The following is a 144,179-nucleotide window of genomic DNA, read 5'->3' on the forward strand; positions in this document are numbered from 1 at the left end:
CTTTGAAAGTGTCACCAGAAACATTATCATTTATCAAAAATAAGTTAGAACGGGGCCTCCCTGGTGGCGCAAGTGGTTGAGAGTCCGCCTGCCGATGCAGGGGATACGGGTTCGTGCCCCGGTCTGGGAGGATCCCATATGCCACGGAGCGGCTGGGCCCATGAGCCATGGCCGCTGAGCCTGCGCGTCCGGAGCCTGCGCGTCCGGAGCCTGTGCTCCGCAACGGGGGAGGCCACAACAGTGAGAGGCCCGCATACCGCAAAAAAAAAAAAAAAAAAATAAGTTAGAAGGAGTTTGCTTGCAAAGCTGAGAGAGTTCAGCACCACCAACCAGCATTACAACAAATGCTAAAGGAACTTCTCTAGGCAAGAAAAACAAGAGAAGGAAAAGACCTACAATAACAAACCCAAAACAATTATGAAAATGGTAATAGAAATATACATATCGATAATTACCTTAAATGTAAATGGATTAAATGCTCCCACCAAAAGACACAGACTGGTTGAATGGATACAAAAACAAGACCCATATATATGCTGTCTACAAGAGACCCACTTCAGACCTAGGGACACATCCAGACTGAAAGTGAGGAGATGGAAAAAGATGTTCCATGAAAATGGAAACCAAAAGAAATCTGCAGTAGCAATTCTCATATCAGACAAAACAGACTTTAAAATAAAGACTATTACAAGAGACAAAGAAGGACACTACATAATGATCAAGGGATCGATCCAAGAAGAAGATATAACAATTGTAAATATTTATGCACCCAACATAGGAGCACCTCAATACATAAGGCAAATACTAACAGCCATAAAAGGGGAAATTGACAGTAACACATTCAGAGTAGGGGACTTTAACACCCCACTTTCACCAATGGACAGAACATCCAAAATGAAAATAAATAAGGAAACACAAGCTTTAAATGATACATTAAACAAGATGGACTTAATTGATATTTATAGGACATTCCATCCAAAAACAACAGAATACACATTTTTCTCAAGTGCTCATGGAACATTCTCCAGGATAGATCATATCTTGGGTCACAAATCAAGCCTTGGTAAATTTAAGAAAATTGAAATTGTATCAAGTATCTTTTCCGACCACAATGCTATGAGACTAGATATCAATTACAGGAAAAGATCTGTAAAAAATACAAACACATGGAGGCTAAACAATACACTACTTAATAACAAAGTGATCACTGAAGAAATCAAAGAAGAAATAAAAAAATACCTAGAAACAAATGACAATGGAGACATGACAACCCAAAACCTATGGGATACAGCAAAAACAGTTCTAAGAGGGAAGATTATAGCAATAAAATCCTACCTTAAGAAACAGGAAACATCTCGAATAAACAACCTAACCTTGCACCTAAAGCAATTAGAGAAAGAAGGACAGGAAAACCCCAAAGTTAGCAGAAGGAAAGAAATCATAAAGATCAGATCAGAAATAAATGAAAAAGAAATGAAGGAAAAGATAGAAAAGATCAATGAAACTAAAAGCTGGTTCTTTGAGGAGATAAACAAAATTGATAAGCCATTAGCCAGACTCATCACGAAAAAAAGGGAGAAGACTTAAATCAATAGAATTAGAAATGAAAAAGGAGAAGTAACAAGTGACACTGCAGAAATACAAAAGATCATGAGAGATTACTACAAGCAACTCTATGCCAGTAAAATGGACAACCTGGAAGAAATGGACAATTTCTTAGAAATGTGCAACCTGCCAAGCCTGAATCAGGAAGAAATAGAAAATATGAACAGACCAATCACAAGCACTGAAATTGAAACTATGATTAAAAATCTTCCAACAAACAAAGACCCAGGACCAGGTGGCTTCACAGGTGAATTCTATCAAACATTTAGAGAGGAGTTAACACCTATCCTTCTCAAATGCTTCCAAAATATAGCAGAGGGAGGAACACTCCCAAACTCATTCTACGAGGCCACCCTGATACCAAAACCAGAGAAGGATGTCACAAAGAAAGAAAACTACAGGCCAGTATCACTGATGAACATAGATGCAAAAATCCTCAACAAAATACTAGCAAACAGAATCCAACAGCACATTAAAAGGATTATACACCATGATCAAGTGGGGTTTATTCCAGGAATGCAAGGGTTCTTCAATATAGACAAATCAATCAACGCGATACATCATATTAACAAATGGAAGGAGAAAAACCATATGATCATCTCAATAGGTGCAGAGAAAGCTTTCGACAAACTTCAACACACATTTATGATAAAAACCCTGCAGAAAATAGGCATAGAGGGAACTTTCCTCAACATAATAAAGGCCATATATGACAAACCCACAGACAACATCATCCTCAATGGTGAAAAACTGAAAGCATTTCCACTAAGATCAGGAACAAGACAAGGTTGCCCACTCTCACCACTCTTATTCAACATAGTTTTGGAAGTTTTAGCCACAGCAATCAGAGAAGAAAAGGAAATAAAAAGATTCCAAACTGGAAAATAAGAAGTAAAGCTGTCACTGTTTGCAGATGACATGATACTATACATAGAGAATCCTAAAGATGCTACCAGAAAACTACTAGAGCTAATCAATGAATTTGGTAAAGTTGCAGGATACAAAATTAATGCACAGAAATCTCTTGCATTCCTATACACTAATGATGAAAAATCTGAAAGTGAAATTAAGAAAACACTCCCATTTACCACTGCAACAAAAAGAATAAAATATCTAGGAATAAACTTAGCTAAGGAGAAAAAAGACCTGTACGCAGAAAATTATAAGACACTGATGAAAGAAATTAAAAATGATACAAGTAGATGGAGAGATATACCATGTTCTTGGATTGGAAGAATCAACATTGTGAAAAGGACTCTACTACCCAAAGCAATCTACAGATTCAGTGCAATCCCTATCAAACTACCACTGGCATTTTTCACAGAACTAGAACAAAAAATTTTCACAATTTGTATAGAAATACAAAAGACCCCGAATAGCGAAAGCAATCTTGAGAATGAAAAACCGAGTTGGAGGAATCAGGCTCCCTGACTTCAGACTATACTACAAAGCTACAGTAATCAAGACAGTATGGTTCTGGCACAAAAACAGAAAGATAGGTCAATGGAACAGGATAGAAAGCCCAGAGATAAACCCACGCACATATGGTCACCTTATCTTTCATAAAGGAGGCAGGAATGTACAGTGCAGAAAGGACAGCCTCTTCAATAAGTGGTGCTGGGAAAACTGGACAGGTACATGTAAAAGGATGAGATTAGAACTCCCTAACACCATACACAAAAATAAGCTCAAAATGGATTAGAGACCTAAATGTAAGGACAGAAACTATCAAACTCTTAGAGGAAAGCATAGGCAGAACACTCTATGACATACATCACAGCAAGATCGTTTTTGACCCACCTCCTAGAGAAATGGAAATAAAAACAAAAATAAACAAATGGGACCTAATGAAACTTCAAAGCTTTTGCACAGCAAAGGAAACCATAAACAAGACAAAAATACAGCCCTCAGAATGGGAGAAAATATTTGCAAATGAAGCAACTGACAAAGGATTAATCTGCAAAATTTACAAGCAGCTCATGCAGCTCAATAACAAAAAAACAAACAACGCAATCCAAAAATGGGCAGAAGACCTAAATAGACATTTCTCCAAAGAAGATATACAGAGTGCCAACAAACACATGAAACAATGCTCAACATCATTAATCATTAGAGAAATGCAAATCAAAAGTACAATGAGATATCATCTCACACCAGTCAGAATGGCCATCATTAAAAAATCTAGAAACAGTAAATGTTGGAGAGGGTGTGGAGAAAAGGGAACACTCTTGCACTGCTGGTGGGAATGTGAATTGGTACAGCCACTATGGAGGTTCCTTAATAAACTACAAATAGAACTACCATATGACCCAGCAATCCCACTACTGGGCATATACCCTGAGAAAACCATAATTCAAAAAGAGTCATGTACCAAAATGTTCATTGCAGCTCTATTTACAATATCCAGGAGATGGAAGCAACCTAAGTGTCCATCAATGGATGAATGGATAAATAAGATGTGGCACATATATACAATGGAATATTACTCAGCCATAAAAAGAAATGAAATTGAGTTATTTGTAGTGAGGTGGATGGACCTATAGTCTGTCATACAGAGTGAAGTAAGTCAGAAGGAGAAAAACAAATACCATATGCTAACACATATATATGGAATCTAAGGGAAAAAAAATGTCATGAAGAGCCTAGGAGTAAGACGGGAATAAAGACACAGACCTACTTGAGAATGGACTTGAGGATATGGGGAGGGGGGAGGGTAAGCTGTGACAAAGTGAGGGAGTCGCATGGACATATATACACTACCAAACGTAAAATAGATAGCTAGTGGGAAGCAGCCACATAGCACAGAGAGATCAGCTCAGTGCTTTGTGACCACCAGAGGGGTGGGATAGGGAGGGTGGGAGGGAGAGAGACGCAAGAGGGAAGAGATATGGGAACATATGTATATGTATAACTGATTCACTTTGTTATAAAGCAGAAAGTAACACACCATTGTAAAGCAGTTATACTCCAATAAAGATGTAAAAAAAAAAAAAAAAGAAAAGAAAAAAAGAGTTTGCTTGCAAGTGGCTCTAACTAGTGGTCCTCCAGGAACTTAAGATCAAAACTCTGGTTTTATTCCACACCTCCCACAAAGTTGTCTTTTCTCAACACTCTTGCTCTTTATCATGAGGACAATGAAAATTTTACTCTAGGGTGGCAGTGAAAGGGGAGAACTTATATGTTAGCATATGAATTGTATTTGACTTTCACCATCAAAAAACCTTCTGCTTTAAAATTCACAGCTTTATTCACTAAGATAAAATGACTCAGACTCACAGGAATAAATTTAATTCTAAATCTCCAGTCATTTTTTCTTCCTTCATCAGTATTTTGATGAAAGCCAGTATTATTTGGTGAGAGATGTAAAACTGCTTAAAATTAGGGTTTATATGTAGTAACATTCTTTCATTTTTTTAAAATCATGCACCTTTGATTTCAAGAGATCAAAAATGAAGTGCACCATTCCAGTCTAGCTTCCTCATACACATCAGAGTATCCCTGGGGAGAATGGAGGACAAAAGTAAGATCTGATTATCCCTCCTTGAACAGGCAATTTAATGACATCTCTACATGGTGGATAATGTGAATTGATATTCACTATTTCCATTCAATATGCCTTTTGGCTGGAGATGTGATAACTATACTTCACACATTCTCTTGAAACTATGTTCTTGTGTAAATTAGGATTTTGAGATTTGGAGGTGGAAGTGAGACATAGGTTCTCTGCCTCTGTCTTCAGTTCTTTCTACTAGGAAGCAAAGTCTTGGATATGTTAAGGTTTTTCTGTCCAGTTCACCAGTATCCCTTCTCTATCCTAGGGGACTAGAGGTTATTACAGCAGCTGCAACAGCAGCACTTACTGTTAATTCTGGCTTCCTATCTCTGGATCACAGCTACTGGCTGTGTCTTGAAATCATAATACTGGTAGAGGTCTTGAAAGTAGAAGTTTTCCTAGGCAGTCAGTTCTGTCTCGTTTCGGTCAAGAGGATGCAATGGTTTTAAGCTCTTAGAAATTTTGAAATCTAAAGAATTCATGTATAATGCCAGAGTAATCATTTTTCCACTGGGGAACCTTGTTATTATTGAGTTGAAACTCCAGGAAGGTTGTTAGGTGAACATGGAATGAGAGTAAAATTGGGTAGGATTTTTGCACACATTACTGAAAAAAATTTTGTGTGGAACACCCCACACAAGTTGCCATAGTGAAATGATTTCCACATAGTCCAGATTTTCCATAACAGTGCTGATTAAATATGAAGTATTTAATTTTTGGTTAGAAAGTATGATCACAATATATATACATATATATATAAAAGTATATCTTTCCAGTAACTAAAATACAGTATTTTTTAATTGGAGTATAACTACTTTACATTGTTGTGTTGGATTCTGCTGTACAATGAAGTGAATCAGCTATATGTATACTTATATTCCCCTCCCTCTTGGACCTCCCTCCCATCAGCCCCCTATCCCACACATCTAGGTTGTCCCAGAGCACCGAGCTGAGCTTCCTGCACCTTATAGCATGTTCCCGCTAGCTATCTATTTTACACATGGTAGTGTATATATGTCAATCCTAATCTCTCAGTTCCTCCCACCCTCCCCTTCCCCCTCTGTGTCCACATGTCCATTCTCTATGTCTATGTCTGTATTCCTGCCCTGCAAATAGGTTCATCTGTACCATTTTTCTAGAGTCCACATATGTGCGTTAATATACGATATTTGTTTTTCCCTTTCTGGCTTACTTCACTCTGTATGACAGACTCTAGGTCCATCCACATCTCTACAAATGACCCAATTTTGTTCCTTTTTATGGCTGAGAAATATTCCATTGTATATATGTACCACAGCTTCTTTATCCATTTATCTGATGTTGGACGTTTAGGTTGTTTCCATGTCCTGGCTGTTGTAAATAGTGCTGCAATGAACATTGGGGTACATGCGTCCTTTTGAATTATGGTTTTCTTAGGGTATACGCCCCGTAGTGGGATTGCTGGGTCATATAGTAGTTCTATTTTTAGCTTTTTAAGGAACCTCCATACTGTTCTCCACAGTGGCTGTATCAATTTACATTCCCACCAACAATGCAAGGGGTTTCCTTTCTCTCCACACCCTTTCCGGCATTTATTGTTTGTAGATTTTCTGATGATGGCCATTCTGACCGGTGTGTGGTTATACCTCATTGTAACTTTGATTTGCATTTCTCTAATAATTTGTATGTTGAGCATCTTTTCATACGCCTCCTGCCCGTCTGTATGTCTTCTTTGGTGAAATGTCTATTTAGGTCTTCTGCCCATTTTTTAATTGTGTTATTGTTTTTTTGATATTGAGCTCCATGAGCTGTTTGTATATTTTGGAGATTAATCTTCTGTCTGTTGATTCATTTACAAATATAAAATACAGTATTTATATCCAGTTGTGAGATGTGAAAATGAAGTAATGAGACTCTAGGTTATTGGGTTTGCTAAAGAAAATATCATACATATAACCTCTATGATCAGTTGTGCTCTCCATCCAATCTTGGAATCTTTTCATGGATCCAAGAGCAACCCCCTCACCCCCTCTCTAGTGGGGATGTGTAAACACTCAACTCCCCATCCCACAACTTTCCCTCTTACTCTTGGTAGATGATCTGATTGGCTTTGCTTGAGTCAACTGCCCATCCATTGGCTGGGGAAGCAGAGGGTGTGTAAATTAAGAATGTAACTCCCTCCAAAGCAAGGAGGGAATGGATTCTAGTGGCCATAGATTACAAACTCCTTGGCATGCATACATGATCCATCATAATAAGGCACTGCCTAACTCTTCAGTATGCTCTCCTATCCCCTCCCTCTTCATACCCAGTAGTCACATATAACTCACATTCTTTGCTATCTACATACATTTGTACTACCATTCCCTACACTTAGCTGGTGGTCTCCAGTTCAGTTTTCAAGACCCTGTTCAGTCATTAGCTCTTTATTTTGTATTTTTATTTTTTTAGTTATCAGCTCTTTAGAAGTTCTTCTCTGACAACTCCCTCGCCTCCCCTCCAGGTTGGATGCCCTTCTCACGTGTTCCCATACCACCCACAGCACCATGATGTGTTCAAACTGTCTGTTCTCTTGTCTTTTTCCCATTTGTCTGATGCACAGTGAGGCCAAACAATACCAAAACGTCACAGTTTGGAACAGAGAAAGGTTTATTGGAAGGTCATGCAAGGAAATGGGTGGCTCACACCTTAAAAGCCCCAAACTCCCCGAAAGTTTTTAGCAAAGCCCTTTTACAGGAAAGGTGGGGGAGGGACATGATTAGTTGTTGCAAACTTCTTGGTGTTAGATCCTTTGTTCTTGAGGTCAAGTCATGGTCAGGTAACTACGTTTCTGTAAATCTCCACCAAACAAAAGTTAGTCTCTCTTCTGACAAGAAAAGGGCAAGGTCCCTAGGCAAAACTTTCACCTTCCGAAGTCCAGGTCCTGGCTAAGAGGAGGGGGTGCCTGCAGGGGCCGGTTACCCTGCCCCAGAGCGTTTGTCCAGCACCCAGTCTGGGTCCTCCCGCCAGTGCCCAGGCCTGGCTGAAGAGGCAGCTCCCTCAGGGCCAGATCCCCAGACCCTACCCAGCTGTCATCACTGAGGAAGCCTGGTGCCCAGGGCCCAACTGGCCCTTAGGCCGCTCATATGGCAGGGGCCAGGTCCTGCAGACTGCGACCCAGACAGACTGAAGATGCAGAGGTTGCAGAAGGGGCCATAGAGGCGGGGATGGGGGAGAGGTTCACCGCTGCCTTAAGGCCTGGGTGCAGCCAGTGGGCGGCCTTGGAGAGGGCTCAGGCCCCAGCCTGTTCCCTGGGACCCCCAGCTCACCCGAGGCTGCGCAATAACGGCGCCCAGCAACTGGCCGAGTGCTAATGGCTGCACGTTGCCCCGCTCTATTACAAGCTCACAACTCAAACAGTATTTGATTAGAACAAACGGCAGTGTCATATATCATTCAACCTAATAGACCAAATGCCTTTCCAGACAATCATCATAGAATGGCAAGAATATGTATATTTCAAGGGTCTAATTTTAATATAGTTAATAATTGTTACTGTTTCATCCATGACTTTCTTAAATGAAACTGGCTTTTTTTTTTCTTTTTCTGCAAAGAGTAGTGGTGAAGAATACAATGACTACAGTTTAATACAAAATAAAGTAAAATAAAATAAAAGACGTGATGTCTGGAGCTCCAACAACAATTTTGGCCCAAATTTGGGGATAGAAGCCAAGCAGTAAGTATAGAGCAGAGTTTGGATCCCTGGGGTACCTACTTAACACTTTCTGAGAGAGGGGAAAAAAGCCATATGTGTTTAAGATGTTGGAATTTGGGGATGCAGGCGAACCCATCAGTCCATCTGTTAACAGCTAGTGTGAGACTGACTGCTGGGCTTTGTTCTAATCCCAGTATTCCCATCCCTTGCAGTGTCCTTGGGAACATCCTAGGACTAGCTGGAGGCCAGGTGGCCAGTAAGAGTGGGGCTGGACCAGGATGACAATAGACGGAGAAAAGGCGGGTAACAGACTCCAGGTCCAGGGCGGAGAGGCTGGCCAAGCCCCATACTCTGTCAGCCCTCGTCCGTACTCCTTTCCCTTCCTTCTCCCACCGAACTCCGCTGTCCTCCGGGGAGAGCAGCGGAAGTCAGAGCCGGACTTCGGCTACCCGCAGCCGTGCAGAACCGAGCCCAAGACCACCCACGTTATCACTCCACCTCTCGCGGCCCTGCAGCCAGCTAGAGGCACGCCGCGCCCCCAGCCCGCCGCCCGCTTTGAAAGCGCCCGGAGCTTCCAGTCGCGTCATGGGCTGTGTCGAGCTGCCATTCGCCAGAGGGCGTCACGTGCGGCAGCGCGCGGCGGCGATTGGTGCGGTACGAGGAGGAGGGGGCGGACCGGGGACCGCAGAGGCAGAGTTGCCTCAGCCCCGAACGCCCAGTGGCGGTGAGCGGTTTGCTAGGCGGGCGGCCTGGTAGAGCAAGGCCGTGAGGGGCGGTGGTGTTGCCTATCCTGCTGCAGGGGGCGGCGGGGCCTCTGGGACACCCCGGCGAAGCGCGGCCTGTGGGGTTCTGTTGAGGCTGGGGCCGGCGGGAGGGGAGCGAGTGGGGCGGGGCCGGCGGGGGAAGCTGCGAAGCTGACCCGCCCGCCGCTGCTAGGACTCTGGATGAGGAGTCGGGGAAGAGGTGCGCGACTTGCAGCTAACGTAGCTGCGCCTGCGACTCCAACACCGTCCTAAACGTCTGGATCAGCACGTGGTGAGTGCTAGAGGGCACCTCAGTGAGGGGGACTGGCCTGGGTCTCGGGGCTGCAGGGCCGGGGCGCGAGGGGCCGCCCTCAGCCCCCACCCAGGACCCGACCTGGATCTCGAGAAGCTGAATGTCGCCATTCTCCTGTAGAGGCTCCTGATTTTTAAATGTTAGTAACTAATTAAAAGTAAATAAGTAAACACGGGGGGAACCAAACAAGTTGTTGACGGGCCGATTCCAGACCATCAGTTTGTGACCTATGTAGACCAGATTCTCTTCCTGATTTGTGGTGTGACCTTGACCAAGTCACGTCTCTCTGGGATGGACATTCTCAACATAGTGCTCATATACCTGGGGGTCAGAAAGGTCTTAGAAAATACAATGGCTTGTGGCTTTGCAAAGGGCCACAGAATATAAGCAGATGTACATGTGGCGTTAAAATGTTAATAGGGGCTGGGGGATTAGAAGAGAAAATGCCTAGAAAGGCTCCTGGGGGAGAGAGTGGGGAAATGAGAAAAAGGTGAGAAACACTTCTTTAAGGGAAGAGGTAAACAGACGTTCCTGTGATACTTGTATATATTAAAGGATTAGACAGAGTTGGAAGAACCTGAGAGGTCATCTAACTATTAGAAAAGTTTTGTGACCCCATACACGTACACACACATAATTTTACTTGGTCTCCAAAACAAACTGTCATTCTACTTTCTATAATGAGAAAATTGAGGGTCAAAGGGTTTGGGTGATGTGCTGCAGTCAGAGCTATTAAATGGAAGAACTGGGATTTAAACCCAAGTCTCTATGGCTCCAAACCTGCCTACTCATCATGTTGCCTCTCAGCCTGTGGTCCAGTTATGTCCCAACCAAGAATTCTGCTTTGTGACTTTTTAAAAATGAAGATTCCCAGCACACACACACACACACACACCCACTCCAGAAATGTGAATTCAGTATCTGGGACCGGGACCGGGAATCTGCATTTCAGTAACTTTACTAGGTGATTCCATTTTGGTGATCCAGGGACCATTTGGAGAACAACTACTCTAGTCTAATTTCCCACCCAGTCCCCATGTCCTCATGGGATTGTACCCTAGGGATTCAAAATTCCCCTTCCAGAGCAGAGATTCCATCTCCTCTCCAGATAGGTGACCAACCAAGCTTCGGGAGGAAGTCCTTTGTTGGGAGAAGCCAAAGTTTATGAGGTAGCACCTTGCACAGCTCTGTTTGAGAAAGTGCTGACAATTTTGCTTTTCTTTCTTTCTCTCCCTTCCTCCCCCCTCCCTCCCTCCCTTCCTCCCTTCCTCCCTTCCTTCCTTCCTTCCCTTCCTTCCTTTCTTCTTTCTTTCCTCCTCCCTCCCTTCCTTCCTTACCTCCCTCTCTCTCTCCCTGCCTTCCTTCCTCCCTCCCTTGCTTCCTTCCTTTTTTTGTAGAGCTTCCTTCACTGCTATTCTGACCCTCCTGAAAAACCAGGCTCAAGGCATTTCTTTTAAAGTTAATATTAAACTTTAAAACACCATGAAAAAAAGTTTAAAAGCCACAGTTCACTCATAATGCTACCAGTCTAACAATGTTCATCTTCCGTTGTATTGTCCTACTGTTAATTAATGATCTCCCTCTTGTTAATCATTGAACAATCATAGGTTGTTCAAGGTCACAAAATTTAGAAAATTCTTCCAAGAGACAGGCTTGAACTTCACAATTCCTATTGGAAATCAGAAAATTATGCTGAAGATAAACTTTAAATCACAGTTCTCTTGAAAGCATGTCTCATTCTTCTTCCAAATTCCTCAAAATCTGAAGGTTTTTCTTTAGCTCTAAAATAAATGGTATAGTGGGAATGAAAATGTATACACTGAAATATTTCTTCTCTAGTAACTTCATCTGTTCTTTCCCATATCACTTCAACCTCACCAAAATATGTTTAATTACTTAATTTGCTTATATATTTCCTGTTCTAAAAAATGTAAGTTGAATAATCAAACATTTCTTTGCAATTATTAACTATCATTTAATGCACTTTGTTGCTGAAAAGGTTTTAGTTTTCTGGCTCTTGTGGAGGCAGTATGGGATAGAGAAAATAAAGTGGGTTTTGGTTTAGGGAAAACTTCATGTTCCAATCCCAATTCCAACACTTTAACCTTGGACCATTGACTTCCTCTCTTTTTCTCACCTTGCTCATCTTAAAGATGGGGACAGTGCCACCAGGGTTTTATCTGAGACAGCATTTATAAAGCCACCAGAGTACTAAGCACAACTCTTTTTCTACTATTAGTTCTCTTTCTCCTTCACTCTTTTTAGAGCAAATTTGTGAGTTCCAATCCTGCTGTATAATATTTGAGGTCATTTTCATTTCCAAAAGAGATGCAGAGGTTTTTTTTTGAGGATCTTCTATGTGTGGCATAAACAAAATCCATAAAAATAATAGTGAACCACCTTTAAAATTTTTCTTTGAGAAACCTAAGGGCATAGACTATCTAGCTCTTTATCACATTTTGCTATGACCAAAATCATCCATTTGTTAATTCGGTAAACATTTATGAACACTTATTAGTGCCAGGCATCTAAATGTAGGGGATATGCCAGTGAAGAAGACAAACAACGTCCTTTATCTTACAAAACTTATATAAGAAAAGGACAATAAATGAATAAAACAAGGTAATTACAGATTGTGATAAATGCCAGGACAATAAGACTATAAAGTGTCTCAGTGTTAACATGATAAGGAACTGTGTTCCTCACTGAGTTTAATTTGTAACAAATATTGGTTAGAAAATTCTCTAAAAAGTCTCAGTTAAGATTGTGAATGTAGATTGTGTGTCAGAAAATGGAGAACTTAGGGAAAATAAATGATCACAGTTAAAGATTACCAAGATCTGAAATACTGTACTTTTTACAACTGATGCAAGAGATGTGATTTACATTGGTTCCGTTGATAGTTCTTTACCTTGACTTTAAAGAAGTTATAATATTTTTCTTGGAAATTATTCCCTTTAATAGAAATTAATATGGGTACCTAGCTTGGTAGAAAATTGTGTCCAAAAAACATCTTCCTCTATGGTTTCTGTAAAATGTTTTGATTCTTAAGCCCATGGGAACTTTAACACACACAGTGAGTATGGACTGACCATTATAAAACAGGTGTCTAAGAAACTTTAGGTATAAGTCCAGTAATTTTAGATATAATTTAGAAGTTACATATCTTTATTTTCCTAGTTGCTCAAGCAGTGATCAATCTGATTACAGTAAATTGGGCAAATTGGATTTTTTTAAAAAACTGAATTTTGCAAGTGGCTAGTTAAAATTATGAAAATTTGAAACTCCCTATCTACATACACTTGCCTGAAAAAAATAACTTAAAAATATTAATAGGGATTCTCAGTTTGTTATTGATTTTTTTAGCATTTTAGCATTTTCTCAGTTTGTTATTGATCATGTTTTCTGGGCTATGTAGTTAAATATTTGGACATGCTTTTTTTGTCTTGGTTTAAAACCTAACGTTTGTTCTCTTGGGTAATAAACCTTTATGATTTTAATCCATAACTTTTTGAGTAGTAGGTTCTACCTCAAGACCATCACCCAGCCTCATTCTAGCAGCTATGAAAGAATACTTCCTCTCTTTGCTTTTTCTCTTGGGTGTGAATAAGTATCAGTCTTTGGATCATACTTTTCTGTCTGGATGCTGCTGTGTTTATAGCACAAGGAGTTGACCATTGCAGGTGGAGAATGGTTTGGAGAAAGCCCACAAATAGTACTTGAGGGAAACAAAGACATACCTTTTTGATCTCAGTCATTTCTGTTCACTGCAGTTCAAGCAGCACCATTTCTTCTGCACACTTGATCTAATAATTTGTGGCACTCTCCCCTTTAAAAGGAAGGTTGTCTGGCTGCATAAATGAACTCAAGACTTTATTTCATCAAAAATTTTTGAATACTTGCTATGTGCTAGACATTATAGTAATTTAAATGGATCTGTTATTATGGATTCAGTGGCACATTTCTGTATGTTTAAGAAGGGCCATGTGATCTTAGCTACTCATGGAAACATTTTCTCATTTAGAAACATGCCTTTGCAAAGTCAGTCTTGATTATGTTACTTTTATAGCTTTATAAAGACTAATTCAGCTCTAGGTGGAAAATGTTCTAGAGAATTTATATTTTCTCCATTTAAAAAAATCTTCTGTTCTAGGAATTAAATAGCCCAATAGTTTAATTTAGTGTTGTGACTGTGGATTTTTTTTTACATCTTTATTGAGTATAATTGCTTTACAATGTTGTTTTAAGTTTCTGCTGTACAACAGAGTGAATCAGCTGTATGTATACATATATCCCCATATCCCCTCCCTCTTGAGCCTCCCTCCCACCCTCCCTATCTCACCCTTCAGGTGGTCACAAAGCATCAAGCTGATCTCCCTGTGCTATGCAGCAGCTTCCCACTAGCTATCTGTTTTACATTTGGTAGTGTATATATGTCCATGCTACTCTCTGTGACTGTGTTTTTATTTTATTCTATTCACAATACTGTTTCCCAAGAAGTTTTCGTATAATATATAAAACATTATTTAAAAATAATGTTTTCTAGGAAGAAAATAAAGGTATAAAGGTAATATATATTCAGTATCAAACTTAGAAAATATTAATAATCAGAAAATGAAATAAAATACACCCTGTTAATATTTTGATATATATTCTTGTCTTTCTCTGTGTACCTATTTTATTTATATATTTCTTTGATAAAAATGAGATCATACTCTGCATTCTATTTTACAGCTTGTATTTTTTAATCTAGTATTACATGGCAAATAAATATGCTTTTTTATTCACGATTCCCGTTCTTTGTAAGCAGATGTTTTATTGCTAGAATAGGGACTACAAGAATCTATTTATTAAATTATTCCGCAGGATAAATTCAGAAACCCAGTCTACCAACAAAATCCACTTCTCTGCTCCTTTCCATCCTTAATTCTGTCCCCCTTACTCCCCACTGCCCATTCTCCCACCCCCAGGAGGGTTCTGTTGGGGGAATCTCTGAAGGAAGGTTTATCTAGTCAGTTACATACTGACACTTAAGATCTCATCTTTTCAAACCTTTTCAGCCAATCCTTCAGAATTTTTATTTTTTACTTTATTTGCTAGAGAACCTGGTTTGTGAGTGGATGGGCTTATTCCTATTCTAAGGTCGAAATCTTTTATCCACCCTTTTTATAAGCCATAACAGATTTCAACTTCCCATCAAGAGTGGAGTTGGGAGGGTTTGGAGTAATGTGGGAAAATAAAAATCATATGCTGGAATTCTTGCTCAGAATTGTAGGGGAAGGGGAGATATCTGAATAAATATATGTTTAGGGTTGAATAATAGACATTCAAATTTAAAATTTTTGTGTTCCAAAGAAAATGGCCCAGTTTTTAAATTCTATTTTGCCTTTTGTGTATTACTTCAAACTTTCTAGCAATTTTGTTATATCTGTTGCTAATGTGCAAATATATTTGACTATTAAATATCCCTGTTTTGAAATATACAATATTTTTGTTTTCATTCTCAATGTCTTTATACTCTATGAGAAATTATATATAAATGACTCAAGCCACAGATGAAGTTTATATTGGATATTAAAAACAATGGTAGGAATGGGTTTTAAATTGTAGCATGAAAGTAAATACCCAAAAGTGTACATAATTGTAACCAGTGCAACTATAGAATCTTTTGAAGACATTTATTTCTGTAAAAGGAGAACATTTAAAAATTTAAATGTTTAAAAATTTAGAAAATGCCAATAGGCCAAACAGAAAAAAACACTTAGCATCCCACCACTGTTAATATTCCATTAGTTTACTAATCTAATGTGCCTTTCTCTTTCCTAATCTATAGTGAATTCTATTCATAATGGTCATATCAAATGACAGCTCTCCCGTGGTGAGTGCTTTAACTCTATTTGAATTGAATATGTATACATTATCTCTTTTGAACCCGTTTTGTGAATGGATGGGCTTATTCCTATTCCAAGGTTGAAATCTTTTATCCACCCTTTTTATAAACCATAACAGATTTCAACTTCCCTTGCGCATCTATAGATATCTGGCCCATCATGTGTCTTTAGGGAAAAGCATGAGCATACTAACTTTTTAAGTTTGTTTTAATAATCTGAGTGATAACAAAATAAGAAATAATATAAGTAATAATGGAAAATATAGAAATGTGTAAAGGATAAAAACAATCACACTCCCATCTTAGGTCAGTTTCTTTCAAGTCCTTTTTCTCTGCCTATTTATTTTTACAAAGTATGTGTACAGTTTTTGTATTTGACTTCCTTAATAGAAGTGTTTTACCACTTAAAATCAATTTTTAATATTTTAATATGTCCCTGATATAATGTACTGCAGCTAATGCTAGCCCCTGTCTTTCCCAGCTCCTCCATCTGAATTCTCCTGCAGGCTAGGTTCTTCCCAGATGTTGATCATCCTGACATGGATGCTTTATAATATTCACTGTCATCATTGCTGTCATTTCTTGAACACTTCTTATGTTTTTGTACTTTATATTGGTGGCTTATCTGAACAAGCTTACTTTATCATGTCCTGGTGAATGCTATTATTGGACTGCTATGTCTTCCTTTCTTCCCCATAGCTGAGGGGGGAAGCCCCTGTAATCTCCACATTTCCTCCATTCTATAAGTCTGTTTTGCACAGGTCCTACCATGCATGCATCTAATTTAGCCTGCCTAATTTTGTCAGTAAAAGGCTGTAAAGAATCAACTGACTCTAGTTCAGTGTTTTCTTTCCTTTGAGCAAAAGCTCATTGAAAACAAAGATGATAAACAGGACCACAGGGGAGGTTTTCTTCTCTCTGTGACTATTTGTGTGTGGTTCCTGGTGCACATGGGAAAAGTATTCTCATTTAGATAATTTTCTTCTCTTCTATCTTATGCAAATGATTAGATATTTCAAAACAGGGAAACAGTTCTAATTATTTGTGTATTTTTAAAGCGTGAATGCCATTAATGGTCTAAATTGCTATAAAAATATTGTAGAATAATTATGCTTTTAGCTTGTACCTTTCAAAGTCTCGTTGTCTAATTGATTATTACTTGGATCAGTGGTAGATCTCCTAGATGGACAAATCAAACTTCAAAATTCCTCACATTGGTGAAGATGGAAATAAAATTGAACTATTTTTCTTTATACTAAATTTTGGACTTAAATTTTATACAGTTTTTAAACTAACTTTTCTAGGTGACTCGAACAATATAGACTAGAAGTAATATCCTTTTGTCACATAAGCGGTGAAATTTATCAGTTTCAGCAGAGTGAATCTTGTCGTATGGGCATTTGGGGAAGAAATTTTAACATATAGCAATCATTCACTTTGTGCTAGACATTGAGACCAAGGGAGCCTGGTACAGTATCCACCCTTCATTCCTAAGCCTATCCCCTCAGGTCATAGTGAACAACTCTGACTCCTTTTCCACACTTCATTACTCCCTGAGTATGTTTTCATCCTTTCTACCAGACAATTATGTTTTTAAAGGTCAGGGCCTATTTATTTATCCTTGTATTCCCCATTACTCTCATAGTTCTTGGCATCTAGTAGCAGCTCAAATACTTATTATATTGAATTGGACTGTTGTTCATGTGAGCCCCTAACTATCCTGGCCTCTTCCCCTCTAAACATATTCCAGTTTATCTGTCTTTTTTCAGTTATGTTCCTTGTATGTTCTGTCTTCCGACTTTGAAAAAAAAATAGTTGCACAAAGACAATTTTACATGATTGAAAGTTGGAAAAATATCAAAGATGACCTAATTTTATTATTATTGCAGATATCAAAGTTTTCTCTTACCAGAAAGTTATCACTGAAAACTGTATTATTTATTTTGTTGCTCAAATTGTTCCAGCATTTGCCATTGGGCGTTCTTTCAGTTGGCTGAAAGAACTTTGGCATAGTCCCAGCAGTTTGTGTTTTGAGCACTTTCCTACTTTCTGGCCCTGTAGGATGCTCCAGGATCATCTCGTATATTCCTTGCTCCACCCCTAAAATCAGCCATTTCTTTTTGTTTGTTTTTGTTTATTGTTTTCTTTTCCATTATGATTTATTACAAGATACTGAATATAGTTCCCTGTGCTGTACAGTAGGACCTTGCTGTTTATCCATTCTATATATAATAGTTTGCATCTGCTAACCCCAAACTCCCAATCCATCCCTCCCGCACTCCCCTTCCCCTTGGCAACCACAAGTCTGTTCACTATGTCTGTGAGTCTGTTTCTGTTTTGTAAATAAGTTCATTTGTGTCATATTTTAGATTGCACATGTAAGTGATATCATGTGGTATTTGTCTTTCTCTTTCTGACTTAACTTCACTTAATATGATAATCTCTAGGTTCATCCATGTTGCTGCAAATGGCATTATTTCATTCTTTTTTATGTAAAATCAGCCATTTCAACAAGGATCCCCAGATCCTTTTATTGTAGAATGGTGTTAGAAACCAGGAATTGGTCTAATCTGCTCATCATTGAACCTGGGGTGTCACTACCTTTAGGCCCTGTCAGTGTTAGAAAGTAAATGTGTGTATATTAACCTGTGTATGTATACACATCTGTATTATTTCTACTATTACTCATCAGTTCCTAAGTTAAGCTAAACAGGAGTTCCCACTGATGTCTCAGACTCTAGTTCAGAACTACATGGTTCATTTTAGCCTCTTCCCCTGACTTATCTGTAAACTCCCATTCCAACAGTGAGAAATCTAGCTTCTGCCATTCCCCATCTTTTTACTTATTTTATCAGTCGCAGTGTACAAGTACAGCAGTATCAGAATTGTTAACCAGTACCTCCTTGAGAAACAACGTTACCAACTACAGTATAGTGTTTATTATATACAGTTCCTTTTGTTTTGTCCTACAGTCTCCAGTCATTTCCAAAGATACTTAGATCCGTTTCTCCCCCATCCCCTCCAGTGGGGTTATGTCATGCATTTGTAATACAATTAAATTCTTTTGTCATAGTCTGCATTCCATGCTGGAATTCCCCCCCTCCACCCTCTTAGTTGAGTTTTGTTTTAATTTTCATTTTAAAATATTACATTAAAGTTGATTCCTTGTGCTGTAAAGTTCCGTGGGTTTTGACAAGTGGATAACATCATGTATCCATTACTGTAGTGCTAGACAAAATAGTTTAATGGCCCTAGAAAATGGTGCTTTACCTAGCCACTCCTCTGCCCTTTCCAGACCACTTACAAAAACAGATCTGTTTTCTGTCTTTTCTAGAAAGTCATATAAATGAAATCATACAGGATGTAGGCTTCTCAGACTGGATTCTTTCACTTGGCATAATGCATTTAGGATTTATCCATGATTTATCCATGTTGTTGCATAGATTAATGGCTCTTTCTGTTTGATCACAGAATGGTGTTCGTAGCATGATTGTAACATCTTGGTTGTTTCCAGGTATTGGCAGTTGGTAACTACGAATAGATCTTTTGCCCATTTTTTTTTATTTCAGTAGGAACTAAAAAATAGAATATCAAGGTTTAATTTTTAATTTCAAAGCAAAGTTCAGACAATACAGAAGTGTATAAAGGAAATAAAATAGGATAAATGCTCCCTTTTTGCTCCAAACCTAAATCTTTTAAAATAACTGGTGTTAACAAATTGACACATATGCTGCAGGTTTTTCCCCTATGCTTCTAGTAACAGAAATGCATTTTTTCTATAATTTTGAAATATTATACATATAAACCTAACTAGACTAAAATTATTACTCTGCAACTACTTGCTTTTATTTTTTAACTTATCACTGTATTATAGTCAGTGTTCCAGGTCAGTACATTTAAATCTAACTTGTTCCAGCTGGTTTTCATTCCATAAGAAATATGTGCTATAATTTGCTCAACCATTTCTTACTCAAAAGTATTCAAATTAATACCAGTTTCTTGTCTACAAGAAAAATACTACAGTAACCATACTTTTATACACACTGATAGCCTTTTAGTTTTTTTCTTAAATAAAAATACACTATATGGATATCTATAATTTTATAATTTACCAATATATAAACAGAAAAAAAGCAGTAGGCTTCTTGGCAGTGGTAATCATATTCTATCCTGAAACCTATCCTTCCTGTCAGTCTTGCTCTCACTCTCACTCCTGCCTGCCCTCTCTCCTCACCATTTCCCTCTCTCATTTTGCCCATTAAAAAAATTTTGGTTGTTTTCTTATTCAACCTTAAAAGTTTCTTTGTATATGCTGGAAACATGTCCTTTGTCAGTATATGATTTGCAGATATTTTCTCCCAGTATGTCTTTTCTTTTTCTTTCTTCCTTCCTTTCTTTCTTTCTTTCTTCCTTCCTTCCTTTCTTCCTTCCTTCCTTCCTTCTTTTCTTTCTTCCTTCCTTCCTTCCTTCCTTTCTTTCTTCCTTCCTTCCTTCCCTTTCTTCCCTTTCTTTCTTCTTTCTTTCTCTTTCTTTCTCTGTCCTTCTCTCTCTCTCTCTCTTTTTCTTTCTTTTCTTTCTTTCTTTCCTTATTTATTTATTATTTTTGGCTATGTTGGGTCTTTGTTGCACGCAGGCTTTCTCTAGTTGTGGCGAGCAGAGGCTACTCTTCGTTGTGGTGCGCGGGCTTCTTATTGTGGTGGCTTCTCTTGTTGCGGAGCACAGGCTCTAGGCGTGTGGGCTTCAGTAGTTGTGGCTCATGGGCTCCGTAGTTGTGGCTCACAGGCTCAGTAGTTGTGGCTTGTGGGCTCTAGAGCACAGGCTCAGTAGTTGTGGCACACGGGCTTAGTTGCTCCATGGCATGTGGGATCTTCCTGGACAAGGGCTTGAACCCATGTCCCCTGCATTGGCAGGTGGATTCTTAACCACTGTGCCACCAGGGAAGCCCTCAGTATGTCTTTTCATTCTCCTAACAGTGTCTTTCACAAAGCAAAGGGTTTTGATTTTAATTAAGTCCAACTTAAAATTTTTTCTTTTATGAATTTTGCTTTTGGTATTGTACTTAAAAACTAATCGCCAAACCCAAAGTCATGCAGATGTTCCCCTACATTTTCTTCTAGAAATTTTATAGTTTCTGCATTTTACATTTAGGTCTGTGATCCATTTCAAGTTAATTTTTGTGTAAGATCTGAGGTTCAATTTGTTGCATATGGACTTTCAATGTGTAGCATCATTTGTTGAAAAGACTTTTTTCTCCATTGAATTGCTTTTGCACCTTTGTCAAAAAATTGACAGTATTTTTGTAGTTCTGTTTCCATACTCTCTATTCTATCCCACTGATTGATGTGTCTATTCTTACCCTGTGTTCATTATTGTAACAGTGAGTCTTGAAATTGGGTAATATAAATCCTTCAACTTTTGTTCTTCTTTCCCATAATTGAATTAGTTATTCTAGTACCTTTACCTTTTCATAAAATTTTAGAATATGCTTATGTATGTCTATAAAAAACCTGGCTGGAATTTCAGTAGGGATTTCATTAGGCCACAGAGAATTGACATCTTTACTGTGTTGAGTCTTCCAGGGCAAGAACACAAAATATCTCCTCTATTTATTTAGATTTTCTTTCTTTCATCAGTGATTCCTAGTTTTCTATACTCAAATCTTGTACATATTTTGTTAGATTTACACCTAAGGACTTCATTTTGGGGGATGTTATTATAAATGTATTATTTTAAAAAATTCAAATTCTGAGTATTCGTTGCTGGTATATAGAAAAGCAGTGGACTTTTGTGTATTGACTATGTACCTTTTGACCTTGCTAAACTCATTTATTATGTACAGGAGTTATTTGGTAGATACTTTGGGGTTTTCTGCATAGACAGTTATGTTGTCTGTGATTAAAGCAGTTTTGCATATTTCTTCCTTTCTAGTCTGTATACCTTTCATTTCTTTATTTGAATACACTAGCTAGGACTTTTAGTATGAGGTTGAATTAGAAGTGGTGAGAAAGGACATCCTTGCCTTGTTCCTGATCTTAGGGGGAAAGCTTAACATCTTGCCATTGAGGATGATGTTAGCTGTGGTTTTTAAAAAATAATCTTTATTAGGTTAGTGAAGTTCCCCTCTATTCTTAGTTTTTTGAGAGTTTTTATCATGAATGGATGTTGAACTGTTTCTGCTCATGTATTAATATGATCACATTATTTTTCTTGTTCAATGTATTAAAATGATGAATTACATTGATTAATTTACATATGTTAAACCAACCTTGCAATTTTGGTATGAACGCCCATGTGATCATGATGTATTACCCTTTTTATATATTGCTGAATTCAGTTGACTAATATATTTACATCTAAATTCATGAAAGATACTCTTTTGTAGTTTTCTTTTTTGTAATACCATTGACCCTTGAACAACATGGGTTTGAACTGTGTGGATCCACTTATACACAGATTTTTTTCAATAAATACATACTACAGTACTGAACGAACCCTGGTTGGCTGACTCTGCAGATGTGGAACTGTGGATACCAAGGGCTGATTGTAAAGTTATACAAGCGGATTTTCAACTGCGTGGAGGGTCAACATCCCTAACCCCAACACTGTTCATGGGTCAACTGTATATTTTAGTTTGGGAATAGGTTAATGCTGGCCTAATAAAATGAGTAGGGAAGTGATCTCCTATGTTTTCTGGAAGAGACTGTAAATGTGGTATTATTTCTTCCTTAAATACGTAGTAAAATTCACCAGTGAAACCATCTAAGCCTTGTGTTCCTTTTTTTTGTGTGTGGGGGTGAAGGTTTTCTACTAATTTAATTTCTTTTTTAGATATAGGACTATTTATATTATCTATATTTCCTTAAGTAAGTTTCAGTAGTTTGTGCCCTTCAAGGACTGGTTCATTTTATCCAGATTATCAGATGTATGGGCACAGACTTGTTTGTAGTATTCCGTTATTATCTTTTCATGTCTTTGGTTTTAGTAGTGATGATACCTGTTTTATTCCTGATATTGTTAATTTGTAGTCTCCTCTTTTTTTTCTTGGTTACTTTGATTAGAGGTTTATCATCTCATTCCTTTTACTTTAGGCTTAATTCATTTTTCTTTATCTAGTTTCCTAAGTTGAAAGCTTAGGTTATTGATTTTAGAACTTTCTTCTTTTCTAAAATATATAATACTAAACATTTCTCTCTAAGCACTACGTTAGCTGCATCCCATAAATTTTGATGTATTTTTAAAAGTTATTTTTAATTGTAGTAAAATATACATAACATAAAATTTACCATCTTAACCATTTTAAGTGGTTAAATGATATTAAATATATTCATGCTGTGCAAGTTAAATTGTATTTTCATTTTTATTTTGTTCAAAATATTTTCAAATTTATCTTGAGACTTCTTAACCCATATATAATTTAGAACTATGTTGTTTAATTTCCAAATATTTGGGGCTTCCCTGGTGGTGCAGTGGTTAAGAATCCGCCTGCCGATGCAGGGGACGCGGGTTCGTGCCCCAGTCTGGGAGGATCCCTCCCACATGCTGCGGAGTGGCTGGGCCCATGAGCCATGGCCGCTGAGCCTGCGCGTCCGGAGTCTGTGCTCCGCAACGGGAGAGGCCACAACAGTGAGAGGCCCGCGTACCGCAAAAAAAAAAAAAAAAAAAAAGAATCCGCCTGCCAATGCGGGGGACATGGGTTCGAGCCCTGGTCCAGGAAGATCCCACATGCTGCAGAAGAGCTAAGCCCATGTGCCACAACTACTGAGCCTGCACTCTAGAGCCCAGTGCTCTGAGCCAGTGCTCTGCAACAAGAGAAGCCACCGCAATGAGAAGCCCAGGCACCACAATGAAGAGTAGCCCCTGCTCGCCTGTTACTAGAGAAAGCCCGTGTGCAGCAACGAAGACCCAACGCAGCCAAAAGTATATGAAAAATTGATTTCCAAATATTTTGAATTGTCTAGCTATCTTCTGTTACTGATTTCTAGTTTTATTTTGGTATGCTTTGAGAATATACTTTGTAAGGTTTCTGTTCTATTTGTTAAATTGTGTTTTTTGTACCAGAATGTTGATGAATGTTCTGTGCGTGCTCCTGTTGTTAGATGGAATGTTCTATAAATATCAGTTGTATCAAGTTGATTGATAGTGCTGTTCAGGTCATCTATATTCTTACTGATTTTCTGCCTACCTGTTCTATCAATTACTTGGAAAAGGGTGTTGAAGCCTCCAATTGTAAATACAGTCATCCCACTTATCCACAGTGGATTGGTTCCAGTATCTGCCCCCCCCCCGCCCCCAGATTCCAAAATCCATGGATGCTCAAGTCCCTTATATAAAGTGGTGTTGTCTCTGTGTATAATCTATGCATATCCTCCCATATACTTTAAAACATCTTTAGATTACTTATAATACCTAATACAGTGTAAATGCTATGTAAATGGTTGTAAATACAAGCTGAAATCTATGTAAGTAGTTACAGGTATGTAGCAAGTTCAAGTTTTGCTTTTTGGAGGTTTCTGGAATTCTTTTTCCAAATATTTTCTATCCATGGTTGGTTGAATCCATGAATAGGGAACCTGTGGGTATAGAGGGCTAACTGTAGGCAATTTGTCTGTTTCTCCTTTCAGTTTTATCAGTTTTTGCTTCATGTTTATAAAGTTTATGCTATCAGTTCTCAAATTCGGGCATATTATCAATTTTGAGTCAATTTTTGTTTGTGGTATGAAAGGTCATTAGAGGTTCCTATTTTTGCATAGGGATATTCAGTTGTTTCAGCACACTTTGTTGAAAAGAGTATACTTTTTTCTACTTCACTGCCTTTATATCTTTGTCAGAAATCAGTTGTCCAGTAGGTGTGGGTATATTTCTGGACATTCTTTTTTCTTGTTTCATTGCTCCATTTATCTGGCTTTATGCTACTACGTCACTGTTTTTATTGCTGTTGGAAGTATTAGACTGAAAACTTTTCTTGTTCAAGTTGTTTTGGCTACTGTATTTCCATATAAGTTGTGTAATTGGCTTGTCAATTTCTGCAAAAAAACCTCATGAAATTTTGGTTGAGATTGTGATGGATCTATAGGTCATTATGGGGAGAATTGATATCTTAGTCTTCTGAACTACTAACACAGTAGATCTTGCCCCTTTTTAAGGTACTGTTTATTTTTTCTCAGTAGTGTTTTACAGTTTTCAGTATACAACCTTTTCACATCTTTTGTTAGATGTAGCCCTAAATATTTCATTATTTTTGATGCTATTGTAAATTTGCTTTCTAATTTTAATTTTATTATTTATGATTTATATAAAAGTATGATTAATTTTTGTATGTTGATCATGTAACCTTGTTAAGTTGGCTTATTTCTAGTAGGTTTTTTGTGGATTGCATCAGATTACATAGTTGATGTGTCATCTCTGAATAAACATAATTTTACCTCCATACTGTATTGTGTAAAAGTGGTAAGAGTGGACCTGCTTTTCTCAGTGGGGGAAATATGTTAAACTGAATGAAATTTCAGCATATCAGAAACTTGTGAGCTGCCTAAAGCACTGCTGAAAGAGGATGCAAGGCTGCTTCAGTATTTGAAAATCAGTGTAACTGACCATATTAACAGGTTAAAGAGACAAAAGTCACACAATTATATCAGTCGACGCAGAAAAAGCATTTACACAAATCAACACCGACTCATTAAAAACTCTCAGAAAGTTAGGAATAGAGGGGAACTGCCTCAGCTTGAAAAAGAGCATCTTTTTCTTACAGACCTTATAGAAGTAGAATTTATGTTTAGTTTAAACTTACAGAAATACAGTTGTTTTTGTATATCAATCTTGTATCCTGACAACTTGCTGAATTTGTTTATTAGTTCCAATAGGTTTTTTTTTTTTTTTTTTTTTTTTTTTTTTGCGATACGTGGGCCTCTCACTGTTGTGGCCTCTCCCATTGCGGAGCACAGGCTCCGGACGCGCAGGTTCAGTGGCCATGGCTCACGGGCCTTGCCGCCCTGCGGCATGTGGGATCTTCCCAGACCGGGGCACGAACCCGTGTCCCCTGCATTGGCAGGCAGACTCCCAACCACTGCGCCACCAGGGAAGCCCAGTGTTTTTTTTTTTTTAGTGGATTCCTTAAACTCTTCTAAACATCACATCATCTGCAAATTGAAATTCTTTTATTTCTTCCTTTGCAATATGGAAGACTTTTATTTCTTTTTCTTGCATTATTTCTGTGACTGGAACCCCCATTACAGTGTTGAACAGAAGTGATAAGAGTGTATGTCTGTCTGGTGCTGGATCTTAGGGGAAAGCTGTTTGTATTCCGCCATTACTTATGATGTTGTGGGTTTTTCATAGGTGCCCTTTGTCAGTATGAGGAAATTCCCTTGTAATGCTAGTTTATTGAGTGTTTTTATCTTGAGAGGATGTTGGTTTTTGTCGAATGCTTTTTGTGTCTGTTGAGATGATCATGTGGTTTTTGTCATTTATTCCACTGATATGAGGTATTTCATTGATTTTGAATGTTACAGCAACCTCATGTTCCTGAGATAAATTCCATTTTATCATGGTGTATATACTTTTCTGTATGTTGTTGCATTTGGTTTGTTGCTAATATATTTTGAGGATTTTTTTCCTCCATATTCATAAGAGATACTGGTCTATAATTTTCTTGTGATGTTTTTCTCATTTTAGTATCAGTGTAATTCTGTACTCATAGAATGAATTGTGACATGTTCCTCCTCTTCTATTTTTTGAGGAACTTGAAAAAGATTGGTGTTAATTCTTTAATGTTTGGTAGAACTCACCAGTAAAACCATCTAGGCTTGGTGCTTTTTTTGTGGCAAGTTTTTGGAATAATTAGTTTCTTTACTTGATATAGGTCTATTCAGATTTTCTATTTTTTTCTTTGTTTTAATTGCTTCTTTATTGAGGTAACATTGGCTTATAGCATTATATAAGCTTCATGTGTGCAATAATATACTTCTGCTTCTCTATACATTACAGCTCACCAAAAATTTAGTTTCCATCTGTCACCACATAGTTGATCCCCTTTACCCATTTCACCCCCCCGCCACAACACACCTTCCTCTCTGGTAAGCACTACGCTCACTGTATCTATGTTTGGTTTAGTTTACTCAACTTTTTAAAATTTGTTTTTTATATTCCACATGAGTGAAATTATATGATATTTGTTTTTATTCATCTGACATATTTCACTTAGGATAATACTCTCAAGGTCCATCCATGTTGAAAGAAATGGCAAGATTTCTTTCTTTTTTTATGGCTGAGTAGTGTGTATTCTAGTATATATACATCTATCTATTTGTCTATCTACATCTTCTTTCTCCATTCATCACAAGATGGGCAATTAGGTTATATTCATATCATGGCTATTGTACATAATGCCACAATGATCACAGGGGTCCGTGTATCTTTTGGAGTGAGTGTTTTTGTATTCTTTGGATAAATACCCAAACAAGGGATAGCTGGACCTTATCGTAGTTCTATTAATTTTTTGAGGAATCTCCATACTGTTTTCCCTAGTGGCTACACCAATTTATATTCCCACCAATAGTGTATGAGTGTTCCCTTTTCTTCACATACTTGCTAAAACTTGTTATTTATTGCCTTTTTGACAATAGCTTGTTAATTTTAACAAGCATGAGTTAGTATCTCATTGTGGTTTTGATTTGCATTTCTCTAATAAATAGTGCTGTTAACATCTTTTCATGTGCCTGTTGGCATTCTGTATGTCTTCTTTTGGAAGGTCCTTTGCCCACTTTTAAATAAGGTCATTTGTTTTTTTTGTTGTCATGTCATATGAATTCTTTATGTATTTTGGATATCAATCCCATATTGGATATATGATTTACAGATATCTTCTCCCATTCAGTAGGTTGTCTTCGTTCTGTTGACATTTTCCTTTGCTGTGCAGCTTTTTAGTTTGATGGAGTCCTGTTTATTTTTGCTTTAGTTTCTCTTGCCTGAGGAGACATTATCTAGAAAGATAATAAGATCAGTGTCACAGTGCATACAGCCTATGTTTTCTTCCAGGAGTTTTATGGTTTCAGATCTTACATTCAAGTCTTTAATCTACTTTGAGTTGATTTTTGTGTATGATGTGAGATAGTGGTCTAGTTTCATTTTTCTTTTTTTGCATGTGATTGTGCAGTTTTCCCATCACCATTTGTTGAAAAGACTAGGCTTTCTCCATTGTATTTTCTTTGCTCCTTTCTCATAAATTAGTTGTCCATATATGTGTGGGTTTATTTCTTGTTCTCAGTTCTGTTCTGTAGATCTATGTAACTTTTTCTGCCAATACCATGCTGTTTTGTTACTATAGCTTTGTAATATTTGAAATTGGGGTGTGTGATACATCCAGCTTTGTTTTTTTTTTTTTTTTTTCCATCAGGATTATGTTGGCTATTCAGGGGTCTTTTGTGGTTCCATGTAAGTCTTAGAAGTTTTTGTTCTGTTTCTGTGAAAAATGTCCTTGGAATTTTTGATAGGGATTTCTTCAAACCTGAGATTGCTTTAGGACATTTGAGCAATGTTAATTCTTCCAATCTGTGAGCACAGAGTATATTTCCATTTATTTATCTCTTCTTCAGTATTTTTCAACAGTGTGTTATAGTTTTCAATGTACAGATCTTTCACCTCCTTGGTTAAATTTATTCCTAGATATTTTATTCTTTTTGTTGTGATTGTAAGTGGGGTTATTTTCTTAATTTCTCTTCCTGTTAGCTCAATGTTAGTGTGTTAAAAACACCACAAATTTGTGTATGTTGATTTTGTATTCTGCAACTTTGCTGTGTTTGTTTATTACTTCTAATAGTGGTGGTGTCTTTAGGGTTTCTAACATATATAATCATACCATCCACAAATAGTAACAGTTTTTTATTTCTTTTTCTTATCTAATTGCTCTACCTAGGACATCCAATGCTATGTTGAATAAGAGTGGCAAGAGTGGGCATCTTTGTCTTATTCCTAATTTTATTTTAATTTTTAAAATTTTTTAAATTTTTATTTGTTTTTTGGCTGCATTAGGTCTTCGTTGCTGTGCATGGGCTTTCTCTATTTGTGGCGAGCAGAGGCTACTCTTCGTTGCAAGTGAGTAGGCATCTCATTGTGGTGGCTTTTCTTGTTGTGGAGCACAGGCTCTAGGCATGCGGGCTTCAGTAGTTGCAGCACACGGGCTCAGTAGTTGTGGCACACTGTCCCTAGAGTGCGTGGGCTTCAGTAGTTGGCGGTGCACAGGCTCAGTAGTTGTGGCACGTGGGCTCAGTAGTTGCGGTGCATGGGCTCTAGGGTGCGCAGTCTCAGTAGTTGTGGCATGTGGGCTCAGTAGTTGTGGCTCACAGGCTCTAGAGCGCTGGCTCAGTAGTTGTGGCGCACGGGTGTAGTTGCTCTGTGGCATGTGGGATCTTCCCGGACCAGGGATCGAACCCATGTCCCCTGCATTGGCAGGCAGATTCTTAACCACTGCGCCACTGGAGAAGTCCTTATTCCTAATTTTAATGGGATAGTTTTCAGTTTTTCACCAATGAGGGTGATGTTAGCTGTGCTTTTGTCATATATGGCCTTTATTATGTTGAGGTATGTTCTATACTCACTTTATTGAGTTTTTATCACAAATGGGTGTTAGAATCTTGTCAAATGCTTTTTCTGCATGTATTCAGATGATCTTATGTTTTTATGCTTCATTTTATTAATGTGATGTATCATTGTGATTGGTTTCAGGATATTGAACCATCCTTGCCTCCCTGGCATAAATCCCACTTGATCATGGTGTGTGATCCTTTTGAGTATACTGTTATATATAGTTTGCCAATATTTTGTTGAGGATTTTTGCATCTGTGTTTATCAGAGATGTTAGCTGTAATTTTCTTTTTTGTGTGCTGTCTTCATTTGGTTTTGGTATCAGAGTGGCATTGGCTTTATGAAATGAGTTAGAAAGCATTCCTTCTTCTTTATTTTTCTGAAAGACTTTGATAGGATAGATATTAAATCTTCTTTGAATGTTTGATAGAATTCACCTGTGATGCTCTCTGGTCCTGGACTTTTGTTTTGGGGGAGGTTTTTATATTACTGTTTCAATCTCTGTCTTTATGGTTCAGTTTTGGAAGGTTATATTATTCTAAGAATTTGTCTGTTTCTTCTAGGTTGTCCAATTTGTTGCTACATAGCTGTTCATAAGATTCTCTTATAATTCTTTGCATTTTTGTGATACCTGGTTTGCTCTATTTCCAGTGCTTTCTAGTACATTCTTTATTTCATGTATTGAGTTCTTCAGCTCCAGAGTTTGTTGGGTTCTTTTTTAGAGTCTCAGTCTCTTTGGTAAAGTGTTCTTTGTTCATTAATTTTATTCCTGAGCTAATTGAACTTGGGCCTTTCTGAGTTTTCTTGTAGCTCGTGGAATTTCTTCATGACAGCTATTTTGAATTCTCTGTTAGATCATGATACTCCACAATTTTAGGTTGGTTTTTGGGGAATTGTCATTTTCTTTTTGTGATACAGTGTTACTGTGGTTCTTTAGGATGCCTGATGAGTTGTTCCTCTGCTGGTGCATTTGAAGTAGCAGATACTTTCCCACTGGGTTCTAATAACTCAACAAGTAAGAAATTAGAGGATTTTCTTTTGTTTTCCAGTGTCAGAGGTATTGCCCCATACCCTCATTATCGCTTCTTGTGCCTTCAGGTTCAGTGGCATCACCTCCTGGGGCACAGGGATGATGGGCTCTTCTGCTGCGTCCAGAATTCCATGAATCACAGGCTTCACCACCAAGGGTGGGATGGGGAGTTGGGGTCATGCAGGCACCTCTGCTTGTGTCTGGTATTGTAAGGTTCACAGGCTCCACCACTGTGGGCACTGTGGCAGTAGGCCAGAGTCGTGGGCGCCTCAGTGACTTGGGGGATGGGGTCCTGGGCCCTAGTACTGCTGCTGCCCAGTTACCAGTGGCCATGGGTGCCACTCATGCTGGGAGGTCAGAGTCATGTATACCACCTCCTCTGTTGCTACCTGGTTTTCTGGGGCTGTGGACTTAGCTGTTGTGGCTGGAGCACTAGGATTGCAGGCACTGTCTCTATTGTTCCCTCTGTTCTGCCTCTTGTGTTACAGTCCACCCATCTTTTGGTGTACAGGTGTGTGGTATTCTTCAGCATCCTACTGTGTTGAGTAGAGGGGACCTAGTTGAGTTATGGATGTTTTACTGGTTGTAGATTGAAAGGGAGTGTCTCATTTCACTGTGCTGCTGACATCACTCTCCCAGATTTTGTTTCTTCTCAAAGGTATTCTTGGTAGTTTGTGTCTTTCTAGGAACTTTAAAAATCTTTCTTAACTATTTGTTGGCATACTTTTCTTCATAGTATTCTCTTATAATCCTTTTTATTTCTGGTTATAATATACCCTCTTTATTATTATAATTTGAATCTTCTCTTTTTTGTGGTGCGGGGGTGGGGGGAAGTCTAGCTAAAAGTCTGTCAATTTTGTTGATTTTTTTAAAGAACCAACTTTTGGTTTTGTTGATTTTTCTGCATGACTTTTCTCTGTCTCTTTTTTTTCCATTCTGATCTTTTGCATTTCCTACCTCCTGCTTGCTTTGGGTTCATCTTGCTCTTCTTTTTTCCAGTTACTTAAGGTGGAAGGTTACTGAGTTGAATTCTTTCTCTTTCTAATATAGCGTTTGCAGCTATAAATTTCTCTTTAGCATTGCTGTGTATCAGCATAGCTGTGTATCACAAGGTTTGATTTTTTGTTTGTTTTTTTCATTCATCCCGAAGTACTTTATGTTTTCCATTGTGTTTTCCTCTTTGACCCATTGGTTATTTAAGCATATGTTGCTTAACTTTTATATATTTGTCATTTTTCCACATTTTCTTTTGTTATTGATTTCAAATTTAATTTCATTGTGGTCAAAGAACATACTTTGCATGATTTAATTCTTTTTTAGTTTTTTGAGGTTTTGTCACCTAGCACATGATCTGTCACGGAGAATGTTTCATGTGCATTTGAGAAGAATGTGTATTCTGTTCTTTTTGGATCTAGAGTATTCTGTAGATATCTGCTATGACAAGGTAGTTTATGGTATTCTTCAATAAATTAGCTCTTTTTTGTTGATCTTCTGCCTTGCTTTCAACCCATTCTTATAAGAGAGGTATTGAAGTCTCCAACTATTTTCGTTGAATTGTCTATTTCTCCCTTCAGGTTTTCAGTTTTACTTCATGTATTTTGGGGCTCTCTTTTTAAGTGCAAGTATACTTATAGTCACTATACCTTCCTGATGAATCGATCCTCTTTTCATTGTAAAATATCTTTCTTTTGTTTCTAGGAACAATTTTTGCCTTATAGAATTTTGTGTGATGTTAGTATAGCCTTCTCAGTTCTATTTTGGTTATTGCTTGCATGGTCTATATTTTTCTATCTTTTATTTTTCAGCCTGTTTGTGTTATTGAATCTAACTTGTCTTTTGTAGATAGCATATAGTTGGATTTATTTTTTTGAATGGAATCCAATTTATGCCTTTTTGTTTTATGTTGTTTGGGTCCATGTTTTTAAGACTAATTTTTTTAGATCAGTTTTAAGTTCATAACAAAATTGTGAAGGTACAGAGAAAGGAAGGTACAGAGATTTCCCATATATCCCCTGCCCCAACAGATGCATCTCTCATTATCAGCATCACTCACCAAAATGCTACATTTGTTATAATCAATGAACCTACATTGATACATCATAGTCAGCCATAGTTTCCCTTAGGGTTCATTCTTGATGTACATTTTTTGGATTTGAACAAATTTATAATGACATACTCATCATTAGAACATCATACAGAGTATTTTCACTGCCCTAAAAATCCTCTTGCTCTGCCTATTCATCTCTTCTTACCTCTTTGCCTCCCCCATCCCCAGCAGCAACTGATCTTTTTGTCTTCATAGTTTTGCTTTTTCCAGAATGTCATATAGTTGGAATCATATAGTATGTAGCGTTTTCATATTGACTTCTTTCACTTAGTGATAATACATTTAAGATTCCTTCATGTCTTTTCATAGTTTGACAGCTCATTTCTTTTTAGTGCTGAATAATATTCCATTATCTGGATGTACTGCAACTTGTTTATTCATTCACTCATTGAAGGGCATCTTGATGCATCCAAATATTATAAATCTGTTATAAACATTTGTGTGCAGGTTTTTGTGTGGACATAGTTTTCAACTCCTTTGGGAAAATACCAAGGAGCGTAATTGCTGGATTATATAGTAAGAGTATGTTTAGTTTTGTAAGAAACCACCAAACTCTTTCAAAGTGGCTGTACCATTTCACATTTCCACTAGTAATGTAGAGTTCCTATTGCTCCACATTCTCACCAGCATTTGGTGTTATCAGTGTTCCAAGTTTTAGGCATTCTAATAGGTGTGTAATGGTATCTCATTGTTGTATTAATTTGCATTTCTCTGATGACATATGATGTGGAGCTCCTTTTCATATGATTATTTGCCATGTATTTTCTTTGGTGAGGTCTCTGTTAAGGTCTTTGGCTCAGTTTTTACTCAGGTTGTTTGTTCTCTTATTGTTGAATTTTAAGAGTTGTTTGTATGTTTTGCATAACAGTCCATTGCCAGATGTCTCTTGTGCAAATGTTTTTTCCCAGTCCGTGGTTTGTCTTCTCTTTCTTTTGACTTTGTCTTTCACAGAGCAGAAGTTTTTAATTTTAATTAAGTCCAGCTTATTAGTCATTTCTTTTATGGATTTTGTCTTTTTTGGTGTTGTATCTCAAAAGGCATCACTGTTTCCAAGGTTTTCTCCTATATTATCTTATAGAAGTTTTATAGTTTTGTGTTGTACATTTTGGCCTATCATTGATTTTGAGTTAATTTTTGTGATGAGTCTAAGGTCTATGTCTAGATTAATGTTTTTTTTCTTATGGACGTCCTGTTGTTCCAGCACCATTTGTTGAAGAGACTGTATAACTTTGCTCCTTTGTCAAAGATCAGTTGACTGTATTTATGTGGGTCTATTGCTGGGTTCTCTGTTTGGTCCATTGATCTGTTCTTTTGGCCAGTACCACATTGTCTTGATTACTGTAGCTTTATAGTAAGTCTTGGAGTCAGGTAATATAAGTACTCCAGCTTTGTTCTTCTCATTCAGTATTGTGTTGGCTATCCTACATCTTTTGCCTTTCCATATGAACTTTAGAATCAGTTTGTTGATGTCCGTAAAATAACTTGTTGGGATTTTTTTGGCTGAGATTGCATTGAATCTATAGATCAAGTTGGGGAGAACTGACATCTTGGCAATATTGAATCTTCCTGTCCATGAACATGGACTATTTTTCCATTTACTTATTTCTTCTTTGATTTTGTTCATTAGTGTTTTGTAGTTTTCCTCATGTAGGTCTTATATATATTTTTTAGGTGGCTCATTTTCTAAATCCATTCTGCCAATCTCTGACTTTTGATTGGGGTATGTAATCCATTTACACTTAGTGTAATTACTGATAAATTAGAATTTACACCTGCCCTTTTCTTGTTTTTATATGTCTTGCAGCTTTTGCATTCCTTTATTCCTTGATTCTTGCCTTCTGTTGTGTTAGATATTTTTGATTATGCCTTTCCAATTTCATTTTTTTTCTTTTCTGTTTATTTTCAGTTATTTTCTTAGCACTCACCTTAGGATTACAATTAGCTCTTAAAACAGCCTCGTTCAGATTAATACTAGTTTAATTGAAGTATACAAAACCTTTCCTCCAGTATATCTGCATTTCCTTCTCCCTCTTCTGTACTATTACTGTCATCAAATTATACTTTTATATACACTTTATGCTTATCAACCTATTTTTATAATTATTGCTTTATGCAAGTATCGTAAAACTGGTCAAGAAAAGAGTTATATTTAAAGAGTTATATTTATTCCATAATACCCATTTAGTTAACTTTTTCTGGTGCTTTTTATTTCTTTGTGTGGATTCAAGTTACCCTATAATGTCATTCATTTCGGCCTGAAGGATTTCCTTTAGTATTTCTCATAGGGCAAGTCTGCTAGCAACAAATTCTCTCATATCTGTTTTATGGTTTTGGATTGTTTGTTTTTAAATCTGGAGGTGTCTTAATTTCTCCTTCATTTTTCAAGGAGAATTTAGCTGGTTATAGAATTCTTGGTTGACCATGTATTTCTTTCAGCACTTTGAAGGTGGTCATCTCAGAGTCTTCCATCTTTTCTGATGAGACATAACCATCTGTTGTTACCTTCTTCATGGTATTTTAGGCTACAACTTCCTCAACTCAGTTTTAGTTGCCTCTTTACTTTCATCTGCTTTCTTTCTTCCAAAATCCATTGAAGACTCTTGCTCCTTGCTCTGTGAGCTTATTCTTTTTTTTTTTTTTTTTTTCAGTACACGGGCCTCTCACTGTTGTGGCCTCTCCTGTTGCGGAGCACAGGCTCCGGACGCACAGGCTCAGCGGCCATGGCTCATGGGCCCAGCCGCTCTGTGGCATGTGGGATCCTCCCGGACCAGGGCACAAACACGCATCCCCTGCATCGGCAGGCGGACTCTCAACCACTGTGCCACCAGGGAAACCCCGAGCTTATTCTTTTTAAAATTTCTTCTCACCATGGTCTTAGGAGGAAGGGGAAGCTAGTGTATAAGTTCAATCTACTACTTAAACCAGACATTCTCTGTGTCTTGCTATAGAAGTTCTAATCTAAGCCTGTGGTGTCCCAGGAGCTACACACCTGCCTATGTTTTAAGTCATCCAAGCTTGTCACCCAAGTATTTGAAATATGTTTCACAGGATGGCTTTTTCTTTGAGAAGTAGTTCAGGAATTTAAGAGGTGTAAAATCTTGTTATCCTTTCCAGTCTGTAAATAAATGGGGATAGTAAAGTGAATAGTAAACTCTGCTTCATCCAATATTTTAAGCTTTTCATGTTGAACTAGCTGCAATTTATTTTAAAAATTCTAAACAGTATCACAATATGTATATTTAAAGGTGAATGTAATTATATGTCTGCAATAATTATATACTTACTAAAAGGAATATTCAGATAATAAACATCTGTTGCTTAGGAATCCTAATTATGGTCTCCAAAATGATGCGGTGTGTGGTGCTTGACTAAAAAGTGGCTGATGTGGAGAGTCTTTCTTCTTGCTGATACCACTTGCATAGCAATGCCCTGATTCCAGGTGATGTGTTTGGTTTAAAATAGAATTTTGGTAGGAACATTAGTGCCCAGGTCTCACCCAGGAACGTGAGGCTTTTTCTTGGTCTGGTTGATGATGTAGGACTTCTTAATATATTTCAAGACATTGTGAAGATCGGCTCAGAAAAAAGCAAGGTTTGCTTGTGTGACAGGTTTTAACAGAACCCAGGAGACACTCTTTGACAATAACCTATAGAATATGTGCTGTTAGGTAAATGCAGATTGCTTACCTAATGCAGTAGTTCTCAAAGCATCAGCATCACTGGAAACTAGTTAAAAATGCAGATTCTCAGCCCCACTCAGACCTACTGAGTGGAAATTCTGGGGGTGGGGCCTAGCAGTCTCGGTTTTTAAGAAAGCCCTCCAAGTGATTCTGATGAGTGTTGAATTAGGAATTGTTGACCTCCTTATGAGTTTAGAAGTATCTGTGGTGGTGATATTCACGTGAGGTTGGTTCAACCCTGTAGAAATAACCAGCCAGATGTGGTTGTTTCTGGGAAAAGGCTAGGGAGTATGGAAACCTTGCGAAAACCAGCTTTACCTATTGTTAATATCCTACCTATCTGCTTTATCATAATATGTTTTCTGAAGAATCTGAAACAAACAGCATATTTCTTTAAATGATGAAATGGTGAGAATTGTACTGTAGTATTGTTTTGCCCTGATCTGTGATGAGTCTCCTGAGAGACAGGGACCCTGCCTAAGGTGTATTTAAGGTGTGAGATCACAGAAGCCAGTGAAGTTCATAGCAAACTGCCAGACATATTGTATATTCAAAGCAGTCCTAAGTTCTTTCCCTGAGGACTTAACATAGTTAGAAAGGCTGGAGGGATTTGGAAAAAAAAGAAAAGGTGTTTTTTAAATGTTGCCTGCCTGCCGTCTGGAAGTGATTTGAGGAGAAAGGGGATTTTATATAGTTCTGGGGTTTGGGTTTTTTTTGTTTGTTTTTGGAGTTTTTTTGTTTTGTTTTTTTGAGGTTGCAGATTCAGAGGTGAGGACTTACAGTTTAAAAGTAACCTGGTTTGGTTTTGTTTTACTACATAAAGAGTCATGAGTGCTTTAATTCTTTTAAGAACAAAATACTACTGTGGTATTAGGAAGCTATGTTTTATAGCATCCGAGCCACTAGATAAATCTTCAGTCAGCCCTTCATGATAAGGGGGTGTGAATAAACTGTGTAATTGGTATTAGGGAAGGCATCCTAAAGGAGAGAAAATTTGGGCTGAGGGTTGAATTTATTGTCATCATGTGTATTTGGCAGAAGAAAACAGCTACACCCCTCAGGGAATTAGAAGAAATACAAATTTGTCAGGTTGAAAATAGGTGAGAAGTTGGAGATATAACTGTGATCAGGAAAGCTAAGATAGGGAGAATGCCATTCCTTGCATTTGCGTAGTGGTACTGTCATGTAATTGATAGGCTCTTAGCGATAATCTTGAGATAAGTAAAGCACTATTACTGTGCCTCCTTTACAGACTAAAAAGCTGAGGTTAAAAGAGATTAAGTGATGGTGGTGTGTTGGCAGCTACTTTTTATTGAACGTGTATTCATGTATTTGTTCAACAAATCTTTGAGCACCTACTACGTGACAGGCCCTTTTCTGGCCTTTTGAGGCATAACAGTTGACAAAGCAGACAAAAATCTATGTCTTCATTGAGTAGAGAAAAGCAGATGATAAACAGGATAAATAAATAAATGATGGAATGTGCTATTCATAAGTCCTGAAGAGAAAAGTGGCACAGGGAAGGGGAGCTGGTTTAAATTGTAAATCGGGTGACTAGAAGGGCTTTGAAGAGAAGGGTGACATGAAGTTAACAAGATCACTCTGGCCGCTGTCTTGATAACAGACTGAATTATGCATCAGGCATGGAATTGGATCTGTGTACTGGCTCTCAGGTAATCTTTATAGCTACTGCAGAGCAGATAGTGAGTCTCAGAGATGTTAGTAAGTGTGCTTAAGGTCACAGAGCTAGTAAGTGCCAACGACTCTATTGAAAATATGTTTAGATTTTATAACGTTACGTTCAGACCAGCTGCATTTCTTTTTCTGTTGGGAGGGAGGAACCTAAAATGTGTTAAACCTAAAAGGGGCTGTGTTCTTGATATTTGTCTTTGGTACAGCAGTGAATGAAGATTTGGAATGAAGAATCATCAGATTGCCTGCACAGAGCAAAATAAATTTGAAAATTTTGCTGTGGAAAGGAGATCAGAAGAGTTTCTTGAAAGTGAAGAAATTAGAAATGGTGCAGAATCCAGCATAGCCAAGTTACAATGCATAGTGTAGCTGACTAACAGTGACGTTCCTTTTATTTAGTGTGAGGTCTTTCTTAATTGTTGAGAAGCTGTATGTGTAGTGGTTAAGAGCACTAACTCTGGAGCTAAACTGTGTAAATTCAAATCCCAGCTCAAATCCCAATTCAAATAATAGATGTGACTTCAGGCAAATTATTTGATTTCTCTTTGCCTTAGTTTCCTAATCTGTAATATAGAAATAATGTACAAACTAAACATGTTCTTACCATATGATCCAGCAGTCATGCTCCTTGGTGTTTACCCAAAGGAGCTGTAAAACCTATGTTCACACAAAAACCTGTGCACAGATGTTTATAGCCACTGTATTCATAATTACCAAAACTTGGAAGCAATCAAGTTCTTCAGTAGGTTGGTGAATAAACTGTGTTACATCTAGAGAATGGAATATTATTCAGCACTAAAAAGAAATGAGCTATCAAGCCATGAAAAGACATGGAGAACCTTACTTGCATATTACTAAGTGAAAGTACCCAATATGAAAAGGCTACATAATGTATGATTCCAACTGTATTATCAATACATTCTGGAAAAGCCAAAATATGGAGACAATAAAAAGATCAGTGGTTGCTGGGGTGGGGTAGGGAGCATAACTAGGTGGAGCATAGAGGACTTTTAGGGTAGTGAAAATATTCTGTATGATACTATAATGGTGGATACATGCCATGCATTTGTCCAATTCCACAGTGTCCAATACCAAGAGTGAACCCTAAGGTAAACTATGGACTCTGCGTGATTATGATGTGTCAATGTAGGTTCATCTATTGTAACAGATGTACCACTTTGGTAGGGGTTGTTGATAATGGGAAAAAGGCTGTGCATGTGCGAGGTAAGGTGGGGGGTTATGGGAAATCTCCATACTTCTACTGAGTTTTACTATGAACCTAAAACTGCTCTAAAAAATAAAGCTATTTTTTTGTTACAAAGCAGAAACTAACACACCATTGTAAAGCAATTACACTCCAATAAAGATGTTCAAAAAATAAATAAATAAAGCAATTTTTTAAAAATGGGAATAATGGTAGTACTCACCTAATAGTGTTGTCATGGATATTATATGAATTAGGATATATAAAGCATTTGGAACAGTGCCTAGCATCGAGTAAGTTTATGTGTTTTAGTTATTATTCATGAACATAAAAATATTTATATAGGTTTCATGGGTTCACTTATAGGCTTGGGCTTCCATCTCTGTTTTTCCCCCTACAAACTTAAGTTTTTCAGCCTCAAATTCTTCTGTCATGGTTGCTGTGTAGAATCTAATCATATTGACTGTACTTCTTTAAGTGTGGGCAGAAGGCCTCTTACCAGAATGAGCTGGCGTGTAAGTTGATAATACAAATTTGTTACACCAAACTTACCAACTCAGACATTTTGAGGGTGGGCCAAGGAATTTGCATTTTCCACAAGCACCCAAGGTGATTCTGATGCAAGTTGGAGTGGTAGTGCTTTGAGAATCTAGGAAGGATTATAGCACATTTCTAACTTCCCAGGCACTTCTTAATGTAATCCCCACAAATTCTCTCCCAAAAATACACATGTAGATTTTGGCAGATCACTGTGTATCTGGAAGATGGAAGGGAAAGTAGTGACCTAAGAACTCCTCAGTCCACCTCAGAACACAGTCTCTGGTGTGAAATGACTTTTTTATGAAGTAGAACATACTTTGTTTCGAACTCTTACTTTGTGATGATTCTTAACAGTATGAGTCATAGTCCATGCTGTTCTAACTTTTAAGTATTAGGTACTAAATAGTGAGCATGTGATTAACCTAACAGTTGAGTCATTTTGAGGGACTTTTGGGATAAAAGCAAATTCTAGGATAGAGCGAGCAAAATATCTGTCATAAGGAGCAGAAAATGAAGTTAAGTAATATACGATGGTGCAGTGAAATGATAGGATTACTATTCAAACCCTTTTTCTCCTGAATCTACAACCAGGCACATGAAATAAATTCAGCTGTGAATGGAGATAATGTTTTTATAAATCTTCTTGAAAAGCTCAACCATTACTAACTACTGGCAGGACTGTTTTACAGATAATGAAGGGAATCCTTTACAGATTCTTATAAAAAATCACAGGAAAATGAAGTGAGTATAGACAGAAGGGAAAGAAACAAAAGGATTACAGATATTGGTTTGCAAATGAAAATAAACAAGCATTTATTGAATACCTATATACCAGACATTGTGCTAGAAACACACACACACACACAACCTCTCATCTTCACAGCATCTTAAGAAAGTAGATATAATAATCCTCATTTTACAGAAGATAAAATTGAAGCTCAAAATGGTTCATACAGAAGGCAATGAAGATTTAAACAGAGAACTTTTGACTGTACCATATAGTTTAACTAACCTATTTGAGCTGTATATAATTGGACAGTAAATTAATGTTTTTATGCAGTCAGTGTACAATGAGCACTCTCGCAGAGTTCCCCTGAATTTGAGGTATTTGAAGAGGGCCAACGGAGATTTCTGCTTCCAACCAAGATGAAATAACAGAGACCAGAATCACCCTCCTGCCTGAAATAACCATAAAACTAGGCAAAATATATTTAAAAAATGGGTTTTGGACATTGGAAAGCAGGCAGCTTGGAATTGTGATATCTGAGAGAAGAGAAATGTGATGAGCCTAAGGTTGCACCAGCTGCCTCTCTGGAAGCAATCTGTAGGCTGCAGTGTAGGGGTACCTAAACAGAGCCTTCTCAGAGATGTATAGAGAGCCAGGCTGGCTAGAATTTGCAGCGTAGCATACTGGAGAGAAGGTAGCAGTGTGAAGAGAGCCTTCAGAAACGTGCAGAGGGCCCTCATGTCTTCGCTGGCCTAAAGTATTTGGCTGAGTACTGATCTGTGCAAATTACTCAAGACTAGGGAAAGATACAGGAAGGAGTAGACAGAACAGTTTTCAGGGCACTCAGGGGGCTGGAAATAGTTCGTGTTTCCACCAGCCACGGAAGAAAGGCCTCATAATACTCAGAGAAGCAGGTGGAAGCCTTAGAAAGATGTGGCCTTAAGCAATGGGCCTAAAATAAACTGCCTAAAATAAAGGCAGTTCTGGAGCTGCCATACTGATTTCAAATAACTAGTCTAATGAGAAAGGGAAAAAAAGTCAGCAATTGAGACCTATTGAATAAGTAATGAGGATTTCCTTGAGGAGAAAGAAGGATTAAGTAAAACAGGATGAAAGTTTGACTGGTTGTTCAGGAAAACAGGAAAGCTGTTTAATTTATAAAGCAGTGGAACTGAGGCTACTAGAGTTTAGATGGCGGGAAGTGATCAGCAACTGCAAGAAGAATGAAAAGGAGTCTGCACTGGATGCTTTTGATGGCCCTACAGATACAAATAGAGCTGATTTTCTGTTTTAACTCTTAGATTTTGAATGGTCTTGAAATATTCTGTTTCTCAAACTAATGTTTATTATATATTTCAGATCTTTGAAAATTGGTAATTTAACTGTACGCATGTATAGTAACTCTTGGGTTACTAACACCTTTAAAGAAAAATTTCCATTCTTCCACTGTTTTTCCTGGGTTAGAAGAATTACTTTTTCATATAAAGCATGTCGTGTTGTTTGCTAAAATATAGTATTTAAGCTTTACAATTGTAGATAATTTACAAATGAGAATATTTTATTTTACTATTTTTAAAGATGGCTTTTATAAAGTCATATTAGGATACATATGATATTCTTTTTTTTTTTTTTTTTTTTTTTTTTCTTTTTGCGGTATGCGGGCCTCTCACTGTTGTGGCCTCTCCCGTTGCGGAGCACAGGCTCCGGATGCGCAGGCCCAGCGGCCATGGCTCACGGGCCCAGCCGCTCCGCGGCATATGGGATCCTCCCAGACCGGGGCACGAACCCGTATCCCCTGCATCGGCAGGTGGACTCTCAACCACTGCGCCACCAGGGAGGCCCACATATGATATTCTTTAAAGATGGACTATCTTAAAAAAAAAAAGATGGACTATCTTTAATTTTGTAGATTAACTTACGTTTTAGCGATAGTACTGTTAACCTGCAAAAAAGGGACAGCATTTATCACCCCCAACTGGGAGACATTAAATTGGGATTTACATCTTATATTGGAGAAAGCTTTTTGTATTGTGTCACTGCAGCCAGAAAAGTCAAAGGAAAAATCTTACAGGCTGGACTACAAGACAGAGTTAGACTGCTAGGCAAAACACACAGCATATTTAAGACATGGTAAGCTATTTTAAAAAAGATGTGCAGGGACTTCCCTGGTGGTCCAGTGGTTAAGACTTGGCCTTCCAATGCAGGGGGTGCAGGTTCGTTCCCTGGTCAGGGAGCTAAGATCCCATATGCCTTGGGGCCAAAAAAACAAAACATAAAGCAGAAGCTATATTGTAACAAATTCAATGAAGACTTTAAAAATGGTCCACATCAAAAATAAATAAATAAAAAAATAAAAAGATGTGCAGCATATATGATCAAGAGTCGATATTAATATAGAAAGACATCTTGCAAGTCTGTAAGAAAGGGGCAGATGTCCCAGTAGGAAAAGGGCTAAATTCTGAAGCAGGCAGTTTATTTACAAGAAATTCACTTTTTAAAAAAAGTTTCTGAAAAACTACTTTGCCTCACTTAAGAAATGCAAAGTAAAACAATAATGAGATGATTCTGTTAAAAAGGTTTAAAATGGCTGGCATTGATGAGGACGAGAGAAAAGACTTGTCTTTTAATAAATTGTGTAAATTGGTCAGGTCTTTCTGTAGGGCACAGTGGATTGGTATTAGAAGCGTGCAGGCTGTATTCGTGTCCCAGCTCTACCAGTGAAAATGTGTAATCTCAAGCAAGGTTTCCCACCTGAGAAAATGGAGCTAATAATAGTATATACTGCATAGAGTGATTCTGTAAGAATGACATGGATTTTGTAAAGTAAAGCACTTAAAATATAGATCATGGTACTTGGTACACAGACAATTTTAGCTTCTGAAGGAGACTCAATCTGCATATTGAAAGGAACTAATAATCAAGGTTAATGAAAAGGGCCTGTTTCTAATACACTGATTGACACCCAGACTTCTCATCAGCAATGTTGTTTGTTAAAACACAGTAGACATGACATATAGCATGGCTTTCAACCTAGAATTCTGTAAGTAGCCAAATTATCAGCTGACTATGAGGATAAAATAAATATTTTCAGAATGAGAGGACTTAGAAAGTTTGTCGTCCATTCACCTTTCATGAAAAAATTACTTGAGGATAGAGCAAAGCCAAAGCAGAATCTGAGGAACAGTGGCCTCAACTCAGGGGTGCAATTAAAAGAAATCCTAGGTTGATAACTGTGTAGTGGGCCTAGGAAGCTTTTCATCCACATTAGAATTAGGAACACAAAGGGCTTGGAAAAAATATTTTTAAAAAGCAAGTAGATAGTATGATTAAGAATTTGAAAGATCTTAGGGATATGATAAATATTTGTTTATCAGCAAGAAAAAGGCAATTAAAAACCAGGGGGAAGTCTATATAAGAAATACATTGTCTAAATTTACAGCAGAACAAAATCTGCCCTTGTTTTAAGCAGCTAATGAAATAAAAGATAATCCACTTGACACTGATGCTTGGAATGTTTTACTTTGAGCAGCACAGGTTTTGTTATACAAGATTGCACTTCTTTTTATATGAGTCCAAGCATAAGACTTGGTAACAAATATTTTTAAGGTAAGTATATATGGATTATACATATGTGTATACAGATATATATATATATAATATCTAATACACTCACAATAATTATATTGTATTTTGTCTTACATATTGGAATAAGCCTAGAGACAAAGCATGGGAAACTTAATTACGGATATAGCTAAAGCTAAAAAATTAAAAATCTTTTAAAAAAACAAATGATATAGTTAGCAGAACTTGGAAGTGGAGGGGAAAGATGAAATGGAATAATACAGATAAACTACTTTTCTTATTTTACAAGGTAAGGAGTCAAGATACTGTTTAAAGTTGATAGAAGAGATGGTTAAAGGATGTTATTTAAAATTACAAAGATAATCAGAAGAATTAAAAATATAATGATGTATTAAATGGGGAAAGGTTTGGCATGGTGGGAGGTTGGTAGAGTAAATGAGCCAATTTCCTCATCTTTTATACCAAGAATTAAATAATCTGGTGAATCATTTTAAAGATGGTAAAATAATAACCAGAGGTGTACATATAGTCACTACCCCCCAGAAGAACTAAAGCCTATGTTTACATTGTTTACCTCTGGGGAGTAAAGCTTGGGCTCTGAGATAGGAATGGAGACTTTACTTCTCCTTCTGTACCATTCATTTCACTTTAAACTTTTATATATGTTTAATTATCTGTACTGAATGTCCATTTTTTAACCTCAAAATGTATTATAGATCATTCTTTAGCCTTTTTTTTTTTTTAACCATTGTATCCTGATGTGTCTTGAGACTGCTGAAAACTGCTTGGGACTGCTGAAATATGGTGGTAAGCCACATACACTGCAGACAGAGGAGCTGATTGTTTTTGTTCTAATTTTTGATGATCACACCCCACCTGAGGGATAAATCTCAGCTCTGAGTACTAGGATATGAATAACTATAGAGTGTAAATAGAAAACGACATCCAGGTCTGTGAGGTCTAGAACCATTACGTATGAAAAACGGTGAGGGGGGGAACTGCTGGTGGTTAGTCTGGGAAGATGTAATTTGGGAGTAAGGGGAACATGATCGCCAGCCAGCTTTTGAAATGAGGAAGAAAGGGTTTATTTATTGTTCTGTGTAGTCTCAAAGGGCAGAAATATTTCTGACCAATGGGCAGAAATTACAGAGTGGCCACGTTATAAAGAGCTTTCTAACTACCAGAGCTGTGTGATAATGTCAGTGTTACTGTTCAGAGACATTGTGGAGAGAATGCTCTTGTGGGTTAGGATTCTAATAGAGGACTTCTGAGGTTCCTTACAACTTTGAGTTTCTGAGGGACTAGTTAAAAAGAAAGTTTTTAAAGACAGTCCACAATCATATTTGTACTTTTTACTACCCAAAAGAGTAAAATTAATTCAACACTCTTTAAAGCCATGGGTTTTTTCTGTTTTTGTTTTTGTTTGTTATTTTGGCCGCGTGGCACAGCCTGTGGGATCTTAATTCCCCGACCAGGGATCGAACCCGCGCCCCCTGCATTGGAAGCGAGGAATCTTAACCACAACATGAAAAGCCACGTTTTCAATGAGCTCTAGGTCTTGGGGATACAGACATAAATAAGACATGAATAGATCCATGAAACTCAGTCTGGTATGCCCATTTCAGCTCAACAGATGTGCAGTGAATGTGTTCCTTACACCAGACTCTACCCTTCTTTAGAGACAGAGATGAGCAAATCATGGCTTCTCCTCTCGAGACCCTGTGGTGTGCAGGGGGGCCAGTCCAGTAGTCGCATTTCATTACATTACAGCTGAAGAGCTTAGGGTGGCATCAGGGAAGCCTTCACAGAAAAAGTGATGACTGGTTCTGCCTTGTTACCACATGCTGGATCACCTGGGACATGCTTTATAACTCCTCATCTACAAAACAACCTGGGCTAGAACTCTGACTGCTGTAAAATTCCATGATTCTAAAATGGTGGTAAATTGTTTTTTGGTCAAAACATGTTTTAAAAGTCCAAATTTTTGAAAAGTAATATGGTAAAAATGTTCACTGTAAATCTAATCATAATGAATATTCTTTCAAATTAAGTTTTTGCTAATGAGTTTCCTGGAACAACTTGTTGCGTTAGTCCATTGACTTCTTGTCTTTATGTAACATTCATTTGAAATGTTATGCCCATTATAAAATTTTGTATTAATTAGTATGATACCAGATTTGTATATAAATATTGCAGGAATTTATGTTTTCTTTCATGTTAGAGCACCTCTATGATTTTAATTCTTGTATTTCTTTTGAAGGGAGACAGTTTCATTGAGTAGGACTTTAGATTAAAAATTTTATACCTATTGAGCATATAAAACTTGATTTTAGAAATAAAATTTTAGTGAATTTGAAATTCTTGGAGGACCCCTGAAATTTGTGAAGTGATTTTTTTCACAAAAATAAATGCTCTAAGGAAAAATATTAAGGCTGTATTATCACCACTGTTAATTTATTGGTGCAAAAAATTTCAACAGATTTTTAGAGCATTTAAAAAAATACATAATGATATAAAAATTATAGTTTGACCCCCCAGTCATTGATACCCAAACAATAAACATGCTTTTTCAAAGAAAAATATTAAAATCATTATTTAGAAAAAAACTTTAATATTGTGTGTGACTTTCTGTTGTGTCACAGTCAACTCTCCCCTTCTAGAACATTCCAAGCTTCTAATCATGGCTTGGTCTTTCTGGTGACCAGCACCATCCAGGAGCCATCCAGTAGCCCACCTAGAGTTAAAGTTGCCTCATTAGAATTGGAACAAAAGAGGCTCCTAGGGCTCCTATCACTTAGGAATTTACGACGGTCTAGTTGCTCTGTGTCAGGAACCAGGGAACAAAGATCAATGTGTTTTCCTTATTTCACAATCCAACACATAATAATAGGGGCTTCAGAAAGGTGGCAGTTTTTGCTTTTTGACACATAAAAAGATTTACTTAACTTTCCTCAGTGGAGAAACCATAGCAACACAGTGATCACTTAGCCATATAGCTTAGCATGAGCTAGATGAAGACTGTTAACTGTAAAGTCATAAACTCAGTAAACTCTCATTTAATTAGTAAAGAATGAGGGCTTCTGTTTAATTGCCTAGTGTACTGTCATGTCCACAATAAATGTTACTCCTTGAGCCCAGTTCAAGTACAAATTCCTTCTTCAAGCCTTGCACCTGCCCTCAAATTGGACAGCCCTCTTGCTTGTCCAAGACTGCCTTGTGACACTTAGCACATATTAGCATTATTTGTGTCTACATCTTCTCTTCCCAACAGTCTATAAATGTATAGGAAGAGTATGTCTTTTTTTTCTCTGTAATGTCCTTACTGTCTAGCACAGCACTGTCCAATAGAATATCATGTGAGCCACATATTCAAATTTAGAATCTCCAGTAACAATAAAAAGAATCAGAAAAATAATTTTAATAATGTATTTAACCCAATATATCAAAAATATTTCAATGCCAAATAAATGTAAAAAATTAGATATTTTACATTCTTTTTATGTACAAGTCTCCAAAATCTTGTATTTTATATCTACAACATATCTCAAATCTGTACTAGCCACATTTCAAGTGCTCAATAACCCCTTAGCTAATGACTGCTGTATTAGACAGTAGAAGTCTAGCACATTATAGGTGATTAGCATATGAATATTCTATAGGCAAACCTTCAAAAAGTAATCTTTTCCCCCCCAACAGACTACCATGGCTGCGGGAGTCTTGCCTCAAAATGAACAACCATATTCTACTTTGATGAATAACAGTGGGTATGCTGCAAACATGAAAGGTAATAGTTCTTTAATATGCTTTTTGTCTTTGTGTAAACTGGAGTTTAATAAAGTTATATGAATACACATGAAAGAAAAGGCTGATTCTTCATATTGGAATCTCAAGTTGCAGGTACTACTTACAGCCTTTTGTTTATTTCTGCCTTACTATTTTCACCTGTTAAAATTCCTTTTCAAAATCCTGAGTAATGACCTTAGCCTTTTTTATTCCTTAATTTTTTATACAATTTTTGAAGGTTACCTTGCATTTACAGTTCTTACAAAATGTTGACTGTATTCCCTGTGTTGTACAGTATATTCTTGAGCTTATCTTACACCCAGTAGTTTGTACCTCCCAGTCCCCTACTCCTGTATTGCTCCCCTCACCACTGATAACCATTAGTCTGTTCTCAATATCTGTGGGTCTTTTATGTTATATTCACTAGTTTGTTGTATTTTTTATATTCCACATAAAAGTGATATTGTACAGTACTTGTCTTTCTCTGACTTATTCACTTAGCATAGTGCCCTCCAAGTCCATCCATGTTACTGCAAATGGCAAGATTTTGTTCTTTTTTATGGCTGAATAAATTCCATTGTGTATATATATGCCACATCTTCTTTATCTGTTCATTTGTTGATGGACACTTAGGTTGATCCATATCTTGGCTATTGTAAATAACGCTGCTGTGAACATTGGGGTGCATGTACCTTTTCGAGTTAATGTTTTTCTTTCTTTTGGATATATACCCAAGAGTGGAAGTTCTATATGGTAGTTCTATTTTTAGCTTTTTGAGAAAACTCTATACTGTTTTCCACAGTGACCACACCAATTTACATTCCCACGAACAATGTACAAAGGTTCCCTTTTCTCCACATCCTCGCCAACATTTATTATTTGTGTTCTTTTTAATGATAGCCATTCTGACAGGTGTGAGGTGATATCTCATTGTGGCTCTAATTTGCAATTCCCTGTTGATCAGCTATGTTGAGCATCTTTTCATGTGCCTGTTGGCCATCTGCATTTCCTCTTTGGAAAAATGTCTATTCAGTTCTGCCCATTTTTTAATCAGGTGTATGACCTGTTTATATCAATATATGTTGGATATTAATCGCTTATTGGTCATATCATTTGCAACTATCTTCTCCCATTCAGTAGGTTGTCTTTTCATTTTGTCGATGGTTTCCTTTGCTGTGCAAAAGCTTTTAGATTTAATTAGGTCTCATTTGTTTATTTTTGCTTTTATTTCCTTTGCTTTAGGAGGCAGATCCAAAAAACTTTCTACAATTTATGTCAAAGAGTGTTCTGCCTGTGTTTTCCTCTGGGAGTTGTATAGTACCGGCCTTAAATTTAGGTCTTTAATTCATTTTGAGTTTATTTTTGTATATGATGTTACAGAATGTTCTAATTTCATTCTTTTACATGTAGCTGTCCAGTTTTCCCAGCACCACTTATTGAAGAGACTGTCTTTTCCCCATTGTATATTCTTGCCTCCTTTGTCATAGATTAAATGACCATAAGTGCTTGAGTTTATACTAGGCTCTCTATCCCTATTGATCTATGTGTGTTTTTGTGCCACTACCATACTGTTTTGATCACTGTAGCTTTGTAGTATAGTCTGAAGTCAGGGAGCATGATTCCTCCAGCTCTGTTCTTCTTTCTCAAGATTGTTTTGGCTATTTGGGGTCTTTTTTGTTTCCATACAAATTTTTTAAATTATTTATTCTAGTTCTGTGAAAAATGGCATTGGTATTTTGATAGGGATTCCACTGAATCTGTATATAGCCTTGGTCAGTATGGTCATTTTAACAACATTGATTCTTCCAATCCAGGAACATGGTATATCTTTCCATCTGTTTATGTCATCTTCAGTTTCTTTCATCAGTGTCTTACAGTTTTCTGAGTACAGGTCTTTTGTTTCCTTAGGTAGATTTATTCCTAGGTATGTTATTCTTTTTGATGCAATGGTAAATGGGATTGTTTCCTTATTTCTCCTTCTGATAGTTCATTGTTAGTGTATGGAAATGAACAGAATTCTGTCTATCAAGTTTGTGTCCTTCAACTTTACCAAATTCATTAATCAGCTCTAGTAGTTTTCTGGTAACATCCTTAGGATTTTCTATGTGTAGTATCATGTCATCTGCAAACATTAACAGTTTTACTTCTTCCTTTCCAATTTAGATTCTTTTTATTTCTTTTTCTTGTCTGATTGCTGTGGCTAGGACTTCCAAAACTATGTTGAATTAAAGTGGAGAGAGTGGATATCCTTGTCTTATTCCTAATCTTAGAGGAAATGCTTTCAGCTTTTCACCATTGAGTATGATGTTAGCTGTGGGTTTGTCATATATGGCCTTTATTAAGATGAGGTGTGTTCCATCTACTCCCACTTTCTGGAGAGTTTTTATCATAACTGGATGTTTGATTTTATCAAAAGCTTTTTCTGCATCTATTGAGATGACATTTTTATTCTTCAGTTTGCTAATGTGGTATATCATAGTGATTGATTTGCAGATATTGAAAAATCCTTGCATTCCTGGAATAAATCCCATTTGATCATGGTATATGATCCTTTTAATATATGGTTGGATTTGGTTTGGATTTTGGTATTTTGTTGAGGATTTTTGCATCTATGTTCATCAGTGATATTGGCCTATAATTTTCTTTGTCTGATCTTGGTATTAGGGGATCCTGGCCTCATAGGATGAGTTGGAAGTATTCCTTCCTCTGCAAATTTTTGGAATACTTTGAGGAGGATAGGTGTTAACTCTTCTCTAAGTGTTTGCTAGAATTCACCTGTGAAGCCATCTGGTCCTGGACTTTTACTTGTTGGGGAGTTTTTTTTTTTTTAATTACTGATTCAGTTTCATTACTGGTAATTGGGCTGTTCATAGTTTTTATTTCTTCCTGGTTCAGACTTGGGAGTTTGTACCTTTCTAAGAATTAGTCCATTTCTTCCAGGTTATCCATTTTATTGGCAAGAGTTGCTTGTAGTAGTCTCTTATGATCCTTTATATTTCTGTGGTGTCAGTTATAACTTCTCCTTTTTCATTTCTACGTTTTTTGGTTTGAGTCCCGTCCCTCTTTTCCTTGATGAGTCTGGCTAAAGGTTTATCAATTTTGTATATCTTTTTAAAGAACCAGCTTTTAGTTTCACTGATCTTTGCTATTGTTTTTGTCATCTCTATTTTGTTTATTTCTGCTCTGATCTTTATGATTTCTTTCCTTCTACTAACGTCAGGTTTTGTTTATTCTTTCTCTAGTTCTTTGAGGTATAAGATTAGGTTGTTTATTTGAGATTTTCTTGTTTCCAGAGGTAAGCTTGTATTAGTGTAAACTTCCCTCTTAGAACTTTTTGCTGCATCCCATAGGTTTTGGATTGTTGTGTTTTGTTTTCATTTGTCTCTAGGTTTTCTTTTAATTTCCTCTTTGACTTCTGCTGTGATCCATTTCTTGTTTAGTAGCATATTGTTTAACCTCCATGTGTTTGTGTTTTTTGCAGTTTTTTTCTGGTTGATTTCGAGTCTCATAGTATTGTGGTCAAAAAAGATTCTTGAGGGCTTCCCTGGTGGTACAGTGGTTGGGAGTCTGCCTGCCAGTGTGCAGGATGCGGGTTCGAGCCCTGGTCTGGGAGGATCTCACGTGCCGCAGAGCTGCTGGGCCCGTGTGCTACAGCTGCTAAGCCTGTGCTCTGCAGCCCTTGAGCCACAGCTGCTGACCCCATGTGCTGCAACTGCTGAGGCCTGCGCGCCTGGAGCCTGTGCTCCATGGTGCGAGAGGCTACCACAGTGGGAAGCCCGTGCACCGCAGCCAGGGGTGGCCCCCTCTCTCTTCAACTAGATGGAGCCCACGTGCAGCAACAAGGACCCAGTGCAGCCAGGAATGAATGAATGAATAAATAAATAAATAAATTTTTAAAAAGATGTTGATATGATTTCAATTTTCTTAAATTTACTGAGGCTTGTTTTGTGGCCTAGCATGTGATCTGTCCTGGAGAAATATTCCATGTGCATTTACAAAGAATGTGTATTCTGCTTTCAGATGGAATGCATTATATATATATATATATATATATATATATATATATATATATATATATCAATATAATCCATCTGGTCTAATGTGTCATTTAAAGACAGTGTTTCCTTATTAATTTTCTGTATGTATAATCACTCCATTGATGCAAGTGAGGTTTTAAAGTCCTATACTGCTACTGTGGTACTGTAAGTTTCTTCCTTTCTGTCTGTTCATATTTGCTTTATGTATTTAGGTGCCTCCTATACTGGGTGCATATATATTTACAATCTGTATATCTTCTTCTTGGATTGATTCCTTGATCATTGTGTAGTGTTCTTTGTTGTCTGTTGTAACAGTCTTTATTTTAAAGTCTATTTTGTCTGGACTTCCCTGGTAGTCCAGTGGTTAAGACTCCATTCTTCCAGTGCAGGGGGTGTGGGTTCGATCCCTGTTGGGGAACTAAGATCCCACATGCCGCATGGCTCGGCCAAGAAACATAAATCAATCAATAAATAAGAATAATAAAACAATTTTTTAAAAAAATAAAGTCTATTTTGTCTGATATAAGTATTGCTACTCTGGCTTTCTTTTGATTTCCGTTTTTCTGGAATACCTTCTTCTATCCCCTGACTTTCAGTCTGTATGTGTCTCTAGATCTGAAGCAAGGTTCTTGTAGGCACCATATACACAGGTCTTGCTTTTGTATCCATTCATCCACTCTGTGTCTTTTGGTTGGAGCATTTAGTCAGTTTACATTTAAGGTAATTGTCAATGTGTATGTTCTTATTGCCATTTTGTTGATTATTTTGGATTTGCTTTTATGGGTCTTTTATTCCCTTTCTTCCTTTGTTTTCTTCTCTTGTGATTTGATGAATGCCTTTAGTGTTATGTTGTATTCCTTTTTCTCTTTTGAGTGTATACTTATTATAGATTTTTGCTTTGTGGTTACCCTGAGGTTTTTGTATAGCAGTCTATATATATACATGATTGTTTTAAGTTTTTGATCTCTTAATTTCAAATGCATTTTAAAAACCCTGCATTTGTACTCTTCTCACGATTACTGGTTTTTCCTTTTTTATTGAAGTATGGTTGATTTACAATATTGTACAATAACTGTTTTTGAGGTCATATTTTACGTCTAATCATTTAGTGTATCAATTAACTGCTTATTGTGGATATAGATGATTTTACTACTTTTGTCTTTTAACCCCTCTACTAGCTTTGTGTGTGGATTATTTCCTACCTTTACTGTATGATTGCCTTTACCTATGAGCTTTTTCATTTTGTAATTTTCTTGTTTCTGGTTGTGGATTTTTCTTTTTTGCCTGGGGAAGTTCCTTTAACATTTGTAGTGAAGCTGGTTTGGTGGTGCTGAACTCCTTTTAGCTTTTGCTTGTCTGTAAAGCTTTTGATTTCTCCATCAAATCGGAACCAAGAGCTTTACTGGGTAGAGTATTCTTGGTTGTAGGTTTTTCCCTTTCATCCCATTAAATATATCTTGCCACTCCTTTTTTTTTTTTTTTTTTTTTTTTTTACAGTATGTGGGCCTCTCACTGTTGTGACCTCTCCCGTTGCGGAGCACAGGCTCCGGACGCGCAGGCTCAGCGGCCATGGCTCACGGACCTAGCCACTCAGTGGCATGTGGGATCTTCCCGGACCGAGGCACGAACCCATGTCCCTTGCATCGGCAGGCAGACTCTCAACCACTGCGCTACCAGGGAAGCCCCTCACTCTTGTTTTTTATCTTAGTTTTTTTTTTACTTTTTATTTTATATTGGAGTATAGTTGTTTAACAATGTTCTGTTAGTTTCAGGTGTACAGCAAAGTGATTCATTTATACATACACATGTATCTATTCTTTTTCAAATTCTTTTCCCATTTAGGTTATTACAGAATATTGAGCAGCATTCCTGTGCTACACAGTAGGTCCTTGTTGGTTATCCATTTTAAATACAGCAGTGTGTACATGTCAGTCGCAAACTGCCTAACTATCCCTTTGCCCCACCATTCCCCTGGTAACCATAAGTTTGTTCTTTAAGTCTGTGAGTCTCTTTCTGTTTTGAAAATAAGTTCATTTGTATCATTTTTTTTAGATTCTGCATATAAGTGGTTTCATAGAATATTTCACTTTCTCTGGTTTACTTCACTCAGTATCTCTAGGTCCATCCTTGTTGCTGCATATGGCATTATTTCATTATTTTTAATGGCTGAGTAATATTCCATTGTATATATGTACCACATCTTCTTTATCCATTCCTCTGTTGATGGACATTTAGGTTGCTGCCATGTCTTGGCTATTGTAAACAGTGCTGCAATGAACACTGGGGTGCATGTATCCTTTTGGACCACGTTTTTCTCTGGATATATGCCCAGGAATGGGATTGCAGGATCATATGATAGCTCTATTTTTAGTTTTTAAAGGAACTTTCATACTGTTCTCCATAGTGATTGTACCAATTTACATTCCCACCAACAGTGTAGGAGGGTTCCCTTCTCTCCACACCCTCTCCAGCATTTATTGTTTTTGGATTTTTTGATAATAGCCATTCTGACTTGTGTGAGGTGATATCTCAGTGTATTTTTGATTTGTATTTCTCTAATAATTAGCAATGTTGAACATCTTTTCATGTGCCTCTTGGCCATCTGCATGTCTTCTTTGGAGAAATGTGTATTTAGGTCTTCTGGGGTGTTAATTTTTTTTTTTTTTTTTGCGGTATGCGGGCCTCTCACTGTTGCGGCCTCCCCCATTGCGGAGCACAGGCTCCGGACGCGCAGGCTCAGCGGCCATGGCTCACGGGCCCAGCCGCCCCGCGGCATATGGGATCCTCCCAGACCGGGGCACGAACCCGTATCCCCTGCATCGGCAGGCGGACTCTCAACCACTTGCGCCACCAGGGAGGCCCTGGGGTGTTCATTTTGACGATATTAAGCCACAGGAGCTGTTTGTAAATTTTGGAGACTAATCCCTCATCAGTCACATAATTTGCAAATATTTTCTGCCATTCTGTGGGTTGTCTTTTCGTTTTGTTTATGGTTTCCTTTGCTGTGCAAAAGCTTTTGACTTTCATTAGGTCTCCTTTGTTTATTTTTGTTTTTATTTTCATTACTCTGGGAGACAGATCTAAAAAGATAATACTGCAATTTGTGTCCAAGAGTGTTCTGCCAATGTTTTCCACTAAGAGTTTTATAGTGTCTGGTCTCACATTTAGGTCTTTAATCCATTTTGAGCCTATTTTTGTGTATGATATGAAAGAATGTTCTAATTCCATTTTTTTCCACGTAGCTGTCTGGTTTTCCCAGCACCACTTTTTGAAGAGACAGTCTTTCTTCCACTGTATAGTCTTGCCTCCTTTTTCATAGATTAATTGACCATAGGTGTGTGGGTTTACGTCTGGGCTTTCTATCCTGTTCCATTGATCTATATTTCTATTTTTGTGCCAGTACCATACTGTTTTGATGACTATCGCTTTGTAGTAGTCTGAAGTCAGGAAGCCTGATCCCTCCAGCTCCGTTTTTCTTTCTCTAGATTGCTTTGGCTATTCATTGTCTTCTGTGTCTCCATACAAATTTTAAGATTTTTTTGTTCTAGTTCAGTGGAAAATGCCATTGGTAATTTGATAGGGATTGCATTGAATCTGTAGATTTCCTTGGGTAATGTAGTCATTTTGACAGTACTCATTCTTCCAATCCAAGAACATGGTATATCTTTCCACCTGTGTCATCTTCGATTTCTTTGATCAGCATTTCATAGTTTTTGGAGTACAGGTTTTTTGTCTCCTTAGGTAAGTTTATTCCTAGGTATTTTGTTCTTTTTGATGAGATGGTAAATGGGATTGTTTCTTTTTTGGGGAGGGGATTGTTTCTTGAATTTCTCTTTCTGATTTTTCATTGCTAGTATATAGAAATGCAACAGGTTTCTGTGTATTAATTTTGTATCCTGCAACTTTACCAAATTCATTAATCAGCTATAGTAGTTTTCTGGTAGCATCTTTAGGATTTTCTATGTATAGTAACATGTAATCTGCAAAAAGTGACAGTTTAATGTCTTCTTTTCCAATTTAGATTCCTTTTATTTCTTTTTCTTCTCAGATTGCCACAGCTAGGACTTCCAAATCTATGTTGAATAAAAGTGGCAAGAGTGGACGGACATCCTTGTCTTGTTCCTGATCTTAGATGAAATGCTTTCAGCTTTTCACCTTTGAGTAAGATGTTAACTGTAGGTTTGTTGTATATGGCCTTTCTTATGTTGAGGTATGTTCCCTCTGTGCCCACTTTCTGGAGAGTTTTTATCATAAATGGGTGTTGAATGTTGTCAAAAGCTTTTTCTGCATCTATTGAGATGATCATATAGTTTTTATTCTTCAATTTTTAAGAAAAATAAAATCATATCAAACATCTTTTCCATCTACAATGCTATAGATTAGAAATAAGCTACATGAAATAAACCTGTAAAAAACACAAACATGTGGAAGCTAAACAACATGCCACTAAACAACCAATGGATCACTGAAGAAATCAAAGAGGAAATCAAAAAATACGTACTGACAAATGAACACAAAAGCACAACAATCCAAAACCTATGGGATGCAGCAAAAGAAGTTTTAAGAGGGAAGTTTAAAGCAATAGAGTCTTACCTCAGAAAACAAGAAAAATCTCAAGTAAACAACCTAACCTTACACCTAAAGCAACTAGGGAAAGAATAACAAACAAATCCCAAAGTTAGTAGAAGGAAAGAAATCATAAAGATCAGAGCAGAAATAAACGAAATAGAGATGAAGAAAACAGTAACAAAGAACAGTGAAACTAAAAGCTTGTTTTTTGAAAAGATAAACAAAATTGATAAACCTTTAGTCAGAATCATCAAGAAATAAAGGGAGAGGAATCAAATCAATAAAAGTAGAAGTGAAAAAGGAGAAGTTACAACTGACACCACAGAAATACAAAGGATCATAAGAGACTAGTATAAGCAACTATATGCCAATAAAATGGACAATCTGGAAGAAATAGCCAAATTCTTAGAAAGGTACAATCTCCCAAGACTGAACCAGGAAGAAATAGAAAATATGAACAGATCAATCACAGCACTGAAATCGAAAAAAACTCCCAACCAGTAAAAGTCCAGGACCAGATGGCTTCACAGGTGAATTCTATCAAACATTTAGAAAAGAGCTAACACCTATCCTTCTGAAACTGTTCCAAAAAATTGCAGAGGAAGGAAGACTCCCAAATTCTTTCTGTGAGGCCACCATCACCCTGACACCAAAACTAGACAAAGATACCACAAAGAAAAAAGAAAATTACAGGCCAATATCACTGATCAACATAGACACAAAAGTCCTCAACAAAATACTAGCAATCCGAATCCAACAGTACATTAAAAGGATAATACACCATGATCAAGTGGGATTTATCCCAGGGATGCAAGGATTTTTCAATATCCACAAATCAATCAGTGTGATACACCACATCAACAAGTTGTCACTCCCTTTTGGCCTGTAGAATTTCTGCTAAAAAACCAGCTGATTGCCTTATGAGAGTTCTCTTATATGTAATTTTTTGCTTTTTCCTTGCTTCTTTTAATATTCTCTCTTTAACTTTTGTCATTTTGATTACCATGTGTCTTGGTGTGTTTCTCTTTGGGTTAATCCTACATGTGACTCTATGCTTCCTGGACTTGGGTGACTGTTTCCTTTCCCAGGTTAGGGAAGTTTTCAGCTGTTGTTTATACAGATATCTTCTCAGGCCTTTTCTCCTTCTCTTCTACTTCAGGGACCTCTATAATGCCAAAATGAGTGCACTTGATATTATCCCAGAGGTCTCTTAAACTGTCCTCATTTCTTTTCTTTTTTAGTGTTCAGAATCAGTGATTTCCACCACTCTGTCTTCTAGCTCGCTGATCCATTTCTCTTTATCTTTTAGTCTGCTATTGAGTCCTTCTGGTGTACTTTTCATTTCAATTATTGTATTCTTCATCTCTGATTGGTCGTTCTTTATATTTTTTAAGACTTTGTTTAAAAACTTCTCACTTCTCGCTGTGTGCATCCATTCTTCTCCTGAGTTCTTTCATCATCTTTAGGATTGTTACTCTGAACTCTTTCTTGGGTAGATTGCCTATCTCCACTTCACTTAGTTTTTTTCTGGGGTTTTATCTTATTCCTTCTTCTGGAATATGTTCCTTTGCCACTTCACTTTGTCTAAGTTGTTATTTATTTTTTTATGTATGTGGTAGGTTAGTTACGTTTCTTAACCTTGGAGAAGTGGCCTTCTGTAGGAGATGTCTTATGTGTTACAGCAGTGCACTCCTCTCTCATCATCCAAGCTATATGCTCTAGAGCTTCCCCCTAAAGGGAATGTGTGGGTTCTTCTGTTATGGGGGCTATGTGGATGGTCATTTAAGCTTGGTTGACCCCTAGCCCATTTGGTTGCTAGGCCCTGCCTTGTGCAGATGCTGCTGGCTGCTGTTTAGTGTGCCCTGGTCACAAGGCCGCTGGCTACAGAATCCTAGGGAACCCCAGGGCTAGTGCTGGCTCACTGGTGGACAGGGTCAGGGTCCTGAAGACTCCAGGGCTGTTGCCCACCCACTGGTTGGTGAAGCCAGGTCCTGGGGTTAGTGCTGGCCTACTGTTGTTGGAGTCTGGCTGCATGGTGCAGGGATCCCAGAGCTCGTTTCAGATAGCTGGTGGCAGGGGTGAGGAGTGGTTCCTGATACAGTTGAGTATGGGGTCTGGGGTGTCCCAAAGGTTGCATTGGCCTGCTAGTGGACAGGGCCAGGACCCAGCTGGTCCCAGGGTAGGGTTTGGCCTGCTGTGGGCGGCCTGGATCGCAGGCTGCAAGATTGTCATTTTCTTCTGTCTGTTGTCTGCCCCCTCTGGTGGGTGAGGCTGTTCTAGAGGCTAGTGCAGGCTTCCTGGGGAGAAGGCCTGGTGCCTGCCCACTGGTGGGTGGAGCTGGGTCCTGGCCCTCTGGTGGGCCCTGTCTAGGGGCGTGTCTTAGAGGTGACTGTGGTCTCAGGAAGTCTTTGGGCAGCCTGTGTGCTGATGCGTGGGGCTGTGTCACTGCCTAGTTAGTTGTTTGGCTGGAGGCAGCCCAGCTCTAGTGCATACAGGCTGTTGGGCGAGGCCAGGTGTTAGCGCTAGTTAGCCAAGATGGCAGCTGGCAGGAGCAGTATTCATCCAGCAGAATGTTCCCAAATGTAGCTGCCACCAGTGTTTTTGTCCCCAGAGGGAGCCACAGCTGCCCCCACCTCTCCGGGAGACTCGCCATGACAAGCAGGTAGGTCAGCCCAGACTCCTGTCAAATTACTGCTTTTGCCCTGGGACCTGGCGTGTGTGATTTTGTGTGTGTCCTTTAGGAGTAAAGTCTCTGTTTCCCCAGTTCTATTGGGCTCCTGAAATTAAGCCTCACTGGAGTTCAAAACCAAATGCTCTGGCGGCTCGCCTTCCAGGGCTAGGGAGCCTGATGTGGGACTCAGAATTCTCACTCACTCTGCAATGTAATTATTCTGTAGTTTGTGGAGAGTATGGGATTTGATTATATCGTTGAGTCCACCCGTCCTACCCATCTCTTGTTTCCTTCTTGGTCCTTAGTTGTAGGAGATCTTTTCTGGAAGTTTCCAGTCTTTTTCAGCCATGGTTTTTCTGCATATAGTTGTGATGTTGGTGTGTTCATGAGAGGAGGTGGCCTCAGAGTCTTTCTACTCCACCATCTTGGCCACTCTCTCCTTAGCCTTTTAAGAAGGAATATTGAAAACAATGTTTGTCTCCTTCATTATCCTCTTAGACTTAAATTATCCGGTTGTTCCCCTCATCAAATGCCTACTTGCAATTCGACCTTTCATTTTTTTCTTCTTTTGTTATTCGCAAGTGTCACTTATAAAGCACATTCAGAAGCACACTAGCCCTCCTCCTCTTTTTTTTTTCTCTCCTCTGTCATGGTCCTACAGTTCTGATTTTTACAAGGTGTCCCAGGAAAGGGAGGGTGCTGTGACTTGGACTCTTACTGCCACACTCACCCTTTCTTACTGTTGAAAGTTCTAAGCTAGAAGTACACCCTGATTTCCTGCCACATTGGCACCACTAGTTTTGCTGCTACCACCAGCACTTAGCCAAGAGACATGTTGAATAATTTTTCTTGGCAGAACCCTTTGCATGATTTTCTTATTGCCTACTCTGGATTTTGCCCAGGTTCACTTTAGTGCTCCTCTATAGGGTTTTTTTCCCCTCTAAGTACAGATTAGATAATATAAGGAAAAGTAAAGGAGTAAAGGTCTAAAGGTATTGGAGTTAAATGCTTGCTGGGAATAATTGGTTCACAGAGCTGTTTATGCCTCTTATTGGAAACTAACCACTCCACCAGGGGGTGCTCTCTTTCATCAGGAAAACCAGTGTTACTTGTGAGCTAAATTCCAGATCCTTGTGGATTCTCCTTTATCTGTCTATGCTGTGTCTGACTCAGAGGGACTCTAGAGGGACTAATACTTCTGATAATTACCATCTGTGGACAGCTTCTATGTGCCAGACTTACAATACATTTTCATTTACCTGGTTTTAGAAAGCAGTGCTGTCTAAAACAAATGCAATAATGGTGTCTATTTGCTGCTTCTCTTGTAGAATGATGGGGTTTTTTTCCCCCTAAGTACTTTCCAGCCTAACGAATATAAGAATCAGATGAACCTTTTTCTCTATCCTTTCTTCTGTTGGAATGTTACCTCTTAGTTGGTGTTTCTTACCTGGGATTCTGTTGGCTTTTGAGGCAGAGCAACTGTTCACTGTACAGGAGAGCCCTGAGCATTGAGGACATTGAGTATCCCTGCCCCCCTCATCTAGTAATGTCCCTAGATTACAATGACAACCAAAAAAACCATATACATTTTCAAATGCCCCCAGGAAGGTTGTAGCCCCTATGGTAATCCACTAGGTAAGCTGATTTTCACCTTTCCAAAAACATTTTTTTAATAAAATTTTCCTCATTGTATAAGTGTAGCTAATTTTTAATTAGGAAAAAAATCTGGAAAAATAAAAATCTTACTTTATATTTAACTTTCTTAAAGTGCATCTTCATTTAGTCAGTTATACTTTATTAGGTTAACATTGGGATGGGGTTAGTATATTTTTTAAACGTTGACTAATGGGTCATGGGAAATTTTAATCAGGGGATATATAAATAAAATACTAAGGAAAATAGAAAACTCAGGAAGAATTAGCTTTGGAATTAGACCTCAGTTTAAATCTTGGTTCTACTACTTTTGAGGAGGAAAAACTTATTTCGGGAAATTTCAAACATTCACAGAAGTATACAAAATACAGTAAAGATTCCCATGTGGGTACCACCCCCCTGCCATGGAAGTACCATCCCCTATATAGGTACCATCACCCAACTTTAACAATTTCAGCTCACTCACTTCCTCCACTCATTTTCTCTACTTCCATATTACTTCATTTCATTTGTTAATCATATATCATCATTGCAATAACTTAAAAAAATTAACAATAATTGCTTAGGTATCTAAACATTGCTCAGATTTCTAGTTGTCTCATAGATGGATGTATCTTTGTTTGAATTGTGATCCAACAATATGTATAGTTTCATATATCATACATGGTTGATATGTATCTTACATCTCTTTTAAATTTGGGTTTCCCCCTCTTTTTCCTTACACTTTATTTGCTGAAGAAACCAGAAATTTTACCTTGTAGATTTTGTCACAATCCGTATTTGCTGATTATACCCTCATAGTATTTCCTATAAATTGGATTCATAGACGATTGTAGAGTCTAGTCAGGTTTTTTTATTGGCACAATATTTCATTGACTGTGCTATATTCTTCCATCAGGATTCCCATGTTGTCTGACTGTCCCTCTTTTTGCAATATTAGTTCCTTTATTTTTGAAATAATTTCCTAACTTACAGAAAAGCACAAAAAAATTTCTATGTATTTTCAACTGGAGACCCCCATTCAAGTTTTATCAACTGTGTCAATAATATCTTTTAATAACAAAAGGATACTTGTCATGTTTTTTCAGTTTCTTTCAATGATCACAGTTAGTCCTTTCTTGACCTTTGTGAACATTACAGCGCAGTTATTTTGCAGTATGTTTCTCAATATGGGTTTATCTACTGTTTCTTCATAAGATTGAGGTTATGCATTTTTGGCAGAAACATCACAGAAGTGACTCTACACTTGTTATACATCCTGTCAAGTGACACAAGATATCATTTTGCCATAAAACTGGAAATGTTAAGTTTGATCATGTCAGTAAAATGGTATCTGCCAAGATTTACCTATTATACATTATTCTTTCTCCCTTCATAGTTAATATTTTATGGAGAGATGCTTTGAGACCTTATATATATATCCTGGTCCTCGTCCAGCTTTTACCCAGTAGTTTCAGCTTTTATTACTATGATAGATAACTAAATGGAGGTTTTCTAATTCCATCATTCCGTAGGCATTTCTTAGTTGGCATTCCACTGTGAGGAAGAACTTTCCCTTTCCATTTATTTACTCAGTTATTTATTTCGTTGTAGATTCCTCTTTTGTTCAGTGGAATATCATCTTTTACCATCATTTGTTTGATGCTCAAGTATGATACTTTAATCTTTGGCCCTTAGCTGTATCATTTTGACAGGTCCCCACCACTCCAGCATTCCTTGCTTTCTAGCACAGCAAGATCTTCCAGTCTCATGTTGCACTTTCCCTATCCTAGCCCTGAAATCAACCTTTCCTCCAAGGAGCCCTTTTAGTGGGGAAAGGTATTTAGAAACCAAGATGTACTCACTACTGGTTGTGCTAACTACCACTGAAATGTTACAGTTCCCAAGCTCCCTAGGGGACAAAGCTAAAAAAGATATGTTTTTATATATATATATCTACTTATACATATATATTTATTTTTGTTTCTGTCTATACATATTGAAAGCCATGACTTCATATTGGTACTTTCTGTTCTAATCCAACACTTTACCATCATTCTAGCTTTTCCCATTTTTTGTTTATAATTCCCTTCTCTAAGAATGAGAAACCTGGCTCTTATTATCCCCAATATGTTTCCTTATTTATTCAGCCCTCCTTTTCAGCCCTGCCCAGCCATCATCCATCTTAGCTCCTTTTTCCACACGGAGCCCACGCCCTACCAGGTCACATACCATACACTATTAGTTGTCTTCCCTGTGTTGGCCCTGACCTCTGCTAAATGACCCTCACTTAGGCCTGCCTTGTGGCTGTTTTTTCTTTGATTATATATACATTTTTAATTAAAATATTGAAATAATTGTATACTAGTGTGCAATTGTAAGAAATAGTACAAAAAGATCTCATTTACCTTTTACTCAGTTTCCACCAATAGTTACATCTTTGAAAACTACAAAACATTGCTGGGTGAAATTAAAGATCTAAATAAATGGAAAGACATCTTGTGTTCATGGATTGGAAGAATTGTTAAGATGTCAGTACAACCCAACAGGATCTACAGATTCAATGCGATCCCTGTCAAAATCCCAATTATGTTTTTTGCAGAAATAGAAAAACTCACCCTAAAATTCACATGGAATCTCAAAGGACCCCCAAATAGCCAAAATAATCTTGAAAAAGAAGAACAAAGTTTGAGGACTTGCTTCCTGATTTCAAAACTTACTACAAAGATACAGTAATCAAAGCAGTGTGGTACTGGCATAAACAAAAACATATAAATGAATGGAACAGAAAAGAGATCCCAGGAGGAAAAAACCTTGCAAATGTGGTCAGTGATTTTTGACAAGGGTGCCAAGACTATTCAGTGGGGAAAAGATAATCTTTTCATCAGTTGTTGTTGGGAAAACTGTATGCACATGGAAAAGAATGGTGTTGAACCCTTACCTTATGCCATATACCAAAATTAACTCAAAATCAAGAACCTGAGAGAGATCAAGATGGCAGAGTAGAAGGACGTGGAGCTTACCTCTTCCCACAAATATATCAAAAATACATCAATATTTGGAATAATTCTCACTGAATACCTACTGAATGCTGGCAGAAGATCTCATACAACCAAAACTGCAGGAAAGATCACCATGTAACCTGGGAATAAACCTGACTAAGGAGGTGAAAGACTTATATCCTGAGAACTATAAAACATTGATAAAGGAGATTGAAGATGATTCAATGAAATGGAAAGATATCCCATGCTCTTGGATTCGAAGAATTAATATTGTTAAAATGTCCATACTACCCAAAGCATCTACTGATTTACTGCAATCCCTATCAGATTACCCATGACATTTTTTCAGAACTAAAACAAATAACTCTAAAATTTATATGGAATCATAAAAGGCTTAGAGTTGCCAAAGCAATCCTGAGGAAAAGGAACAAGGCTGGAGGCATAACCCTCCCAGACTTCAGACAATATTACAAAGCTACAGTAATCAAAACAGCAGGGTATTGGCACAAAATCAGACATAGGGATCAGTGGAACAGAAGAGACAGCCCAGAAATAAACCCACACACGTACAGTCAATTAATCTTTGGCAAAGGAGGCAAAAATATACAACGGAGAAAAGACAGTTCAGCAAGTGGTGTCGGAAAAGCTGGGCAGCCACATGTAAATCAATGAAATTAGAACACTCATTCACACCATGCACAAAAATAAATTCGAAATGGTTTAAGGACTTAAATACAGCTCAATATGAAAAAAAAACCCAATCAAAAAAAATGAGCAAAAGGCCTAAGTAGACATTTCTGCAAAGAAGATATGCAGATGGCCAACAGGCACATGAAAAGATGCTCAACATCGCTAATTATTAGAGAGATGCAAATCAAAACTACAATGAGGTACAACCTCATACCTGTCAGAATGGCCGCCATCAAAAAGTCCACAAATAATAAATTGCTGGAGAGGGTGTGGAGAAGAGGGAACCCTCCTACACTGTTGGTGGGATTGTAAATTGGTGCAGCCACTGTGGAAAACAGAATGGAGATTCCTTAAAAAACTAAAAATAGAGTTCCCACATGATCCAGCAATCCCACTCCTGGGCATATATCAGGAAAAGATGAAACTCTAATTCAAAAAGATACATGCACCCCAATGTTCATTACAGCACTCTTTACAATAGCCAAAACATGGCAGCAACCTAAGTATCCATTCACAGATGAATAGGTAAAGAAGATGCAGTGTATGTGTATACATACACAGACATAGTGTAATATTACTCAACCATACAAACAAATGAAATATTGCCATTTGCAGCAGTGAATGGACCTAGAGATTATCATGCTAAGTGAAGTCAGACAGTGAAAGACAAATATCACATGATACCACTTATATGTGGAATCTAAAAAAATGATACAAATAAACAATTACAATTTACAAAACAGAAACAGACTCACGTAGAAAATCAACTTGTTTGTGTACCAAAGGGGAAAGTGGGAAGTTATAAATTAGGAGTTTGGGCTTAACAAATACATACTACTATATATAAAATAGATAAACAACAAGGACCTACTGTATAGCACAGGGAGCTGTAATATCTTGTAATAACCTATTACAAGTATCCTGTAATAACCTAATCTGAAAAAGAATATATATATATATATGTTAACATACAAATTTGAATATATAGTTATATATTAACATATATAAGTATATGTAAAATTGAATCAATTTGCTGTACATCTAAAATTAACACAAAATTATAAATCAACTGTACTTCAATTTTTAAAAAATCGAAGACCTAAACATAAGAGTTCAAGGTATAAAACTCTTAGAACAAAATAAGGGGAAAATCTTCATAACATTGGATTTCGTAATGATTTCTTGATTATGACACCAAAGCACAGGTGACAGAAGAAAAACATAGATAAATTGGACTTCATCAAAACTTAAAACTTTTGTTCATCAAAAGACACTATCGGGCTTCCCTGGTGGCACAGTGGTTGAGAGTCCGCCTGCCGATTCAGGGGACACAGGTTCGTGCCGTCCGGGAGGATCCCACATGCCATGGAGCGGCTAGGCCCGTGAGCCATGGCCGCTGAGCCTGCGCATCCGGAGCCTGTGCTCCGCAACGGGAAAGGCCACAACAGTGAGAGGCCCGCGTACCGCAAAAAAAAAAAAAAAAAAAAAAAAGACACTATCAACAGAATGAAGAGTCATCCTACAGAACGGGTGAAGCTATTTGCAAATCATGTATCTAACAAGGGACTAATATCCAGAATTATACAGAACTCCTAAAACTCAACAACCACAAACAACCCTATTCAAAAACAAACGACTTGAATAGACTGTTCTCATGAAAAGATACACAGATGTCCAATAACCATGAAAAGATGCTCAACATTATTAACTATTAGAAAATGCAGATCAAAACCACAGTGAGATACAACTGCATATCCATTAGGATGGTTATTATCAAAAACACAGAACTGATTGTTGTCAAGGATGTTGAGAAACTGGAACTCTAGTATATTACTGTATTACTGGTAGTGTAAATGGTACAGCCACTATTGAAAACAGTATGGTAGTTCCTCAAAAAATTAAAAATAGAATTACCATATGATCCAGCAATTTCACTTCTGGGTATATACCAAAAGAATTGAAATCAGGGACTTGAGCAGATATTTGTACACCCATATTTATAGCAGCATTCACACTAACCAAAAGTTGGAAACAACCTGAACGTCCATGAATAGATTAATGGATAAAATATGGCATGTACATACAAAGGGATATTATTCAGCCTTAGAAAGGAAGGAAATTCTGCACATGCTACAACATGGATGAACTTTGAAGACATTAAGCTATGTGAAATAAGTCAGTCACAAAAAGACAAAAATAATTATTTGGTTCCACTTACATGAGGTACCTAGAATGTCAAGTTCTTAGACAGAAAGCACAATGGTGGTTGCCAGGAACTAGGGCAAGAGAGAAATGGGGACTTAGTGTTTAAGGGGTATACAGTTTCAGTTTGGGAAAATGAAAAAATTCTGGAGGTGATTGGTGGTGATGGTTGCACATCAGTCTGAATGTACGTAATGCTACTACACTGTACACTTTAAAATGGTTAAAATAGTAAATTTTATGTTATGTGTATTTTACCACCATTAACAAGGGAAAAAAGGAAGGAGCTTTCTCTTCCTCATCTTTTTCCTTCCCTTCCTGAATTGAACAGTCCAAAAGCCACTGGGCGGGACCGTAAAAAGTAGGCATCCACACCAGAGGGTGAGTAAGGCTGCAGCACTGGAAGCCAAGCAGGGTGAGGCGGATCTGTATAGGGGGGCAGCCTGGCAGTCATGATTCCTGAGCAGGATGATATCATGTGGGAGGCTGACCTGATTCCTGGGTGTTAGAATAGGTGTCAGAGCTCAAATGAGGTTAGGAGGGCTCCTCATGGCAGAGTGACCCCTCATAGTGTATCAGAACACAAGCAGAGTGAGGAGACATCCACACATGTGGGTGGCAACAGCAGCCTAGCTCAGGATCTTAGAGTTCATTTGGAGGAAGGGAGGCCTCCACTTAGGTAAGGGGGGCCAGCAGCAGTGAGGGGAGATTGGTCACATAGAGGGGGACTAGTCAGAGAAGTAAAGGATAATAGCAGGGTTCTCACCATCAGAGATGGGAGTTATAATTATGGAAGGGGGAATATTAAGAGGAAACCTGTGCTGTTGGATTGGAACTGGTAATGTCAGGGTGAACTTGAATAAGTTTTCAACATATATGCATGCATATGTAAATATTAATTTACATGTGTGATATGTGTGTGTATGCATGTATATAGTGCACATATTCCTTAGTTGTGTTCACTGAGAGGGCCTGCTAGCAACAACACTGTTAACAGTAATGAGCACACCTAGCATCTGGACTTGGTTTCTAAATATTATTCTTTACCAATAAACATCAGGACTTATTGGATCTAATTATGAGGAAACAGACACACCCAAATTGAGAGATGTTGTACAAAATAACTGGCCTATACTCTTCAAACGTCAGAGGCATCAATATCAAGGAAAGACTGAGGAACTTGTTCTAAAGTGAAATAAATGAGGGGATAACTGAAATACAGTGTGTGATTCTGAACATTGTGTAGTATGATTTTACCCTAAGGAACATTGAGATAATCAGTGAAGCTTGAGTGAGGTCTGAGGAATAGTGGGCAACTAATAATGTATCAATCAATTTTCTGATTTGGGGAAATTTTAGAGAATGTCTTTGTTTATGGGAAATATATACTAAGTTATTTAGAGTAATGGGGCAGTATGTCTGCAGGTTATTCTCAAATGGTTCAAGAAACAATAGTCTTGGTCTTATATATATAACTTTTCTGTAAGTTTGATATTGCTCCAAAAAAATAAAATCCTATCCAAAATTTTTTAAAAATTAAAACTAAATTGTTGACAGAGGGAGCTTAAAGGTGGCAGAAGAGTAAGACATGGAGATCACCTTCCCCCCACAAATACATCAGAAATACATCTACACATGGAACAACCCCTACAAAACACCTACTGAACGCTGGCAAAAAACCTCAGACCTCCCAAAAGGCAAGAAACTCCCCATGTACCTGGCTGGGGCAAAAGAAAAAAAAGAGACAAAAGAATAGGGATGGGACCTACACCAGTGGGAGGGAACTGTGAAGGAGGAAAGATTTCCACATACTAGGAAGCCCCTCCATGGGCGAAGACTGCGGGTGGTGGAGGGGGGAAGCATCGGAGCCATGGAGGAGAGCGCAGCAACAGGGGTGCGGAGGGGCAAAGCGGAGAGATTCCCACACAGAGGATCTGTGCCGGCCAGTGCTCACCAGCCCAAGAGGCTTGCCTGCTCACCCGCCTGGACAGGTGGGGGCTGGGAGCTGAGGCTCGTTCTTCGGAGGTCAGATCCCAGGGAGAGGACTGGGGTTGGCGTCGTGAACACAGCCTGAAGGGGGTAGTGCACGACAGCTAGACATGAGGGAGTCCAGGAAAAAGTCTGGAGCTACTGAAGAGGCAAGAGACTTTTTCTTCCCTCTTTGCCTCCTGGTGTGTGAGGAGAGAGGATTAAGAGCACCATTTAAAGGAGCTCCAGAGACGGGCACAAGCCACGACTATCAGCACGGACCCCAGAGATGGGCATGAGATGCTAAGGCTGCTGCTGCAGCCACCAAGAAGCCTGTGTGCAAGCACAGGTTACTAGCCACACCTGCCCTCCCAGGAGCCTGTGCAGCCCACCACTGCCAGGGTCCCGTGATCCAGGGACAACTTCCCCGGGAGAACATACGGCGCGCCTCACGCTGGTGCAACCTCATGTTGACCTCTGCTGCCGCAGGCTCGCCCCGAACTCCATACGCCTCCCTCCCCGCAGCCTGACTGAGCCACAGCCTCCGAATCAGCTGCTCCTTTAACCCCGTCCTGCCTCAGTGAAGAACAGATGGCCTCAGGCAACCTACACGCAGAGGCAGGGCCAAATCCAAAGCTGAACCCCAGGAGCTCTGTGAACAAAGAAGAGAAAGGGAAATCTCTCCCAGAAGCCTCAGGAGCAGCGGATTAAATCTCCATGATCAACTTGATGTACTCTGCATCTGTGGAATACCTGAATAGACAACAAATCATCCCAAATTGAGGAGGTGGACTTTGGGAACAACAATATATATATATATATATATATATATATATATATATATATATATATATATTTCTTTTTCCCCCTTTATCTCTTTTTGTGAGTGTGTATGTGTATGCTTCTGTGTGTGATTTTGTCTGTATAGCTTTGCTTTTACCATTTGTTGTAGGGTTCTCTCTGTCTTTTTTTTTGTATAGTTTTTAGTGCTTGTTATCATTGGTGGATTGTTTTTTGGTTTGGTTGCTCTCTTCTTTATTTTTTTTATTACTTAAAATTTTTTTAATTTCTTTTTTATTTTAATAACTTTTTAATTTTATTTTATCTTCTTTCTTTCTCTCTTTCTTTCTTTCTTTCCTCCCTCCCTCCCTCCCTCCCTCCCTTCCTCCCTTCCTTCCTTCCTTCCTTCCTTCCTTTCTTCCTTCCTTCCTTCCTTCCTTCCTTCCTTCCTTCCTTCCTTCCTTCCTCTCTTATTCTGAGCCATGTGGATGACAGGTTCTTGGTGCTCCAGCCAGGTGTCAGGGCTGTGCCTCAGAGGTGGGAGAGCCATGTTCAGGACATTGCTCCACAGGAGACCTCCCAGCTCCACATAATATCAAACGGCGAAAATCTCCCAGAGATCTCCAACTCAACGCCAAGACCCAGCTCCACTCAATGACCAGGAAGCTCCAGTGCTGAACACCCTATGCCAAACAACTAGCAAGACAGGAACACAACCCCACACATTAGCACAGAGGCTGCCTAAAATCATAATAAGGCCACAGACACCCCAAAACACACCACCAGGCATGGACCTGCCCACCAGAAAGAAAATATCCACCCTCATCCACCAGAACATAGGCACTAGTCCCCTCCACCAAGAAGCCTACACAACCCACTGAACCAACCTTGGCCAATGGGGACAGACACCAAAAACAATGGGAACTACAAACTTGCAGCCTGTGAAATGTAAACCCCAAACACAGTAAGTGAAGCAAAATGAGAAGACACAGAAACACACAACAGATAAATAAGCAAGGTAAAACCCCACCAGACCGAACAAATGAAGAGGAAATAGGCAGTCTACCTGAAAAAGAATTCAGAATAATGATAGTAAAGATATCCAAAGTCTTGGAAGTAGAATGGAGAAAATATAAGAAACGTTTAACAAGGACCTAGAAGAACTAAAGAGCAAACAAACAATGATGAACAACACAATAAATGAAATTAGAAATTCTCTAGAAGGAATCAATAGCAGAATAACTGAGGCAGAAGAACGACAACTGACCTGGAAGATAAAACAGTGGAAATAACTACTGCAGAGCAGAATAAAGAAAAAAAATGAAAAGAATTGAGGACAGTCTCAGAGACCTCTGGGACAACATTAAACGCACCAACATTCGAATTATAGGGGTTCCAGAAGAAGAAGAGAAAAAGAAAGGGACTGAGAAAATATTTGAAGAGATTATAGTTGAAAAATTCCCTAATATGGGAAGGGAAATAGTTAATCAAGTCCAGGAAGCACAGAGAGTCCCATACAGAATAAATACAAGGACAAACACTCCAAGACACATATTAATCAAACTATCCAAAATTAAATACAAAGAACAAATATTAAAAGCAGCAAGGGAAAAACAACAAATAACATACAAGGGCATCCCGATGAGGTTAACAGCTGATCTTTCAGCAGAAACTCTGCAAGCCATAAGGGAGTGGCAGGACATATTTAAAGAGATGAAAGAGAAAAGCCTACAGCCAAGATTACTCTACCAAGCAAGGATCTCACTCAGATTTGATGGAGAAATTAAAACCTTTACAGACAAGCAAAAGCTAAGAGAATTCAGCACCACCAAACCAGCTTTACAACAAATGCTAAAGGAACTTCTCTAGGTAGGAAACACAAGAGAAGGAAACGACCTACAATAACAAACCCAAAACAATTATGAAAATGGTAATAGAAACATACATATTGATAATCACCTAAAATGTAAATGGATTAAATGCTCTAACTAAAAGACATAGACTGGCTGAATGCATACAACAACAAAACCCGTATATATGCTGTCTATAAGAGACCCACTTCAGACCTAGGGACACATACAGATTGAAAGGGAGGGGATGGAAAAAGATATTCCATGCAAATGGAAATCAAAAGAGAGCTGGAGTAGCAATTCTCATATTAGACAAAATACACTTTAGAACAAAGACTATTACAAGACACAAAGAAGGAATCTACATAATGATCAAGGGATCAATCCAAGAAGGAAGATATAACAATAGTAAATGTTTATGCACTCAACATAGGAGCACCTCAATACATAAGGCAAATACTAACAGCCATAAAAGGGGAAATGGACAGAAACAATCATGTATGGGGCTTTAACACCCCACTTTCACCAGTGGACAGATCATCCAAAATGAAAATATAAATGAGGAAACACAAGCTTTAAATGATACATTAAACAAGATGGACTTAATTGATATTTATAGGACATTCCATCCAAAAACAACAGAATACACTTTCTTAAGTGCTTATGGAACGTTCTCCAGGATCATAGCTTGGGTCACAAATCAAGCCTTGGTAAATTTTAGAAAATTGAAATCATATCAAGTATCTTTTCTGACCACAACGCTATGAGACTAGATATCAATTACAGGAAAAAATCTGTAAAAAATACAAACACATGGAGGCTAAACAATACACTACTTAATAACCAAGAGATCACTGAAGAACTCAAGGAGGAAATCAAAAAATACCCAGGAGCAAATCACAATGAAAACACGACGACCCAAAACCTATGGGATGCAGCAAAAGCAGTTCTAAGAGGGAAATTTATAGCAATACAATCCTACCTTAAGAAAGAAGAAACATCTCAAATAACCTAACATTACACCTAAAGCAATTAGAAAAAGAAGAACAAAAATCCCCAAAGTTAGCAGAAGGAGAGAAATCATAAAGATCAGATCAGAAATAAATGAAAAAGAAATGAAGGAAACGATAGCAAAGATCAATAAAACTAAAAGCTGGTTCTTTGAGAAGATAAACAAAATTGATGAACCATTAGCCAGACTCATCAGGAAAACGAGAGAAGACTCAAGTCAATAGAATTAGAAATGAAAAAGGAGAAATAACAACTGACACTGCAGAAATACAAAGGATCATGAGAGATTACTACAAACAACTCTATGCCAATAAAATGGACAACCTGGAAGAAATGGACAAATTCTTAAAAAAGCACAACCTTCTGAGACTGGACCAGGAAGAAATAGAAAATATGAACAGACCAATCACAAGCACTGAAATTGAAACTGTGATTAAAAATCTTCCAACAAACAAAAGCCCAGGACCAGATGGCTTCACAGGCAAATTCTGTCAAACATTTAGAGAAGAGCTAACACCTATCCTTCTCAAACGCTTCCAAAATATAGCAGAGGCAGGAACACTGCCAAACTCATTCTATGAGGCCACCATCACCTTGATACCAAAACCAGACAAAGATGTCACAAAGAATGAAAACTACAGGCCAATATCACTGATGAACATAGATGCAAAAATCCTCAACAAAATACTAGCAAACAGAATCCAACAGCACATTAAAATGATCATCCACCATGATCAAGTGGTGTTTATCCCAGGAATGCAAGGATTCTTCAATATAAGCAAATCAATCAATGTGATACACCATATTAACAAATTGAAGCAGAAAAACCATATGATCACCTCAGTAGATGTGGAGAAAGCTTTCGACAAAATTCAATACCCATTTATGATCAAAACCCTCCATAAAGTAGGCATAGAGGGAACTTACCTCAACATAATAAAGGCCATATATGACAGACCCACAGCCAACATCATCCTCAATGGTGAAAAAGTGAAACCATTTCGACTAAGATCAGGAAGAAAACAAGGTTGCCCACTCTCACCACTATTATTCAGCATAGTTTTGGAAGTTTTAGCCACAGCAATAAGAGAAGAAAAAGAAATAAAAGGAATCCAAATTGGAAAAGAAGTAATGTTGTCACTGTTTGCAGATGACATGATACTATATGTAGAGAAACCTAAAAATGCTAGCAGAAAACTACTAGAGCTAATCAATGAATTTGGTAAACTAGCAGGATAAAAAATTAATGCACAGAAATCTATGGCATTCCTATACACTACTGATGAAAAATCTGAAAGTGAAATTAAGAAAACACTCCCATTTACCATTGCAACAAAAAGAATAAAATATCTAGGAATAAACCTACCTAACGAGACTAAAGACCGGTATGCAGAAAATTATAAAACACTGATGAAAGAAATTAAAGATGATACAAATAGATGGAGAGATATACCATGTTCTTGGATTGAAAGAATCAACATTGTGAAAATGACTCTACTACCCAAAGCAATCTACAGATTCAATGCAATCCCTATCAAACTACCACTGGCATTTTTCACAGAACTAGAACAAAAAATTTCACAATTTGGAAACACAAAAGACCCTGAATAGCCAAAACAATGTTGAGAACAAAAAACGGAGCTGGAGGAATCAGGCTCCCTGACTTTACTACGAAGTTACAGTAATCAAGACAGTATGGTACTGGCACAAAAACAGAAATATAGATGAATGGAGCAGGATAGAAAGCCCAGAGATAAACCCATGCACATATGGTCACCTTTTCTTTGATAAAGGAGGCAAGAATATACAGTGGAGAAAAGACAGCCTCTTCAGTAAGTGGTGCTGGGAAAACTGGACAGCTACATGTAAAAGAATGAAATTAGAACACTCCCTAATATCATACACAAAAATAAGCTCAAAATGGATTAAAGACCTAAATGTAAGGCCAGACACTATTAAACTCTTAGGGGAAAACATAGGCAGAACACTCCTTGTCGTAAATCACAGCAGGATCCCTTTTGATCTGCCTCCTAGAGAAATAGAAATCAAAACAAAAATAAAGAAATGGGACCTAATGAAACTTCAAAGCTTTTGCACAGCAAAGGAAACCATAAACAAGACCAAAAGACAACCCTCAGAATGGGAGAAGATATTTGCAAATGAAGCAACTGACAAAGGATTCATCTCCAAGATTTACAAGCAGCTCATGCAGCTCAATATCAAAAAAACAAACAACCCAATCCAAAAATGTGCAGAAGACCTAAGTAGACATTTCTCCAAAGAAGATATACAGATTGCCAACAAACACATGAAAGAATGCTCAACGTCATTAATCATTAGTGAAATGCAAATCAAAACTACAATGAGATGTCATCTCACACCAGTCACAATGGCCATCATCAAAGAATCTACAAACAATAAATGCTGAAGAGGGTTGGAGAAAAGCAAACCCTCTTGCACTGTTGGTGGGAATGTAAATTGATACAACCACTATGGAGAACAGTATGGAGGTTTCTCAGAAAACTACAAATAGAACTACCATATGAGCCAGCAATCCCACTACTGGGCATATACCCTGAGAAAACCATAATTCAAAAATTTACATGTACCACAATGTTCATTGCAGCTCTGTTTACAATAGCCAGGACATGGAAGCAATCTAAGTGTCCATCAACAGATGAATGGATAAAGAAGATGTGGCTCATATATACAATGGAATATTACTCAGCCATAAAAAGAAACGAAATTGAGTTATTTATAGTGAGGTGGATGGACCTAGAGTGTGTCATACAGAGTGAAGTCAGAAAGAGAAAAACAAATACCTTATGCTAGCACATATATATGGAATCTAAAAAAAAAAAAAAAATGGTCATGAAGAACCTAGGGGCAAGACTGGAATAAGGACGCAGAAGTACTAGAGAATGTACTTGAGGATATGGGGAGAGGGAAGGGTAAGCTGGGACAAAGTGAGAGAGTGGCATGGACATATATACATTACCAAACGTAAAATAGATAGCTAGTTGAAAGCAGCCACGTAGCACAGGGTGATCAGCTCGGTACTTTGTGACCACCTAGAGGGGTGTTGGATAGTGAGGGTGTGAGGGAGGGAGACGCAAGAGGGAAGAGGTATGGGGATATATGTTTATGTATAACGGATTCACTTTGTTATAAAGCAGAAGCTAACACACCATTGTAAAACAATTATACTCCAATAAAGTTGTTAATAAAAAAGAAAAAAACTAAATTGTTCAACTGTGTTAAATGTGCTAAGCAGTCAAAATAAGACAAAAACTATAAAAAGGCATCAGAGACCTTAGCAAGATCGAATTTGAGTGGATGCTGGAGACAGACACCAGAGTTCAATAGATTGAGGACGAGAAGGTGACAAATGCAAATGGCAAATGAAGTCAACTTTTTTTAGAAGCTTAGCTGTGAAGGGGACAGGGAGGGCTCTCTGAAGAAGGGGAATTATAGTGAAGGATCTGGAAACAATGACATATACTAGGAATGTTTGAAAAATTAAGAAGATTTGACCTGAATAGGGGAAGACTTAGAGAAGTTCTGTCTTCAGATATTTGAAAACCTTTCAAGTCAAAGAGGTGCTTTGTTTTTCATTTTTAGAGGGAAGGACCAGGACCAATGTTTACAGAGAAATGGATTTTGACTCAACGTTAGAAAACATCTTGAGCTGTCAAACAGTTGAATAGTTAGTTGCCTTGTGAGAAGTGAGCCTCCTGTCACAAAAAGTGGAAAACAAGAAGCTGTAAAGTCAGCATTCTAGTCCATTTCCAGTTCCTGGAAATGACTCCTGTATTGACTTAGGACTGACCCCAGATGGACCTCCATCTCCCACTGCATTCTTGGGCCTATTGTTGCATGAGTTTGTTTAAATAGGAAGTTATTAGTCCTTTCTTGAGTATAAAAGTGAATTACCAGTTCTTGAGGCTCCACATCTCTTTAGACTCTTTAGTGTTTTAACCACCCACATATAGAAACTAAAGAGGAAAAGACCAAGGTCTCATAAGTAATTTTAGGTAGGTTTCTTTGTTGTTTACTGTGCTTAATTTCACGTTTGCAGTGACCAGTATCTCATTTGGTTCCTTAAATATTATTCTGAATTTGGGAAGGTCTGATTGCCTACCTACAAACAGGCCATTGGCCACAAAGGTATTGTTGTGTTTAGAGTGCAGCACCCATATTCTTTATGCTTTGAGAGGGGTCTTTTATGCATTGATGATTACAGCAGCTTAGGGGGGAGTATAGGATTGGTCATGGGGATTATCTTTTGTATTGTTTTCCTACTTTTTCTTGGAGCCTGATTTTTTTTTTTTTTTTAGAGACAGCATATTTGGAAGAAAAACGGTAAAAATAGTAATGAGGCAGGGTCCCCTATGATTTTATATTCATGGAATATAGAAAACTGATATTTTTTCTCATGTATTTAGAAAAACACTTTGTCAGAGAAGGAAAATATAGATCCTGTTAACAGGTAAGTGGAGAAACAACAGTAGTGTTGTTTCTTGTGGCCTCAAGTTGTAACTATGGAGGAAGGAGGGGAGGAGAGCAGAGAGGTGAATGTAGCTTATAATAACGAGGTTCTACAGACTTTCTCTGTGGTTGCCAGAAGAAAAATTTCTTTACCTTTTTCTTTTTTCAACATCTTTATTGGAGTATAATTGCTTTACGATGTTGTGTTAGTTTCTGCTGTATAACAAAGTGAATCCGCTATACATATACATATATCCCCATATCTCCTCCCTCTTGCGTCTCCCTCCCACCCTCCCTATCCCACACCACTCTAGGTGGTCACAAAGCACCGAGCTGATCTCCCCATGCTATGCGGCTGCTTCCCACTAGCTATCTATTTTACATTTGGTAGTATTTATAAGTCCATGCACTCTTTCACTTTGTCCCGGCTTACCCTTCCCCCTCCCCGTGTCCTCAAGTCCATTCTCTATGTCTGCATCTTTACTCATGTCCTGGCCCTAGGTTCATCTAACTTTTTTTTTTTTTTTTTTAGATTCCATATATATGTGTTAGCATTTGCTGCCTGTTTTTCTCTTTCTGACTTGCTTCACTCTGTATGACAGACTCTAGGTCCATCCACCTCACTGCAAATAACTCAGTTCTTTACCTTTTAGTTTCTGTTGAAAATATGGCCCTTCATATAATTACTCTTACTCTAAAATACTTCCATCTTATATAATACATGAAATAGAAATTAAAATAGTCTTGTTCCTCCTTCTATCTAAAGATAAGGCTTCACTTTTTTCCCTATTGGTAATTTAAATAAATATTAAAATGTTATTTCTAAAAGTCTGAACAATTCATCGCTAGAAATCTATAACTCATCCCAATTTAAATTTTTAAAAATTGATTTTTAGGCTATTGTGCCAAGCTCCTTGACCTCAGAAATCCACATCTCCACATAACCACATTTTTGTTCACAGAATGTTGCCAAAAAACAATCATGCCATGACTTTATAGGGATTATCTTCTAATTCATGGAATAAAAGATATTAGAACCTGTACCAAATTGGTCTCTTTTTGTATTCTTTTTGAAAGTAGTTATTCATTTTGTGGGTCAGTTTAGTTACATACACTCACACTTCTTGTTTCACACATCTGTAAGACATTGTATTTTAATACATAAAGCTTCTGTTCCTTAGCTTGGTCCAGACAATTCCTATCCTCATCAAATTCATTCTCATTTTCAGAACTGTTGAGAACAGAGTCATTTGGACTGTCCTCTGTGGATGTCCTTAGAGCTGCACAGATCACGCATTTCATACTCACTGGTTGAGACCTCCTAGTTGCTGCCTCACATGCCTTTCATCTCAGATGGAACTTGCCTGCCGGATTTTCTCTCGCACCTTCTTCTTATGGACGTCCATATTTACCTGCTTCAGTATCTTTCTGCTGGTCACTCAGGCTTGAAGTCTCAGCACCCAGTGCAGTGTCTGCCTGTGTACTGTCTTGTTTCCATGCTTAGCTCCGTTCACACAATCACAGTCCCAGCAGGCCCCCAGTCCTTGGCTCCTGGCCCTATCTTTGCAGGGAATGTTAACACTAAGAAACTTGAGTCAGACTCCCTGTTCCCCAGATAGCAGACTCAGACCCCTAAGTTTGAGCATTTAGGGTCTCTTGCCATCAGGTTCCAACTTGCCTTCCACACCGCATCCTCTACTCTTTCCTTTCCTGTAAAACTATGAGGAAGCTGTGCCTTCTGGATTAGGTATGTTAAAAGGAATTCTTTTCCATTGCTGTATGCAAAATAACAGGGGCAGGGTGCTATACTCGTAGGAATTTGGGCACCAAATTGAGCTACTCTGTCTTATTTGACAAAGCACATCCAGTTGGGGAGATGGGGGTTGTGTTTTAAAAGGAGCATGCTTTAAAGCATTATTAATTGTTAAAATAAAACAGAACAAAACAAAGAAGAACCCTATCTATGACAGTAGACTGTTTCCACCTGCACATGGCTGAAATACCATTTGGAGAGACAGAGGGAGAGAGACACGGGGGTGGGGTTAGGGTGTGCAGCTTGACATTAACAAGAGAGGAGGCAGACAGTTGGTGGTTGTTATAGTTTCTGTGTTCTTTATATCCTTGATCCTCAAGTTGCAACCTCCCCCTCATCCAGTTCCTTTAAAAAATGTGAAACTTAGTAAATTTTCTTCCTATGCCTCTGCCAAGACATTACTGAAGCTTTTCTTTTCCCCGTAGTCAGCAACAAAAGGCACAGAGTCGTGTCTTTGAGTTTTTGAGGGCTATAGTTATGACTACTATTACTATCCAATAACCAAGAATTGGGTTTTCACATTCTGAAAATAAGAATATGAATATAAATGTCTTTTGGTTAATATATCAGCCCTACAGATGTCTTTATTTGTTCTATCCAAGCATTTCTTTAATAGTTCTATAAAAAAAATAGGGTTTTCTTTTTATTTTAAAAAATTAAACAGTGTTTTAAGTGTTAGAGGTATCTAGTATATCCCACTTTATTACAATTAACTTTTTTTTAACATCTTTATAGGAGTATAATTGCTTTACAACGTTGTGTTATTTTCTGCTGTTTAACAAAGTGAATCAGCTGTACATATACATATACCCCATATCCCCTCCCTCTTGCGTCTCCCTCCCACCCTCCTTATCCCACCCCTCTAGGTGGTCACAAAGCACCGAGCTGATCTCCCTGCGCTGTGTCCCACTAGCTGTCTGTTTTACATCTGGTAGTGTATATATGTCCATGCCACTCTCTCACTTTGTTACAATTAACTTTTTATCTGCCCTGTTCCAGAGAGCAGTAGAAAGAGAATATTTTTCAAAATGTTCAAAGAATAGATATGAAAGGAATAACAAAATTTAAATATTTTAATATGTGTGTGTTTACATCAGAAAGACATTTTTCTAAATTCATTACAGTATTTTAGATGTAATTCTTTGAGCAGTCAGATCTTTTAAACGTGTTTGAGAAACAATAGAAAAGTCACATTTTAGGTATAATCTATTGAAAATACATGTTATTCTTCCTTATATTTGAACAATCTGTTCAAAACAATCCATTCATGTGGGATTTTGCTTGTACAGATCTGAGTGGGAATCAGTAGTTTCTTTGTTTGTCACTATGGAAACAAGTCAGCCTATCCTGAATGGCGGTTAGATCACGCAGAGTGATGCTCATGTCTCAGTGTAACTTCATCATGGAGCAGGCTGGCGCTGACATCTCGCCTCCAGCTTTTCCCTCCTGGAAGCCCAGCGCCATGCAGGATCCACCCCGGAGGCTTTCTGCTGTACCATTCCTCAGCTCCTTTTTCCAGGGCCGACGACACTCTGCCTCCGACCCCATCCTGCGACTGCAGCAGGGGCGGCGCAGCTCCACTGCCAAGATGCTCTCCTCATCCTCTCTCCAGGTGATGGTGGCCATGTCCTCCGTCAGCTGTGCTGAGAGAAACCCAGCTTGCCCCGAGAGAAAAAGTAAAGCTCCTTTTCTTCTTAAAGATTGCCACAGCTTTGAGTTTAAGTATAAGAACTGTGAAGAGGTTATGCTGTGTTGATACTTTGTAAAATTTTGACAATCAATTCTGCATTATACTTTGTATTGTCTGTTATGCTAAGAGATTCAGTAGGCATGTAATAGGAGATAAAAATGATTGAATGTTTTTTCATTAAAAATGTAGTTTTTGCACAAAACTCATTCCCTTGTAGAAGATCTGCTTTTACAGTTTCTTCCTTTTCATTACCAATATGACATGTGGAGATTATTGTGTGCAAAAGCCTTTTCTGTAGTAAAGGATAGTGTACTTACACGAAAGGGAAACAGTTTTATTCCTGACAAAGTGAAGGGGATTTAGCACCAGCTTGTCATCTACAATCCTCAGGGAAAATGGAAGCTGTTTGCCATGTTACTATTCTGTTCGGAGAGTAGGATTTTGAATCGTCCCTTTGAATGTTCTAGGAAATTCAGGACGTCCAACACCAAAGTATACAAAAGTTGGAGAGCGTTTACGGCATGTCATTCCTGGACATATGGCCTGTTCCATGGCATGTGGTGGCAAAGCTTGCAAGTATGAAAATGCAGCCCGCTGGAGTGAACAGGAGCAAGCTATTAAGGGGGTCTACTCGTCCTGGTAAGTGATTCTGTCTGTCTTTGGTAGCTCCCACCTACTGCTAAGTGGGAAAAGGGAATGGATGTGTAGGACATGGCCAGGAGGCAGTGGGCTGTAAAAGAAGGAATGGGGGGTTCTGAGGTCAGAGGACCTCACCTCCATCCCTGGCTTTGCCACTTGACAAGCTGTGTGATCTTGGTCTACTCACACAGGCAGTCGGAACCACAGTTTCCTGATCTGTAAAATGGAAATAATGAAACCAACCCTATAGGTTTTTTTTTAATTGAATAGAATGCTGTATGTAAAGTATCTTAAAGAAATGATAACTAGATAGCTCTTAAACTTCAGAAATTGCTAAAAATAATTAAAATGTTCAACTATAAATTTGAGAAATTATGAGGTACATAGGTAGTTTTTCAGTTTCATACAGGTAAGCTTTAGCCTTGTTTTTATTTTGTTCCTGTATTCTGTATAAAACTATACATTTTCATACAAATACATACACTTCCAGTCTGCTCAGTAGAAGGTGGTACGAGTTGTCAGTTCAGTAGATGATATAAGATGCTTACTTTGTTTATGGTATGTAAATGTAATTCATTCATTATTGAATCATACTGCTTTTATTATTAATAGTAAACTGTCGAGTATACCTTTTTTGATGTAGTGATATCTCTAAAAAATTCTGATATTCAAAACCAAATCACATTTGGAATGCACTAAGAGGAATTCACTATTCAAAGAACTCTGCTTGTGAATCATTTTATAGAGCAAGAATTCATTTACAAATTAGATATTTGTCAACCAGCTTACTAACTTGCAACACTGTACTTTTTCATATTGGATTTGCTGGGTACATGTGTAGTACTATAGTCTGGGGTCCACTGTCACTGTTGTTCTCCACAGATCATGTTCTAGTTTATCACTATCTTTCTTGAAGAATGTTGTGAAAAAGCAAACACTATTCCTGAGGTGTGGTCAGACAAGTAAATTTCTAATAATGCAGCTTAAGGTTACATTCATATTTTTGGTTTATTGTTGACTAAACTATCTGAACTTTTTTCGCCTCTGCTGCTTTCATGTTACATCTCTCTCAGTCCTACAGTAAGTGCTATTAAATTTGGGGGATCCCAAACCTTTGGGGGTCCCTGTTAAGTTTTAGACATTGCCCCAGGCATGAGGGATAGTATCTTTCTGAATCCTGACCTGCTCATCTAATGTCTCTGTTACTCCTCTCAGGTTCTTGTGACCCACAACTTGCAATAGTCTACCTTATGTATCTTTCACCAGGCCACTGGTGAGAAATGCAATCAGAACAGAGTGAAGCCAGAGCCCTAGTGAGAGTGATAGCTGTTTACTGGGTCTCTATCCATTTGTACATTCAGTAAACATCCATTTGGTTAAAAGCCAGGCACGGTGCTGAACACTCTCAAATCAGTATCTTCATAAAACTCTTCAGGGCTTCCCTGGTGGCACAGTGGTTGAGAGTCCGCCGGCCGATGCAGGGGACACGGGTTCGTGCCCCAGTCCGGGAGGATCCCACGTGCTGCGGAGCGGCTGTGCCCGTGAGCCATGGCCGCTGAGCCTGCCCGTCCAGAGCCTTTGCTCCGCAATGGGAAAGGCCACAACAGTGAGAGGCCCGCGTACCGCAAAAAAAAAAAAAAAAAAAAAAAAAACCCTCTTTAAGTAGGCATCATTAATGTCATTTTATTGGTGAAGTCCAGAGAGACTAAGTAATTTGCTACACAGCTAGAAAGTAGAAAAGTCAGCATTTGAATCCAGGTCTGACTGTCTCCAAAGCCATAATTTTTGCAAAATTATAATAACTCAGCATTTATTCATAACCACATGCTAGGATTTGTGCTAAAGTCTTTACACTCACATCATATTGAATTCTCACACCAACCTTGTGAGGCAGGCATTATCCCCACTCAATACATTAGGTAACTGAGGTACAGATAGCTATGTAACTAAAAATGCCTCCCAGCTGGCCCTCCTCATTTAGTCAGTAACCTTTGGATAACTAATCCAGGATGTCCTTTGCTGCCAGCTGAGGTTTCTCCATCATTCTGTCATATCCACTAGAATCTCATGAAAATCCTTGAAAGTACTTTGCTGGAGTCCATAAATACTTTATGTTCTGGAATTTTTTCCAGGGATTTAAGAAGCTAGGGTTTCTTAGAGCCCTAATCATAATACAGAATTGAAGCCGGATTTGTATAAGGAGATTCTTACCTTATAGCATTGTTGAAATCATAGAAAAAGTAAGGGCTGAAATCTTGCTTTCTCAGTTTTGTGCATATCACCAGTCCCTCCTCCCATCTGTAGGGTCACTGATAATATCCTGGCCATGGCACGCCCGTCCACTGAGCTCCTCCAGAAATACTGCATCATCGAGCAGTTCCGAAGGTAAACGTTGCGTGTTTACACACTTTAATAAGCCAGCTTGTGTTTTCTCTTCTATTGCTTTTGACTTCACATGGAAAGGTGCTTTCATTTTACCAACAGGAGTGTGAAGAACTTATTTCAAATAAGACAATTAAGGTTTTGAAAGTAGTTAATAATGTTTATTAATGCCAAAAATGGTTAATTTTTTAACACTACCTCCCAATATGACTAATTTTTTTTTCTTTTTCCTTTAAGCCATGGCATAAAAAGTATCATCAACCTGCAGCGTCCTGGTGAGCATGCCAGCTGTGGGAGCCCTCTGGAACAAGAAAGTGGCTTCACATACCTTCCTGAAGCTTTCATGGAGGCTGGCAGTAAGTCCTTCCATCCTCCTCTCCATGAGTTACCAAGGACAGAACTCAGAGACTTTTTGTCTATTCAGCTCTTAGGTTAAAAAGGTGATGGAAGTAAACAGTTACTGCATAGTAATGTAGTAGGGCTTCTAAAAAGTGAAGATAAGCTAACTTTGACTTTAAATAATGCTATCATTCTTCTGTGGTATTGCTGTTGAAAGTATAAGATTTCTTTTTTCCTGTGAGAGTGAACTTGCGAGGAGACCTTGTAGAAATAATGCCTGTATAATTAACATAAACAGTATCCAGACCTGTCATCTCATGTAATCCTTAAAACAGTCACATAATATATAGTTGTTCTGCTTCACACATGAGGTCACACAGGCTGAGGAAGTTCTGACTTGCCCAAGATCACAGCTTAAACATGGCAGCAGGATTGGAACCCAGGACTCATTCATGCTTTTACCTACTGCATAGCTCTGCCCCTGGGTAGGATGCAGGGATTCTGTATGTGACAATCTACAACTTGTTTTGAAGAAGTTTATGTTAGCTTTTTTATCCTACTAGTTAGAAAATCTGTATGTACTACCTTATGCCATTTATCAGTCAGTTAGACATGTTTCCATGCTAAACAAGGTTGCATGCTTTCCCTCCATGGTTGAGTAATTTTGGCATAGATCATTGACTTTAATTTGCAATCCTGCTTTTCCTTAATTCTTTCTGACTCAGTTTCAGCAGGAAATGTGTTAAGTAATATAGAATGTGCTTTTTAAGAAATGTTAACAGTAAATGTACTGGAAATGTAAAAAGCCTATTATTTTAGGTCTGCTCATCCAGTGAGATCTGCATGCCTTACAGCTTTATACTGTTCATGAATTCACTCACTTTTTTCAAATGTCTTTACAAATATTTTTCCTGTATGTTGATTTTCTTCTTCTTCTCTTTCTCATTGTCCAGTTTACTTCTACAATTTTGGATGGAAGGATTATGGTGTAGCATCCCTTACCACCATCTTAGATATGGTGAAGGTGATGACATTTGCCTTACAAGAAGGAAAAGTAGCTATCCATTGTCATGCAGGGCTTGGTCGAACAGGTAAATGCTAGGAGGTGGTTTTATTGTCCTATATGTTTAAACATATAAGGAATATTTCCTAATTCTAGAGGATAGTTTTCAGATTCCTATCAAAGTTTTGGAGTCAAATGGAGCAAGTCAGTAAAAGATACTTGAAATATCTTAGATAGCTTCAGTGACCATATATTCATGAGAGTAATTTTGAGTGATTTAGTGCTAAAACCTCATCATATTGAGTAATAAATAGGTGGATTTCCATAGCTAGCTAAATGATCTTTCTGATTTTCTTCTTTAAAGGAAGACACTGTTCTTAGTATGCAGTGTCTTTTTAAAATGTAATTTCCCTTAACCAAAATAATAATGAAAATAGCAAGCATCGTTTCACCTACTATCTTTTTAAGTCTTTAGCAACAATGTAAGTTTTGAAGGAGGTTAATTTGCTACATCAAGTAAGTGGCAGGGCCATGATTTAAAATCCATGGCTGTAAGGATTTTGTTTATAAAGGAGAGTCTTACCTGTACCTAGAATTCTATATAAAAATCAATGATTTTACTTAAAAATGTTGCAGAATATCAGTGCAATACTGATATTGGGGCACAAAAAGGGTTGGAATCTTCATTGTCATGTAATCTAGCCAGACACCTGAGCTCGACTCTGTCCACAGTGTACCCATATACCTACCACTGGGTCTTCTACCTTCTGGGGAGCATCTTTAGGGTAGAGACTCAGTTCTGTCCCAGACTGTCAGCTCTCATGGTTGAGCCAAAATCTCACTGTTCTAGGGATTCCACATGATAGCTCTGCAGATATTTCATACTTACCCTAAAGAACTGCCATGTCCTAGTGAGAAAGATAGGTTGGACTTTGTCGTGTACTAGGGAAACATGCATTTTTCAGAGGTTCTGATTTTCATGTGTAACGAGATTCACAGACTTGGTGATTTACACAGATGTCTTTTGATTTGCCTTTTACTTGATGTTAATTAACTATTATATTTGAGTTAATTGATTATTGCCTTTTTATTCATTTTAATTTAGTATTAATTAACAAGAATACATAATGTTTATACTGTTAAGGCTATTTTCCTTAATATTAAGTGCTTATAGAAAAATAGTTATGGTCTAGAGGAAAATACAAATTAGTTTAGGCATTAGTTTAGTCTTAAATAAGAATCATCAGGAGAAAAAAATAGATTGTGAATGTGAATAATTGCCAAAGATAAAAATACCCAAGTAGGAAAAATGCCAGTCTGGAATGTGCCACCAGTTGATGTCAAAGATGGCAGGGGTGGGAAGTTCCAAGCAGAGTGTACAGACTGATTGGATAGACATTTTTAAGAGCTGTTCAGAGTGGAAAGCAGGATTGACTTTCTTCCGTGTTGGAGCTGGGCATTAATGACGGTAACTGGGCCAGGTCATCAGTTTATTCAGTCATCACCCTCCACACTCAGTCATCCCGCCTCACTCCACACCAACTCAGCTTCACTGGGACAGTTCTTGGTGCTTGCCCTGGAGTGCAGAGGTGAACGAGTGTTCTCAGTCAAGGGGAGGGTCGCCATATAGACTTAGTAAATAGATGAACACCTGTACAAAAAGTTATCATTGTCCTTAAAATGTTTCTGTATTTATATGGTTTCCTAACACATATTCAAATTTTAAATCACCCAAGAGTATAAATAAAAATATAAGCTTTTCTCATATCAGTATTCTCTTCTTCTCTGTTCAGGTGTTTTAATAGCATGTTACTTAGTTTTTGCAACAAGAATGACTGCTGACCAAGCAATTATATTTGTTCGGGCAAAGCGACCTAATTCCATACAAACCCGAGGACAGCTACTATGCGTAAGGGAATTTACTCAGTTTCTGATTCCTCTTCGCAATATATTTTCTTGCTGTGACCCCAAGGCACATGCTGTCACCTTAGCACAGTATCTCATTCGTCAGCGGCATCTGCTTCATGGCTATGAGGCACGAGTTCTGAAACACGTACCCAAAATTATCCATCTCGTGTGCAAATTGTTGCTGGACTTAGCTGAGAACAGGCCAGTAGTGACGGAAGAAGTGGCAGAAGTACCTGGCCTCTCTGCTGAAATTGAAAAGACTGTTTCTGAGATGGTCACAGTGCAGCTGGATAAAGAGTTACTGAGACATGACAGTGATGCATCGGACTCTTTCACCCCCAGTGCAGTGGTGGCAGATTTTGAGAGTCAGGATGTGATTCTTTCCAGTGAGCAAGAGTTTGACCCTCTTTGGAAGAGGCGGAATGTTGAGTGCCTTCAGCCCCTGACTCGTCTGAAAAGGCAGCTCAGCTACAGTGACTCGGACTTAAAGAGAGCCGAGTCACTTCTGGAGCAAGGGAGGACTCCGTGGACAGTGCCTGCCCAGGCCTTGCTTTGCCATAACCCCAGGCAGCAGAAGCACATAAGCCATTGTTACTCCCCACAGTCTCCACAGCTAGATTTAAATAAGGAAACGCTGGTCCACGATACATTTTCTTTCTGGAATCATGCTAAATTTGGAGGCCTGGAAGGACTCAAAGATGACAGGTCATCAATTTTCCATAGGACGAACATTCCAAAGGAAGTACAGCGAAGTAGAACCTTCTCTTCCGGTATTTCAGGTTCATACAATCCTGGGGAACCAGTTACACCAAATTTTGCAAATATCCCTAAGGAACTAAACTGTTCTCACCAGCAAGTGTCCCACTGTGAGTGTGAAACTCGTGGTGGTTGTAGCCCAAGCTCCGTTGCGGAGGACAGTGAGACTTGCCACCTCCCCGTGGACTGTGCGTCCAGTCCCAAAGCACAGTTCTTGGTTGGACCTGAAACCCGGGATAGCAAATACCTGTCTGAAGTTGCTCCATACACGGCTTTACATTCTGACTTGAGTGTTGAAGCAAGGAGAATACTGGCAGCCAAAGCCCTGGCAAATTTAAATGAGATTGCAGAAAAGGAGGAAGTGAAAAAGAAGGTAGAAATGTGGCAGGTACTTGTATTTCATTTAATTATATATGAGTGGGAAATATTTGTGTCAGAGCAAAAACAATACATTTTCCCAAATTCATTTGTTACAGGAATTTGAAGACATGTTTGTATAATACATAACTTTTGAACTTCAAGTTACTCAGCTGTAATACCAGCTTGCTGTCATAGAAACAACAGACACAGGGCTGTTTTGTAGGTTCATTTCAGTCTCTGTGAAAGAAAGCACTTAGTGCTTAGCACTCAGCAGGGTGCTTGACTGAGCAAGGCAATGATATTGATTGATGTCGGTAGTTTCCCTCTTTCTCACTGGGCTTGCAGGACTGATGGACAGCTGAACAGACCACAGCAGACAGCTGTAGGAACTGACCCGAAGTATCTCTAACCTGAGACCTAGCAGGGAACCACTCTTTGAGAACCAGTGACAGAGATATAAATGACATAGAGACAATTCTTTTCCAAAGCTCATTAACCCAAGTATCAGGTAAAGCCAGAAGGACGAGGGATGGATGCTGTCTGCTCAGCATTCCCTCCTGCAGACTTCCCAATCCACCCCAATAGGTGTTGGATTCCGGAAGGCAAATGGGAGTGGCCACAGCGTACCTTTGTGCCACTGGTTTTATCTGAGATTGGGTTCTTGGGGTCTATTTCTTAGCCTTTACTTAAATTAGAATGTGAAATTTTAAATTTTAACGCCTTTTTGTGTTGTAGTTTCACTAGGAAGACAGTCTTAAATTAGCCTTGCTCTCTGCCCAAAATAAGCAGCTGGTCTAGAGAAGAGGCAGGCCTTATAAACCTAGTTATCAGAAACAGATAAACTGCCCAAATGTGGGGCTGACCTGGGGAGGCCTGGCTCAGTGAAAGTTTGGCTTGTTAGCCCATAACCTACCATGAATTTTTTGTTTAGCTACTTTTCCATATCCTACCATTAATCAAACAAGGTGTGTACACTTTTCAGGAGGCCAGACCTTCCAGATGCAGAGGTGGGAAGAGTAGGCGTGGAGCCTCGCCCTCACTTGCAACTGTGTGACAGGAGGAGTGCGCTTCCACACACGATTTCTCCATCAGAATTGTACTGTTTTGCTTAATGAATAGTTAAATGGATTGCTTTCTGCCAACATGAAGTATTCTCTTTATTTCCTACTCCAAACTGAACAAGCCTTCCACTCAGTGGGCAGGTCTCCTCTGCGTCACTGTGAGCCACAGAAGCTAGTGGCAGGACCTCTGGGTTCAGGCTTGAAAGCTCACTACCCCCTCGTGGGTCAGCCCCACATGGGCCAGACTGTTTGAACACATAGTATAAACGAAAGCATTTCCTAGAGGTAGATACTACCCTATCATTTGGATAGGTTTGCCTTTTTTTTCCTTTCTAGATTTTATTGTGGGACTTTCAGTAATAAAACAAATCAGTTGAATTCTGGAAAAAGTAAAATGAACATGATTAGAATAGCATAATGCTGCCTGTGCCCTTATTAGGCCCTTTCACATCTATTATTTCATGTGATTTTCACAGAAATCCTGTGAAACAGATGATATTTTTTACAGATTCTTTGTTAATCTTTCAGTCCTTATGAACTAAGTATCACAGGTCAGGAAACTAAGGGTCACAGAGGTCAAGTGATGTGCTTGAGGAGATGTGGTCCAAAGGCAGCAGGGCCAGGATACAGTTCATGTGTTTAATACTTTCCATCATCCCTGATGTTTTTCCTAACCCTGCTGGAAGATTTCAGAAAACAACAATGATGTAATGGTTGTTCTACTAAGAGGGTCTTTGAGTCATGTTGTTTCTGCCCAACATAAAAATGGAGTAAAAGCTACTCTGCTATGTACATGATCTATGGGATATGAAGGACTATCCACAACTAAAAGTTTTGACTTATTTATGACATAATAAAGAGAAACCCAGTGCTGGAGGACCCTGGTAGCATGAGAAAAACATCACAGACTGGGATAGAGCAGATCTGGGTTGGGAATGCGCTCTCACACTTTGGGCTCCTGGGCAAGTTACTTCATCTTTCCTGAGCCCCCCAGTACATTTATCTGTAAAGGGGACCTCCTCGTTGGGTTGCTGTAAGAATCAGAGATAAGTCTTGTATCATCGTTCTTGTCATACTATAAGTATTCTATGAATATTGGATGGGTGAATGAATGAATGGTGGCAGTTATTCTGCTTATTACTATTGCAAACACGTATTTTATTTATTAAAAACAAATCTGAACCCTGTCAGAAATTAAAATTCTTATCTCACTTTTCCCCTGATCTCTGTGAGGTAAAGTTTTAAAATCTTAAATTATCTCCAGACATTTGGAGTATTGGCAAGACTTCCTAGTTGTTTTACCCTATCAACTTTCAGAATACAGGGCTTGTTTGTTAAATTCTACATAGGATTCTAAAAAAATTTGAAGGAAATACGTATACCACATTTACTAACTTTTTGGCACTTTTACACTTTACACTTTTTCATTTACACTTTTTCGTCTACCATTCTACTTCCTTGCAGTAAATATTTGTTTTGTTCCAAGGAGCCTGAAAAGGAAGGTTCCCTCTTCTTGAACTGTTTCTGTGGTCTCTAAACAAAGTGGAGAACTCAGGTTAGCTAAGCCTTTCTTTGTACCAAGAGCTTCAACAGCGCTCTCAGTTAGTCAGTCTACCTGTGGGGTGGAGATGAACGTTACAAAGGGAAACTGAGGCTTAGAGAAATTGCATGTCTTAGCCCAAGGTACTGCCTGGAAGTGGGGTCACTGGGAGGGGTCCCATTTCGTACCCCAGAGCCTAAGAGTTTACTCTCCTGGACAGCCTAAGGGTCATCAGATGTCAAACCGTGCCTGCCTCCCTCTCCTCCTCTCTCCCTCACTTTGTCTCTCTCTTTCTCTTCCTCTCCCTCCTTTCCTGTCTGTCCTCTCCTCTCCTCTGTCCTTTCTTTTTCTCTTTCTTTCTTCCTTCCTTTTTAGAAAGAACTAAATTCCCGAGATGGAGCTTGGGAAAGAATATGTGGCGAAAGGGATCCTTTCATCCTGTGCAGTTTGATGTGGTCTTGGGTGGAGCAGCTGAAGGAGCCTGTGATAACCAGAGAGGACGTGGACATGTTGGTTGACAGATCTGCGGATGCTGCAGAAGCACTGTTTTTATTAGAGAAGGTAAAGTAGCTGTTGAACAGTTGATGAAGTTAACCAAGGCCCTCAATACAAGTTTTACAGACTGAAAAAAACCCATTATAAACAAAAGAATTCACACAGAATTCCTTATCAGGGTCTAATTTAAATTTTTCCAGGGTAAGAGAAGAAATGCATCCCCAGTAAACATTTAGAAGATACAAAAATAAAAAGGGAAAATACCCATAACCCCAGGAGAACTACTTTAAACATTTTCAAGTTTTTTCTTTCAGTCTTACTGATGCATATGTTAACTTGGTAAAAATTATTTCACATACAACTTTATACTTCATTTTTGCTCAAAATTATAACGTAGGTATTTTTCCATGTTTAAGTTTTTCATTAATGTTAACTTTAATGGGTAGGTAATGCTCTTACATGGGGATATGTTATAACTAACCATTTTTTCATTTTCAAGTATTTGTTGCTACTTATTTACTGTGAGCATATAATGTGAATAACTGAGGTAGGTTGGAATATGCATTCATTTGTATTTCTTTAAAAAGGGTGTGTGTCACATATATACATTTATGTATATAATTTGTGTATGTATAAAATATAGAAGGAAAAATAAGAAACTGATAATGGTGGTTGCCTTTAGAACAGCAGTCCCCAACCTTTTTGGCACCAGGGAGAGGTTTTGTGGAAGGAAGTTTTTCCATGGAGTGGGTTGGGGGGAGGATGGTTTCAGGATAGTTCAAGCACAGTACATTTATTGTGCACTTTATTTCTATTATTTTTATATTGTAATATATAAGGAAATAATTAGACAACTCACCAAAATGCTGACAGGAGGCGGAGCTCAGGCAGTAATGCGAGTGATGGTGAGCAGCTGTAAACACAGAGGAAGCTTCGCTCACTCGCCCACTGCTCACCTCCTGCTGTGCGGCCTGGTTCCTAACAGGTCATGGACTGTTACCAGTCCGTGGCCCGGGGGTTGGGGACCCCTGCTTTAGAGAATAGTAGTAGGAGACAGTGAATGTAGGAAGCAAAAGAGACTTTTCATTGTAGATTCTTTTTTTTTTTTTTTTTTTTGCTGTACGTGGGCCTCTCACTGTTGTGGCCTCTCCCATTGCGGAGCACAGGCTCCGGACGCGCAGGCTCAGCGGCCATGGCTCACGGGCCCAGCCGCTCCGCGGCATGTAGGATCTTCCCGGACCGGGGCACGAACCCGTGTCCCCTGCATCGGCAGGCGGACTCTCAACCACTGCACCACCAGGGAAGCCCCCATTGTAGATTCTTTTATACAATTTAATATTTTTAACCCTGAAGAGATATTAAATTTTCATTTATAAATAGGCTTTGTTTTGTTTAGGAAGCAATGTTATAATCAGCCTTGAGTAACCTACTACGCTGTGGTGTAAACACCTCATTGCTTCCAAATCTTCTACTACTACTATTACTACTTCATATAGACACACAGAGATACACACAGGCACTTGCTCACAGTTGTGTGATGCACGTCTTTAAAGATAAGGTTTTTCCTGTATCTGCAGTCCCTTTCTTAGGCTATTTTCTGAGCATTTAAATTTTAGAGATGAAACAGGAGGGCGGGTAAGGAAGACAGTTAACTTTCATTGGGTGGCAATGGGCCAGGCCCTTGCTAGGTCATAATTTCTATTTTCACCTTTGTTCATCTCCATAACTCAGAGAGGTAGAGGCCCCACTTTTCATAAAAGGGAATGTGAAGCAGTCTGCTCACAATGTGCAGCATGTGTCAGAGCAGGATACAAACTCCGGCACAAAGGTCATATACTTTCTGTCACATTGTGCTGTTTCCTCATCATTCACTCCAACCCTCACGTGCAGGGCATTTACATTATTAAGAGTTTTTTACTTTTATAGGCATCACTGTAGTGATAATTTGTGCTTGCAGGTTTTTATGCATTTCAGATCATGTCCTTAGAGTAGATTTCCAGAAGTGAAATTAGTGGCTCTCAGGGGGCAACGTGAACTGAACGCGAATTGCTCCAGTGATGGAGTTTCTCCTTTGTTTCTCCAAAGTAAGCAACCCTCAGGAGTCAAGTTGGGGACACATTCTTCAGGGACCTTCCCCCTTATGTTATGGCATGCTCCTGGAGGGCTGTGGCTGTCTTTCTTCTTCTCCCCCTCCCCACTCAGTATTGTCTGCAACTGGCAAGACATGACGAAGGTACTGAGCCATCTAGTCCACACATTGCAGTGACGTGTCAGCATCTACTAGCCATACTCAAACGATTATGTCTAGAAACAACAAGAATGGATCGTCCTCAGTTCACTGCATGGAAGGCATTTGATTTTAAATTGCACTTATCTTCAGATTCAACTCTACTTTGTGTAATAACTAACCAGCTTTGATATTATCTACTGAAAGCTTTTCAAGTTAACACATAACCATAAACACTGGTAGAGCCCTTGGTAGATAGTTTAGTATTTGAGGTAAAGATGATTTGGTCACAAACCAGTTCTTGGCTTAGCAGTTGTTTTGAGTTTATTTCTTGAGGCATTTTTTTCTAACATCTTTATTGGAGTATAATTGCTTTACAATGTTGTGTTAGTTTCTGCTATATAACAAAGTGAATCAGCTATATGTATACATATATCCCCTCCCTCTTGCGTCTCCCTCCCACCCTCCCTATCCCATGCCTAACTTGTTTGATTTTGATTTCTGCAAAAACAGGGCCAGCAACAGACTATTCTTTGCGTGTTGCATTGCATAGTGAGCCTGCAGATGATTCCTGCCAACGTGGAGGAAGCCGTTCTTGCACGTGCCATTAAAGCCTTCACTAAGGTGGGTGGCACTTCTCTTTCCCCCTACAGACCACAGTCAGTATAATCTTTGTACATCAGAATCCGAGGGTCACCAGCCTTCTCTAAAATAAACCTTTTGGTCATATTTCCCTTTAATGGAAATGTGTTTGACATTTCTCGAAAATAGTTGCAAACTTTTGGCTAAAAAATGCCAGTTTCCTAACAATGATATAAAAGGCTGAACTGTGGGATTTTTTGAAGGAAAACTTTGGAACAAAGAAGTATTGTGTAGAGAGAAACAATTGAGTGTTGAGAAAATATTTCTAAATCATGTTCCTTGTAGAACTCAAGAGAATCTTTTCTTGTTGAGCCAGTTCTTCCTTGGGTCTGAACAAGAAACCATCTGCTGAGAATTTAACATCCAACGTTAGCAGTTCGGTACCGTGTCTGGTTGGCAAATCCTAAGCAAAAAGTAAAATAATGTTTCCTTTCCATGCACATCCTTTTGGCCTGCAGCAGTCTTTCCTGGCTGAAAAAACACGCCAGATTTCATACCAAGAGAAAAGATTCCCTTGGGACTTCCCTGGTGGTCCAGTGGTTAAGAATCTGCCTTTCAATGCAGGGGACACGGGTTTGATCCCTGGTCAGGGAACTAAGATCCCACATGCCACGGGGCAACTAAGCCCGCACGCCACAACTAGTGACCCCACACGCTCTGGAGCCTGCACACCACAACTAGAGAGAAGCCCGCTTGCCACAGCAAAAGACCCCACATGCCACAACTAAGACCTGGTGCAGCCAAATAAATAAATAAATATTGAAAGAAAGAAAATGTTCCCCTCACTTCTTAAACCAATTTGTTTGATATCTCTCATATGTGATACAAAAATGTCATTAAACAAAGAACCCAGTTTTTCGATGATAGTATCTGTGGCAAACATTAATGATAATAGCACTTATTATTTGTACTCATTCACCAATCTCTTTCCCCATCCACTCTTTCCAAAGTGATGTCCTTTTGGCAGGTTTCTTTGTTCCTCATCTGATGTTTTACAGCACTAACCACTTTGCATGCTCTCAGTCTCTTCATGACTGTTTCCAGAGTCAGTGCCTCAAAACCAAAGTCATGTGATCCTTTACATCTCTGTTTATGTTTTCATAGACCCAGAGGCCACTGCTATGTGGGGATGGTTGTGATTTGGTGTTTAACAAAGTATACAGTTCAAGCTGTTGTTAATAAGTTTTTGCAGATAGGACAGACAAAATAATGATTAAGATAAAGTTAAATTTCTGAATTCAACGGGAAAAAATCCTGAATACTGGTCTCTCTGAAAGTGGTAGGAATTCTTTACAACTTCTGTTGACCTTTTAGGGGGATACCAGTGAAAAGTTAAATATACCAGTTGTTCCAAATCTGTCTGTAAAAATATTAGAATACCGTTCTTGGGTCTCTCCCCTTGTGCACAATCTTAGGAGCAAAGGCCCTAATAGCTTCTATTCCAGGCTAGCTCTTCAAGGAAATCTGTGTAGCATCTGCTTCCTGTGTAACAAAGATCATGTTTCCTTCAGGCCAAAGCTTAGTAGTCTTGCCACAGCTCCTTCATCAAACATGGGGGATTGCCTAAGCATGGAGTTCCTCAGCTGTGATGCAGACTCCACCTGTGCCCCTCTGTATCATCCCCAGGGGGCTTGGAGGGCAAGGGAACCCCTTTGATTATGGAGTGTGTGCTGCCTTCAGTCATAAAGTTGTTTGTCTCTGACCCAGCAATCTCATGTCTTCTGCTGGCATCTATAAGGTGTGTTATCAGGGTGAAATCTCAGACCCTTCCCAGCCCTTCATAAGGGAACAGCCTTCGCTCTCTCTCTCCAGGAGGGAAGGGATCACTGGCCAAGTGATCCTGATCCTTTCCTAAGGAGTCACACATTTCTTTGGCGGTGGAAGTGGGGTGGAGGTGTGGTGATTGCTCCGGTTCTCTGTCCCAACATCACTCCTAACCCTGCAATATGGTGAACTTGGGTAAACAATCCAAATATGTATATGTGGTGCCTTCCCACCAATGGGAAAGGAAATTAACTTTATGGAGGTATTTACATGTGCCAAGCATGTGTTAGAGCCTCATATTTAGTACTCAGAGAAATCCTAAGGAGATGGATGTTGTGGTCTTCATTTTACAGAAAGGTTAGGTATGACCTGAGGCTGTAATTGCTGACAGGTGGAAAGCTAGGCTCCCCATTCAGGTCACCTCAGTCCAACAGTTAAGCTGGTGTGCATTGTTTTAATAAGGAGACCTTTCCCTTATACCATCCATGATTAGTCTCTGCATTCAAAACCCCCATCACACTCACTATTGACTTGCTTCATGAGTACAGTACATATCCAGGCACTAGATTTAATTTTTTTAGTTTTCATTCATAAATTTGGTATTGACATGATTGGCAGTTCTAATATAGTATTTTAATTAAAACTAGTGTGTGAAATGCATTGTGTGTGCTTTCTAATTGTATATAATTTTGTTTATAAGTCTTTGTTTTTTTCTCCACCCCCTTTCTTTTCTCCCAAAATACTGGTTAAAATTCTTGTTATAATATCCTGAATATGAATTTTCTTTGTTACCAGGTTAATTTTGATTCTGAAAATGGACCAATAGTTTACAACACCCTGAAGAAAATATTTAAGCACACACTGGAAGAAAAAAGAAAAATGACAAAAGACGGCCCTAAGCCTGGCATTTAGTGAAGCTGACTTTCCCCTCGTGAATATTTCAGACCTGAAGATCTAAATGGCATTTCTGCTCATAGCTGAACAAGCTGAAATGTGGAACTGCTTCGTCTCATAGCACTTTATTTCAGATGCTCTTGGTTTGTGCTAAGAATGCTTGTTCCTGTTTGGAGCAATTATTTATTTTAAAATATCCTTGAGTTACATTTTTGTGTTGAAAAATTGTCATAAAGTTGGTGCCACTTCTTTTATTTATTTAACTGGATTAATATTGTTGTATTAATATTTTAAGAATGTGGTGTTTACATCCTTATTCTTTTTGACATTTTGGAAAAAGTTTTAACTCTTCTTTCCAAAACAATTATCTTACTGATGGAACTCTTCCTAGAGTTTTTACCAAATAGATAATTTTAGTAGTAAAACTTCACTGTGTGTCTATTCCCCAATACACGACCTAAGGAAGTCACCAAGTGTCTTAAACTGTTTTATATTTGTTAATAAGGCAATTGACACAACATTTTTAAAGGATTTTTTAATATTTGTTTGAATTTGTTTTTTCTTTTTATAGATGTGGCAAAATGTATTATTTTTCAGAGTGATTTAGTTTTATGTTAAAGGATTGACAGTGCAGTGTTTGAGACTTATTACTGTAGGAAATAGACTTGCTCTTTGTCAGGCTTCCAGACAACCTCACTGACCTCTGCTGTCACAGGCGGAAGGAGCAGTTCTCAACACATCAAACCTTATTCCCACTCCCCTGGGCTGTTGCTGAGCTGAGCAGCATCTTTACAGAGAAAGTGAGATCAGTGACAGGCAGTATGGGAAGCTGCAGGACTCCAGCAGAAAGAACTGTCTTACAGGGGCGGGCACCCTAGCCATAGCTTCTCCCCAGAGGCAGTTCTGTTTACGCGGATGTTGTGATAGCACGAGCACCAGCCCACACCTCCTAAGTCTATCGTTCCATAAACCCAGATGCCTCAGGGCCCTATCTTTGGCTGCTTTACTTCTGTGAGAATTAAGATTTTTAAACTGAATTTGATTCAACGTAGGTTGCATTCATTTGGATAAGAGGAAGTAACTGCTCAAACTATTTTAGTTCCTTATAAACCAAACTATCAGCAATTGAAGCCATTAAATATTATTTAAATGAATATGTGGGGCACGAGAAGCCAAGCCACAGAACAGATAGTAGTTTTTCCCAATAAAAGTGATATTAAACCATTTTCTAACTAAAGCTACTACTTAATCTTAAAGACAGAATTTCAGGGGAAGTAAGGCTAATTTACAACAAATGAGATTTCTCCAACTTGTGCTTCTGAATCAAGCTCTAGCACATCAAAAATATTTTAGCCATTATTGGTCTTACTAACTCGTGTGGCAAATGCCAAATGCCACACTGTTTGAATTTTTTAGGAAATCAAATCCAGTGAATTTTAATGAACTGAGTTGCCCATTCCTGAAATTTCTTATTTTCAAGTGCCTGATCTGGGAAAGAAGGGGAGAGAACAATTACATTTATCCAAAGGTACATTATAAAAATACGTTTTTTACCTAAAAAGATGTTTATCCTCATCTCAGTCAGTCTCACATGGGCAGGCACCACCATGGCTTATTTGACAAGTGGCTTTTGGCTTGTGTGTCTGAAATGATCGTTTCAAATTATAGGATAGATCCTGCACAGCCATGATGTGACCGCAGCAGTGCATGTCTAAAATCTAAGTGCACCAGCCTGTAAAAGAGAGATGGTGGGAGAAATTAATCAGACTGTATACAGTTTTTGTATTAATTTGAATAAAAGTGGGGGAAAAAAAAAACCCATAGCCTTCGTCTTGTAGTTCTTTAGCTTGGTGCTCTTGAGGTCCTGATGATAAAGATGTGGCTTTGTGATTAGAGTATCCTGATGGTCAGCCTGAGTTGCAGGCTGAATAGTCAGCTAGCCAGGCTCTAGTCAGTCCCCATCCTGTCGGTTCAGAATGACCAAGGGTTGGAGGCTGGCAGATAGGAGGGTTCTAGGAGGAATGTGTAAGGAAAATCTCAAGGTCAGCAAGATTCCTGCCTTCCTGTGTTTGAACTGGTGGGGAGTTCTTTGTAGCCCGGAGGATAGAAATCTACCTACTGGAAGAAGTTACAGGGCTGCAAAATTTAGGTCAGCAGATTGGAAAGAGCCCAAAGCGCACACATTCAGAACTTAACTACCATGGCTGAGCACATGCATTGTCTTGCTTACTTCTCTTACAAGACCAAGAGAGAAGTATTTTTCATACTTGGCTGATGAAAGAATTCCCCTCTGACTGACTTTGAACCATGCTCACCTCCCTCTTGAGGCCCTTTCAACACTCGACTCCACGATGGCATTATAGAACATCACATTATCCATAACTTCAGCGAAAATATCCCACATTTTTTGTCCTCTGAAAAAGACTGAGCTCACTCTGTTACTGTTTTATATATATATGCACACACACACATTATATATATATATATATATATATATATATATATATATATATATAATCTCTAGCATATCACACTTTTTGGTTTTTCCTATTTCAGAGAATTTGCTGATGCTCTTTGAGATGAAGTGCTGCTTTTTTAGAGATTGCTTCATCTATTTGGATAACTCAGAAATGCTGTGCTGATCTACTTTCTCATTGCTTCAGCCAGCTTCCCAGTTCTATCTGAGAAAGAGTATGTGCTTTCATCACTCTGGATTCCATGAAAATAACCATATATCATACTTCAATAGAGAGAAAGTATCTCTATTTTCTCTTAAGTGGAGGACACTTACTCATATGCTTGGGTGCTATTTCTGGCTGTTCTCTAGAGGTCTAAAAACATTTCCAGAGATGCTATGTTGTAGACAGTGCATGCCCCAAGTTCTTGATATCTGAAGGCCCCCAAATAATTTGGGTGATTGTTTAAAAGTGATAGCTTACTCATAGAATCTTTGTTGTTGTTCAAAATTAATAAGCATTGATATATTTTCAGTGCAAGTGAACCAAGAACCACATTCCCTTTGGTGCTTTTTATTTTTATGAATGTGGCCCAAGATTAGCACCTTACCAAAGGAGCCCTTTTCATTGTTAGGTGTTGAAAATTATTTACAGATAAAATGGCAGGAGAAGAATTCAACAAATCCTGTTACACAGTGGTGCATTATTTTTTAGTTATGCTTTTACGCATGAGCTGATCTCTGATTAGCCCAACGCTGACAATAAAACTGATTTATAAGTAATCACAATGGAGCCATTCAATAGTGGAACTGTGGCAAACCTTCGTTCTAAGCCATCAATTAAAATATCCAGTCCCTAAGAATAATGTCCCAATAAGACTTTAATATCATAAAACCTTTTTCACTCAAAATAAGTTTCATACATCCACTGCAATTTATATCACAAAAGAAGGCTGTTATGCTCTTGCCTCCTGGCTTTTTTGATGAAAAGATGTTTTAAGAAGGAAAAGAAGTTTTAAGATTGCCTCTGGGAGGCAAATGAAAACATGTTTTAAAATTGCCTCTTTGGGGGGCCTCCCTGGTGGCGCAAGTGGTTGAGAGTCCGCCTGCCGATGCAGGGGATACGGGTTCGTGCCCCGGTCTGGGAGGATCCCATATGCCGCGGAGCGGCTGGGCCCGTGAGCCATGGCCACTGAGCCTGCGCGTCCGGAGCCTGCGCGTCCGGAGCCTGTGCTCCGCAACGGGGGAGGCCACAACAGTGAGAGGCCCGCATACCGCAAAAAAAAAAAAAAAAAAAAAAAAAAAATTGCCTCTTTGGGAGAGAAGTTATGTTTTTAGAATACTTTCCTGCTTACATGACCATTTGATTACAGTCTTCAAATACTCCTTGGTTTTGATTTAGTGAATTGCTTTATCATTTTCTTTCTCCTCTTAAAAATAAAACAAGACTACTCAGACGTTGAATCAGGTTGAACCATATTGAATGGCCATTTCTGCAAGTCAAGAATTATCAAATATGGGGCTTCCCTGGTGGCACAGTGGTTGAGAGTCCGCCTGCCGATGAAGGAGACACGGGTTCGTGCCCTGGTCTGGGAAGATCCCACATGCCGCGGAGCGGCTGAGCCCATGAGCCATGGCCACAGAGCCTGCGCGTCCAGATCCTGTGCTCTGCAACGGGAGAGGCCACGACAGTGAGAGGCCCGCGTACCACAAAAAAATTTAAAAAAAAATAAAGAATTATCAAATATGGGCCATTTCATATGGTTCAACCAAATACTAAATTTAATGTACCTGGGACTGGTAGGTGACATTTTCTGAATTATTTTAGCAAAGTTTAGATGATCAATTATTTTCTAAGAATATCCTGTATGCTCACATTAGAGTTCCAATACAATTGGAAGAGACTAATATGAAACTCCTATTCTTTCAGCAGTTGATTTGTGCTACTCTGCTTGCGCTCTGCTGATGCTGAGGATGCCCAGGAATCATTCCGTCATTCATCCTGCCATCAGGAGCCAAGTCTAGGGCATGTCTATATCTGCCACGCCACTTGTCCATGCTATCTTCTCCTTCCATCAGCACCCTGAGTTCTGCATTGTATGCCACCTCGCTACCCCCTTCAGTCCACACTTGCACTCTTTCTATACAATGCTGGAAGACTAATTCTCAACACTTGTTATTCAGTTAATTCCGAATGTCCTTCAAAACTCGGCTCTGATCCCTTCAAACAGAATATGTTCTAATTAACTCCTTGTTAAGTGTAATTAAGTTCAACTACCTGACGACCAAGGAGGTGGGGAGGTGTTATAGGCTGAATTTTGTCCTAAAATTCATATGTTGAAGTCCTAATCCCCAGTACCTCAGAATGTGACTGTGTTTGGAGATAGGGCCTTTTAAGGGGTGATTAAGTTAAAAGGAGGCCCATATGTGTGGGCCCTAATCCAATCTGACTGCTGTCCTTAGAAGAAAAGATCAGGACACAGACATGCACAAAGGGAAGATAGGAGGACACAGAGTATATGGCCATCTGCAAGCCAAGGAGAGGTCACTGGGGAACCCACATTGCTGATACTTTCATCTTGGACTTCCAGCCTCCAGAGTTGTGGGAAAATAAATGTCTGTTATTTAATCCACCCATCTGTAGTATTTTGTTACAGCAGCCTGAGCTGACTGATACAGGACGAAGCAAAATCTCTGCTCCTCCTCAGTGCTTACAGTGTACCTTGTGTGTGTTTATAGTTTTACTTCAAATAACACATTGCTTGGTTAAAAACTTCATGTAAACTGAAGAATGCAGTATGCATCTTCCTGTGACTTGCTTTTTTTTGCTCAACATGCTCCTCATATTTATGCGTGTTGATGTGTGATCTGTGTGTTATCTGCTGAGTGGTATTTCATTGTGTGGATATACCACCATTTATCCCTTTGACTTGTGATAGACACTTGGTGGTTTATATATGTATATTAGTATAAACACATGAGTGCACACATGCAAGTTTCTCTAGCCTGTGTAGCTCAGTGGAATTTAAGGTATGCACATGTCCAGTTTCCTATGCAATAACGAAGCATTTCTAAAAATGTTTGTACCTGTTTACACTCCCAGCAGCCATGAATGAGAGTTCCCATTGCTCTGCATCCTTGTCAACACTTAGTACTGTCTGATGAGTGCTTGATTTTGGCCAGATCTAGTTGATGGAGATAGCGTTCCAATGTGTTATTACATGTTCGGGGACATTTGTGTTTCCTCTTCTCTCAAGTGTGTGTTCACATGCGTCTCTGTCTCTCACAGGACTTAAACACAGGATGCTGGATTTGTTGATATTCTTTTCATCCATGGAACTGCTACTCCTAGTGTAACACTGGGCGCATAGAAGGGATTCAACAAATGTGGGTAAAAGAAAGGGAAGGGGGCTTCTCTGGTGGCTCAGTGGTTGAGAGTCTGCCAGCCGATGCAGGGGACACGGGTTCATGCCCCAGTCCGGGAAGATCCCACATGCTGCAGAGCGGCTGGGCCCGTGAGCCATGGCCACTGAGCCTGCGCATCCGGAGCCTGTGCTCCACAACGGGAGAGGCCACAACAGTGAGAGGCCCACGTATGGCAAAAATAAATAAATAAATAAAGGGAAGGGGGTAGAGGAAAGGAGGGGAGAGCCCTGATGTCAGTGTATATAGAAAAAATACCTAGGGCAATTATATTTAAAAACAAGAGAGTGGACTGTATAGGGGCATAATGGAAGTAATATTTCTCCACTTCATTCAAAGTAGTAAAATATCCATGCCAGTAGACTGTGCCAAGTTACATATGTAATACCTACAGTAAGCACTAGGAAAACTATGCAAAGTGATACTCTCACACACTATAATCAAGATGGACATTTTTTTTAATGAAAGAAATCCCACGTGTAACAACAAAGACCCAATGCAGCCAAAAATAAATAAATTTATGAAAAAAAAGTTTATTGTTTTAAAAAGACAATCTTAAGGTGTATGATGGACTAAATCTTTGTGTCTCCCCAAAACTCATATTGAAACCCTAATTCCCAATGTGTCTATTTGGACATAGGGCCTGTGAGGAGATGATAAAGGTTAAATGAGGCCATAAAGGTGGGGCCCTAATATGAGAGGGCTGGTGCCCTTATAAGAAAAGGAAGAGACACCAGAGTTTTCTCTCTGCCATGTGGGGACACAGGGAGAAGTTGGCTGTCTACAAACCAGGAAGTGAGTCCTCACCAGGAATCAACCTGTAAATCTCAGATTTACAGCCTCTAGAACTGTGAGAAAATAAATTTCTGTTGTTTAACTCACCTAGTCTATGGAATTTTGTTGTGGCAGCCTCGGCAGACTGATATGAGGTATATGATTATACTATGGTAGGGGTATGCACAGGAGGCTAGTAGAACACTACAAAGAGGGGCAATCAGATGATGAGTTCATGATGCTACTATATACAACAACTTGTGAAATATTTGCCAAAAACTAGAAATGGAATCACATCTAAGTTCATCAGTTGTTAAAGACAACTTGGGGATGCAACCAGCATCTCCATTCTCTGGGAAACCATATAGGACAAATGACCAGATTTCTTCAGTAAATAAATCACAAGGGAAGGAATCTATAGATTTTAAAAGACCTATTTGCCAAATGCAACGTATAGACCTGGGCAGGATCCTGATATGAACAAACTATTATAAAACAGCAATGGCAACAACATCTATATAGTTGATGATATAATGGAATTGTCATTTACTTTTTTTAAAAGTCATATTTTAAATATATAAGCTGAAGTACTTACAAATAAAATGATGCAATGTCTGTAATTTGTTTCAAAATTACCTAATGGGAGAAAGGGTCTCCTAAGATGAGGGCAGAGTTATAGATGAAATAAGATTGGTCATAAATTAATCATTGTTAAAGCTGGTTGTTGGGTATATAGGGATTCATTTTCTCTGTTTTTTTATACCTTTGAAATTTTCCATGATGCAAAGTTTAAAAAAGAAAAGCAATATGTACAATGTATTATTTTTCAATTTACATAAATTTCTGTGTATGACCTCTCGTGCTAGCCAAGATGGAAAAGAGACCGTGTTTACCTCACTCCTGAAACAAGAAAATACACACACACACACACACACACACACACACACACACACACACACACCAGCACCACCACCAACAACAACAATGACAATATTTAAGAAACTGGACCTCAGACAACAAAAGACAGTGATCTATGGGAGATGGGAAACAAATGTTGTGAGCCGCAATATTTCCACAACTTACTGCCCTGAGAAAGTTTCCAGACTGTGGCAGAGAAAAGGAGACTGAGAACAGCCTGGCAGTTTCCCAATGGCGGAAATGGAGCTGAGAGTCAGGAGAGACCAAGTGGCTAGAGCTGCTGGACAGAGTGCCACCCAGGAGAGAGCTACACAGGCAGGAGTCCAGAGATCTGCAGAGGGCCCCCTTGGGTGCTCAGCTGAGTACTGATCATTTCACGCATGAGGGAATTACCATATAAACAAACAGAAAAGAAAAAAATAGATCATCATCTTCAAGAGACACAGAAAAAGCATTTGACAAAATCCAACATCCATTTCCAATAAAAATTCTCATCAAATCATAGAAAGGAACTTCCTCAACCTGCTGAAGTGCATCTACAAAAAGCCTACAGCAGATGTCCTGTATAAGGATGAAAGTCTCAGTGCTGTCCCCATAAGATTAGGAACAAATCAGGGAGGGCTGCTCCTACCAGTCCTATTCAACATTGTACTGGAGGTTCTAGTTAGTACAGTCAGACAAGAAAATAAATAAAAGGCATCGAGAGTAAAAAGTAAAAGAAAATTTTATTGATTTCTATTGGAGTATAGTTGCTTTACAATGTTGTGCTAGTTTCTGCTGTACAACAAAGTGAGTCATCTATACACATACATATATCCCCTCTTTTTTGGATTTCCTTCCCATTTAGTTCACCACAGAGCACTGAGTAGAGTTCCCTGTGCTATACAGTAGGTTCTCCTTAGTTATCTATTTTATACATAGTAGTGTATATATGTCAATCCCAATCTCCCAATTCATCCCACTCTCCCTTCCTTCCCTGGTATCCATATGTCCGTTCTCTACGTCTGTGTCTCTATTTCTGCTTTGCAAATAACTTCATTTGTATCATTTTTCTAGATTCCACAAATAAGTGATATTATACAATATTTGTTTTTCTCTTTCTGACTTACATCACTCTGTATGACAGTCTCTAGGTGCATACAAATCTCTGCAAATTGCACAATTTTGTTCCTTTTTATGGTTGAGTAATATTCCATTGTATATATGTACCATATCCTCTGGGTTTTTCTTGAATTTTATTTTATTTTTTATACAGAAGGTTCTTATTAGTTATCCATTTTATACATATTAGTGTACATATGGCAATCCCAATCTCCCAATTCATCACACCACCACCCCCAGCCACTTTCCCCCCTTGGTGTCCATACATTTGTTCTCTACATCTGCGTCTCTATTTCTGCCCTGCAAACCAGTTCATCTGTACCATTTTTCTAGGTTCCACATATATGCATTAATATACGATATTTGTTTTTCTCTTTCTGACTTACTTCACCCTATATGACAGTCTCTAGATTCATCCACATCTCTACAAATGACCCAATTTCATTCCTTTTTATGGCTGAGTAATATTTCACTGTATATATGTACCATATCTTCTTTATCCATTCATCTGTTGATGGACATTTAGGTTGCTTCCATGACCTGGTTATTGTAAATAGTGCTTCAATGAACATTGGGGTCATGTGTCTTTTTTTTTTTTTTTTTCTTTTTTTTTTTTTTTTTCGGTATGCGGGCCTCTCACTGTTGTGGCCTCTCCCGTTGCGGACCACAGGCTCCAGACGCGCAGGCTCCGGACACGCAGGCTCAGCGGCCATGGCTCACGGGCCCAGCCGCTTCGCGGCATATGGGATCCTCCCAGACCGGGGCACGAACCCGTATCCCCTGCATCGGCAGGCGGACTCTCAACCACTGCGCCACCAGGGAGGCCCTCATGTGTCTTTTTAAATTATGGTTTTCTCTGGGTATATGCCCAATAGTGGGATTGCTGGGTCATATGGTAATTCTATTTTTAGTTTTTTAAGGAACCTCCATACTGTTCTCCATAGTGGTTGTATCAATTTACATTCCCACCAACAGTGAAAGAGGGTTCCCTTTTGTCCACACCCTCTCCAACATTTGTTGTTTGTAGATTTTCTGATGATGCCCATTCCAACTGGTGTGAGGTGATATCTCATTGTAGTTTTGATTTCCATTTCTCTAATAATTAGTGATGTGGAGCAGCTTTTCATGTGCCTCTTGGCCATCTGTATTTCTTCTTTGGAGAAATGTCTATTCAGGTCTCCTGCCCATTTTTGGATTGGGTTGTTTGTTTCTTTAATATTGAGCTGCATGAGCTGTTTATATATTTTTGAGATTAATGCTTTGTCCGTTGATTCATTTGCAAATATGTTCTCCCATTCTGAGGGCTGTCTTTTCGTCTTCTTTGTAGTTTCCTTTGCTTGGCAAAAGCTTTTAAGTTTCATTAGGTCCCATTTGTTTATTTTTGTTTTTATTTCCATTACTCTAGGAGGTGTATCAAAAAAGATCTTTCTGTGACTTATGTCAGAGTGTTCTTCCTATGTTTTCCTCTAAGAGTTTTATAGTGTCTGGTCTTACGTTTAGGTCTCTAATCCATTTTGAGTTTATTTTTGTGTATGGTGTTAGGGAGTGTTCTAATTTCATTCTTTTACATGTGGCTGTCCAGTTTTCCCAGCATCACTTATTGAAGAGACTGTCTTTTCTCCATTGTATATCCTTGCCTCCTTTGTCATAGATTAGTTGACCATAGGTGCGTGGGTTTATCTCTGGGCCTTCTATCCTGTTCCATTCATCTCTATATCTGTTTCTGTGCCAGTATGGTATTGTCTTGATTACTGTAGATTTGTAGTAAATCTGAAGTCAGGTAGTCTGATTCCTCCAACTCCGTTTTTTTCCCTCAAAACTGCTTTGGCTATTCAGGGTCTTTTGTGTTGCCATACAAATTGTGCAATTTTTTGTTCCAGTTCTGTAAAAGATGCCATTGGTAATTTGTTAGGGATTGCATTGAATCTGTAGATTGCTTTGGGTAGTATAGTCATTTTCACAATATTGATTCTTCCAATGCAAGAACATGGTATATCTCTCCATCTCTTTGTATCATCCTTAACTTATTTCATCAGTGTCTTATAGTTTTCTGCATACAGGTCTTTTGTCTCCTTAGGTAGTTTTATTCCTAGGTATTTTATTCTTTTTGTTGCAATGGTAAATGGGAGTGTTGTCTTGATTTCACTTTCAGATTTTTCATCATTAGTGTATAAGAATGCAAGAGATTTCTGTGCATTAATTTTGTATCCTGCAACTTTACCAAATTCATTCATCAGGTCTAGTAGTTTTCTGGTAGCATCTTTAGAATTCTCTATGTATAGTATGATGTCATCTGCAAACAGTAATAGTTTTACTTCTTCTTTCCAATTTGTATTCATTTCTTTTTCTTCTCTGATTGCTGTGGCTAGAACTTCCAAAATATGTTGAATAATAGTGGTGAAAGTGGACATTCTTGTCTTGTTCCTGATCTTAGAGGAAATGCTTTCAATTTTTCACCATTGAGAATGATGTTTGCTGTGGGTTTGTTGTATATGGCCTTTATTATGTTGAGGTAGGTAGGTAGGTAGGTAGGTAAAAACTCTGGAGCGTTTTTATCATAAATGGGTGTTGAATTATGTTGAGGTAGGTAGGTAGGTAGATAAAAACTCTAGAGAGTTTTTATCATAAATGGGTGTTTAATTTTGTCAAAAGCTTTTTCTGCATCTATTGAGATGATCATATGGTTTTTATTCTTCAATTTATTAATATGGTGTATCACATTGATTGATTTATGTATATTGAAAAATCCTTGCATCCCTGGGATAAACCCCACTTGATCATGGTGTATGACCCTTCTAATATGCTGTTGGATTCTGTTTGCTAGCATTTTATTGGGGATTTTTGCATCTATATTAATCAGTGATATTGGTCTGTAATTTTCTTTTTTTGTAGTATCTTTGTCTGGTTTTGGTAACAGGGTGATGGTGGCCTCATAGAATGAGTTTGGGAGTGTTCCTTCCTCAGCAAATTTTTGGAAGAGTTTGAGAAGGATGGGTTTTAGCTATTCTCTAAATGTTTGATGGAATTCACCTGTGAAGCCGTCTGTTCCTGGGCTTTTGTTTCTTGGAAGATTTTTAATGACAGTTTCAATTTCATTACTTGTGATTGGTCTGTTAATATTTTCTCTTTCTTCCTGGTTCAGTCTTGGAAGGTTATACCTTTCTAAGAATTTGTTCATTTCTTCAAGGTTGTCCATTTTATTGGCATAGAGTTGCTTGTAGTAGTCTCTTAGGATGCTTTGTATTTCTGTGGTGTCTGTTGTAACTTCTCCTTTTTCATTTCTAATTTTATTGATTTGAGTCCTCTCCCTCTTTTTCTTGATGAGCCTGGCTAATGGTTTATCAATTTTGTTTATCTTCTCAAAGAACCAGCTTTTAGTTTTATCGATCTTTGCTATTGTTTTCTTTGTTTCTTTTTCATTTATTTCTGCTCTGATCTTTATGATTTCTTTCATTCTACTAACTTTGGGTTTTGTTTGTTCTTCTTTCTCTAGTTCCTTTAGGTGTAAGGTTAGGTTGTTTATTTAAGATTTTTCTTGTTTCTTGAGGTAGGCTTGTATTGCTATAAAATTCCCTCTTAGAACTGCTTTTGCTGCATCCCATAGGTTTTGGATCATCGTGGTTTCATTGTCATTTGTCTCTAGGTATTTTGTGAATTCCTCTTTGATTTCTTCAGTGATCTCTTGGTTATTTAGTATGTATTGTTTAGCCTCCATGTGTTTGTGTTTTTTACATTGTTTTCCCTGTAATTGATTTCTAATCTCATTGTGTTGTGGTCAGAAAAGATGTGATTTCAATTTTCTTAAATTTCTGAGGCTTGATTTGTGACCCAAGATGTGACCTATCCTAGAGAATGTTCTGTGAGCACTTGAGAAGAATGTGTATTCTGCTGTTTTTGGATGGAATGTCTGATAAATATGAGTTAAATCTATTTGGTCTATTGTGTAATTTAAAGTTTGTGTTTCCTTATTAATTTTCTTTTTGGATGATCTGTCCATTGGTGTAAGTGAGGTGTTAAAATCCCCCACTATTATTGTGTTACTGACGATTTCCTCTTTTTTTTTTTTTTTTTTTTTTGTGGTACGCGGGCCTTTCATTGTTGTGGCCTCTCCCATTGTGCAGCACAGGCTCCGGATGTGCAGGCTCAGCAGCCATGGCTCACAGGCCTAGCCGCTGCATGGCATGTGGGATCTTCTTGGACCGGGGCACGAACTTGTGTCCCCTGCATCGGCAGGTAGACTCTCAACCACTGCACCACCAGAGAATCCCCAATTTCCTCTTTTATAGCTGTCAATAGTTGCCTTATGTGTTGAAGTGCTCCTATGTTGAGTGCATATATCTTTATAATTGTTATATCTTCTCTTGGATTGACCCCTTGATCATTATGTAGAGTCCTTCCTTGTCTCTTGTAACATGCTTTATTTTAAAGTCTATTTTATCTGATATTAGTATTGCTACTCCAGCTTTCTTTTGATTTCCATTTGCATGGAATATCTTTTTCCATCCCCTCACTTTTAGTCTGTATGTGTCCCTAGGTCTGAAGTGGGTCTCTTGTAGACAACATATATATGGGTCTTGTTTTTGTATCCATTCAGCAAGCCTGTGTCTTTTGGTTGGAGCAGTTAATCCATTCACGTTTAAGGTAATTATCGATATGTATGTTCCTATTACCAGTTTCTTAATTGTTTTGTGTTTGTTTTAGTAGGTCTTTTTCTTCTCTTGTGTTTCCCACTTAGAGAAGTTCCTTTAGCATTTGTTTTAGAGCTGGTTTGGTGGTGCTGTATTCTCTTAGCTTTTGCTTGTCTGTAAAGCTTTTGCTATCTCCATCGAATCCGAATGAGATCCTTGCCTGGTAGAGTAATCTTGGTTGTAGGTTCTTCCCTTTCATCCCTTTAAATATGTCATGCCAGTTCCTTCTGGCTTGTACAGTTTCTGCTGAGAAATCAGCTGTTAACCTTATGGGAGTTCCCTTGTATATTATTTGTCATTTTTCCCTAGCTGTTTTCAATAGTTTTTCTTTGACTTTAGTTTTTGCCAATTTGATTACTATGTGTCTCAACATGTTTTTCCTTGTGTTTATCCTGCATGGGACTCTCTGCACTTCCTGGACTTGAGTGGCTATTTCCTTTCCCATGTTAGGGAAGTTTTCAACTATAATTTCCTCAAATATTTTCTCGGGTCCTTTCTCTCTTTCTTCTACTTCTGGGACCCCTATAATATGAAATTTGTTGCGTTTAATGTTGTCCCAGAGGTCTCTTAGGCTGTCTTCATTTCTTTTCATTCTTTTTTCTTTATTCTGTTCCACAGCAGTGAACCCCACCATTCTGTCTTCCAGGTCACTTATTCGTTCTTCTGCCTCTGTTATTCTGCTATTGATTCCTTCTAGTGTATTTTTCATTTCAGTTATTGTACTGTTCATCTCTGTTTGTTCTTTAATTCTTCTATGTCTTTGTTAAACATTTCTTGCATCTTCTCGATCTTTGCCTCCATTCTTTTTCTGAGGTCCTGGATCATCTTCACTATCATTATTCTGAATTCTTTTTCTAGAAGATTGCCTATCTCCACTTCATTTAGTTGTTTTTCTGGGTTTTTTTCTTGTTCCTTCATCTGGTACATAGCCCTCTGTCTTTTCATCTTTTCTATCTTCCTGTGAATGTGGTTTTTGTTCCACAGGCTGCAGGATTGTAGTTCTTCTTGCTTCTGCTATTTGCCCTCTGGTGGATGAAGCTATCTAAGAGGCTTGTGCACGTTTCCTGATGGGAGGGACTGGTTGTGGGTAGAGCTGACTCTTGCTCTGGTGGGCAGAGCTCAGTAAAACTTTAATCCGCTTGTCTGCTGATGGGTGGCGCTGGGTTCCCTCCCTGTTAGTTGTTTGGCCTGAGGTGATCCAATACTGGAGCCTACCTGGGCTCTTTGGTGGGGCTAATGGCAGACTCTGGGAGGGCTCTCGCCAAGGAGTAATTCCCAGAATTTCTGCTGCCAGTGTCCTTGTCCTCACGGTGAGACACAGCTACCCCTGTCTCTGCAGGAGACCCTCCACCACCAGCAGGTAGGTCTGGTTCAGTCTCCTATGGGGTCACTGCTGCTTCCCCTGGGTCCCGATGCACACACTATTTTGTGTGTGCCCTCCAAGAGTGGAGTCTCTGTTTCCCCCAGTCCTGTCGAAGTCCTGCAATCAAATCCCACTAGCCTTCAAAGTCTGATTCTCTAGGAATTCCTCCTCCCATTGTCAGACCCCAGGTTGCGAAGTCTGACGTGGGGCTCAGAACCTTCACTTCAGTGGGTGGACTTCTGTGGTATAAGTGTTCTCCAGTTTGTGAGTCACCACCCAGCAGGTATGGGATTTGATTTTATTGTGATTGTGCCTCTCCTACCATTTCACTGTGGCTTCTCCTTTGTCTTTGGATGTGGGGTATCTTTTTCGGTGAGTTCCAGTGTCTTCCTGTCGATGATTGTTCAGCAGTTAGTTGTGATTCCAGTGCTCTCGCAAGAGGGAGTGAGAGCACATCCTTCTATTCCACCATCTTGAACCAATCTGTACCACATCTTCTTTATCCATTCTTCTGTTGATGGACATTTAGGTTGCTTCCATATCCTGGCTATTGTAAATAGTGCTACAGTGAACATTGAGGTGCATGTATAAACGTAAAATGGTTTTTATCCTTAAACATGATCATCTATATAGAAAATCTGATTGAATCTGCAGAAAAAAGTTGTGAGAACTAATAAGTGAGAGGGTACCATATCAATTTATAAAAATCAATTCCATTTCTATGTATTAGCAATGAACAACCTGAAACTGAAATTGGAAAACAATGCCATAACATCAAAAAAGAAGAAATACTAAGGTATAAATCTGACAGAAGATGTGAACAACCTGTTGTATTAGTTTCTTAAGGCTGCCAAAACAAATTATCACAAACTTGGTGGCTTACAACAACAGAAATTTGTTCTCTCCCACTTCTAGAGGCCAGGAGTCTGAAATCAAGGTGTCAGCAGGGCTGTGCTCCTTCCAAAAGCACTAGGGGAGGATCCTTCCTGCCTCTTTCAGCTTCTGCTGGCTTCAGGCGTCCCTTGGTGTGTCTTGGCTTGTAGCCATATCACTTCATCTTTACGTTGCCTTCTCCTCCTCTCTCTCTGTCTTCTACATGTCTCTTATAAGGACACTTGTCATTAAACTTAGGGCCCATCTAGATAATCCAGGATGACCTCCTCATCTCAAGACCCTTAACTACATCTACAAAGAACTTTTTTCTAAATAAAGTCACACTCTCAGGTTCTGGAGATTAGGATGTGGACATATCTTGGGGGATGGGATGGAAGGGCAATGATGCAGCTCACTACACCTATACACTGAAAACTACAAAATATTGCCAAGAGAAACTTACACCCAATTAAGACAAGTTACACCTGTCCATGAGTCAAAGGACTCAATATTGTTAAAATGTCATTTCCCTCCAGATGCTACACAATCCTACCCAAAATCCAAGTAGACTTTTCTTGTAGAAATTGACAACTGATTCTAAAATTTAGGGGAACTCCCTGGCACTCCAGTGGTTAGGACTAGGTGTTTCTACTGCAAGGAGCATGGGTTTAATGCCTGGTCAGGGAACTAAGATCCCGCATGCCATGCAGCACTGCCAAAACCAAAATTTATATGGAAAGGCAAAGGACGTCCAACAGCCAAAACAACTTTGAAAAAGAACTAAATTAGCAGGCTAACGCTATCTGATTTCAAGATTATTATAAAGCTACACTCATCAAAACAGTTGTATTTTGTACAAATAGATCTATGGAGGAGAAAAAGAGTATAGAAATAGACCCACCCAGACATGAACACCTGCTTTTTTACAAAGGTGGAAAGGCAATGCAATGGAGAAAGTATATAGTCTGCCCACAAATTGTGCTGGGACAATTTGGATATTTGTATGAAAAAAAAAGTACTTGGGTCATCTACAAAAATCAACTTTTAAATGTAAAATCTAAAACTATAAAAGTTCTAGGAGAAAGTACACGTGACCTTAGGTTAGCCAGAGATTTGTTAGATATGACACAAAAAGTGTTACCGAGCAAGGGCTGGCTGCCCGACCTGCATAGAAACCAGTACAATGGTACAGGCTTTTGAGAAGAGAAAGAGCTTTATTGCAAGGTCAGCAGGTAAGGAGACAGCAGGCAGGGCTCAAATCTGTCTCCCCCTCCAGAGTTCCAGGTGAAATTTAAGGGGTGAGGGGAATAAGCTGATTGGCGAGGCTTAGATCAGTCCACATATGGTAATCAGCTGCTGGAAGCTGGATTTTCCTTACTGAAGGACTTCTCACTTCATAAAGGGCTCCAGTGGCAACATTTCTATTATTTGAGTTTCGTAGACTGAAGTTTCTTGGTCCTGGGGTCATTCAGGAGACGTGGGTTCCCATCTTGCATATGCGCAGTGCTGTCTCTGTAAAATAGCTCCAGGTTTGATTAATCAACTTGTTTTAAGGAAGCAAAACCAGTTTAAACTGGTCAGTGTTTCACGTGCTGTTTCCAAAGTACAATCCATAAAAGAACATGTTGATAAAAAAGAATTACATCAAAATTTTAAACCTCTGCTCTTGGACTTCCCTGGCGGCGCTGTGGTTAAGAATCCACCTGCTGGGGCCTCCCTGGTGGCTCAGTGGTTGACAGTCCTCCTGCCAATGCAGGGGACACGGGTTCGTGCCCCGGTCTGGGAGGATCAAACATGCTGCGGAGCGGCTGGGCCCGTGAGCCATGGCTGCTGAGCCTGCGCGTATGGAGCCTGTGCTCCGCAACAGGAGAGGCCACGGCAGTGAGAGGCCCACGTACCACAAAGCAAAAAAAAAAGAATCCACCTGCCAATGCAGGGGACATGGGTTCGAGCCCTGGTTGGGGAAGATCCCACATGCTGCAGAAGCAACTAAGCCCGTGTGCCACAACTACAGAGACTGCATGCTGCAACTACTAAAGCCTGCTTGCCTAGAGCCCATGCTCCACAACAAGAGAAGCCACCACAATGAGAAGCCCATGCACTGCAACAAAGAGTAGCCCCCGCTCACTGCAACTAGAGGATGCCCGTGCCCAGCAACAAAAGTCCAATGCAGCCAAAAAAAAAATAAAATAAATAAATTTTTTAAAAAATGAAAAATTTCTGCTCTTCAAAAGACACTGTTAAGAAAATGAGAAGACAAGCCATAGACTAGGAGGGAATTTTGCAAAGCATATACCTGATAAAGGGCTTGAATCCAGACTATATAAAACCTCTCAAAACTCAACAATATGACAAAAGAAAAATCAGCCCAAACTTTTAAAAGTGCAAAAGATTTGAATACACCACCAAAGATATAGAGTTGGCAAATAAGCACAAAAAAAGATGCTAAGCATTATTAGTCAGAGAAATGCAAATGAAAACCACAATGAGATATCACTTCACACCTTTCAAAATGGTTAAAATGAAAAAGACCCACCATACCAAGTGTTGGTGAGGATGCAAAGAAACGGGAACTCTCGTGCACTGCTAGCGGGGATGTAAAATGGTACACACTTTCAAAAACAGAGGTAAACATGCACCTAGTATGTGATCCACCCATTCCACTTCCAGGCATTTACCCAAGAGTAAATCCCCCTACATGTGCATGTCCCTACAAAGACTTGTACACAAGTACTCATATCAGCTGTATTTGGAAGAGCCCAAAACTGGAAAGAGCACAAATGTCCATGAGTGGGTAAATGGATAACTACATTGTGGTATATCCACACATGGAATGCCATGCAGCAATAAAAAGGAATGAACTATTGATACATACAACAACAGGAATGACTCTCAGCCTAATTGTGCTGAGTGGACGAAGTCAGCCCCCCTACCAAAATACACACTGTACGATTCCCTTTGTATAAAACTCTGTAAAAATGCAAAATAATCTGCAGTGACAGGAAGCAAATCTGTGGTTGCCTTGGGGTGGGGGATGGAGAGAAGGGAGGAATCACAAAGGAGCACAAGGCAACTTTGGGGGAGATGGTTATGGTCACTGTATTGATTGCGGTATTGGTTTCATGTCAGAGCATATCAAATTGTACACTTTAAATATTGTATGTCAATTGTACCTCAATAAACTTGTTAAAATAAAAAAAAATAAAATTTATAAATGAGGAAAGAAAACATTTTGGAAGGAGGAATGTTAAATGGTCACAGTGGTTTTCTCAGGGAGGGGATTGAAATGGGTGGTTACTTCCAAGGGGGACTGGAGCTTTAACTGCATTATTTGAGTTTTTATAACACAAACAGACCCACATATTAACTGTGCTGTTTTTTAAAGTTAAAAGGAAATGGCTGGCACCAAGTAGGCTCTGATGTTGGTTGACTCTGAATCAAGAGAACCTCTATGAGTTGTAATATTTTTACAGTGGGAACTTTGTTTTTACAATCTAAAATATCTTTAAATGAATTGAAATTTATTTCTTATTTTAAATGTTTTTTCCTGAGAATTTCTGAAGAACTGAGTTTGGAAAAATCTGCTTTTTAACAGATGTCTTACGTTCCTTCCTCAATATTTTTCTAGACTCTGACTAATGCATGACTTTTTTTGGCCACCACCCTTGGAACACAACCTCTGTTACCAGATGTTTGTCTTCCTGCTTTTTGTATTTAAAGGATTCAGAGGAGATTTCGCCGTTACAGCCACATAATTATTTTTTTCAACAATTAAAAATTTTGACCACCATAGTGTCCACAGACTAATTAAATTGGGGCATAGAAAGCTCAGGTTAATTAAAGAGCTTCAGAAAAGGTTCAACCTGCCGCCTCCCATGATGGTGTGCCCAGAAATCATTACCCCAGGAATTCTGATAGACACAGCCTCCTGGCTGCAGCCCAGGGACTGTGAGCCATGAAGAAACCCCATGTGTAAAATAAACCTTCAGGCAAATGAGAAATGGTCCTTCAGAAAGTACTGTATCTGAGCCATGGAGTAGAAAGTTGAATTAAATATGGGACCATCTAAGTTCTTTCTCTCTGGCGTCATTCATTCAGTCCTCACTCAAGCAGCTTCAGGTCCCCCATCCCCCCCTTAGGAACATGGGGTGCACAGCTGGCTCCCCTCTAAGGAGGCAGGCAGGTGGCCCTGGGAGCCCAGGGAGCTCAGGCAGGACAGGCCCTGGAGCCCAGTTCCTTTGGGAAGAGAGAGAGGCTCCCAGGTCCAGGGACACTTGGACGTGGCCTATGGAAAATAGGGGGATGAGAATTCTGGACAAAGACACAGTACATGGAAGGGCTTCTTGTCTTTTGTTCTGAGACCAAATCATTCTGTCCCTGGACTGTAGGAGAGGGTTGGGGAGAAATAAAGCTGGGGATTGTTTTGGTGATAAATTTCAAAGAGCTCCCTCGTCTTCCACTCTTTTAAATCCACATTTCTTTACTTTCTTTAGATGAACTCCGTGTTGACTACGAACCCCCATTTTCCCCCAGGGCTGGTGAGATATCTGATCTAGGTCTTTCTGGTCCCCAAGATTGTGCCGAGGTTCAGGGGTCATTTGGAGCTGAGATGTTGAACATTGCCCTCAGGCCTGAGTCCCCTACTCCCCCTCCCAGCTGCTACACTGGGCTTGCAGCCTAGGTGCCTTCAGCAAGGCTGGAACACATACATATTTTCTCCTTAAAATATAGAACTTGGGCTTCCCTGGTGGCACAGTGGTTGAGAGTCCGCCTGCCGATGCAGGGGACACGGGTTCGTGCCCCGGTCCGGGAAGATCCCACGTGCCACGGAGCGGCTGGGCCTGTGAGCCATGGCCGCTGAGCCTGCGCGTCCGGTGCCTGTGCTCCGCAACGGGAGAGGCCACAACAGTGAGAGGCCCGCGTACCGCAAAAACAAAACAAAACAAAACAAAACAAAACAAAACACACACACACACACACACACACACATATATATATATATATATATATATATATATATATATATATATATATATAGAACTGTGTCCTGGAGGCTGGCCCCTCTCAAGCAGCCAGAGGGTGAGCACCCCCTCTGAGGTGAGTTGGTAGAGGGCTGTGTATGTTGTCTGCTCCCATAGACATCCTGATAAACAGGGCTGCAGGAGTTCAGAGACCTGTCTTCTAATTTGGGATCCACTCCTGACCCAAGGAAATCACTTTTCTCTGTCCCTTTGTCTGAGGCTGAGTCTGAGGAGATGGCTTGTGTAGGAGCTCTCGTAACTCTTAGGAGAAAGTGAAAAAAGAACTATGATCCTCTCCAGTGCACCCATGGGGGGCTGTCTGATAGGGGGAGTTATTCATCTTTGCTGAGGCTGTCTCTGGCACAGAACACTGATGGGATGACCAGGAAGAAACAGGGACCTCCAGGATCTGTCCTTCCCCCAACTCCAAGGACCAGGCTTGTCTGGAGAAGCCCCTTCCCAAACCCTCCCCCGGCGCCTGACCCCACGTCCCAGCCCCTCCTCAGCCCTTCACAGCAGCATCAGCCACCCCGTCTCAGCCACCTCCCTCAAGAAGGCTGTCACCCCAGTGGCTGCTTATTTTAAATTCAGGTACATTAGCTGTAATTAAAATACAGTCAAATCCTCCGTTTTTCATGTTGCAAGTTTTGACAAACACACAGTTACATAATCACCACTGCAGTCAAGATATAGGACTGCTCCATCCACGCAGAAAGCCCCCTGGTATCCCTTGGCAGCCCTCATCCCGAGCCCTGCACCCACTCATCTGCTTTCTGTCCCTCTGGTTTTACATTTCCAGAATGTCATACAATATGCAGCCTTTGGGGTCTGGCTTTTCTCACTTCACAAAATGCATTTGCCATTTGCTAATGCTGACTCTATCTGTCGTTTGCTCATTTCTGAGCTGAGGAAGTTTCCATTGTATGGATGGACCATGGCATGTTTAGCCATTCACCCAAGGACACTTGGGCTGGTTCTAGCTTTTGCCAACAGTGAGTAAAGGATGGGATGATACACGTGTGTGGGTAAATTCTCCCCCCAAAACTCGGTTTTGATTTCTCTTGGTGAAAAGCCTAGGAGAGGGATGGCTGGGCCAGGTGGTGAGCAACTTTATAAGCAGCAGCTCTTTTTTATTGTTTCCTCCAGAGAACCCGGCTCCCCTCTCTCCTCGACTCTGACTCTGCCTGGTCCGTCCTACATGCCCGAGCTTTCGCTTTGTCCACAGATTCATGGGTAATTGTCTTTCGGCTCCATTCCCTGGTTTCCGTCCCCACTCCAGTCTCTGGGTCTCCCTCCACACTTCCCATGTCTTTCTAAAGACACATCTCATCACATCTGTCCCCCTCAGTCTCTCTGGAGTCTGCCTGATGGGCACCAAACTGGCATCTGCACCACACAGGTCTCAGGACTCCCACATCCCTGAGCCCTCCTGCTCTGTTTTTACCCCTTCCGCAGTGACATCCATCCCCTCCTGGGCCCACTGGAGGGGACCCTTTCTCTGCGCAGCTTCCCAGGGCCCAGGCCAGGTGAGAGCACTCTCTTCTGCCCGACTGCCGGGTCCTGGAAGGTGGGGGTGGCTTCTCATTAAAGTATGCCCCCCCCAACCCAGCAGACACCTGGCACAGAGTTGGTGTCCGAGGGGAACACAGGCAGGGAAGACTCTGCCCCAGGAAGGGGGCAAGTAGAAAAAACAGAAAAGCGGGAAAACCCCACTCTCAGCAGGAACACGGTGGGGACAGGGAGGGGAGACAAAGAGGCAGAAAGGTGTCCACCCGCATTCAGTCTGGTGTTCGCGGGGAAGAGCTCAGGGTGCCTGACAGACGCGCAGAGTGTGCGTGGGTTTGCTGCTCCCACTCCTCTCGCCCGGGTTCCCAGTTCCTGAATCCAACCATCTGGCCTCCACGCTGGTTCCACTCCCTGCTCTCCTGAAGCCACAGGTGATGACTGAGGCTCCGGGTCCTCCTCCACCTGCTCAGAGGCAGCATGGACTCACCCTCTCTCCTTGGTGCCCTGTCTCCACTGGCCCCTCTGGCTGCTCCAAACCCTTTCTGGGTTCTTCCCACCCCAGGCCTGCCTGAGTGGGAGGAGGTCTCACCCTGCTATGCCCACCCCCTCCAGCTCCTGTGGCACCACCAGAGAGAACTTGGACCTGGAGGCTGTCCTGCCCGGGTCCAGCCACCCTCCTGTGACCTCCACACCTCCTCTCTGTCAGTTTGAGTGGCGAAGGAGGGTGCCAAGGGCTTGGGGAAGAGAGAAGGGGGTAGTCATTTAACAGGGACAGTTTTCATTGCGCACGATGAAAAAGTTCTGGAGATGGATGGTAATGATGGTCGCTCAACAATTTGTTTTTGTTTTTTTTTAAATGGTGGCTCAACAATTTGAATGTACTTAATGCCACTGAATTGTGCACTTAAAAATGGTTTAAAGGGCTTCCCTGGTGGCGCAGTGGTTGCGGGTCCGCCTGCCGATGCAGGGGACGAGGGTTCGTGCCCCGGTCCGGGAGGATCCCGTATGCCGCGGAGCGGCTGGGCCCGTGAGCCATGGCTGCTGAGCCTGCGCATCTGGAGCCTGTGCTCCGCAACGGGAGAGGCCACAACGGTGAGAGGCCCGCATACCGCACACACACACACACACAAAATGGTTTAAAAAGTAAATTTTATGTTACGTATATTTTAACACAATAAAAAAATGTAAAAAAAAGCAATGGCTCAATGAACAAAAGCCTGCTTGGTGCTGGAAGTCCCCAAAATAGTGAGGGGCTGGGGAAGTGGACAGAGGCCAGTGCTTACCTGCCCAGCCTGCAGCTCGCGGTCTTGACTGACCATGCGCCCTTAGGGAGGCTTGGACATGCAGAACCAAATGCCCAGTCCTCCAGAAAGCCTGTGCACAAGCCAAGAAAGATCTATAGCATGCCCAGCTGATAGGGCTTAAGCAACAAGGTTGTCTACTCTTTACTTACAAGTCTGGAGCCAGGTGGTCCCAGGGTTCTTTCAGCAACTCACTGATGTCGGTATCAATAGTCTGGGTCAGCATCTCTGCTGATCTTCAGGGACTTACCTCTTGATCATAGATGGCTGCTGTAGCCATCACGCCTTCACACAACTGTACTCAAGGCCAGAAAAAAAGGAGTGGGAGATTTCCCCTATTATTACAGTAGAAAAAATTCCCAGTAACCTTCTAGCAAAATCCCCCTAATTTCTCATTGGAGAGAAGTGGGCCATGTAGCCAAGCTAGCTCTAAATGTCTGGGTGACTGGCCAGGGAGGATGACATTGCTGTTAGGGTCTCGTTTCAGTCAGGGCACATCTCAGGATGAAGCACTTTGGAGTCTTGAGTGTAGCTGGGAGCTGTTAGGAAGACAGAAGGCAATGGCTCTATAGAGTAAGCAACAACACTGCTACATTGTCTCCAATCCTTTCTGCTGCGAATAATTCTCAAAATGCTTCCAGCTTCTTATCTCCATGTCTCGTAACACTTCCTGCCTTGTTTTATCAGTTAGGATTGCAAACCCAGTTCATGGTGGCTTTGTTTACTCACACACAGTGAACGGGAGGAAGGTGAGTACTGGCATCATTGCAGCTGTTCACTGATGTTGGGCTCCATATCTGTGATCCTCATGGTTGCAAAGTAGCTGCTGCAACTCCAAGTTTTACATCTTCATACAAGGCAGGAAGATGAAGGGAAGTGTGCTGAAATCCGCATCAATTTCTTTCATCAGGGAAGCAAGAAATTTCCCCCCAAATCCTCTCAGCAGACGTCAATACAAGTCTCATTGGCCAAAAGCCTCTGACATGACCACTGTCCAGTGTCAGACCTTTTGATGAAACAGAGTTGATATTTCTGGCCACTGTCCTGAAGACAGCCAGAGAAGGAATGGCTGGTGGGACAGCCAGGGCATCCACACCTCTCCTTCTGTAGCTTCCGTCTCCTTTGGACTGACAGCTCTCTGCGAGCAGGGATTTGCCTTGTCTGTGTTCGTGAATTAGAGTCAATTACACAGGAGTGATGTGGTAAGTCAACAGGGTGGTATGTGCTGAGCACCAGTCCTAATGAGCCTGCAGAGTGGCTGTCACTGTCATGAATAATGAGCATCTTAAGCCCCCACATGACCCATCATGTGTCTCAAACATGTTCAATGCTCAATCTGTGTTTGTCTAATGGAGGCTGAGAGCACATGAGGTGGGTTTTCACTCCTTTCTCCCTGCGCTCCAAGGTCGCATAAGCACATCTAGGAGTGTAAGGAAACTGTACATTTCACCGGGAACCTTCACATCTGCAGGAGGACCTCATTTGTGAGGAAACAGCCCATCAGAAGCAAAGGAAGAGTACGGGTGCATTACCCGATCTGCCACCCTCATGAACTGAAGGCTCGGGCAGGTTATTCTACTTCTCCAGGCTTCAGATTCCCTGATGCAGGTGAAAGCTAATGACTTGAGCCTCTTCCAGTTGTGGAGGTTAAATGACAGATAATGTGACAACTGCCTGGCCCAGCCTGGTGCCCAGTCAATGCTTCTTTTTAAGACTAGTTCATCTTCTGAAGAACCCACGGGCCAGGTAAGACCTGTACAATTGTCCCCTTTGTGAGAGGGGGTGGAGGTTAGGAAAGCCAGAGACTACATGCGCAGAGTTACAGAGCTGGTAGGGATGAGAGATGACCCAGTTCAACATACTGTGGAAGGAGGAATAGGAGAGAGGACAGCAGTCACTGGCCTATGGTCACCCAGCTCGTAGACTGTGGGCTGGAGGCAGGCCTTCCGCTCCTCACTCAGTCCCACCGACTCCTGAGGTTGAGTATGCATTTGAGGTGGACTGGATTCCAGTTATATTTATCCTCTAAATTAGACAGGGTCAGCCAACCCTTTCCGTAAGGAAAGAAAGTAAATGCTTTAGACGTTGTAAGCCTAATGTGGCCTCTATTATATAGTCTTGCTTTTTTTTTTTTTTTGATTTGTTTGTTCTTTGTTTTTTACAACACCTTAAAATGTGAAAAAACATTTGTGGCTTGTAAGTTGTACAAAAAAAAGCTGTGGGCTGGATTTGGCTGGCAGGCATGGTTTGCCACCTCCACACAAACACGTCCTGGTGCCCCAGGTGTCTGTGGAGCTTCCCTTGCTTCTTCCATCCTCTGAGGGAAGCCTGACGGTGTCTACTGTGACTTGTCTCACATGGCTGTATTCCACACCTGTTCTAGAAGCCGGGTGGGGGCGGACGGCCTGGGAGAGGCAGGCGGCTGCACACGCCATGGAGGCACTGGGCGTAATGCTGTCCTGTCCCGTGTGCATGGAGCCGTTTACACCCCTGGTGCTGCTCCTCACCTGCTCCCGCAACTTCTGCAAACAGTGCCTGGAGCTGACCTTGATGTGCCAAAACTGCACCCACGGCAACGGACAGTTCTGCTGCCCAGTGTGTAGGAAAGTAAGAGAGGTTTGGGGCCCTTCTGCCACTGAGATACCAGATTTCTTTCTGGTCATCACTTCTTGGATCTATTCCATAACAGAACTAGGGATATTTGGCCTGCAAAATGAAGACTGGCTGGCCAGAACTCACATCTCTGGTGGGTTATCAGGGGGTGGGTGGGGAGCAGGCTTAGAAGACATGGTGGGACCCAGGGCAGGAGCTACAGGAAGACGTGCGTTGTGGTTTAATGTTAGAGAGAAGGTTCTAACAGAATCACCAAGAGATGAAGTATGCCAGTTTTCACTTATTCAGTATGTGCTGGGGTAGGGGGACATTTATCAGCACCTGCCAGGGTCCTTGTCACTGTGCCAGGACCCCAGGGATGCAGAGGTGAGTGAGGAGCATCCTTGCAGGAGCCAGTGGCCCTGTGTACAGTGAGAGGTCCCACAGTGGAGACACAAAAGGCTGCAGAGGAGGTGACAGCTGGGGAGAGTCTACAGAGCAGGGCAGACAAAGAGAGGATAGCAGATGCCAAGGGCCAAGAAAGGGACCTGCAGCCGAGATGTTTAGAGCTGCTGAGTAGCTAAGAAGGCTTCAGTGTGGGATTGTGGGAGATATCAGGGCATTTAGGGCATCCACCAGGAGGGCAGGTTAGGACATATTGAAGTAGGTCTTACAAGTCATGCAAAAGGCTTTGCATTCTGTCCTGTAAGCAATGGGGGCCAGGAGAAATGTCTAACCTGGAAAGGGTCATACAGCATTGGCGTTGGAAGTGCACCATTGTCTACATTACGTACTCTCATGGAAACTTTTTGTACAATGACTTGTGTAGAGTCTCTCTCCCCACCTGGGACATAAGAACTGTGACTGGTGTTTCTCCAGGTCCTTTGGGTATTTGTGGAAGGAAGGAAGGAAGGGAGGAAGGAAGGAAGAAAATAGAAAACAAATAGATTTCAGGAAGAGGGAACTTATGTAGGAATCTCTGTCAGTAGGAACAGAGGGTGGGCCGATTGGAGAGACAGGTGCTGGCCCTCCAATGGTAACCAACTGAATATGGAGGCGGGGGTGCCAATGAGGAGGCTGTGTGTGTCTGTGTGTGTGTGTGTGTGTGTGTGTAGGGTTGGGGAACAGCAGTTCAAAAGCAGCAGATGCTTAGATTTATTTATGTTTTTCATTTTTCAACCTGAAATTTTCACTTATTTGTACATTTATTTAAAAATCATATCAAAATAACATACAGACAAGGTTAAGAGGGCAAACCCTAGAAAAGAGTTAATAATGAAAAGCTACACTCTCTGCCCACTCCAGTCCCACTCCCCAGAAGCAGCCTCTTCTAACTTTTTCTAGATAGTTCTTCCCATGGTTACCTTCATACCTCAAAATACTCTGCTAATTCAGCTTGTTTCTTTACCATCAGTTGTGGCCACTACTGGCGTTCATTTCCTCTGATGGCTGAGTATTTAGACCATAGCTTCTTCCCCACCCCCAGGGGGCTTCATCACTTCCTTTAGTGTCTAGAGTGTGATTTTTAAGTAACACACTTAAACCTCTGCTTCTTGTCCCAGTGACTAGAGACAGCAGAACCCTCTGACCACCCACTCTGTGGGTGAGGATGCTTTCCAGCTTCCCCCCCTCCGGGTGCAGACACGAGACCCTCAAACTCTGAGAGAACTGCAAAGAGCACAGGAAGTGTGCTGGCGGCTTTTGTTGAGCTTGGATTTTGTAGAAAAGACAACTGGGTCCAAGAAGGATTTAAATTGCCTGGTTGGAAATCAGCGAACGGAGCTAACATATTGGTTGTTTGGCACCTATTCCCCTCTCTAGCACATAAACCCCTGAGGGTAGGGTCAGGTGTGTCTGTCCTGTTCATTATTACATTCCCAGCATGGTAGGTGCTTAATAAAAGTTTATTAAACAAATGGAATTTAAGGTTGTTGCCAGATGGGTGGACTGCTATGTTAACTCAGGGTGGCATATGGCCTTGTCTTTTTTCCTTGTGTTTTTAAATGTAGGTTTTATAATTATTCAGGTATGATGAGACCAACAGATCAGGGGACAACTGCCATTGAAAAATAGTTTGTAATTCATAGATCCCAAGAGGGGCCATGCCACATCACAGGTGGCCACATGTGGAAATCAGGGTGGGTCAGGAAACAGGGAGATGGGGGAAATGTGTACAACAAAGACCTTTGTTGTGGTTTCTGCAGGAAGGAACGGGTGAAGTAGAGTGAGAAGGCTTAGGATTGGCCAGTTTGAATAATTTCAGTGGCCTCTGGGACAGGTAGGGCTGCCCCTAGATGTCTAGTACCCAGCCCTGGATGATTAGGGCAGGGGGGTAGGGGAATAGCAATATAAAGGAGGTGGTTGGGTGTGGACCCCAGATGTATTGGTTTGCATGGGAAAGGCATACTCCCAGGTGAATCCTTTACTCTCTCTAAGAATTGGCTAGCCAATGGGAGGGGCCATCCCAGGCTCCAGGTGCCAGAACATCAGAACACGGTAAATAAAATACATGTTTAATACACTTTTGTCTTCAATGCCTAATTTAGGCATCTTCTTGAGACTCCAGTCCTGCTCTCCTCCATCACCCCAGGGAGACTTAGTCCTGCCTTCTTTGCGCTCCCCTGCACATCCAACAACACAGTCCTCTGTGAGGGTCTGTTTTCCCACTGGGCTGGGCTTCTCCAGGAGACAGAGTAGGTACTAACCGAGACTCACGGGGTGAAAGAAGGCAGGTTCCTGTTTCATCTGATGGAGTTTGTGGCGACTGTCTCTGCCGATGGTGCACATACTAGCCCAGGTAAGGAGGCTGTGGAGCAGGAAGAGTTATTCTGCAGGGGCGAGGAGTCTTCACAGTCATTTCCTTCTGAAAGACTGGTCAGCGCTCGCTCAGGCCAGTGGCCTGTTCTCTCTTGCCGCTCGCTGCTGTTTATGTGCAGGAAGGGAGGTGTCTCATCCTTCCCCATGATGATGTCACAGCTGATGATGGGAATTTGCCACAAGCTCATGCCAGCTCTGTGTTTCAGGTCATTTATCTGAGGGGGAGGGAAACAAATGGATTGCAGAGGAACATCCTGACTGAAAACGTACTGGAGGAGTTTAAGGAAGAACTTGAGATGCTTCACACCAAGGAACACAATCAGCTTGCTCAAACATGTGAAAAGCATGGAGAAAGTGTGAATCTGGTATTCAATTACACCTTTAGGGGGCTTCCCTGGTGGTGCAGTGGTTGAGAATCTGCCTACCAATGAAGGGGACATGGGTTCGAGCCCTGGTCTGGGAAGATCCCACATGCCACGGGGCAACTGGGCCCGTGAGCCACAACTACTGAGCCTGAGCGTCTGGAGCCTGTGCTCCGCAACAAGAGAGGCCACAACAGTGAGAGGCCCACGCACTGTGATGAAGAGTGGCCCCCGCTCGCCGGCACTAGAGAAAGTCCTCGCACAGAAACGAAGACCCAACACAACCAAAAATAAATAAATTAAAATAAATAAATTTTTAAAAATTACACTTTTAGTTTTATTTTATTCTTGCCTAGCTACCCAATCTTCCAGATTACTCGGCAACCTTATGGTTGAAATTGGATATTTGCTCAGGAGTATAGTAGAGGATTACTTTCCAAATAAATGCACATACCAACGCTGACTTCATACTTCATTCTTAATGCTGGAGTCCAGGTTTGGGGGGGGGGTGTTGTTCAGCCATGCAACCCATGACAAGATTTAAGGGACCACAGATAGGCTCAAATAGTTACAACGAAGTTGCATTATATTCAGATTTATGAGAATTTAGCTACCTTTGATGACCCCAGAGAGAGAGGGTGGGGTAAGATGGGACCAATGATTCTACCATTCCTCCTGTTGGTTACACATGTCTATTTGGAGAGCTGAGTATGATTCCAATGTTTAATCTTCAGCATGAGTTTTTCATACGATACGTCATATGAACTCTTTATTGTACTCTGTATTATGCTGTACACATTGTACATTTATACACACGTCTACAGTGTGATTTATACAAAACCATGTGTACTGTACTCTAATTCCATATTCCCTAGCTAAGTGATTTTCACGGGTAATTTGACACATGTAATCTTCCCCTTTGGTACTGACTTTAGGATGATCCCCATGTCAGATATAACTCAGATATGAATCAGATATAACACTTCAGTTTTCATTCTTCACTGTCGACAAAGCCCTTTCACAACCTCGAGCCCATTTGATTCTCCCAACAAACCTGGAGGGGTAGGATGAGGCCGAGTTTCCATGTTTCACAGACTGTGTAGCACCAACCACCAGGTTTAGGTTGCTTTGGTAATGGTCAGGGATGAACTAAGTCGGTGATTTCCTTGGAGAAGGTCAAAAGTATCCCCGAGTCTTCATAAACTGGCTCTAGCTTGAAGCTCTGCAGCCAAATCCTAAAGCATAGATGTGGCTCCAAAAGAGGGCTTCGTAGCTCCAGGGGCCCCCAGCACTTCAGTGCAGAATATCAAGGATCTGTCCTCACAGGGTAGGGTTTCTCTGCAAGTCTTCACCCTCAGCCAATCTACTGGGCTGCTCCGAGCTCCACCAGACTCTTCTCTGTTCCTTCTAGCCACCCCTCCTCCTGCAAGGACATAAAAGGCATGCTTGGAGCAGGCTAGCTCAAGCCACTAAGAGGACTCAAGAGAATAGGATGTGATTTGGTATTCCTGTTGGACTCTGGCTTTAAAAATCTGTTCCACTTATCACAAATTCTCAATGGTTCTGTCTCATCCTCAGCAGTTACCTCCTCTTCCAAAATTCCAAGAAAGAGTTTTCATTCCAAGGCGCCCTTTAGCTGAGTGAAGAGGCAAAGGGGCCAGCAGGGCAGTGAGGGTCCTCCTCAATCCCTTTCATCTAAAATAGGCCCAGTTTGGGGAATTCACTGGCGGTCCAGTGGTTAGGACTCCACGCTTCGACTGCAGGGGGCACGGGTTCTATCCCTGGTCAAGGAACTAAGATCCCACATGCTGGGCAGCATGTTACATGCATCATGGTATTTAATCCTCACAAGGCAGTGGCTTGGCCAGGTGGAAAAGGCTTTGCTCCTGGAGTCAGAAAGCCCTCATCTTTTTTTGCGGGGGGGGCGTGCCACGCGGCTTGCAGGATCTTAGTTCCCTGAGCAGGGATCAAGTCCGGGCTCCAGCAGTGAAAGTGCTGAGTCCTAACCACTAGACTGCCAGGGAATTCCCAGAAAGCCCTCATCTTCTAATCCCAGTGCTCTCCTTTCCTAGTAGTGTGTCCTTGGGCAAGTCACCTAACAACTTGGAGCCTTCTCAGCTTTCTCGGGTATAAAATGTACGCAATACTATCCAAGTCAAAAGATCATTGTGAGGAGTCCGTGTAATACCAGATGCGGTATGTGCTCACTAAATTACAATTCAAGCATCCTAGTACTACCCTCATCTCTCTCCTCCAGGTGCCAGGGCCTCCTGTGTAACTGACTCGTGATACCTGCTTAAGAATACATTCAGAATGTCACCAGCCTGAGGTATGGCAGGTCCTGAGTGTGTCGGGCTGGAACAAGAAGGGAAATAAGTACCATCTTATGACAGACTTTTCTTCTGTCAATCAGATGTGCCTAAGTGATGAAGAACCAATATGTGGAATATGCAAGCTCTTTGGGGACCACGAGTCTCACCCAGTAGCCAAGATTTCTGATGCCTATGCAGAGAGGAAAGTGAACTTTACTAAGGATATTCAGCTGGTACTGCAGAAATCTGAGAGCACAGCACAGGCAGTGCAGGTATGGCTCATATGGCTCGTGTCCTTTCTCCAAGTAAACAGCAGGGCAATGTTTGGTTTCAGTTCAAACAGTTGCTGTTCTCTTGAGGGCACTAGACGGACAAAGGGAGTGTTTAAATATGAAGGGGAAATTCTCTAGAGACTGACTTTCCTTAAGTGTGTCCTGAAACGTGTGTCAAGTTTTGAAATGTGCACCTTGAGAAATGGTTGAATTCTGATTGCTTTAAGGGCCTCCAAGATGATAATTTAATGGTTATTTCACCCTCTTTTAAGATGACTAAGTAAGATGTATCCTAGCTTCTATGGCTTGTTTTCCTTATTTCATGACTTTTTCCCCACAAAATATAGGTTTTAGAAATTAATCTCTGGATACATTTTTCAAGAGAACAAAAATTTTTAAGTCACAAACACACACACACACATGCACACACACACACACACACACACACACACACACCCAAGACTAGATAGTCTTTCAGAAACAAATTCTAGTTCTAGTGGTAAGATTTCAGCTCTTGTAGAGAAGGAGCATCTGCAGAATGGCCAGGGCAGAGACCCTTAGGGACTGATCTCTGGGCCACACTAGCCACCTAACAGTTGGTATCACAGGTTATGTTCTCTGGAAGCAGAAGCTGAGACACAGTTTGGGGTAAAAGATATCCAAGATTGACATCTGTAAGAGGAAGGAGGAAGAAATAGATGAAACAGAAGGGAAGGCAAACTACACCACAGGACTGACAAGCAGCTCCTGATCCAGTGAGGAATCTGGAGCCAGATTTGCCCATCAGTGTACCCCACATTGGGCTGAAATGGCCAGGCTATTATAGGCCCTCTTGCTCAGCCACCAAATGTGGGCTGCTGTGGGAAGGGCACAGCAACCCCGAAGGATCTGACAGCTGGCGGCTGGTCATACCTTGGCAGGCAGGAAGTCCTCTCTGGAAAGGGGGATCTGGGAAGAATATCTGTGTCTACCACAACTGACTTTTGTAGATCTTCTTCTAAATACCAAACATTTGCTAAAATTTCATTTATTATTTCCTTATTTGTCCAAGGTAGAGTAACAAAGTCTGAATTTACCCTCTCTTCTGGAAAAATAAGACAAAAATATATGAAACAACAGTTTTTAAGACACTGGACCTCAGGCAGTAAAAGATACTAATCTCTGAGAGACAAGATATAAACAAGGTTAGCTCTACAATTGCCCCAGCTTATTGCCTTGAGAGAGTTTCAAGTCTGAGGGACAGAAAGAGGGAACTGAAGCAAAACCTGGCAGATTTCTTGAGTTCAGGAGATGGAGCTGAGACTCTGGGGAGGTCAAGGCATTTCAAGTGCACATGACAGAGTCTACAGAAGACAGGACTGCACAGAGAGAGAGAATCCAGAGATCTGGGTTAAGAGTCCCCTGTGAGTATTCAACAGACTTGAATAGGTCAGCAGTTGTCTGTGAGGACATTACCTCAGGCCAGGGAAGGAGCCATAGGAAAGGACTGAGGGAACAGTGCCTGGAGCTTAACCAGGATCAGAACAATGCCTGTTCCCACGAATGAGACTGGAAAATCTCATAAATCATGAGGCACTGGGATGAGAACTCAAGAAGTCTTAGTCCCAGACTGGGCACTGCTCCAGACTCACCAAACAAATAATGAAAGCAAGCACTAAAAGATCATTCTTTCCAAGTAACTTAACAGTACTTCAAAACAAATATTAAGATTCATAGGAATAAAAAAAATCCAACATCAAACAAGGTAAAATTCACAATTCTGGCATCCAAAGATCACTAGGCAGGCAAAGACGCAGGAAAATAGGACCCATAATGAAAACAATAATAAATCAATCAAAATCAAACCAAAACTGAGACAGATGTTAGAATTAGCAGACAAATATATATTAAAAATTAGCACAATTGTATTCCATATTTCAAAAAGTTAGAGACATGGAAGATATAAAAAAAGATTCAAATTGAATTTCTAGAGATGAAAACTACAATGTCATAAAAAATATACTGGAGGGATTAATAGCAGGTTAGACACTGAGAAGAAAAGCTTTGTGAACTTGAAGACATAGCAATAGAAACTACTCAAGGGTTTCCCTGGTGGTGCAGTGGTTGAGAATCCGCCTGCCAATGCAGGGGACACAGGTTCAAGCCCTGGTCAGGGAAGATCCCACATGCTGCAGAGCAACTAAGCCCATGCACCACAACTACTGAGCCTGTGCTCTAGGGCCTATGAGGCACAACTACTCAGCCCACGCACCACAACTACCGAAGCCCACTTGCCTAGAGCCTGTGCTCTGCAACAAGAGAAGCCACCACAGTGAGAAGCCTGTGCACCACAACGAAGAGTAGCCCCTGTTCGCCACAACTAGAGAAAGCCCATGTGCAGCAATGAAGACCCAGTGCAGCCTAAAAGAAATAAATTTATTTAAAAAAAAGGAAAAGTAACTACTCAAAATGAAACACAGATAGGAATGATAATTTTTAAAAAACAGAATTAGTTAACTGTGGGGAATTCCCTGGCAGTCCAGTGGTTAGAACTCAGTGTTTTCACTGCCAAGGCCAGGTTCAGTCCTTGGTCAGGGAACTAAGATCATGCAAGCCACGTGGCATGGCCAAAAAAAAAAAAAAAAAAAAAAAAAGAATTAGTTAGCTATGGAACAACTTCAAGTGTCCCAATATATGGGTAATTGGAGTCCCTGAAGGAAATGACAGAGCGAGGAAGGGGCAGGAAAAGTATTTTCAAAAATAATGGCTGGGCTTCCCTGGTGGCGCAGTGGTTGAGAGTCCGCCTGCCGATGCAGGGGACACGGGTTCATGCCCTGGTCTGGGAGGATCCCACATGCCACGGAGCGGCTGGGCCCGTGAGCCATGGCCGCTGAGCCTGCGCGTCTGGAGCCTGTGCTCCGCAACGGGAGAGGCCACAACAGTGAGAGGCCCGCATACCGGAAAAAAATAAAAATAAAAATAATAGCCAAAAATTATCCAAACTTGATGAATATTATAAACCCACATCCAAGAAATTTGACAAACACCAAGCACAATAAATATGACTAAAACTATACCAAAGCACATCATAGTCAAATTGCTGAAACCAGTGATAAAGAGTGTATATTAAGCAGCCAGAGCAGAAAAAAAGGCATGTTACATACAGAAGAACAAGAATAAAGATGACATCTGATTTCTTGCTGGAAACAATACATGCAGGGAGACAGTGGAGAAAAATCTTTAAAATATGAATTTAGGGGCTTCCCTGGTGGCGCAGTGGTTGAGAATCTGCCTGCCAATGCAGGGGACACGGGTTTGAGCCCTGGTCTGGGAAGATCCCACATGCCGTGGAGCAACTGGGCCCATGAGCCACAACTACTGAGCCTGCGCATCTGGAGCCTGTGCTCCGCAACAAGAGAGGCTGCGATAGTGAGAGACCCACGCACCGCGATGAAGAGTGGCCCCCACTTGCCGCAACTAGAGAAAGCCCTCGCACAGAAATGAAGACCCAGCACAGCCAAAAATAAATAAATAAATAAATAAATAAATTTATTTATTTAAAAAATATGAATTTAAAAGCAGTCAACCTAGAATTCTGTATCTACTGAAAATATCTTCAAAAATGAAGGCAAAATAAAAACTGTTTCAGTTTTTCAGCTGAAAGAATTCATAACCAGCAGACTCACACTATAAGAAATGTTAAAGGAAGTCCTTCAGGCAGAAGGAAAATCTGGATCTACACAAAAGAATAAAGAGCACCAGAAATGGTAATGAAAAATGTAACTATGTAAGATTGTTTTCATATTATTTAAATCTTTCAAAAGATAACTCACTGCTTTTAAAATAATAATATATTGTGAGGTTTACAACATATAAAAGTAAAATAGGGCTTCCCTGGTGGCGCAGTGGTTGAAAGTCTGCCTGCTAATGCAGGGGACACGGGTTCGAGCCCTGGTCTGGGAGGATCCCACATGCCGCGGAGTAACTAGGCCCGTGAGCCACAACTACTGAGCCTGCGCGTCTGGAGCCTGTGCTCCTGCAACAAGAGAGGCCGCAATAGTGAGAGGCCTGCGCACCACAATGAAGAGTGGCCCCCACTTGCCACAACTAGAGAAAGCGCTCGCACAGAAACGAAGACGCAACACAGCAAAAATAAATAAATTAATTAATAAAACTCCTACCAACAACATCTTAAAAAAAAAAAAAGTAAAATACATGACTAATACCATGAAGCCTATGAGAGGCAAAATGGAAGTACACTATTATAAGGTTTTTTTAAAATTTATTTTATTTATTTATTTATTTTTGGCTGTGTTGGGTCTGTTGCTGTGTGCCGGCTTTCTCTAGTTGCAGCGAGTGGGGGCCACACTTCATTGTGGTGCATGGGCTTCTCATTGTAGTGGCTTCTCGTGTTGCAGAGCACGGGCTGTAGGCACGCAGGCTTCAGTAGTTGTGGCTTGTGGGCTCTAGAGCACAGGCTCAGTAGTTGTGGCGCATGGGATTAGTCGCTCTGCAGCATGTGAGATCTATCTGGAGCAGGGCTCGAACCCGTGTCCCCTGCACTGGCAGGCGGATTCTTAACCACTGTGCCACCAGCGAAGCCCCTATTATAAGGGTTTTATACTATATGTGAAGTGGCATAACATTACTTGAAATTAGACTGTGATAAGTTAAAGATGTGTGCTATAAGCCCTCAAACAACCACTAAAATAATAGTTACAGTTAATAAGCTAGCAACAGAGATAAAATGTGATTATAAAATATACACAATCTTAAAGAAGGCAAAAAAAGAGGAGGAAGGGAACAAAAAGAAGATTGGGCAAATATAAATAAATAGCAAGATGATAAAACTCAAATCTAGCCATATCAATAATCACATTAAATGAAAATGGTCTAAGCACTCCAATTAAGAAGGCTTTTGTCAGAATGAAACAAAATCAAGACCCAACTCTATGCTGCCTATGATAAATGCACTTTAAGTATAAAGACACAAATAGGTTAAAAGTAAAAGAATGGAAAGAGACATGTCATGCTAGCATGAATCAAACAAAGCTAGAGTGGCTCTGTTAACATCAGGCAAAGAAGACTTCACTCCAATAGTATTACCAAGAGGAAAGAAGTTCATTTCATTTTGATAAAGGGATCAGTTAATCAAGAGAATAATAACAGTCTGAAATGTTTATGCATCTAATAAGGAGGCTTCAAAACATATAAAGCAAAAACTGATAGAGCTACCAGGAGAAATAGACAAATCTGTAATTTTCAATACCATTCTCTCAATAATTGATAGAACAATAGGCAGGAATTCAGCAATAAATAGTAGTCTTGAACATTATTAATCAGACCTGGCTGACATTTATGGAACATTCTACCCAATGACAGCAGAACACATTCTCAAGTGCACACAGCTCACCAAGCTGGACCATAAAACAAGTCTCATGAAATTTAAAAGGATTCAGGGACTTCCCTGGCTGTCCAGTGGTTAGGACTCTGTGCTTCCATTGCAGAGGGCATGGGTTCAAGCCCTGATTGAGAAACTAAGATCCCTCAAACCATGCAGCATGCCCAGAAAAAAAATAAGTTAAAAAAAATGGATTCAAATCACACAAAGTATGGGTTCTGACCACAGTGGAATTAAATTAGAAATCAATAACAGAGAGATTTTTGGAAACTCTCCAATTATTTGGAAACTAAAAAGCATACTCTAAATAACTCATAGATCAAAGAAGAAACAAAAAGGGAAATTAGAAGGTATTTTGCACTGGATGAAAATGAAAACAAAACATACCAGAATAATGGGGTGCCACTAAAGCAGCACTCAGTGGGAAATTTTAATTAGAAAAGAATAAAGATTTGAAATTAATGACCTCACCTTCCACCTTAAAAAAGTGCAAAAAATAAGAACAAAGTAACCCAAGTAAGCAGAATAAAGGAAATAATAAAGACAAAAGCAGAGAATAATGAGATAGAAAACAAAAAACAATACAGAAAAATCAATAAAACTAAAAACTAGTTCTTTGAGAAGATCATTTCAATTAAACTTCTAGCCAGACTTCTCAAGGAAAGAGAGAGAGAGAGAGGGAGAGAGAGGGAGAGAGGGAAAAAGGGAGAAAGGGAAGTGGGGAGAGGAGAGAGAGAGAGAGAACACAATTTACCAAAACCAGGAATGAGAGAGGTAACATCACTACAAATGCTATGGATATTTAAAAGATAATATAATAAAGAGTCAGACTCCATGTTTGATGTTTGACTGCTCACAGCTTTTAAGTCTCCATTTTCCTTCCTTGCCTTCTGTTCCACATCCAGAAAAGCTGATAAGCAAGCCTAGGTGCTCCCTTCTTTGGCACCTGAGGGAATTTAAACCACGTAAGCCCAGCCTGGCTGTGGGAACCTTCAGCACCTCATAACCACCATAAAAACTCCAAGCCAATCTAATCTGCGTTCCTTGTTCTCTCAAGCTATTTTCAGACCTGGTTGGAAGCTGCCCTGCTCTCCTCCAGAAAGCCTCATTATGTGAGTAATAGCCCCTTTTCATCACCTCTTGGTTTGTGTGGTGTCATCATCAGTCTTTCTGTTTCTGAGGAGTGGCCCCAACAGATAATAAGGGACTATTGTGAAAAAGTGTATGCCATTAAATTTGACAACTTAGATTAAATTGTGAAAGACACAAACTATCAAAGTTCTCCCAGAAGAAATAAGTTACAAGAATAGCTATTTTCTATTAAAGTTAAATTTCTAGTTAAAAATTTTCCTACAGTAAAAATTCTAAGCCTGAATAGGTCCATTGATGAATTTTACCAAACATTTAAGGAAGCAATACCAAATATACACAAACTTCCAGAAAACTGAAGAAATGGGACTTTGTCCCAACTCATTCTATAGGACCAGGATTACCCTGAAACCAAAACCAGGCAAAGAAAATTACAATATCCCTTATGAACATTGATACAAGAATCTTTTTAAAATTTTGCAAATCAAATTCAAAAATATATGAAAAGACTAACACATCATAACAAAAGGGGCTTATTCCCAGAATACACAGTTGGTTTAACATTCAAAAAACAGTCAATATAATTTACTATAATAACAGAAGAAAAATGAAAAATCATATGATCTCAATAGACAGAGAAAAAAATTTTGAAAAAAATTTAACATCAATTTTATAAAGCTCACCAATCTAGTAATATCTCAGATTATCTGGTTCTCAGACACTTACTGGGTGTCCAAAAACTTAATTCAATTCTGACACTATCTCTAGTTAGTGCAGACCCTGCAGGTTAAGGGCTGTCCCACTTCAGACACCAGTCAGAAGTCCGAAGTTGCCATGTGTACTTCTGACTCACTGGTTATAAACTGGGGGGCTCCTAAAACCCCCTCCTCAGGTTTGATAATTCACTAGAATGACCCAAAGACCTCAGGAAAACACTTTACTATGTCCACCTCTTTATTATAAGGATACAACTCAGGAATAGCCAAATGGGAAAGATGCACAGGACAAGGTAAGGGCTGGGGGGTGGTTAGAGGGGTAGCTTCCATGACATCTCTGGGTGCCCCATCTTCCCAGCATATCAATGTGTTTACCAATCTGGAAGTTCCCTGAACCTTTTTTTAAAGGTTTTTTGTTTGTTTGTTTGGTTGGTTTTTTTTTAAATTGAAGTTCCATTATTTAGGGCATGATTGATCAAATCATTGGCCATTAGCGATTGAACTCAATCTCCAGTCCCTCTCCTCTCCCCAGAGGTTGAGGATGGGGCTGAAATTTCCAAACCTCTAATCAAGGTTTAGTCTCTCTGGCAACTAGGCCCCATCCTGAAACTATCTAGGGACCCACCAAGAGTCACCTAACTAGCATAATCTCAGATATGTTTGAAAGGGGTTTATTGTGAATTATAAGAGCTGCTCCTATCACTCAGGAAATTCCAAGAGTTTTAGGAGCTCTGTACCAGGAACCAGGGACAAAGACCATATATTTCCCATTATACCACAGACTAGAACATAATAAAAGGCATCTATGAAAACCTACAACCAACATCATGCTTAATCCTGAAACACTGAATGTTTTCCCTCCAAGATCAGGAATACCGAGAAATGTTGTTCTCATCACTGCTATTTAGCAGAGCAGATCATGGAGGTTCTAACCAGTACAATTAGGCAAGAGAAACTAATATAAAAGCATCCAGATAGGAAAGGAAGAACAAAACTGTGTTTATTCATAGATAACATCACTGCCTCTATAAAAATTCTGATGAGCTTTACAAGCTATCAGAACTAATAAATGAGTTTAGCAATGTTGCAAGATATGAGATCAATATACAAAAATCAATTGTTTTTCCTAAATATTAGCAACAAACCACTGACAATTTTTAAAATTTAAATATCACTTACAATTGCATCAGAGATATAAAATGCTTTGTGAATATCTAAATCTTACCAGAGATGTGCGATATCTGTACCTGGACAACTATTAAATATTGTTTAGAGAAATTAAGAGGATCTAAAGAAATGGAGAAATATATACTATTCATGCATGGGAAGACTTGTCATGGTTGAGATGTCAGTTCTCCCCAAGTATTTCTATAGATTTATTGCAATCACAATTAACATCCCAGCAGGCTTTTTTTTTTTTTTTTAATTGACTAGGTGATCCTAAAGCTCACGTGGAAAGGGAAGGGTTAGGGTTAGGGTTTGAAAACAAAGTGAACACTACCTGAATTCAAGAATTGTTCTAACTCTTTATTAATCAAAGGAGCATGGCATTGGCATAAAGATAGACAAATGAAACAGTGGAACAGAAATAAACCCATACACATAGATACCTGACTTTTGACAAAGCTGCAAAGGCAATGCAGTGGAGAAAGAATAGCCTCTTCAACAAATGGTGCTGGAACAATTGAAAATCCATATGCGGCAACAACAACAACAAAAGGCAAAAAGGAAGGAAGGAAAAGAAAAAGAAAGTAAACTGCATCCATCCCTCACAACATGTGCAAAAATTAACCCTACATAGATAGTGGACCTATATATAACACCTAAAACTATACAGTCTGTAGAAGAAAACATAGGAGAAAAAGAATCTTTGTAAATACATATCTGATAAAAGATAAAGAATAAAGAATTCTCAAAACTCAACAGTAAGAAAACAACTCAATAAAAATAGGCAAAGTATTTGCACAGACTCTTCACAGATGAGCTATACAGATGGCAAACAGCACATGAAAAGATTCTGAGCACCACTAGTCATTAGGGAAATACAAATGAAAACCACAATGAGATACCACTACACACCTATTAGAAATGTTAGACCATATCAAGTGTAGGTGAGGATGTGGAGGAACTGGAACTCTCATACACTGCTGCTGAGAATGTAAATGGTACAAACAGTTTGGAGAACTGTTTAGTAATTTTTTAAAAGGTTAAATAAATGATCCATTCACTCCACCTGGGTTTCAAATCCCAAGAGAAAAGAAAATATATATGCATACAAAAACTTGTACACAAATGTTCATAGCAGCTACAGTTGTAATAGACAGCAACTGGAAACAGCCCAAATGTCCAGATGAAAGGATGAACACATTGATACATACAATAATCCATGAAAGACTCTGAAAATTGCTGTGTTAAAGAAGCTAAACCTTCTCCCCCAAAAAGAGTATGATTCCATTTATATAAGATTCTAGAAAAATGCAAACTAATATACATTTACAGAAAGAAGGTCAATGATTGCTTGGGTAGGGGAGGTCAAGGATGGTCGTGAGGGAGGAAATTACAAAGGGACCCAAGGAAACTTTTGGGGGGGATGGATAAGTTCACTATCTTGAAAGTTATCAAGTTGTATACTTTTCCCATGTCAATTATGTTTAATAAAGCTGTTTTAAGAACTTAAAGGATATTTTGAAAAGTTGGGTTTATTGAAAGTTAGTAAGCATCTGGCAGTATCAGTAAAGAAAGCATACACTTTTCTCATTCTTTCATTCTTTCGGGTGCCATTTGGATGCTAGACACCAGGTGTCAAACGGTGAGCAGGACAGAGGCTCTGTGCAATGAATGTATGCCCCTGCTGCTCACAAATGCTTTGGTTTGACCAGTAGATTTGTCAATCATTAGTATCCAGGTTCTGTCAAAGGAAAAGGATTGAGTTACGCTGAAGTTCAATGGTGGTGAAGAACGAACACAAATAGTTTTGTGAGATACCCCCATGGTAGATGCTGAGTGGGAAGGCTCTGCTACAGGACACCCTCCTGATCTCATTCCTATGTTCACTTGAGAAAGCCACCTCACCGTGGATTGGAGAATCCAAGTGTATTTTAAATGATATTCAGAGTTAAGCAAACTTGTTCTTTTGTGAACTTTGTGGGACTCTCTGTCCCTTTACAAAAAATAATTTTACTGCATCACCTATTCCTTTATATAAAGACAAAAATTCAAATGACTCATTCAACCTACTGAATAAGGTGTTGAAATCTGTTATTGATTTATTTGTTTAGTATTTGTGGCTCTGCTCTCTAAATAAAGCCTAAAATACTTAACAGAAAATACACAATTTTCCATTTATCTATCAGAAAATAGATCATTTCACAAGTGTAAAACAATCCACAGTTTGTAGCATTTTAATATTCCCTGTATGTTATGGAAGTATAAAGTTTCTTGGAAGCTAAAGAACAACCAAACTAATGTTCAAAACTCAAAGGAAATACAAAGAAATATTTAAAATTTTAAAAGACCCAAGTGGGTGAAGGATACAAATGAGATCATTGGCCTGCTCTTTATTCATTTCTTTCTCTCTTGTCTGAGCCAACATCTCAGAAAACATTTGTTTCCATGGCCAGTAACACTTTCTTGATTGGAGTAAATTGAAATGGTCACTTGACCTCTGGGACCCCAGCCTTTCCTGGCTGTCCCAAGTTCTGCCACTAACGCCTGCTCAATGTTTTTGCACCTCTCTCAGAGTTTTTTCTCCAGCCCAGATGTCTGTCCTGAGCTCCAGGCCCACACTTACAATCCATTCCACCTCCCCAATTTGCCTACCTCTCCCATCTCTCCTGCCCATTCTCATCACCATTGGCCTGGACTCTCTAGTGGTTCTCACATGGGCTCCTCGTGCCCACTCTGTCCCCACTAGTAGCCAGAATCATCCTCCAACATTTTAGATCATGCATTCTTTTGTTCAAAATCCCCAGCTGGTGAGGGGTGCATTATACTGTGAATAAATCCATTGCCTGGCCCCACCTGCCTCTCCGCCCTCCTTGATCCCACACTGAGCCAGGCTCCTGACTGCTCCTCAGACATCCTTGTTTCCATCTCAAGCTTTGTCCTCATGGCCCTTCTGGCTGGAAAAATCTCTCCCTCCGACGTGACCAATGCTTGACCATCATCCAGAGTTCGGACATCTCCAAGATGTCTTCCCAACCACCCAAAATCGAGAGCCACCTCCTCCCTCAGCCCTCTGCCCTACCCCTGATCCTGCTCTATCTTCCTTATCTTTCCTCAGAGCACTTGTCAGTACCATGAGATTCCATTGTATATTTATTATGTCTGTTTTTGTTGCCCTTGAGACTAGTCTAATGGGTCAAACAACACACCTAAACATCTACTAGGCAGGCAACTCATGATGATGAAGGATGGCGAGCAAATCTATTTACCAGCTAAATTGGCAATTTAAAAACATGATTTTGGGAACGGTGATTCAGGATGAATCTTCAGCTGGCGGAGAGTCACATTATCTCAAAGTTCGCTTGTAATGTTAGAATGTTTTTGTATTGTGCTATTGCGAACCATGGTGACATATATGAGACCTGTAGAAGCATGTAGAATGGAAGAACCTCTCCTTTCTATGGAAGATCAATTTGTTAAGTGCCTACTGCGTGCTGGTCCGGGGCTAGGCACTATACATCCATCATCTCATTTAGTTCTCTTCAGCACCCATGGTAACCTTTTCACAAGATATCGGATCTAAGGTACAGAACTATTCAGCTGTAAGAGTCAAAATTACACCTAGGGTTGGCCTGATCTCACCATCTGAGTGCTTTCCCCAACACTTTGTTCCTCCTCTGAGGGAAGACCTGATCACAAAGGTGATACAGAGCTGAGGTTGACAGGATGAGGACAGGCCTGCCGGACAGGGAAAGGGCACTGTAGGTCATGGAGAGTCCAGAGTGAGAGATCTTGACTTTTTCTAACAATATCACAATGGGTGGGTTTGTGATTTCATTCCCCTAAAAATTATTCAGGTAACTCCTTCCATTTGGGTATTCTTTTAGTAAGGGTCTACATTTGATTGTAATAGAAACTCATGAGCAATGGCTCTTTAAAAAATGAGGGGTTCTGTTTTATTTTTACTTAATGAAATGCCCACAGGTAGGGAGTCGAGGCCACAAGCTTGGTGACCCCATGATGCTCCGCCCTCTTCTCTCAGCCCTGCAGTGTGTGCTGTTGTCAGTTCAAGGTCATGAGGAGCCTGCTCCATGTAGGCATTGACCCCGGGTCCCATCAGGAGAAAGGGGAAGGGTCAAGCCTTGTCTCAGAGGCATCTTCCCACTTTCAGGCAGCTTTCCCAGAAGCTGCACCCAACAACTCAGACTTCTGCTTCTGTTGCACACCTGGTCACCCCTAACTACAAGGGAAGCAGGAAATGAGTAAGTATTTTTAGCTGCCCACACATTGCTGGCTAGAAGAATCAGCGTTCTTTGGTAGGAAAGAGTTGAAAAGTTGGTACTGGGCAGGCAGCCAGAAGTGTCTGCCACCCCTAAGGAGTTCCTGGTTCAGGGAGGAGAGGAGGCAACGCCATGAACCAGGTGCCCAGGCCTGGACTCTGGGGGTCTTTCCTAAGAAATGTTCACACTGCCTCCACAGGACACGAAGAAGCTCATCTGGGAGCTCTCCACCAGTGCCGCGGACACGCTGGCCATGATCGCCACCATTGGAGACAGCCTGCTCAGGGGCATCAAATGCCGGATTGCCCCCTTGAAAAGGCAGCTGGAGAGCGAGCACTCCTCCAAGTTGGAGAAGTTACAGCTGGTTGCCCGGGAACTTGAAGCCCCCCAACAGCTTTACCAGCAGATGAAGACGCTCCTGCAGCATCATGCTAATGCAGTACAATTTCTCCACGAGCATAAAAGGCTCAAGAGGGAGATGGTGAGACTCATGGAGGGCAGCATGTCCCCCCAGATCCCCATCAAGGACACTTTTTCCATCAGGCATGATTTTCAAGAACTCATTAGAGGAATAGACATCACTGCCTTTGTCCCCCCGAGACTGACCAAGTGCTGGCCAGCGCAGCTGGGCTCCGAGAGGCCTGGCAGGCAGGCTGTGCCACGCAGGGCCGTCTGTCCCAACAAGTGCTTGAGGATATTTTGTGCAAGGCAGCGTCGGGCTCAGTGCCAAAACCAAATGAAGAGGCAAAGCTTCCTGGGAACCCATCTCATTCTTCCTCTCCTTCTTCCACTAGCATGTCCTTGGCACAGGGAAGTGAGGTTGGGTCTAGGGAATCAACTGTATAACGTAGTATTTTGGTCTCAAAATGTCAGCAACTTTTATCCTTTTGGCTGTAACGCGAAGGTTGCTAGCTTTTGCTTCTTGAAAAAACAAAAAGATTCTACATGGTGGTTTCTCTTAATTTGGGGTCTTGTGTTGCTAATTGATCATCCAAAGCTTTTTCTTTTCTTTATTTTTTTAATGGAAACCTGCTTTAAAAGCTAGTTGCTTGAAGCTCATGTAGGAGGCTTTGAATCCTGGGGGCTGCTGGCTTGGCTGTCAGGGTGGGTGGTGCAGGAGGTGAGCTCTTGGCACAGCTGAACAGACAGCTTTGTGCTCTGATGACTTACGGTGCACTTTTAGCTCAGTTGAGCCTCAGATAGTAGAAAGCGCAATAGCAATGATTCCCCAGAAATGAAACCTATGGCTAGCTCTGGACTGTGGCTTTTGTTCCTTTCCCATCACAATAACTACAATGTGTTGAGTGCTTAGGATACAAAGACTACTAGGCATTGTTATGTTAATGAGTTAATTCCATTCTCAGAATAACTTAAAGAGATGAGAGTTATCACCTCCATTTTACAGGAGGAACCTCAGGGTCAGAGAATTTAAGAGCCCAAGATGACACAGTCATTGAGAGGGTGGATCGTAATGCAAATCAAACTCCTCCTGGTGGAGGCCTAGCTTCTTCCAACCTACCCCAGAGTCTCTGAAGGCAGTACCGATCTAGATATATCTCCTTAAAGAACACTGCTACCATTCTTCAGGAAGGAGCTCACTCAATTCTAGCCGACCAGTTTTTGGTAAACTTCCACCATAAAACCCACTGTTTATGGAATCCTTAGTAGCACCTGTTATGCACAAACTTTGCGTTTAATGCTTCACATAAATGACATTGTTGGAACCCACTCCACCTTAGGAGGTAAGCTGTAGAGTCCCCGTTATACAGATGAAGAAACTGAGAAGGGTATCAGCGATTTGTCCAAAATCGCAGCGGGCAGAAATGTATCATTCTCAAGCCCATTCTCCTTCCTTCTACTTCACTGTTAGTCATGACTGTGCACTGGGGAAAGGGTGGAGTAGCCTCAGGGATGATAGGACCTAGACTCAGTTGCTGTCAGGATCCTACCGCCCCCGGCACCCCCCCCCCCAACCCCCGCCCCGCTTTGTCTCTGCTTCTCAATGCTTGCTTTGCTTCTTTCCTGTAGAATGATCCCCTTCTCCCCTGTCATCACAGCTTGGGGGCTGGACTAGGGTTCTCTTCTCCCAGTGCCAGTTTAAGACATCCTCAAGGAAAGGACTCTGCATGGCCTAGACCAAAATCCCATGGTCCAAGTGGGGCAGGAACAGTGCCCCAGAGCAGAGGCAGTGAGCACACAAACACAGATGACCATGGGAGCCAGGCTTGTAATAAAATTGAAGAGGGCGAGAGGTGGGGGGAAGGTGGGGGCTGTGACAAATAGCAGAGCCCATGCTGGGCATAAAGAAAACATTGTCCTGTTGGAATGTAAGCTGAGTGTTCCAGTTTTTTTAAGAAAAGCAAGAAATCCAGACTTTTTAACGTTAAATGCCTTGATTCTTTTGAATGCTCTCAGCTAATTAAAAATAGATTTAAAACATTGCATGGGCATCACAAAGCACTTCTGTGAACCAGATGTGACCCCCAGGCCATCACCAGTTTGCAAGCTCTGGCCGAGGTGGACAATGTAATAACAGGGGTGCTGGGGTGTTTGCCAAACCTGGGGCCTCCCTCCTTCTGCTGTGACTCCTTAGGCAGCAGCACTTCCTGGCACTTACACAGGAAAGCAGGAGGCCCCTGGATTCACGGGCAGTCAGAATGGGTGAGATCTGGGGAGGCACTGGCCAGACATCAACCTCCAAGATCAACGCGCTCCTCGTGCTCCGAGGTAAAACGTGGGTGCACTGAGGCAGGACCCCAGGATTAAGGGGAAGATTAAAGATAAGGGTGTCTGCTGTGTAAAGCAGGGAGACCAAAAGGCAAATTGATTATCTGGACCCAGCATGCTGAGTGAGGGGCCAGAGGGAGCAGCTGCACAAAGAGCCCCAGTCTCACCTGGGGTGGGGGGCAGTGATGGAGGGCGGGGTCAGAGGGAGTTGCAGGAGTGTATTTGCTTTGCTTGGGTAGTTTTTGTTGCAGGTAAACAAAGGTGGACGGAGGGTTCTGTCCTGGGGCCTCAAGGACACTGGGCCTCTGGTCCTTTGGGGCTTGGCTACTTCGGGAACCCCAGCCAAGGAAGTCTGTGGGCCTTCTCAGGTCTCTAATCTCCTCCTCTTCCTGGCCCAGCCGGCTGTGCTCCCTCTGCTTTTCACGCTGTCTGCTGGTTGAGGCCCTCACTACCTGGACTCCTGCTGCAGGAGTTCTTATTCTCTGAGCTCAGCCTCCACTGTGAACTGCCCTATTCTCTTTGCTTTCAATTCTACACTTCAAGAGATATTAGAGCACCTACAATGTGCATAGGGCCCTGTTCTAGAGATGGGGACACAGCTGTGACTATCAGACAGGTTCTTGCTCTCTTGGAGGGAGAACAAGAAAACAAGCAAGGTGGGTTCAGAGAGTGCTAAAATGCTGAAGGTGTTATAAACATAGAGTGGTGAAATAGTGATGGTGGGGAGTTAGACTGGGTGGTCTGTCTGAGCAGGCCAGGTGTAAGTGCTATCTGAATGACCAGAACTGGCCAAGCGAAGATGGGGATGAGCATTCCAGGTGGCCTGAACAGCGGTGGGCACTGAACTCCCACAAGCATGGGGAGTGGAAAGGGAGGTTGAGGCCAGGCTGGGGGTGGGGTGAAGTATGGGGACAAGCTCAAACTTGAACCTAA

The 144,179-nt window shown here is 40.0% G+C and overlaps 1 protein-coding gene across 3 annotated transcripts; it reads left to right on the forward strand.

Annotated features, from left to right (window-relative positions):
- Window positions 1-9,521: 9,521 nt before the first annotated feature.
- Window positions 9,522-97,922, forward strand: PTPDC1 (protein tyrosine phosphatase domain containing 1). Of its 3 annotated transcripts, XM_060102445.1 has the most exons (10): window positions 9,522-9,866; window positions 47,613-47,700; window positions 80,570-80,741; window positions 83,046-83,126; window positions 83,361-83,479; window positions 84,416-84,553; window positions 86,259-87,517; window positions 90,466-90,651; window positions 93,326-93,436; window positions 96,014-97,922. In XM_060102445.1, the coding sequence occupies exons 2-10, from the start codon at window positions 47,619-47,621 to the stop codon at window positions 96,128-96,130; spliced, it is 2,265 nt and encodes a 754-aa protein (XP_059958428.1). In that variant the 5' UTR covers window positions 9,522-9,866; window positions 47,613-47,618; the 3' UTR covers window positions 96,131-97,922. The 3 variants fall into 3 exon arrangements, with proteins under 3 accessions (XP_059958428.1, XP_059958429.1, XP_059958430.1); XM_060102446.1 differs by lacking the exon at window positions 83,046-83,126; XM_060102447.1 differs by lacking the exon at window positions 47,613-47,700.
- The last annotated feature ends 46,257 nt before the right edge of the window (window positions 97,923-144,179 follow it).

Source organism: Mesoplodon densirostris, chromosome 6, assembly GCF_025265405.1.
Source record: "Mesoplodon densirostris isolate mMesDen1 chromosome 6, mMesDen1 primary haplotype, whole genome shotgun sequence".
In the NCBI taxonomy this organism is placed as follows: domain Eukaryota; kingdom Metazoa; phylum Chordata; class Mammalia; order Artiodactyla; family Ziphiidae; genus Mesoplodon; species Mesoplodon densirostris.

Excerpts from the sequence above, each read along its gene's own strand:
- PTPDC1 (XM_060102445.1), top strand. The coding sequence starts at position 47,619 with ATGGCTGCGGGAGTCTTGCCTCAAAATGAACAACCATATTCTACTTTG. Across the intron at positions 47,701-80,569 it reads GTATGCTGCAAACATGAAAG|GAAATTCAGGACGTCCAACA; the intron begins GTAATAGTTCTT and ends TGAATGTTCTAG. Across the intron at positions 83,127-83,360 it reads ATCATCGAGCAGTTCCGAAG|CCATGGCATAAAAAGTATCA; the intron begins GTAAACGTTGCG and ends TTTTCCTTTAAG.